Source organism: Gymnogyps californianus, unplaced genomic scaffold (genome assembly GCF_018139145.2).
Source record: "Gymnogyps californianus isolate 813 unplaced genomic scaffold, ASM1813914v2 HiC_scaffold_63, whole genome shotgun sequence".
NCBI classification, from domain to species: domain Eukaryota; kingdom Metazoa; phylum Chordata; class Aves; order Accipitriformes; family Cathartidae; genus Gymnogyps; species Gymnogyps californianus.
In genome coordinates this window covers 235,812-364,928 of record NW_026114456.1, presented here as the reverse complement: position 1 = coordinate 364,928, position 129,117 = coordinate 235,812, and the positions used below count along the sequence as shown (strand labels likewise).

At 42.2% G+C, this 129,117-nt stretch overlaps 1 protein-coding gene and 1 pseudogene across 1 annotated transcript; both read right to left on the bottom strand.

Moving 5' to 3' along the window:
• Positions 1–17,961: 17,961 nt before the first annotated feature.
• On the bottom strand, positions 17,962–21,823 carry LOC127029040 (beta-1,3-galactosyl-O-glycosyl-glycoprotein beta-1,6-N-acetylglucosaminyltransferase 4-like). Its single transcript, XM_050914704.1, is given in 5 exon segments — positions 17,962–18,055; positions 18,505–18,885; positions 18,887–19,161; positions 20,319–20,961; positions 21,726–21,823. Coding segments are annotated over 5 exon segments (1,491 nt in total).
• Positions 21,824–47,741: 25,918 nt separating this feature from the next.
• On the bottom strand, positions 47,742–128,634 carry LOC127029039 (ankyrin repeat domain-containing protein 31-like; annotated as a pseudogene).
• Positions 128,635–129,117: the final 483 nt, after the last annotated feature.

Here is a 129,117-nt window from a genome sequence, read left to right as displayed (position 1 = left end):
CCTTGACTCTGTGTAAGCACTGCTCAACAATAAGGAAAACATCCCTGTGTTATCAACACTGTTTCCAGCACAAATCCAAAACATAGCCCCATATCAGCTAGTATGAAGAAAGTTAACTCTGTCCCAGCCAAAACCAGTACACACTGCAAAAATTCTTTGAAAAATCCTAAGGTGCCTTTTTTGTGCCAAGAGCATGCTGATATGTAATCTAAATGAAATCTTAAGTTTTACATGAGATATGTTAAAAAAGATTACTTTTTAACTGTAGTTGTACTGTATGAGCTTAACCTTATGAGACAGATGCTAATGAGCAGGGATCTCTCCTGGAATCACTGTATGACACTGATATTGAGGGTGGTTTTGAAGGCAGGGAATTGGCAGGTGCAAGAAATGTGGCTCAAATATTTTCCTGGCCACCTCCCTTGCTCCAGTCCCAGCAGCTCCCCAACAATTTGTTCTCTGTAAATCCCACACACTCGTCTGAGAGCTGCTGCCTATGAAAACTCATTATTACATATGATACAAGGCTTATCTCAGTGAAATATTTGATCTTGAAAATGAAACTTAGGTGCCACAGCAATTGATCTTTGATGCTTTCAGAGAGGCCCAAGATGATACTAAAAACTGAGGCAGGGAATGTTCTAGAAATACTGAAAACATTTAGGAGCACAGTCATACACCAGAAAAGGCTTGCTAGTGTAGAGATACTGGTAGGATCTCCTACTGTAGAAAATTTATATGGCAAAATTTAAAGATTACCTGGGTCAGTATTGTTTCTATTCATCCTGAATAAAAGAAATTATATCAGCAAGACCTTTATTGCCCCAGCAGCATCCATGCAACTTGCTTTCACTGGAATAAAAACGTCTAAATAAAGTAAAATAATTCCCCCAGCCAACATTTCAATCTGGCAAGAGTCTGGGCTTTTTATGTGTAGTTCCCCACAAACAGACAATGCTTCTAAATTCCCTTGTACTTTTTAAAACCTCCACTTCATATAGCCTGTTTGCCTCAGTCCCCCCCTTAACATCCTCTTCTAACTCTATTTTAAACCCATATGCCAATTTCATCCAAGGTTTAAAATGGAGCATAGGTCTATGAAGTTCTTACACATCATTGCCCCAAAATTAAAAGAATTGAAAAAAACACTGGTCAGTCATGTACATAGATACGGCCTATTTGTGCAGCAGTTTTCAAATTAGCCATAGGCAAATCAGAAAGGGACATGAGAAGAAAATGAAGGAGTTACAGCAGAGTGCAGTGGAAAGAGGGGAGGAAGCTGAGGCTGCTCTGGGAGGAACTGGAGGTACTGGAACCAGTGAGAAGGTCTAGGAGCATGGGAAGGACCTAACACTTCCCTGAGAGTAGGGTCCCAGGGACATGAGGAGAGCTGGAGATGGAAAAGGACAGAAATCTGGAGGAAACCAGTCCTCACTAATTCCACTGCTCATGGAATCACTTTTGAAATAGTTGTATATGTATAAAGTTTTTAGGCCGTCCTTCAGAGAGACTAATTAACTTGCCAGGGTTCTCAGAGATTTGGACACCTGGAGATACAAATACATTAAGTTCAACTATACAAAAATAACATCTGCAGCATTTTAAAGTTTATTATTTCATCCCTACAAAGGCCACAGAATTTAACATTGTTTATGCCACATAGATGCAGACTGGTGGAAATGTATGTTATTTATTGTTTTTGTACTTCCTGCATGTCCTCCCAGTACTTCTATACAGCTGCTACAGTGTGCAGCAATATTAGATGCCATTAGAAGAGATCTGAAATAAGCTTCCTGACACTCCAGAAAATAAGCACAGGAAGAAGATTACCTAACTCTGAGATTATTAATCAGTGCTGTTTCACTGTATTTGGAAGAGACAATGGGAATTCAGATGGGCAAGCTACAAGAAAAGCACCAACACAAAGAGTTCTCTTCTTGTTCCACACAATCTAACCCTAGAGATATGGTCAGCAACTGGATACACTATATATACGGGGGTGGGGGGGTGTAGAGAATACAAGAAAGGTACCAGAGACATCTGAAGGAAGTGTGTGGACTATGTATACACTGAGGTATTGGGAAGTGAGGAGTGTATATGGAGGAGGAGGAACAGAGGCAGTGGGATGAAAAGGGGACTAGGGGCATGAGGAAGTCCTGGGTGTGCTCCTCCTACAGAACATGAGACCTCAGGCTATCCTAGACTACTCTGCCAAATGAAGACAATGATGAACATGTTGGGATGGTGCCAGCATTCTTCATGTCTGTAGATATTTATGCTGAGAGCTTTTCCTCTAAGACAAGAAGAAAACACCTAGAAGACAGAGCCCAGAGGAAATCTCTAATGGTCGACTATCTTTTGGCATCTGAACACTACTGAATTTTGAACTGCTCAGAATTAATTTACCTTCAGCTGTGAACATCATGATCAATATTTAAGATGCTCTAAAACATCCCTAGCAATCAGTCTCATTTGAGCAATGAAGCATCATTCTTTTTTTATAGTGCTTAAGGCTTTATTATATATGCTGTGGGTCAACCATTAAGCCTTGATCTTAACAAATGAATGAAAACAATGACCTTTATTGTGGTAAAAGCCCCAATCCTAAATATAATGATTGTAACAATAAATTCATCCTATTTTGACCTAATGTGAAATCTCAGCTTTCTTTCAAGTTAACATCGGGGTTACCCATTTCCCTTATCAGCTATTTCTTTATAGGAACGATACTAGAAAAGTACTTAGAGTATTAGAAAAATACTTAATATTTTAAGTGGAATATCTCAAGAGATTTTAGCATTAAAAAAAGTATAAAGCCCATATATGCTTTCCTTTAGGCTTTGATTTGACTTACACAAAAGGAAATAAACAGACAAAATCTCTTCCATATGCTATGGCACAACCCAAGATACACTCAGCCATATCATAATGGTTCATTCATTCCTAACTCTTCCTGTATTTTCTTCTGCATCTGCCTCCAAGATCTAATTCCAAATTTCCTGCCTTCGCATCCAATGCCTGCAAGCCATCCAAACTCCCAACAGACCAATTCTTTAAACAAACTCATCTTTATCTTTTACCTTCATGGCAAAACTTATGTCAGGTGACCATACCAGAGGAAATTTTGTGCAAGACCCAAGAAAAAGGAGACTGATTTTAGTCTCTCATTTTATAAGCTCTTGGCAGAAACTTTGAGAAAATTCAGAGATTCAAAAATTACTATGATATGATCTCTTCTACAAGATATAGGATTCCACAAGTAGTTAGCAAAACAAAAATTCCTCATTCAGTTATAGCATATTTTTTCAAAAAGTTTCCCATCTCAGTGTGAAGCCCACAAATGGGGATAAAAAATCCTCTGGGAGAGAAAAAGATTACATTAAGTTATTCAAATAGTTAATTGTTCTCACTGGTAAGAGCAAGCTGGCAACCCTCCCTCCTCCCCGCACACCTAGAATTTCTTTGACCCCCACTTTCAGCCCTTGTTATGAGTTAGCTGTTAAACCCCTACCCTGATCTAATTGTTAGACAAATTTGATTATGCCAATCTATTTTCTACCATGTGACTTGTATTACAGGGCTTTACTGCAGTTTTTTACTAAACAACAGACAGAATCCTCCCTATAAAGAGAGAGTTAATTTACCTAGAAACCTGGCATCGGATCGTTAAATACTTTTAACTCAACTTCTGCCTCTCTGCAGTTTCAAAATTAACTTTTTTAGGTCCTCAAAACATGAGTCATTACTCAGAGGTCAGCCTGTCCCAATGTCTAAATAATAGTTCTTGTGAAACAGTGAAAAGGGTTCATTTCTAAGGATTAAGAAAGGAAGGACCCTGTTAAATAGTTCACAATAATCGAGCATTATCTCTTTCAAACAGACCTGAAGTCTTATTATGACTTACCTCATTATGAAGCTTATTCAATTGAATTACACAGGTCATAGTGATCACACTTGTCGTGGTTTAGGCCCAGCCAGCAACAAAGCACCATGCAGCTGCTCGCTCGCTCGCTCCTCCCTCCCTCCCCTCCCCCCCCCCCCGTGGGATGGGGAGGAGAAAATACAACAAAAAGGCTCGTGGTCGAGACAAGGACAGGGAGGGATCACTCACCAATTATGGTCACAGGCAAAACAGACTCGATTTTGGGGAAAAATAGATCAATTTAATTTGTTACCGATCAGGTAATATCAGAGTAGGATGATGAGAAATAGAACCATATCTTAAAAACACACCTTCCCCCCACCCCTCCCTTCTTCCCGGGCTCAGCTTTGCTCCTGATTCCTCTACCTCCTCCCCCTGCCAGCAGCACAGGGGGACTGGAACGGGGGTTGCGGTCAGTTGTCACACGCTGTTTCTGCCACTCCCTCCTCGGGGGGAGGACTCCTCACACTCTTCCCCTGCTCCAGCATGGGGTCCCTCCCACGGGGGTCAGCCCTCCACGAGTTTCTCCAACTCAAGTCCTTTCCACACACTACAGTCCTCCACAAACTGCTCCAGCATGCGCTTTCCCATGGAGTCACGGCCTTCTCTGGGCCCAGCCACCTGCTCCAGCATGGGGTCCTCCACAGGCTGCAGGGGAATCTCTGCTCCACCATTAACCCTCCATGGGCTGCAGGAGAATCTCTGCTCTGGCACACCTCCTCCCTCTCCTCCTCCTTCACTGACCTCAGTGTCTGCATAGTTGTTTCTCTCATATCCCACTCCTCTCTTCACTGTAGCCCTCCCCCTCTTTCTCAGCAGTCTTTCCCCTTCTTAAATATGCTATCACAGAGGCACTACCACCATCGCTGATTGGCTTGGCCTTGGCCAGAGGCGGGTCCGAGTTGGAGCTGGGGAAGCTTCTAGCAGCTTCTCACAGGAGCCACCCCTTTAACCCCTCCCCCGCTACACAAACTCCCGCTACACAAACCCAACACAGCACTGGATTTATCCAGGCTCAGGAAGCACAGCTAGTTGCTGTCTGTGTTCAAGAACCACTTCTGGACATACTTTTGATGAAGAGAAATTGAATGAATAAAAATAATTTAGAAAACAAACAGAGAGGAAAATGTAGCTCCAAATCAAATAAAAGCTCCATGCAGCTTTAAACTGACGGCAGATGGTTTAGGCCAGGCAACTTTTGTCTTTACTATGTCAGACAATAATTTTGTGTTGGCTGTTCTGACACAAGCTCCTCACCGTTTCCAGCAGTTGTGTGTGATTATCTTACCTGCAATCAGTCAGTCATCTGAGATTGCCAGGAGAGAAATTCTAAACCCAGAAGTTGTTTTTCTCCTTCTAACAGGATTACAATAGCCATTCTGAGCCCTACTTACAATGTGCATTGACCTGACCATAGCACAGGTACTCATAGTGAAGAGACAGGTAACTTTTTCTTTTCTGTCTCAAGGGAGGCTGACTTTGGGGAATTCCCATGTAACAGCAATCAAAGAAATATAGTCCTCGTCAGTCATGTAACTTCTTGAATAATTAACAGGGTCGGTGGGTCAGCACTGAAAGAATTCCTGAGATACAATCTGCAATAATGCAGCTGCAAAGGCCTCAAAGTATTCAGAGGTTTCTGCACGCAATCGATCGATGTAGCTTCTCCCTCTCAGTGGCACAGTCACTGACCTTCTAACACACCTGCCAAGAAGCTCCTTCCTTTTGCCCTGGCCATTTACAGTTTACAGGAGTGAGTTTAAGAGCTAGCTGAAAGATTTAGGAACAGAAGCCCTATTGACTTCCAGAAGACCTTATGTTCTGATCATAAATCCTTCAGATGCTTCTGAAAGTCTCCCAGTATGCAATTTCTCCATGTCTGAAATATTGAACCAATGCACTTAGTCCAGAATAGTGTTGACATACATAAAAAAAAAATCAGAAAAAATCAGGTCAACACTGAGGCTCCAAACATATTTAGGTATGTAGTTCCCAGCTCCTGATACCCAGCTCCTTGTCTCTGACTTTTCTTTGAATGCTGGCTTCCTCCCATCCTATGGAAGAGCACTGAAATACTGTTCTATAAAAATATCTGTCCCCTAGTTCATTCTATCTAGGTATCACATCTATGGATGTGCTTCCCCAGAAGGGTCACGTCACCTCTGTTGACACAGGACATTGACCTGAGATATGAATGCATCAGGAGGGAGGAGTGCAAGGGCCCTCCTCTCCTCAGAGAGACCACAGAAGAACATAAGATGGGAGGAGACTGTCAGGGCTATCAAGCCAGTCCCCCACAAGCTTGGGCAAATTTATGAGACAATTCATTCAGAAGGACTATGCCTACTAGATATCCACTATACCCGTTCCCAGAAAGTCCCAAACACTGCCTAACACTATTCAAAGATGACCCACAAGTAACTGAAGCATAGAAGTGTCAAAGTTGGCAGAGTTTAATCTCACACTGAGATCTTGGTTTAATGCTAATAAAGCTGCACAGAAATTATTATCAGCAACTTTGTACTCCTAGTCTCATAACACTTCACCAGTGCACACAAAACCAATATAGTACTTCTGCAAAGCAGGTAATATGTTTATTTTGAAAATAAATATGTTGAGACACTGACAGGCTAAGTCATTTGCCTATGATGGATCATACCATGATTCACAGAATCACAGAATCACAGAATCAAGGGTTGAGGTTGGAAGGGACCTCTGGAGGTCATCTTGTCCAAACCCCCTGCTCAAGCAGGGCCACCTAGAGCCGGTTGCCCAGGACCATGTCCAGACAGCTTTTGAGTATCTCCAAGGATGGAGACTCCACAACCTCTCTGGGCAACCTGTGCCAGTGCTCGGTCACCCTCACAGTAAAAATGTGTTATCTGATGTTCAGAAAGAAGGTCCTGTGTTTCAGTTTGTGAATCCTGCCTTGGTGAATCCATGCTGACTACTCCTGATGACTTTCTTGTCTTTCATGTGCCTGGAAATGGTTTCCAGGATTAGTTGTTCCATCACCTTCTCAGGGATCGAGGGGAGGCTAACTGGCCTGTAGTTCCTATTCCTAGTGACGTCATAGGCCCTCGGTGACTTCAAAAGGCTTTAGTTCAAGTCACAAAGAAGTTGAGAATAGACCCAGGAACCTTGCCTTTTAGCGTTAGCCACCAAATGCACCTCTTAATGTTACTGTGATGGTCCACGCTGAGCCAGTACTTGCCTTCTTGACACAGGACAAGTAGAGCTCATTATTTGAACAGCCAGAGTAGTGAAGTGTCTTCCAGTATCACTTTTGAGGAAATGAGCAACAAAAAGGAAGTACTAAAATAGGCTTACAATGAAAAAGCACAGGACAGCAAGCCTGCCACAGTACATGGTTCAGGGGGATTTCCATAACTCTCTGGCTAGTATTTAAACTGAGATGTTTCTCTCCAAAGCACAAAAACATGCTCTCTGCAGTTGGCTGGTGTGGTGGGTTGACCCTGGCTGGATGCCAGGTGCCCACCAAGCCGCTCTATCACTCCCCCTCCTCAACTGGACAGGGAAGAGAAAATATAACGAAAGGCTCGTGGGTCGAGATAAGGACAGGGAGAGATCACTCACCAATTATCGTCACAGGCAAAACAGATTTGACTTGGGGAAATTAATTTAATTTATATCCAATCAAATCAGAGTAGGATAATAAGAAATAAAAACAAACCTAAAAACACCTTCCCCCCCACCCCTCCCTTCTTCCTGGGCTCAACTTTACTCCCACTTTTCTCTACCTCCTCCCCCTGAGCGGTGCAGGGGGATGGGGAATGGGGGTTGTGGTCAGTTCATTACGTGTTGTCTCTGCCACTCCTTCCTCCTCACTCTCTTCCTCTGCTCCAGCGTGGAGTTCCACCCATGGGAGACAGTCCTCCACGACCTTCTCCAATGTAAGTCCTTCCCACGGGCTGCAGTTCTTCACAAACTGCTCCAGTGTGAGTTCTTTCCATGGGGTGTAGTCCTTTAGGAATGGACTGCTCCAGCGTGGGTCCCCCACGGGGTCACAAGTCCTGCCAGCAAACCTGCTCCAGTGTGGGCTCCTCTCTCCATGGGTCCACAGGTCCTGCCAGGAACCTGCTCCAGCACGAGCTCTCTACTGGGTCACAGCTTCCTTCAGGGCACATCCACCTGCTCCAGCGTGGGGTCCTCCAGGGGCTGCAGGTGGATATCTGCTCCACCGTGGACTTCCATGGGCTGCAGGGGGACAACCTGCCTCACCATGGTCTTCACCAGGGGCTGCAGGGGAATCTCTGCTCCAGCACCTGGAGCACCTCCTCCCCCTCCTTCTTCCCTGACCTTGGTGTCTGCATAGTTGTTTCTCTCACATATTCTCGTTCCTCTCTTCCAGCTGCTGTTGCACAGCAGTTTTTTCCCTTTCTTAAATATGTTATCACAGAGGCGCTACCACTGTCACTGATTGACTCAGCTTTGGCCAGTGGCGGGTCCGTCCTGGAGCCGGCTGGAACTGGCTCTGTCAGACGTGAGGGAAGCTTCTGGCATCTTCTTATAGAAGCCAGCCCTGTAGCTCCCCCGGCTACCAAAACCTTGCCACGCAAACCCAGTACAGCTGGCTCTCTGGGTTTTTTTGGTCTGATTGCATATTATCTCTCACTTGCATTCCTTTTTCCTTTTTCATAACCCTGCAGTGAACAGGCATGTTCTCCCCTTCATATTCCTTTTCCAGGCCTCCTTGTATTCAGCCTTTTCTATTAAAATATCATCTAACTTCATTATTTTTTAAATATAAAAGGGAAAATCTATTCCCTCTCCATTGCACTAATTTATTTCTTGACTACATGCATCATTCAAAAACATAGTCCAATTGTAGAAGAGCAAGATGGAAATTCAACTTGCACATCACACCTACAACCCCTTCTGGGTTATGTGGCAGGGAAGAGATACTAAATATAGAAATTAAATAGCTTCCATAGATAATCAAGATTAAATTAAAATTTTAATATTGAAATTAATTATCTAATGTGGCATTTAATCAGTAAACTAATGGGATCATGTTTCAAAATATGAAACAGAAAATAGAATATTCAATATTTTCCACCCTGGAGTCTGACTCTTAGGACTTGTATCAATTTTTGTTTAGGTGCCTGTAATTCCCTTCATACACCTTATCAGACAAAACAGTTTTAAATCACAGGAAGGCTTGGCCACATCCCAGCTGAAGATCTACTGCTGGGTCTCTTTTGGCATTTACAACACCTGGCACAGGACCCCACTGGCTGAAAATCAGCTAGGGAGACACTGCAAAAGCAAAACCACTGCCAGGCCAGCAGCAGGTTGCTGCCTGGCCAGAGCTGCTCCATGCTGATTTAAATCCAAATCTGCCCCAGAACAGCTGCGCTCTGTTGAGGGGACTTACTCTTTGCTTGAATGCTGGTGATGACTTGCTCTTCCACAGACATCTGCTGCAAACAGTGGATTAAATAACTGAAGACCTTATACCACCCCAAGAAGTGCTAGAAGTACTGTGAATCTCAGCTGGGGAGCTGCCCTTTGTGTCCCCTCCCCTGGATGCTGCTGTGTCTCTTTCCTCACCTCGGACATCTCAGCGCTTTGGGAGCATCCCCCTCATCTCATCAGGATCCTGATGCTCTCAGCTCCCCTTAGCCCTGCCTGCTCTACAGACGGTGACTGGCGTGCTCTGCACGCAGCCCCAAGGTGGCTGGGCACAGCAGCGGGCTCTGGTGAGCCTGTCACTGCCAGGGCTGAGGGGCTGGAAGTAGTGACACACACAGCAACTCTCTCTCCTAAAGGTTTCATGGACTCCTCTCCCTCAGCACTCTGCAAGTATTGGTAGATGAATCTGGAAACCTCACGTTGTTTCCATACCCCATTCCTGTATATCCTTCAGAGCTTTTGCTCGCTGCAGTTCAGATAATGGACACATTTGGGTTCCCCAAGCAAACTGCATTCCTCAAGGTACCCAAAAGCTCCCAGATTATCTTGTCATAGTATTGCTAATGCCAAAGGCCTGCAAAGCTTTCTCTGAAGTATATTCCTGCACCCAGATGCTTTAATAACTTATAAAGTCAGAAAATCACAGTGTTGGCACAGAGATGCTTTAATATTAAGCTGCTGTAAATCTGGACCAGATACATTCTGCTGAGCCCAATGAAAGGCAAACAGCAATAACATGACAAGACAGCTGAAATATTCAGTACATTTGGAAAGATGCTTGGAAACCCAAATATTTAACAATTTATGCATCACTTCTGCAGAAGGTTAAGGAGGATTTGATTTGGCTGAACACAAAGGTAAGCTACTAATAAGGTCAAAAGCATCTATGTATTTACAGTACATAGTACAGTGTTATATAAGAGAGCAAACCTCTCAAGAGGACCATATGCATTTCTTTCACAACATGCTATATAATTGCAAAGTAATTCCTCTCATCTACTTCCAGTCATGTCAGGCACATGACACAGGAGACAGAAAGTGAGAGAAAAAAATCCAGCTGAAAAATGTCACATAATCTTCCCCGTAGAGTGAAAATGGGGGAATCTCATATGATTAAAGCCAATCGTATTGCATAACAAAATTAATGAAAAGTGCCAAAACACTACAGAAAGGAAGGAAAGGTAAAATCTTGAAATCACAGACTATGTGAGAGCTCCACAAGTACATAGAGAACACAGCACAAAATCAAATTCACATATCAGTTTTCACAGGCAGTCACCTCTGAGGTAGAACGCAGCAGGTTTTAATAGCACAGAGAAATGTTGCATGCTTGCTTTGGGACAGGGAGTAGACCTGTGTAATTTAAGAGACACAGAGCAGAGAACAGTGCCACAACTGCATGCTTAGTCTGTATGGGCATGCTTCATTACCACCAGCAGGAGTAGTTTTGTATTGGGTTTGCGTGGCAAGGTTTTGGTAGTGGGGGGGCTACAGGGGTGGCTTCTATAAGAAGATGCCAGAAGCTTCCCTCACGTCTGACAGAGCCAGTTCCAGCCAGCTCCAAGACGGACCCACCGCTGGCCAGGACGAGCCAATCAGTGACAGTGGTAGCGCCTCTGTGATAACATATTTAAGAAAGGGAAAAAGTTACTGCGCAACAGCAGCTGGAAGAGAGGAGCGAGAATATGTGAGAGAAACAACTATGCAGACACCAAGGTCAGGGAAGAAGGAGGGGGAGGAGGTGCTCCAGGTGCCAGAGCAGAGATTCCCCTGCAGCCCCTGGTGAAGACCATGGTGAGGCAGGCTGTCCCCCTGCAGCCCATGGAGGTCCATGGTGGAACAGATATCCACTCTGCAGCCCCTGGAGGACCCCACGCTGGAGCAGGTGGATGCCCGAAGGAGGCTGTGACCCTGTGGGAAGCCCGCGCTGGAGCAGGTTCCTGGCAGGACCTGTGGCCCCGTGGAGAGAGGAGCCCACACTGGAGCAGGTTTGCTGGCAGGACTTGTGACCCCGTGGGAGACCCACACTGGAGCAGTTTGTGAACTGACTGCAACCCCCATTCCCCATCCCCCTGCACCGCTCGGGAGGAGGAGGTAGAGAATTCGGGAGTGAAGTTGAGCCCAGGAAGAAGGGAGAGGTGGGGAGAAGATGTTTTAAGATTTGTTCTTATTTCTCATTATCCTACTCTGATTTGATTGGCAATAAATTAAATTAATTTCCCCAAGTCAAGTTTGTTTTGTCCAGTACGGTAATTGCTGGGTGATCTCCCTGTCCTTATCTCGACCCATGAGCCTTTCGTTATATTTTCTCTCCCCTGTCCAGTTGAGGAGGGGAGCGATAGAGCACCTTGGTGAGCACCTGGCATCCAGCCAAGGTCAACCCACCACAAGTTTTCAAGCTGTTTTAAGTTTTTCTTTGTTTCAGTGGAACATAGAATATGTGAGTAAAAAAACCATAGAGTTTGTGCATAAAAAAACCCAGCATTCCAACAAATGGAAAAATGATAGGTCCCAGACCAAAAAAGATACAGCTAAAGTCGTAAAAAAACAATCCGTTAATATGAAGCACAGTGCACTGCAGAGTTAGAGTTATTTAAAAATCCTAGCGATTAGAAAGTGAGGCAATTCACAGTTCAAGAATCACAAGCAGTATATTTGTCTACTTTGGTTTACACTAAAAAGCAGGCATGCTGACATCTCCCATCCACTTTCCTAACATAAGACCAAAAGGCATCACATTTAGACCACAAAGCTTTATCTGCTTTATCCGTATCTCCCATTATGAATTTGTACAAACCCTTCTCTAGTTTCCTTTGCTAGCCCCCTCCTAAAATTGATACTGCCTTCCAGACACTGACTTCACCTTTCTCTTTACCCAATCTCTTCCAGAGGGTTATCCACTCACTAGTGTTCCACCAACAAAACTAAATGGTAACTTATCCCTTCTTCTTTCTGATGGCTTGACTTCAAAAAAAAAAAGCAGACAGTTGACTTTGACTTCCTAAAATGTGCATTTGAGGTTTCATATTTGGAATGTGAAATTAAAAATTCCCAGCCTGGAGCTCTGAGAAATGCCAGGTTGTCATGGTTTAACCCCAGCCAGCAGCTAAGCACCACGCAGCCGCTCCCTCACTCCCCTCCTGCTCCCAGTGGGATGGGGAGGAGAATCGGGAAAGAAGGCAGAACTCGTGGGTTGAGATAAGAACAGTTTAATAACTAAAGTAAAATATAATACTAACAATAGTAATAATGAAATATAATAATAATAATTGTAATGAAAAGGAATATAACAAAAAAAAAAGAGGAGGGGAAAAAAAAGAAAAAAAAACTAGTGATGCACAAATCAATTGCTCACCACCCGCTGACCGATGCCCCAGCAGTGATCCACGCCTCCCGGCCAACTCCCCCCTGTTTATATACTGGGCATGATGTTCCATGGTATGGAATATCCCTTTGGCTAGTTCGGGTCAGCTGCCCTGGCTATGCTCCCTCCCAGCTTCTTGCACACCTGCTTGCTGGCAGAGCATGGGAAACTGAAAGTCCTTGGCTTAAGATAAGCGCTACTTAGCAACAACTAAAACATCAGAGTGTTATCATCAACATCATTCTCACACTAAATCCAAAACACAGCACTGTACCAGCTACTACGAAGAAAATTAATCTTTGTCCCAGCCGACACCAGGACAATATCCACCCCTTATTCTATACCATCTACATCATGCCCAGATCCCACACTTTCTGATACATTTCCAATTACTCACCACCGCTTTTCCTGTCTTTTAATATATACATACAGATATCATTCCCGCAGTCTATGGGCCATCTCTATCAAATGTCTGTTGAGTTCATTCAGTCCATGACTTTGGGCTCCATCTATCGTAACAGTCTGTCTGGGCAGGAGGGATGGAGCAAAGTCCACTCAGTCAGCAGAGCAGGATTGGGCTTCAGTGTGGTGTGGCAGGTGGGTGACATTGGGAGCAGCAGGAGGATGGTGTGTGGTGTTGGATTGTTGCATGCTGAAGTCAGTCCTGGTTCCATCACTACTGCGCTTTGCTCGGTTTTATCAAAGTTCATTCTTCATTAATCTAAGTGATTCTTACTGTAATACCATTGATATAGCATATAACAATTAGAATAATGATGACATACACTGGCAGGATTATATAGCAATTAATATAATACAATTTAATCTATTGGCTGTTCTCACCTAAAATCAAATCCCCTTGAGGCACACATCGGACTTCCCCATCCTTCCGCATCACCCACCAAGTACACCCAGGCCCTTGAGCAAAAGCAATCCCACGAATGGGTTTGCCTTTGCCTGAGGCGGGAGTAACCCAGACGGTTTTTCCTAGCATATTTTTTATGTGCACCACAGGGACTTTATCCCCTTCTACAGTATGTAAAAGTTCTGATTGGGCGGGGCCAGCTCGATTGGCAGATCCTCTAGTGTTGACTAACCAGGTGGCCTTTGCTAGATGTGTATCCCAATGTTTGAAGGTCCCACCTCCCATTGCTCTCAATGTAGTGTTTAACAACCCATTGTATCGCTCGATTTTCCCAGAGGCTGGTGCATGATAGGGGATGTGATACACCCACTCAATGCCATGCCCTTTGGCCCAGGTGTCTATAAGATTGTTCCAGAAATGAGTCCCGTTGTCTGACTCAATTCTTTCTGGGGTTCCATGTTGCCATAAGATTTGCTTCTCAAGGCCCAGGATAGTGTTCCAGGCGGTGGCATGGGGCACGGGATATGTTTTCAGCCATCCGGTGGTTGCTTCCACCATTGTAAGCACATGGCGCTTGCATTGGCGGGTTTGTGGGAGTGTGATATAGTCAATATCATACCAGCTACTAGTAAGAAAATTAACTCTGTCCTAGCTGAAACCAGGACACCATGTGAGGCTGTTAAAGGGTGAGCGAGTCCTGCTGATCACTCCTTGGCTCTCCAGTCGATGAATCAGCATATGGATGGGAATCAGGGAGTCTCAGTTGGTGCGATATTGCCACCGGTGCACCCTTGTGGCAGCGATTGGCACCTGTTGTTCTTCAACCCTCAGCAATCCCACAACCGATGGGTCCTCAGAGAGTCCAGGCAAGGTGGACAGCTGTTCAATTCCCTCTGTCTCCAAGGCAGCTATACCAAAGGCCCACCGGTACCCCTTTGGGTCCTTAAAATACCCTCTCCTGAGATAATCTATGCCAAGGATGCATGGGGCCTCCGGACCAGTCACAATGGGGTGTTTCTGCCACTCATTCCCAGTTAGGCTTATTTCAGCCTCCAATACAGTTAGCTGTTGGGATCCCCCTGTCACCCCAGAAATACAAATAGGTTCTACCCCTTTATAGCTTGATGGCATTAGGGTACACTGTGCACCGGTGTCCACTAGAGCCTTATACTCCTGTGGGTCTGATGTGCCAGGCCATCGAATCCACACAGTCCAGTAAACCCAGTTGTCCCTCTCCTCTGCCTGGCTGGAGGCAGGGCCCCTCTAGTCCTGGTCAGAGGATTCTCCATTCACTTTTTGTAAAAATGGATTAGAATTCCTTCTCATAGGATCAGGAGTAAGATCAGCCCTTCCACTCTGTCGGCCACACCGCTCGCAGTGCTCACTGGAGACTGGAGCAGCAATTTTCCTGGAAGAACCCTCATTTGTGTTTGTTTTTCCTTGCAATTCACGTACCCGTGCATCTAGGACCGAGGTAGGTTTTCCATCCCACTTCCTCATATCCTCTCCGTGGTCAAGCAGGTAAGACCACAGGGTACCCCGTGGTGTGTACCTTTTATCTCTTCTCTCTTGCCCAGAAGAATACCTTCTCGTAATAGCTGAGGTATTGGTCCATACAGGTGGGTGGCCAAACTTATCCTCAAATCGCTGGAACTCTTGGGACCATTTCTCGGCTAGTATGTCTGGCAGTTTCTCCACAGCCGCGACGAGGGAGGAAGAGAGACTTTCTTCGTATTGCCGAAGTCGGCGAGCCAATTCATCTACTGTTGGTCCCTCCTCGTCTTTCCAGTCCATTACTGCCAATGCATTGGCATATGATGATGGTGCACTTCATACAAACTTCTGCCACATGGGTCGTGTGCATTGGACTTCATCTGGATCTGTGGGTAATTGCGCATTGTCTGGGTCATAATAAACCATCTTCTGCACGGCTAATTCCCTCAGGTACTGGATACCTCTCTCCATGGTGGTCCGCTTGCCTGGGTGACATACAACATCTTCCTTGAAGGGATACCTTGCCCTCACGCCCGATAGAAGTCGCCTCCAGAGGCTGAGGGTTTGTGTCTTTTTCCCAATCGCCTTGTCAATGCCCCCTTCCCTAGAAAGGGATCCCAATTGCTTGGCTTCCTTACCCTCTAATTCCAAGCTACTTGCCCCATTATCCCAGCATCGGAGCAGCCAGGTGATAATGTGCTCGCCTGGATGACAGCTGAAGTCTTTTCTCATATCTCGCAGCTCACTCAGGGATAGGGATCGAGTGATTATCTCCGGTTCTGCCTCTTCCTCCTGTTCTCATGATGGCCCTGGTTCACCTTCATCCTTTGCTAAGCAAACTGATTTTTTTGTATATTTCCTCTTCTGTATAGGGGCGATGATTGATATTGGCACCAGTTGATTCTCTAGTTCAGCTGCATCATCCATCGTCAAGGTTTGAGTTGCCACAGTGCCTGTTGCTGGGGTTTGAGTAGCCACAGTGCTTGTCATAGGGATTAGAGTAGCTGCAGTAGCTGTCGCCAGAGTTTGAGTAGCCACAGTGCCTGTTGCTGGGGTTTGAGTAGCCACAGTGCCTGTCGCCAGAGTTTGAGTAGCCACAGTACCTGTTGCCAGAGTTTGAGTAGCTGCAGTGCCTGTCACCAGGGTTGGAGTAGCTGCAGTCGTGGGAGCTGATCTCTGGGTGGTGTTTTTAAATAGTTGTTTAACCCTAAACAAGATCTGAATCACATTCAGGAACAGGCTGGTTCCTAGCAATAGGACCATGCTGAGTTCAACATCCCAAGGATATTAAAAATTTACAAACTCCTCCAATGCTATTGCAATTAACCTGGCAGAGAAAAGGAAGATGTGGGAAGATGTCTCCCCAATAGGTTGGCTCCCTGAGGAGAAAAGGTAGAAAGTGTAATTATTAATATTCTCTAGGAGATAGCACCCGAAGTATGGAGATGTCTCCTCCATAGATTGGCTCCCAGAGGAGAAAAGGTAAAGGGTACAATTATTAATAGTCTCCCATAGGTGGCTCCCGAAGTACAGAGGTGACAACAATGCTGAGTACAAACACCCGATTAGTTTCACGGCTTGCACTTCTATCATATCATAAACCAGTGTCACAAACAACGACAACAACAACATGATAACTCTAGCCCGGTTCCCACAGGTGATAAACAGCACAACAGGGAGCATATACTGCAAGTAGGGCATTACATAACGCAACTTCAAGAACCACAACACCAACTTTGAGAGCAAAAGAACCCACATTGTAACCAGTAACTATCAAACCAATACAATGAATACTTATAACAAGTTTGTTTTAACACACTCTGATCAGATCTGTCGTTATCTCAACCCTTCGTGCCCCACGTTGGGCGCCAAAAAGGCTGTCGTGGTTTAACCCCAGCCAGCAACTAAGCACCATGCAGCCGCTTCCCCCTCCCCCCTCCCAGTGGGGTGAGGAGGAGGAAAGGAAAAAAAAAGTAAAACTCATGGGTTGAGATAAGAACAGTTTAATAACTAAAGTAAAATATAATACTAACAATAGTAATAATGAAATATAAAAATAATAATAGTAATGAAAAGGAATATAACAAAAAAAGGAAGGGGGGGGGAAGAAAAACCAGTGATGCACAATGCAATTGGTCACCACCCGCTGACCGATGCCCCAGCAGCGATCCGCGCCTCCCGGCCAACTCCCCCTGTTTATATACTGGGCATGACATTCCATGGTATGGAATATCCCTTTGGCTAGTTCAGGTCAGCTGCCCCGGCTATGCTCCCTCCCAGCTTCTTGCACACCTGCTTGCTGGCAGAGCATGGGAAACTGAAAAGTCCTTGGCTTAAGATAAGCGCTACTTAGCAACAACTAAAACATCAGAGTGTTATCAACATCATTCTCACACTAAATCCAAAACACAACACTGTACCAGCTACTAAGAAGAGAGTTAACTCTGTCCCAGCCGAAACCAGGACAGTTATCCACTGTGTGTAGAAATACTGTCTCAAGAGGACTGGGATTTCACAGGACGATTTCTATGGGCAGAGACAGAAATAAAGACCGACCTCTTTTGGCATGGATATCTACCCTAAGGGGCTGCAGAGACTGCCCTTGGGACACACCCATATACTGCTTTCAAAGAATAACAGCACATAATTCTGTTTCAATCAACCACCACCAATTTCATAGGCATGGCATGGCGTCTGAACACACACTTTACAGAAAGAAAAACAACGCACATATGAGCTGGGAGAAGAGAACAATGCTACGTGTAATGCGGTATCTAAGGATCTTCCTTCCGTTATATCATCCAGTCATATTCGCATTGCAAAGATCTTTGTTAGCTCCCACAGATGGGGAGTTTGGGACTTCAGGTGAGGCCACACAGCTCATTTGGTGTCATGCTGTTCTCTTGGTTTTGTACGTGAGCTGGGCACTTCCAGTTTTCCTAAGGTAGCAGATATAGAGGCCTTTGTTTCACATCTTTAAGAAAAACAAAAGTGAAGGAAAAGGGGCAGACAGACACGTTGGAGTTTCTCAGGAAAGATGCAAACACACTTGATGTAAAACACGTTTCTGAAATATTCCATTGGGACAGACAGCACCAGAGCCTCCAAAAGCAAACCTTACCCTTTCAGAATCACCTTGAAGAACAATTACAGGATTATTGTAGCAAGTTACAAAACAGTTAATCAGAGAGGCATGACTTTTCATAAATAAATGTCCAGGCTCCTGGCTCTCCAGGGCCCTGAACTTTACGCAGAATGAACGTTTTGCTTGCTAACATCCTGCAGCAGGTCAAGGCAGAGGAACTGCAGGCCCTGTGCTATAACAGTACACAGTACTGACAGCAGGGAAGACAGTACTGATATAGTGAGGCATTCATAGAATATATATGCAGAAAATATTTATCAGAGGACAAATAAACCCACTCTTTCTGTTGTTCTGCCAGTTTTTCTGCCAAGCATTTTACCAGGACAGGGTCTACTTTGGAGTCAAACTTACTGGTGAACCAGTGTCCGTAATTCATAAACCATCTTAATTCTGCAGCCCCATAGATGCAGACACTGTGAAGGTGGGTACCAGTGCACAGAGGATACAAATGGTCTTCAAGATAATTCCATTTCACCAAACGAGTTTTGCTTTGTAGGTCTGTTCTATCCTGGGCCGACCTTGAATTTTCCCCAGGGACCCCAGGAACACATACAAGAGTGGCCCAGAAATGTTCATCTGGAGAGTATGTATCCCTTGACCATTCAAAAAAATCTTTTGCAAGAGAGCTTTCAAGAGTATATTGAATAAATGCTCGACTTAAAATAGGCACTGCCTACAAATACCTCAATATTATGAGGTGGCAGATTCTTGGAAATGTTGGTTTGTACAGGCATCTGCATGTATTCATAAGGCGCTTTCATAAGTTCATAGTGATAAGTAAATCGTTCTCTTTTGCTACTGCTTGGCTTTACACTTTCCAGCATGTTTCCTCCACCAAGTTTCTTCAGTTCAGCGACCAACTGGAAATTCGACCTCAAAGTGAAATCTTGGCCACACAAACTAATAACATACTTCCAGGGAACTGAAGAGTCCATCTGTATTGGGTTTGCGTGGCAAGGTTTTGGTAGTGGGGGGGCTACAGGGGTGGCTTCTGTGAGAAGCTGCTAGAAGCTTCCCCTATGTCCAATAGAGCCAATGCCAGTCAGCTCCAAGACGGACCCACCGCTGGCCAAAGCTGAGCCAATCAGTGACAGTGGTAGCGCCTCTGTGATAACATATTTAAGAAAGGGAAAAAAAGTTACGGCACAGCAGCAATTGCAGCCGGAGAGGGGAGTGAGAATATGTGAGAGAAACAACTCTGCAGACACCAAGGTCAGGGAAGGAGGAGGGGGAGGAGGTGCTCCAGGTGCCGGAGCAGAGATTCCCCTGCAGCCCATGGAGAAGACCGTGGTGAGGCAGGTTGTCCCCCTGCAGCCCATGGAGGTCCATGGTGGAGCAGGTATCCACCTGCAGCCCATGGAGGACCCCATGCTGGAGCAGGTGGATGTGCCTTGAAGGAGGCTGTGACCCCGTGGAGAGCCCGTGCTGGAGTAGGCTCCTGGCAGGACCTGTGGACCCATGGAGAGAGGAGCCCACACTGAAGCAGGTTTGCTGGCAGGACTTGTGACCCCACTGGGGACCCACGCTGGAGCAGTCTGTTCCTGAAGGACTGCACCCCATGGAAGGGACCCATGCTGGAGCAGTTTGTGAAGAACTGTAGCCCATGGGAAGGACTCATGTTGGAGAAGTTTGTGGAGGACTGTCTCCCGTGGGAGGGACCCCACGCTGGAGCAGGGGAAGAGTGTGAGGAGTCCTCCCCCTGAGGAGGAAGGAGCGGCAGAAACAATGTGTGATGAACTGACCCAAACCCCCATTCCCTGTCTCCCTGCGCTGCTCGGGGGGGAGGAGGTAGAGAAAATTCAGGAGTAAAGTTAAGCCCGGGCAGAAGGGAGGGGTGGGGGTAAGGTGTTTTAAGATTTGGTTTTATTTCTCATTACACTACTCTGATTTGACTGGTAATAAATTAAATTAATTTTTTTCCCCAAGTCGAGTCTGTTTTGCCTGTGACGGTAATTGGTGAGTGATCTCCCTGTCCTTATCTCTACCCATGAGCCTTTCGTTTTATTTTCTCTCCCCTGTCCAGTTGAGGAGGGGGAGTGATAGAGCGGTGTTGGTGGGTACCTGGAATCCAGCCAGGGTCAACCCACCACACCATCAAATCAGACAAACAATTGAAATCTGCTTGCAGCCTTGAAATATGAGCATAGTCCACTGTCTCCAATTTTAACGCAATGAAAATATTGGGGAAACATTTAGCTAGATTGTTCATAGCAGATTTGAAACTTTTTGCTGCTTTTTGGTTATAATGGATGCAGTAAATATTTTGATGACTGTACAGAGAATGTATGAGCCTTTCTACCATTACTGCATCTTTGTGAACAACCAAGGAATAGGGTATTGGAAAATTATCTTCCTCTGGAGAAACAGGTTTTAGGTAGTATTTCCTAAGTGAATGATACACGTGGCAATCACTTGTCATTGCTACAACATCTTCATCATCTAAATCAATTATCTCTTTTCTTCTTATCTCTAAATTCTTGCCAATTTCATGGGGATCTTGTTTGTATATAGATGAACAATTAATTTCATACTGAAAGTCATTTCTAAGATAGGAATACCTGTTTGTAACATAAGAAGTGCTCAAGAAGTGCTCAACCAAATAAATGCCCTTAGGTGGAAAAAAGTGTCTTTCAACATGGAGGAGTTTCAGCAGTACAATCAGCCACCCCATAACACACAGGATCAGAATCTTCCTTCTTGTGGGACATTTGCAGGGACACTTACGTCTCTTCATTCTGTAAGAAAACAGAGATATAATGGTATTTTAAATCAGGAACAATGCATCAGAGACAATTCCAGCTTCTAACAAAGACATGTGCACACCGTTCTGGCTACAGCATAAACACCACCTTAGCAGGACAGGGCACTGTGAATCTGCAGTTTCTTCTTAATCATCATATTAATTCAAAGACAGATTTTGCCACAATAACAGGCAAAGATTTCATTCCTCTGAATTAGCTGACTGAAGGCAATAAAACAACTCAAATTTCAGATAATTTCCAGCTAAATAAGAGTGTTGGAACAAGACTCCTACTGTTTATTTTCCAAACCTTTTTTTAATTTCTTCTAAGTCACAAACTGAGGTACAGCAACCCCTGCATTGACAGAAACATGACTATCCTCTAAGTGAGTAGGAAGGAGAGTTTATTTTCCCAAGTAACTCCAGGGAATTCAACGCGAGTAGCAAGGGAATCTCTTGTGAGTCTGCAAAGAATGTGTGCTTAATGGTAGGTATTAGAATTTTAAAAAAATAAAGCATTAAACTGAAAGCTTTAGAATTCAGTCAGAGCATCCTTGTTGTCTCTAACACTGAGGTTGGCCCATGAAGATGTCCAAGGGGAAATTAATTTCCTTCCCATCCTCTCCCAGCAGGGTCTGACATGCCCAAAGTCCTCTCTGTGCCCAGATTTCTTCTGGAAAATACTGCTAACTTGCCTTGAAAAAAGAGACAGATGAAGACATAGCACTTCCATCCACTGGAACGGGTATATAATATAACCTTTTGAAGGCAGGAGGGGTAGCAGTGAGCAATAGCGCATCTATCCTGTTCTCTGCTGCATGACACAACCTCGGCTGCGACTGCAAAAACACAGACATGGCCCCTTTTTATGCAACAGGGTATTTAATAACATTCCTGTGTAGCAACTTAACAACTGAGGTATTACTGCAATAAAAGCTAAATACAGTGATTCTCTTTCCATATAGCTTTGCTTTACCAGCTGAATGCAAGCAGCATTGTTGCTATCTCTGAATTAAAATTAGACCAGAGTTGACATTAGTTTAAGCTCTACTTTCTCTCTAAATTGAACAGCTCCCAATATTTTCTATTCAGAAGAAGCTGTTCCAGAATGCTTCAGAGTGAAGGAAATGCCTTCCCACTTTGCCAGCTTATGTTCAGACCTGTTATGGGGTTTGAAACTTTGGAAGTGCACAATCAGCAGAAGCATTCATGTAACCTGCTGTAAATGTTATCCAATGCCTTTACAAGGCCAGAGAGGCTTCGATTCAGAACAGAATGCTACAAAACAGTCATTTGCAGATAAAATAGATGATTCGGGAGGATGGTACATAGTCTCAATGACAGGAGGTTCCCTGGACAGTGGGCAGCTTGTCTCTAGGTCTCCCCCCATCACTCACTCCCTGCCTCCCCCCATGTCAGATGCAGGACAGGGGACACAGACAAAGCACCATGTGCTCTCTGGTTCCTGAAGCTACACAACAGGTGATGATGCCATGACAAAACAGTCCCCAGTCAGTCCCAGCATTATAGCTGGGTGGATGGATGACTCAACCCTTCTCCTTCAATTCCTGCAACAAGCATAAGGCAACGCAACGCTGTGCCTTATTCTCCTCAACTGTACCAACCGCAGCAGGAGCTATGCTTCCACATGCAAAACCAAAATGAGTCCTTCAAACCAAATGTTGGGGCTTCCCTGCCCCTCTTCCCCAGTTTCCAGGTGCAGTTACTGGCAGGAATAAAATGGTGGGACCACCAGAAGCAGCTCAGATGCCTGCAGATCCCACATATGCATGTAAAATCAAGTATTGATGTGTGCATGCAGCACTTACTGCAAGACTAACTTGGGCATCTTTAGCATTCCCACCAATGTCAGGTCTTGCAAGCAGTAGCTTCACAGTCAAAACTCAACCTGTCAAGACGGAGCTGCTTCATTAGTCTGTTCTCCCTGCATTTCCCTGTGCCTCTTTCTCCTTGTTATTTCTCTTCTAGGGGCAACAGAAAGGAGAAGGAAATGCCACCTCCTTGTTTCATCCAGGTATGCCAGGTATAGATTGGGGAAGGGAGCGGGGTGAGCCAACACATACCTATTTTGTAGAAGCCAGAGCTCGGCAGCTCTCTGTAGGTTTTATGAACAGCCTCTACGTACGCTAACAAAGAGGAAAAAAACCCAGATCTCTCTCCCCGTTGCTCCATTATCACAAAGCCAAAATCCCAGCTTCCCCCTTAGCCAGCACGTGCTTGCCTTCACTTCTTCTCCAAACTAATCCCAGCTCAATGTCTAATCCAGGTCTCCTCTTTACCTACTTCCTTCGTGTATCTATGTACCTGGAGAAAATTCGCTCTCAAAAGCCACTCCTAACCAAAGCCAGGTTTCAAGCCATGTGACAGAAGCCCTACAGAGGGGAACGTGGCTAACCTGCTCCCATTTTTTCTTTGGAGGAAGCAGACCTGTGTGGTGCGATCTCTCTGTGCATCCCACTTTGTGCCTCTGCCTGGTGGTCTACCTGGCTACCAAGGACAACCTGTATCACTCCTGGCTGAACAGGGATCACCTCATTCAGGGAATGAATCTTCCCTTCCTCTCTACCTCCTTCAGAAAGGCAAAAGAGAACCTGGGGAAAAAAAAAAGGGGGAAAAAAAAAAAAAAAGAAAAAAAAGTAAAAAACCCAAAAGTGTATCCTCCACTGCTCCAAAACCCCTCTATCTACAGTAGCCCTGCCCAGCTACCACCCAGCCTCAAACATTCTGTTTCTAGGCAAACCAACAAAAAAGCCATCATGACATGCTTTCCTGCCTGAAACTACCAATCTAGACCACTGGAGCCCTGTGCGGTCTGGAGTTAGACCAGGACGTGCAAGAAATCACCTGGACAGCATAGAGGACTCCCTCTTCGCAGCTGACGAGCAAAGGATCTGCACTCAGCTGCCTGAATTTTCCTATGGTTTTCAGCACTGCCAACCACAAGATACTATTGTGCCATATAAAGAGGTCATAGAAATCCAGAAGACTGTGGTGACATGGTTCGAATTCCCCACGGAAGAAGGAATTAAGGAGCACTGGTGAGAAATCTCAGCTCCTCCATCGAATCCCTTGTTTATGGAGGCTTTCCTCCTGATCCTAGCCAGCATCTGGTCAGATGAGAGAATCAGGAACCAGCAATTATATCCAGCCCCATATGTTTGGGTGGGTTTTTTTGGTTTTTTTACAACATGCACTATATCACTGTCACCACAGTGGTCCAGACAGAATCAGGCCATGTATGACCCCAACCACTCTTAAGCACTCTAACATCTCTCCAGCAGTGCAGTTCACCACTACCAATATCCTGCTGTCCCTCCTGCTCCATCCTTATCACATTAAATTCATACTCTCTGTCATTACCTCCAAGGCACTCCACGGCTAGGCTCGGTATGTCAGTACAAGGGCAACAGCTTTGCTCTTTAGGCATAAAACGTTTGCCTCTAACCAGGATGAAGTTAGTTTCTGCAAAAGACTGTGATTTCTTGAGGAACAGTGCAAGACCAGGGAATGAAATCGCTTGGGACAGAAGGGCCACCACAAATCTCATCAGGTTTTGATTCAAGTGCAAAACTCTTATTTCTTAGCACATGCAGCACTGGAAGCCCCACTCAAACATAGCAGTGTATGCTGGAGTAGGAGAGAATGAATGGCACGTGGCAGACGGGAACAGGCACCTAGAGCTACCTGAAGCACCTACCTGGGGTAGCACTGACCAGATGTTATCTCCAGTTAACTTGCTCACGAATATTTTTTTCTCAGGTGCTACCATACCATATGCAGGACCAACGTTCCCTCTTTTGTACAAGAATTTTATACTAGGGAGGGAGCACGGCATTGCTATCTTGCCTTGTTTTGTAAAATCTTTGCACTTTCTCTTCTGCATATAAGACGACTCCTGAGGAAATTAATGGAGACTGATCGCATCTTGCAACTAACACATATCACGCAGCTGGTCTATATACACATATACAGTGTCTAACCTGGTCAGGGCACTTACTGGATAGGATGTAAAGTACTGAATGATTCAGAAAAGATAAATGGGTGGTTTTATTTATCCTTTGCATCTGTAATGCAAGAACAAGGGATGTTCAAAGAAAACAGACATACAACAAATACAAGTGAAAGACATTAATGTTGTGTAACAACACACATGTAAGGTAAACTAAAGCCTGCTTTTAGGATTCTTTTGGGAGGGTGTCGTGGTTTAACCCCAGCTGGCAACTAAGCACCACACAGCTGCTTGCTCACTCCCCCCACCAGTGGGATGGGGGAGAGAATCAGAAGAGTAAAAGTGAGAAAACTTGTGGGTTGAGATGAAGACAGTTTAATAGGTAAAGCAAAAGCCGCACACACAAGCAAAGCAAAACAAGGAATTCATTCACTTCTTCCCATAGGCAGGCAGGTATTCAGCCATCTCCAGGAAAGCAGGGCTCCATCACGTGTAACGGTTACTTGGGAAGACAAAACACCATCACTCCGAACATCCCCCCTTCTTCCTTCTTCCCCCAGCTTTATATGCTGAGCATGATGTCATATGGTATGGAATATCCTTTTGGTCAGTTGGGGTCAGCTGTCCCAGCTGTGTCGCCTCCCAACTTCTTGTGCACCCCCAGCCTACTCGCTGGCAGGGCAGTGTGAGAAGCAGAAAAGGTCTTGACTCTGTGTAAGCACTGCTCAGCAATAAGGAAAACATCTCTGTATTATCAACACTGTTTTCAGCACAAATCCAAAACATAGCCCCATACTAGCTACTATGAAGAAAATTAACTCTACTCCAGCCAAAAACAGCACAGAGGGGAAAAAAAAGTATTAAAACAATTCTAACTCTAGCTCAGCTGACTCATAACATTTCTACACACCACCAGATACTTACTCTGTGGACTTCCCTAAGCATGTCTTTGGGGTATGGCTAGTCTGGCTCTGTCATGAGCAAAGACTGCAGCACGTCACACATTTATCTGACCGGGCACCTCTGTCAGAAGGAAGCAACATCCACAGCACCCTCCTCCCTTTCTCCTTCCCATGCTGACCCTGGCACAGCCCAGGCTCTGGGACTCTGCTCTCAGGAGCCGAGAGGGGGACAGGACAGGAATCGGCACCTGAGGATCGGAACCGAGGCTGCCAGCGTCCTCCTGCTCTGGCTGACCTCCAATGGCTCATATCCACCAGAGTTACAGCAGCTTTGGCCCTCTTTGAGGCCACCCTTCTATAAAGGGTTAAGGATGGATTCGAACAACTCAGAGAAATGGACAGGTTCCCTTCAGCAGCGCAGAGAAACTGGCAGGCTTTGGGCTTGTGCTACCTCTCTGAAGGCATGTTTCCACTTTACTAAGACCCTAATGATTTACATATGGAAAGCCCTGGTTCCTGAGATAGCCCAGGGCTTTACTGTTACTCCTCACACTATTATTTCTGCTGTTTCCATAAACCACGCGTACACAGAGTAACAGCAACTCCCAGTCTGTGCAACTCAGCAATGCCAATGTCATTCTTGTACAGGAGGAGTTTGCAGCTCCCTTCACCCTGAGCAGGAACAAATTACCGACTCTCACCTTCCTCTCGTTCTGCACAGCAACTCTTACCTGCAATCCGCACAGTCAACCACCTCTTGCATCCCTGTATCAGCAGTACAAATCAGAAAACATGAAAACTGACTGCCTCCCTTGCTGCAAAAAAGGTAGCGGACCACCCCCACCCCCCCACACCCCCCCACTGAAGAAACAGCCCCAGCCCCTCCAGAAGCCTCTCTTCCTATTTGGCAAACAACTCACGTATGGCTATTGGAAACAGCCTTCTTGGGAATAAAGCAGTTTCCAAAAAGCTGTTCCTTTAAAGTAACAGACACATTATTCAAGATAATTTTTCTTTAACTCAAAAATCAAAGACCTGTAGGTATTTACATTTTAACATCAACTCTTTTCTCCTTCTCCCCATCTAGCAAAAACTCCTGCGGGGCAAATACAACCATGAAAAACAGTGACGGTTCAGACAAGCTACTTTTGATAGAGACCATTTGGAACTAAAAAGTACCTAATTAGGAGTTTGCTTTAACCAGTCCAAAAAGGGCAAACGCATCATTGGCCTCATCAAAATCTATGGTCTTCTTCCAACCTTTCCTATGCACTGCGAAGGTGTTCCCAGTTTGTCTTTATTCAGATCACACTGATTTATTAACAGTTTGTCGACCACTTTGTTTGAGACTACAAGGAATTTTGCAATTCCCCAGCACTTCATTCCCTTTCCTCATCGTCTCTTTTCTATTATAGCTTGTGCTCCACTAAACACAAGCGCTTCAGTGATTAATTGAAGATTAATTCAGATTCATTGATCTACAGAGTCCACAAGCTCCCTGGATGCTGCCCACAGGGAGGAGCTGTCAGATCCATCACAGGAAGCCCAGATCCTGGTGGGGCCGAGACGCACCAGAAGCCTCCCTGCAGGCAAAAGGATGAAATTCCTGCTTTGGAGGTTGTTTTTCGTCCAGGGAGGCTGCAGGGATCTCTGCTCAGAGCAGGCTGGCCCCATGGAGAGGAGAAGGAGCTCCAGGCACAGCGCTGAAAACAACGGGGTCAGCAGCAGGACATGCAGGCAGGGGCTATCTGAGGAAGCTTGTAATGTGTCTGCCTGCAACAACCAATGCATCGCAACTTTCCTGAGGAACACAAGATATGTATCAGCCAATATCCACTGGCCCTCCTGCTATGCCCTCTGCCAGTCCTTCCTGAAGGACCTGTTCAGTAGGTAAGCAAAAGTCCAAGCTCAACCACCAACTACATGGAGAAACAGAAAAACAAAAGCCATCATCTCCCTTTAACGTGTACCCCTATCTAATTTATACTGCTACTTTTCTACTTTAGCGTTACCCATCAGAGAGGTCTGTGACACTCTACAGTTGGCTACAGATGCCACAAACGATTTTTGGTGTCATGCCAGATGGCCAGCTGGTGGGAACCATCTCTTTATCTGTTGTCACGTCAGCTTGGGAATGAACCCAGAGTGTGGAGCAGCAAGATATGTTGGCTGCTACCAGAATAGGGATTCTTGGAAAATTCAGGCTGTAAGTAGGCAGTACTCTCTCCTCAGTGGATCTGAAATACATAGTACTCACTACGAATACTGTCATGGGGCAACCTGATTTTGCACTTGCCAGAGAGCAAGGGTTAAGTGAAAGGGTCAAGTCTGAATGCAAGTCTGTGGAAGGAGAGGAAACGGAGAGAGCGGATGCAGGGGAGTGGGAGTTCTCCTACCCCACTGTGTTGTTCCCTCTCCCATGCAGAAGCCCTTCTGCAGACGCACAGCACGAACCAGGCTCCTTGTTCATCACTTAGGTTAAAAAAAAAAAAAAAAACCAGAAAGAAAGGAACGGATGCTGAGAAAAGTAGGAGCAGCAGAACAGAGGTTGGGAAATGATGAAAGAGGAGAATGGAGAGAGGAATCAATGAGGGTGTTTTCATGTAGGCAGCATTAAAATAAATAAATAAATAAATAAACAGAGCAGCAAAACAGGTGCTTTCTCTGACTTGCTACTCTCCCATCCCTCAAAGGCATCTGAGGCAAAACCAGTGTCTACACCTTTCCTTGGAAACCAGATTACAGCGTATATTTCAGTGTAACCAACACCATTACCATATAATAGCAGGAACATGGGAACAATTCCCTCTCCTCCAGGCAAAAACACTTTGGGAAAAGTTCTCTCTTCTCTCCCTGATAAAAGATCTCTGCTTAATACACATCTGCTCCCACAGCAATGCAAACTTGGTTGTTTGCATTACCAGCTTTGCAGAAAGACACAGTTAGTTCCTTCTGGTTTTCCCTCTACTCTATACAAATCAAGGCACTTGGTGGATCTCTGGGGAAGGTAGAGGAGATGATGTTCCTGGGAAGCTGGGGAAGGAGAAAAGTAGTGATGTGCTTCGCTAAGTGATTTTTTATTTTTTTTTTTTTAGTAAACTGGCTGAGTTAAACTTTTAACTCTACTTGATTATTCAATGCTGCTAGCTGGGAAAGTTAATTTATTCATGTGCTAGTATTTACTGCTGCTAGCTGGTTATTTTCATCCCAAATTTATCTATTGATAGGGATTGCGGAGCTTCTGTAGGAGTACTTTTTACTGGCATTAAATCTAGATCGGTTGATTCTATCAAGTTTGTCTGGTTTTCCACCCACTTTCCCTGCACTGGAGCCTCAGCCTATGCTCCTGTAACAGATAGCAGTGCCCACTACCAGCCTCGTTCCATGCAACTCACACCCTTGTTTTGGCCTGCCTGATGTAATACTTCGATTTCCTCTAAATGATGGACAACCGAAGAGCTAAGTAACTACAATTACTTATGTGCTGCTTTATGGACCTCTAATTGCGAGGTTCAAGATGTGGAAAAATACACCATTACTTTTAGACCCAAGTCTAATTAAATGATAAGCCTGCCAATTTTAAGACCCTGAAGACTTAAAACAACATGGTGCCCCAAGGAACAACAACAAAAATCTACAGTTTACCACAGCCTGTTTTGTGCTTCTGGAAGAGGAAAGACAGCTTCTCACCAGATACATGGGAAACACAGGTTCAGCAAAGATTTAGCAATTATGGATATCACACATGACTTTGTCCTGTCTCGCAATGATTTTGTTATCCCAGTGCTAAATATGAGGACTCTTTATTGCATGGGATACATAGATTTGTGTTTCCTTACAGAACCTGCTGTGCTGACAGTAAGTTGTTTTGCTTGTCTGTCTGCCACTCAGTCCCAACCCTTTGTATGTTCTTTAGAAAAGGCTGAATGCTCTTTTCTAGTTGTCTCCAATACATCGGTGATCCCCATAATTACAGTAGACTATCTAACATTATTTCCTGCATGTCCATGTCCCAGAGATATATCGAGGTAAGGAAAGTCTGTGTCTCTGCTCTCTAGCCAGGAAAAGAGGCAAGTGACTTCTGCAGGGTCATGCAAGAAGACAGCAGCACAAGAGAGAAGTGAACCTGGCTCTTCTGCATCCCCAACTAATCTGAACTGCTGTGGTGGGTTGACCTTGGCTGGCCACCAGGTGCCCACCAAGCCACTCTATCACTCCCCCTCCTCAGTGGGGGGGGAATAAGATGGAAAAGAACTTGTGGGTCAAGATAAAGGCAGTTTAAAAGAAAAAGCAAAGGCCGCATGCAAAAGCAAAGGAAAACAAAAAGATTTATTCTCTACTTCCCATCAGCAGGCACTGTCCAGCCTCTTCCTGGGAAGCAGGGCTTCAGTACACGTAGCAGTTGCTCTGGAAGACAAATGTAAATAATGAATGCCCCCCCTCCTCCTCCTTTCTCTTAGCTTTTATTGCTGAGCATGATGTCATATGGCATAGAATATCTCTTTGGTCAGTTTGGGTCAGCTGTTCTGGCTATGTCCCCTCCCAACCTCTTGCCTACCCCCAGCCAACTGGTCTTTGGGGGAGGGATTGGAGAGACAGCCTTGATGCTGTGCGAGCACTGCTCAGCAGTAGCCAAAACACTGGTGTGTTGTCATCAACACCTTTCTAGCTACCAATACAAAGCACAGCACTATGAGGGGTGCTATGGGGAAAGTTAACTCCATCCCAGCCAGACCCAATACAACTGTTTTACAATAACTTGCTGGAAGCTGCTCTGGTGGATGCCTGAAAAGAAAAATCTCTCAGCAAATCCCTTGGTATGTCCCAAACTATTCTGTCCTGCCAGCCAGAGGATTTGCAGTCCTGTTAAAGCAAGGAAGTGTTCAGAAAGCCCAGGGATAGTCAGTCATGGAAATTCTCAAGCCTGATTGTTTATACATTGAATATTTAAATTCTCTAAGAGATGGGAGTATCCATGTTTGCCAAGGACTTAATGCACCATAAAGGCAGGAATCAAGATAAAAATAAATAAATAAATAAAATTTAATTTAAAAAAACCAAACCAAACAACCCAGGTAAATAGAGTCTACTCACTTCTAATTTGGGGCAATCTAGAGTTTAACAGCTTCTCTTTGACTCATATGAGAGTTTAAAATAATAATACTATTATGGTGGAGTGAGGGTTAACCTTTACCCCCAAACTACCGTATAACATAAATGTCAGGCCCAAAGGGCTAGAACTTGTGTACATTGGCAAGCAGTATCACCGTAAAAGAGGGTGGAAGTTTCCTGTTAGATGGGGAGGCAGGAGAAACTGCACCGTGCTACAGAAAAGCTCCAATTAACAGCTGGAAATATTCCTTCCCCTCTCCACCAAGCTGCTTGCAGACTCTCATCCGTGAGCCCCCACTGTAAATCACCCCCTTTGAGTCAATTCCTCCTGAGTCAAAGCCTTCACCAAAGTTACAGCTTGTCAAATCAGCAACATCATTTCAAGGAGAGCTGCAGACCCACCTCCTGGACTTTGCTTTGGTCTCTTCCCCTTGTAGAGTTCTTTAGGATGCTCTGTCCCAGAAGATTGACACAAGCACAGCCAGCTCGGTAGTTAAACAAAGTCCAGGTGTCTGCTCCATCCTGCCAGTGGCTGCAGCGTTCAGCTTTATCGGTGTTTCAAGCGCGTATGAAGTCAGATGTACAGAAGTAGCAGGGAAAACATTATTGCCTGCAAAGATTAAGAAAGAAAAGTGTAAAATGTTAGCTGAAAAATAGTGAGTGTAGAAGCTTTGTGTGATAAGCCGCAGAAGCCATTATCTGTATAATAAGCATATATTTTTGTTTACTCACATAGCATTTCTAAGCACCAAGAAGATGGGGAAAAAAACACCGTAAAAAGAACAGATCATGTCAAAGCAACCTAATTTCCTTCTACAGCAGGGTGAAGAGGACTTGGGGAGAGGGAGGAAAACACTCAGATGTGAAGAGTCTCTGTCAAAAGCCTTACCGAGTTCAAGGCTCGCACAGTATTTTCGCAAGCCAGGAAACGAGGAGCACGTCAGACATTCAAAGCTGCGTCCACCCTGAGACGCACCGGCAGAAGCGAGGTGACACAGGGGCCCAAGCCAGAAAGCTCAGCTGGATCCACGATGGCTCCCGCAGGGCCACCTCCAGACGGAGCAAACCAGAGCAAAAGCCGACAGCCCCCTCTGCACTCATGGGAGCCAAAACCCCCAGCACCACGCATTCAGTCCGAGCTTGCTACCTATGAGTCCGAGTCAGCCACAATGTCAGCGTGAGGGCTCAATTCCAGCCTCACACATCTGTCAACTTCAGGTCTCGGAGGCCTTGCTCACTCCACAGATAAAATAGCTCTGCCACCAAGCCAAGGCCAGAAATTTGGGCTACTGGTATCACCCCTACAGTCCTGGTGATACTTTTTGAAACTCTCTTTAGACACGATGATCTGCATTGCGAGTTCCCCTATACATAAATACCTCATGGTATACGATGTCTCTTATACGGCAAGAAATATATTTTTGTGCTATTATACCTAAGCTTCATGTGTATAATGGTTACAAAGAAATTTGAGGAACTATACATTGTACTATTTGCATGTACCACAAACAAACACCACAGTATTTTCCCTCAAGAAAAGCACAGCAGTGGTACTCTTGTCACCAAAATCAGGAATAAACCTCTTAACACCGATGTAGCATTAAGAAGCAGGCGTTCTTTTATTACAGCGCTGGATGCACGGGGGATCATTCCACCTAACGTGTATACCTGGTTAACACACAGTAAAGCATTTTATACCTTTCGAGCAACAGTTATCAATATTTTTACAGTTTCGCTTAGTTATCCTCATTCCTATTGGTTCTCGCAAGCCTCATCTCCACTTAAAGTTGCAGCATCCTCAATGAGTGATCTGCATGCGCAGTTGACTCTTGAGGTGGTCTTTGGGGGTCCTCTGGTGGTCTTCGATAGTCTTCCTCATGATGTCCCTTGGTTGAACTCTGCTTCTGCGCAGGCTCAGTTAACTTCTGCATACTTTGCATTTCTTGCGAATACCCAAAACTGATAAAGACCTACTGAAGCCTACCTAGTTTCTAATTACAAGGACATCCTGACCATATATACTTTCTCTTATCTACTGAATAGGACAATGCATGCCATAATTGGTAGCTAATTGGTAGCCTAGCCTAATATTTAGCAGACAACACTTAATTACTAAATAGAGTTTTACTATGGTATCAATCCCTCCTTTTCTTTTGAGGGTTGTAGCTCTTTGGAGCTCAAACCTCAGTTATATATTTAAATTAACTTTGCTTCTCCAGGTTTGGCTCATTTTGTAACTCAGTCAGCAGAGCCTGGGGGTACAATACTGATATTGAGGAACATCTGGCCCTCTTATCACATATTGTTACCTGCTAATCTTTGGTATGTAGGCCTACTTGTCCTTGGTACGCAGACTTGCTCATCTCTGGTATGCAAGCCTGCTTGTTTTATCTGTACAAAATTTACACAAAGGGGCTCTTCATCAAATTGCCTTAAGTCTTTGGTAACACTCTTAAGGCATGTGTAGCATTCTCCTCCTCTCCATCCACATTTCGACCAAATTATTGTGCACACCAGCCTCCTTTTCATCATCAGCCTTCCAGTTCATATGGATTTATAAACCACACATCTCTGTACTATGGAGCTTATTATTTCTCCTCCATTCTCCAGTGTGGCAGGAGCAAACATAGCTGAATCTCATAAGCTCCAAAGAGAGGTCTGGGTGCTGCAGATCCACAGGATCCCGCAGTCCTGCCTTAGCTCACTGGGCCCAGCACAGCAAATTCATATGGCAACAAAAGTCTCCGAATTCCCGCTTGATATTTGGCACTCCCTGTATGCATGACACACTGTTGCAAGACAGTAGCTGATTGGGGTCAACTTCGCCCCTTTTCAGTGTGATGGGGGTTACAGCGGGCAATGGTATCAAATGTTATTAATTGATAAAAAAATTAGGAACATAGAAATTAAAGATTACAGGAATTTCCTGCAAGACAAAACCTCCCAGCACATGCAAAAATGGAAAAGGTCTGCAGATAACTCTTAGAATCATTCAGATTGGAAAAGACCCTTAAGATCATCGAGTCCAACTGTTAACCTAACACTGCCAAGTCCACCATTAAACCATGTCCCTAAGCACCACGACTACACATCTTTTAAATACCTCCAGGGATGGTGACTCAACCACTTCCCTGGGCAGCCTGTTCCAATGCCTGACAACCCTTTTGGTGAAGAATTTTTTCCTAATATCCAATCTAAACCTCCCCTGGTACAACTTGAGGCTGTTTCCTCTCGTCCTATCACTTGGTACTTGGGAGAAGAGACCAACACCCACCTCGCTACAACCTCCTTTCAGGTAGTTGTAGAGAGCAATAAGGTCTCCCCTGAGCCTCCTTTTCTCCAGACTAAACAACCCCAGTTCCCTCAGCCGCTCCTCATAAGACTTGTTCTCCAGACCCTTCACCAGCTTCGTTGCTCTTCTTTGGACACGCTCCAGCACCTCAATGTCTTTCTTGTAGTGAGGGGCCCAAAACTGAACACAGGATTCGAGGTGCGGTCTCACCAGTGCCAAGTACAGGGGGACAATCACTTCCCTAGTCCTGCTGGCCACACTATTTCTGATATAAGCCAGGATGCTATTGGCCTTCTTGGCCACCTGGGCAGACTGCCGGCTCATATTCAGCCGGCTGTCGACCAACACCCCCAGGTCCTTTTCCGCCAGGCAGCTTTCCAGCCACTCTTCCCCAAGCCTGTAGTGTTGCATGGGGTTGTTGTGACCCAAGTGCAGGACCCGGCACTTAGCCTTGTTGAATCTCATACAATTGGCCTCGGCCTATCGATCCAGCCTGTCCAGATCCCTCTGTAGAGCCTTCCTTCCCTCAAGCAGATCAACACTCCCACCCAACTTGGTGTCGTCTGCAAACTTCCTGAGGGTGCACTCGATCCCCTCATCCAGATCATTGATAAAGATATTAAACAGAACTGGCCCCAATACTGAGCCCCGGGGAACACCACTTGTGACCGGCCGCCAACTGGATTTAACTCCATTCACCACAGCTCTTTGGGCCCAGCCATCCAGCCAGGTTTTTATCCAGCAAAGAGTGCACCTGTCCAAGCCATGAGCAGCCAGTTTCTCCAGGAGAATGCTGTGGGAAACAGTGCCAAAGGCTTTACTAAAGTCCAGGTAAACAACATCCACAGCCTTTCCCTCGTCCACGAAGCGAGTCACCTTGTCATAGAAGGAGATCAGGTTAGTCGAACAGGACCTGCCTTTCATAAACCCATGCTGACTGGGCCTGATCGCCTGGTGGTCCTGTACATGCTGTGTAATGGCACTCAAGATGATCTGCTCCATAACCTTCCCCGGCACTGAGGTCAGACTGACAGGCCTGTAGTTCCCCGGATCCTCCTTCCAGCCCTTCTTGTAGATGGGCGTCACATTTGCTAACCTCCAGGCAACTGGGACCTCCCCGGTTAGCCAGGACTGCTGATCAATGATTGAAAGTGGCTTGGTGAGCACTTCTGCCAGGTCCCTCAGTACCCTTGGGTGGATCCCATCCGGCCCCATAGACTTGTGTGTGTCTAAGTGGTGTAGCAGGTCGCTAGCCATTTCCCCTTGGATGATGGGGGCTTCATTCTGCTCCCCATCCCTGTCTTCCAGCTCAGGGGGCTGGGTACCCCAAGAACAACTGGTCTTACTTTTAAAGACTCAGGCAAAGAAGGCATTAAGTACCTCAGCCTTTTCCTCATCCTTTGTCACTATGTTTCCCCCTGCATCCAATAAAGGATGGAGAGTCTCCTTAGCCCTCCTTTTGTTGCTAATGTATTTATAGAAACATTTTTTATTGTCTTTTATGGCAGTAGCCAGATTAAGTTCTAGTTGGGCTTTGGCCCTTCTAATTTTCTCCCTGCATATCCTCACGACATCCTTGTAGTCCTCCTGAGTGGCCTGCCCCTTCTTCCAAAGGTCATAAACTCTCTTTTTTTTTCCTGAGTTCCAGCCAAAGCTCTCTGTTCAGCCAGGCCAGTCTTCTTCCCCGCCGGCACGTCTTTCGGCACATAGGGATGACCTGCTCCTGCGCCTTTAAGATTTCCTACTTGAAGAATGTTCAGCCTTCCTGGACTCCTTTGCCCTTCAGGACTGCCTCCCAAGGGACTCTGTCAACCAGGCTCCTGAACAGGCCAAAGTCTGCCCTCCTGAAGTCCAAGGTAGCAGTTCTGCTGACCCCCCTCCTTACTTCTCTGAGAATAGAAAACTCCATCATTTCACGGTCACTGTGCCCAAGACGGCCTCCAACCATCACATCACCCACAAGTCCTTCTCTGTTCGCAAACAACAGGTCCAGTGGGGTGCCTTCCCTAGTTGGCTCCCTCACCAGCTGTGTCAGGAAGTTATCTTCCACACACTCCAGGAACCTCCTAGACTGTTTCCTCTCCGCTGTATTGTAATTCCAGCAGACATCTGGTAAGTTGAAATCCCCCACAAGAACAAGGGCTAGCGATCGTGAGACTTCTCCCAGCTGCTTATAGAATATTTCATCTGCCTCTTCATCCTGGTTGGGTGGTCTATAACAGACTCCCACCATGATATCTGCCTTGTTGGCTTTTCCCCTGATTCTTACCCATAAACACTAGACCCTTTCATCACCATTGTCAAGCTCTAGACAGTCAAAACACTCCCTAACATACAGGGCTACCCCACCGCCTCTCCTTCCTTGCCTATCCCTTCTGAAGAGTTTATAGCCATCCATTGCAGCACTCCAGTTGTGCGAGTCATCCCACCGTGTTTCCGTGATGGCAACTATATCATAGTTTTCCTGCTGCACAACAGCTTCTAACTCCTTTTGTTTGTTGCCCATGCTGCATGCATTGGTGTAGATGCACTTCAGTTGGGCCATTGATCCCGCCACCTTTTTTGAGGGGAGAAGCCCTAATTCCTATGTGACCGTTCTCAGGCGCTTCCATGGTTTCTAACACATCAATAACCCTTGCTTCTTTGCTGCCACATGGATCTCCATCCCCTACCTCCACTGAGATGGCAGACTGAAGGACCTCGCTAGCACACCGTCCCTCAAACATTGGCGTGCCGCCCCCAGGCTTATCTCTAGTGAGCCTGGTTTTATCCCCTTCCCCCTTCAAATCCAGTTTAAAGCTCTTTCAATGAGCCCTGCTAACTCCTGCACAAAGATCCTTTTCCCCCTTTGAGAAAGGTGTACCCCATCTGTCACCAGCAGGCCTGGTGTCGTGTAGACCGACCCATGATCAAAAACCCCAAAATTCTGCTGGTGACACCAGGCTCGGAGCCAGGTATTGATCTGCTGGGTCTTCCTGTTTCTTCCCTCATCATTCCCTGCAACGGGAAGGATAGAGGAGAACACTACTTGTGCTCCTGATCCCTTAACCAGTCGTCCCAAGGCCCTGAAGCCTCTCTTGATTGCCCTTGGACTTCTTGTTGCAACTTCATTGCTGCCTACCTGAAAAATCAATAATGGATAATAATCTGAGGGCCATACCAAGGTAGGAAGTTTTCTCTTCACATCTTTAACCCTGGCCCCAGGGAGGCAGCAAACTTCCCTAAGAAGTGGGTCCAGTCTGCATATTGGGCCTTCTGTTCCCCTCAGGAGAGTCTCCTATGACAATGACCCATCTTTTTTTCTTTATGGAAGCGGTTTTGACACAGGGCATAGGCTGACTTAACCTTGGTGACACCTCCAACCTAGATGAACCATCGTCCTTGTTATTGTTTGGTTCCACTTGCAGAGCCTCGTACCTATTGCACAAGATTTAGGGTGCCAACTTGTCCTTGCCTGAAAAACAAGCATGCAGAAAGACCACCTCCCCATCAAACAATGCTGCTCCACAAAAACGCATGCAGGCCAACTGCGCTCCGCATACTTCAATCCAAAATGAAAATGTCTTTTATTAGCGCTAGGGAATCCTGCCTGGGCCTGCAGCTAGCTTCCTGACACACCATGCAAACCACATCACAGTTAAAACAATACAACAGAGCATGAGGATGTCTGGGTCTCCAACAGGCTGGTATGTACCCCATCATCTGCTTAATGATGCACCTGTCTGGGCATTCTGCGATTTGAGAACTCCTCTTTCTTCACAATTGTCCCTCTCGTACTCAAAGCAGAGGGACCTTCGCATCACACTTTGTCACATTGCAAATCCCGGTGAATCCTTCTTCCTTTTTAAGTTTTTCAGCAAGAGATCTGATGAGGCTTGACTTGTTGACAGAGTTACACAAAACTTATCTCCCTTGCTGGATTTGGCACCCTGCAGTTTATGTTCCAGAAATTAGCTTTTTGTGACTCATCTGCTGCATCTCTTAGTTCCTTTATTGATATTTCCTGGGAGACCTCAAATGCTGGAGTCACCATATGATTCCTGACGCCTTTCTGTAGCTGTAACAGCTAGGCAAACACCATAAGCTCCTGCTAAAGTCCTCTTAGCATCATCTGTTAGCGAGACCAAACTCACTTCATCAGCACACATCAGGACAGCCCACATTCCTTACCCACTTCCTACCTAAAGTCATTTTGTCGCGTATGTACGCAGTAACCACCAAGACTAACGGCCTAGCAGGTACATCAGCACCTCTCCGGTGCTCCAGTCCTAGCTCTGAGCAACAGCTAACGCGTTTCCAAAATCCCGGTATCTCCCTTTCCTGAAATCTTTCTGCTGAAGTCTGAAAATGCTCTGTTTCTGTCCTGTTAATGGACATAAAGCTTCTTGAAATTATACTGTATATTGTGGACACCCAGTGAGGTCCTCAGCAACATCTGGCCAGGCTAAACAGCTGCCATGCTGACAAGATTCGCATGATCAACAATCTCTGGACTTACCTGTTTGTTCTCAACCACAGTTTCAACATTTTCTGGGCTACCCTGAATCTTATACATCAGCACTCACTGGTTTCTTTATACCTAATGATAGCATATGGCTTTGACCCTTTGTACTTTTTTAATTTTACCTTTAGTTAATTATTCCCAGCTCACCTGGACTACTTCTAAAGAAGTTCAGAGATCTAGTCTCAGCCAATAAGGCATTTTTAAGATGATCACAGACAGCCTGGTGACTGACTAGCATAATTTGCGTATATTAAGCCAGAAAATAGCATGCGCAGTATAGGTTATATCATCCACAAAATCTAGAGGGATTTGAAAACACAAGTGGTTTTCAGTGTCTGGTTCCCTTTCCTGCATCCCCACTGTAATCCCAGCATAAGGGTTGTACCAACACAAGCAATCCAAAACATAGCTGAGTTTCCCTTATCACCATTACCACTTTTCAAAAAGTTGTAGTCCTTCAGAATTGCTCATTTATATTAATTGTGCATCAAAAAGCATTAGCCAGTGTTGTTAGTGACCTTTAAATGCCTTTACAGGTGGGCAGCATACAGAAAAATGCACAAAAACTGGACCACAACCCACCAGCATCAGATATATATATAAGATCAAAAACCACAGGTGCACAAATATAGTAGTATCTCACATCCCTTTCTATGACCATCTCGGAAAAGCTACGTGCATGGAAGAACAGGCACATCACATCCCATCCCACAATGTTGTCTCAGAGTACCCAAAAGCAAATGCTTAGAAAGAGGAGAAAGAGCAGGAGGAGAACAAGTACTCTGCAACATCTTTTCCACATATTCCTGCAGTTTCCATTTCCTGCAGCTCAGCAGTTTCCAAAGCCAGGGGTTACAACTTTCTATTTCACATGAAATTTCAATTTCTTCCATGAGTTTGTCTGGTTGCTTTTGAACCCATATAAAATTTCTGACATCCAGTTAGACCAGAGGGGCAAAGCACTCTACAGCTGACCTGGGTATTGTGTAAAAATCCACTTTCTCTTACTTGTTTTCAATCTTTCACCTTCCAGCATCACTCAACTGTTGTAGTTCTTGGTCTGAAAGACAGCAAGCAACTCTTTCCTGTTCACCGCCTCCACTCCAGTCACAAGTTTATCTACCATATCTACCACTCTGCTGTTTCTCTCCCAGGCTATCAAATGCAAAAAGGTTATTATTAAGGAATTTTATTTATTTTAAAAGGTTGTTATTATTAAGGAAATTTGCCTATCATCTCAAAATGAAACAGGCTGGTTTATGGACTAGATCTTTGGAACAAGTCAGAGGATGTTCAACGAAGCAGATCCTCAGGTGGGACACAGCAGACGAGTTAACCTCAAGGAAAGATCCCTTTAAGGTCCCTCCACAAGCCTTACTCCAATATTAGTAAGTCTGTTCACCCCATAGAGAGAAGCTGCTACTGTCTCTCCTTGAGGAAAAAAACCATGTATTTCTGACAGATCCTTTACTGTTCTGTTACTTTTTGTTTCCCCACAAGGAAAAAGAACCTCTTTCTATACTAAAGAAATGAGTAAGTAAGTGCACTTGGCAAATTAAACACAGCTACACACTAACACGTATGTTTTTAGCAATTTACTGAGAGATGACAAAACACGAGATACTTCAGCCAACATCACAACAAACCTGGTTCCTGTTACCAAACCACATGTTAAGTTGGTGTAGCTGTGTGGTGGGTTGACCCTGGCTGGATGCCAGGTGCCCACCAAAGCTGCTCTATCACTCCCCTCCTCAGCTGGACAGGGGAGAGAAAATAAAACAAAAGGCTCATGGGTCGAGATAAGGACAGGGAGATCACTCACCAATTACCGTCACAGGCAAAACAGACTCGACTTGGGGAAAAAAATTAATTTAATTTATTACCAGTCAAATCAGAGTAGGGTAATGAGAAATAAAACCAAATCTTAAAAACACCTTCCCCCCACTCCTCCCTTCTTCCCGGGCTTAACTTTACTCCCGATTTTCTCTACCTCCTCCCCCCTGAGCGGCGCAGGTGGATGAGGAATGGGGGTTGCGGTCAGTTCATCACATGGTGTTTCTGCTGCTCCTTCCTCCTCAGGGGGAGGACTCCTCACACTCTTCCCCTGCTCCAGAGTGGGGTCCCTCCCACGGGAGACAGTCCTCCATGAACTTCTCCAACATGAGTCCTTCCCATGGGCTGCAGTTCTTCACAAACTGCTCCAGCATGGGTCCCTTCCATGGGGTGCAGTCCTTCAGGAACAGACTGCTCCAGCATGGGTCCCCCACGGGGTCACAAGTCCTGCCAGCAAACCTGCTCCAGTGTGGGCTCCTCTATCCATGGGTCCACAGGTCCTGCCAGGAGCCTGCTCCAGCATGGGCTTCCCATGGGGTCACAGCCTCCTTCAGGTGCATCCACCTGCTCCGGCATGGGGTCCTCCAGGGGCTGCAGGTGGATACCTGCTCCACCATTAACCTCCATGGGCTGCAGGGGGACAGCCTGCCTCACCATGGTCTTCACCAGGGGCTGCAGGGGAATCTCCTCTCTCACGCCTGGAGCACCTCCTCCCCCTCCTTCTTCCCTGACCTTGGTGTCTGCAGAGTTGTTTCTTGCACATATTCTCGCTCTTCTCTCCGGCTGCAATTGCTGCTGCGCCGTAACTTTTTTTTCCCTTTCTTAAGTATGTTATCACAGAGGTGCTACTACCACTGTTGCTGATTGGCTCAGCTTTGGCCAGCGGCGGGTCTGTCTTGGAGCCGGCTAGCATTGGCTCTATCAGACACAGGGGACGCTTCTAGTAGCTTCTCACAGAAGCCACCCCTGTAGCCCCTCCACTACCAAAACCTTGCCACACAAACCCAATACAAACTGTTGCTACCCAAGAAAAGCTTATGTGGCTGCAACAGCTGGGCACACCTACTGCGAACCAGGCTACAGGCAGGTGTGTGCCCTGACTTCAAACGTCTGCAGCCTGTTAACGGCTGCCTCGTTTTGTTCCCGAACTGTAAAATCCCCCCGTAATTAACTTTTAAGACACACAGCGCCTTCTTACTGGAGCTCCCCGGCAGCACCCGCCGGTACCGACACTCCTCCTCCGGCCACCACCAGCGCCGCTCTGTCCCGCGGAGCCACGCAGGCACCCCTCCTTCTTCCTTCCGCCTCCTCTCCCAACTCTACCGCCGCGGCTAAGCCTCCAAGTTTGCGCCTGTGGCGGAACTGCAGAGAGGAGGCGGGAGCTGCTGCGGCCTCAGCGCGCTGCTCCGCGCAAAAAGTTGAGGCTGTGACCAACACGCCTCGCCCCGCAGCCACTGGGCCTGTTACCAAAGACTTAGACAATTTGATGAAGGGCCCCTTTGTGTAAACTTTGTACAGATAGAGCAAGCAGGCTTGCATACCAGAGATGAGCAAGTCTGCGTACCAAGGACAAGTAGGCCTACATACCAAAGATTAGCAAGTAACAATATGTGATAAAAGGGCAAGATGTTCCTCAATATCAGTATTGTACCCCCAGGCTCTGCTGACTAAATTACAAAATGAGCCAAACCTGGAGAAGTCCTTCGTAACTAGGGGAAAGGTAAAAAACGGCAGGGGGAAGCACAACCACCGACTCAATTCAAGACCAAAGAAACTTGCCCCCCCACACCCATAAGGAGCATGCGTGCTAATCTACATCGCAAGCGGAGCTAATTTAAATATGACTGACCAGTAATGAGTGAAATGTTTATCACTAGCCAATGAGTATAAACTTAGGTGTGTTTTCACTAATTGTTACTAATTAGAAAACTGGATATAAACCCTGTAATTTTTGTATGCGGCATGCACGTTAGGTGGAGTGATCCTCCGTGCATCCAGTACTGCAATAAAGAGAATGCCTGCTTCTTAATGCTACATTGGTGTTAAGAGGTTTATTCCCGATTTCGGTGACAGGCTGGGCGGAGCCAAGCCGGACTCCCCTGCTGCCACTGTCCCGGGGCAGCCCGGGGAGACGTGTCCGCTCGCAGCGCACTCACCGTGGCGGAACAGAGCGCGGCCGGGCCGGCAGCTGTGGGCAGGACACGCGCCTCTGCTCGGAGGCGTATGTGTGTGTGTGCACAGACATGTGTGCGACATGGCACCCCATGATGTGGAGGAAACAGGAGGGGCCGCCGTCCGCCCTGCAACCTGGCAGGCAGGATAAGGAGGAAGCAGCGGCGAGGTCTCTGGGAGCGGAGCGGCTGCGGCCGCCCCTTCCCGGGAGCTGGCACCTGGCTTCGGGAGGAGCTAGAAGCCCATCGCCTCCCCGCTGCCCCCCGTGCAAACCCGGCCCGGCGCAGACCTGCCCCGCTGCTGCCCCCGAGGACGCGGGGCGAGACGGAAGCGCAGGGCTACGCTGCGGCTTTACAAACGGCCGGGGCAGTCCCAGGGAGGGAGCCCGCTCGGGGAGGCGATAAAACGGGGCTCAGCTGAGCCCCAATGCCGTCGGCCCCGCTGCGGGTGTGGGCGAGGCGCATTCACCTCCGGGGACGGGCCCGGGCTCCTCACCCTCCCCTTCGGGGCAGCGGCGGCCTCTGCTCGGCTGCCCTGTGAAAAAGACGTGCAAAGGGCCGATCTGCAGCGGCACCGGGACGAGCAGTGGGTGGGCGCGGGGGGCCGGCTGTGGCTGCCGTTTTAAACAAATAAGCTACGGTCTGGCTTTAAACCACTGCTAATAGCGCACTGGAATATTGCAGTTCCCCAATGACTTCCAGACAAAGGCTGGTGTTTTAAGGTCAGGCTGAGTTGCTAGGCTCTGCTCTCTGAGGGCCTGTATGCCTGGTGCACGGACTCGGTGGGAAATTTGGAAGATGCCACCAGAGCAGAGTGCATGTCTGCTCCTGTAGAGCAGACCTTGCAGCTGGGCACGGCTGTGACAGCTCAGCTGAGGGTTGTTAATGGCTTAAGCCACTAGAACTGAATTATATGTAACCGTATGTCTGAGCTCCTTCCACAGTAACATAAGTAAAAACAAAAGGACAAAGCTGCTGGACAACTCACCTGCTCATTATACCGCTATAATAATATTGGTGTAAGCGGTAATGCTTTCTCCCAGAGATGAAGCCAAAGCCTTAGCAACAAAAAATATATATACCTATATATATGAAAATCTGTAAGCCCTTTGAATCCTGTTCCATCTTTGAAATATTTTATTCCCTTCTTGTGTCACGTTTAAGCTTCTTATTCTTTTCTTGATATAGCCAGAAACTTAATCATTGAAATTCCAGATAGCGTATATGATTTCTTACCCCACTGGTTACTTGACTACTGGTGACCAGAAAAAGAGCCTAAAACTCATATATGAAGTTGTTCATTCTCTCAATCATTTAAACAGGGTGTTTTTTCCCAAATTAACATTAAGATTTGAAAACCAGAAAAGAAGTCTTTGCCTCTGTGTCATAATCACAAAATACTCGCCAACTCCAACTGCTACAAGAATTTATTAAAATTCCTATGGCAACATTATTCTGGTATTGCTTTTGCTTCCCCCCCACTTAGTTGAATTTCCACCATCAAAAACCCAAGGAGTATTTGCACCTTACAGTACTTTAAATACCTTTCCAAAGCTGGCATTCATTCCCACATTTCTCTTACCTTACCTATTCTTGCTGGTTATAGTTCAGCTTTGCCCAGCAAGAAGGTGGAATGTTCTGTGCTGATCTTCTGCCTAGGGTGAATATAGCTCTATCCGCATCTTTGTTTCTTTTCTCTTTTCCCTGTGTCTCCCTTGCTTATACCATTTCATAACCTATGGCCTGTGTTATTCAGGAGATCAGCTTATCACATTGGTCCCTTCTGGCCTTAAAAATCTATGAATCTGTGTTGTATTGTCTGCCTCCCAGCTGCTTATCTTCTTTCTCACTCTCATGCTTTTGTTTTGTGCCTTGCATTCTTCCTCACTGGTATTAATCTTCCCACTGATATTTTATTTTTTTAAACTCCATCTCGGCAATAAATAAATAGGTGGAAATATGAATCTGAATTCATGGCTTTTGTTCACTGCATCATCTCTTTCTCCTCTTATTCCCCATCTGAATATTAACAGCAGGCAGAATTCCAGGGGTTTTGTATTCTTTGCATTTTATGTCCTTTTTACTTTAGCTTGCACTGCACAAAATATGCACTAACTCACAGCCTAGGAGTGGAGAAGGGGTTTACTAAATAAGAGAACTGAATCACGAAAGGAGCAGGAGGGGCTGGGAGGACTAACCATTGCTGTTTGCCACTGGTGAGCAGAAGCTTTATTACTCTGCTGTAGTTAGGATCACTAATTGCTGCCTATCTCTGACCTGTGATAACAGTTTAAATTTTTATGCAAAAGTACACTTAGAAAGCATAAATTCAAACAGAGAAAACAAAACACCCTATTCATGATGGTATGACTTTTTGCCATCTCTTAATGGATCTTTACATTAAGAAAAAGATTCCAGTAGGGAGAATAGGGAAAATTCATAGTTGTAAGAAGATTTGGGAAGCAGAATCCTACATTTGTTAGTCCTACTAAAATACATTATCTTGTCAAGCTAATATCTTTCTCAAGATGCTTATATACAATATAAATATTGAAAAAAACCTGGTAACTTACTTTTACATATGGCGTCACTAAGAGACAGCGGTTTTCGTGTAACACACTGCATTTTTACCTCTTTGCCCAGCTTGAGTCAATCAGATTTTTTGTCACTGTATCTTAGGATTGCCTTAGATCATGTAATCATGTTAATATAATGGACTAAAAGTATTACTGTCAAGTCCTCCCAGTTTTTATACATAAATTTTATTAAACATCTTGTAACAAAGAAAAAATGTCAAACATAACTAATTCAGTAATCATTTTACCAGTCAAAAGTCTTTCACTTTTCAGTGAAAGTGTAGTATTTGAATGAACATTACCTTTAAACCAATATGCCTTCAGGTTTGTTTTGCTGCAGCAGCTGCGAGAACGCTCAATTTTCTTTCTGTGTGGAAAGTGACCTTTACTACCTGTCACTCAGTAGCCTTAAACTTTTTTGGCTTCCAGGCAGTTTGCATTTCTTTATCCTTACAGCCCATCAGGCAATGATTGCTCATGCATCCTAGGGCACAGTATTAACTCTCTGCCCATCAGACCCCTCTCTCTTCCCTAAACCTTCTTCTGTTTAAGACACTAATAAAATCCCTGCAGAACAGCTCTTCGCACTCCAAATAGCTAGCTGAGGTTGTTATGTATTGACAGGAGATATTTCTCATCCCATTCACTAGAGTTAGGAGTAGTAGGTGTTATTATTTCATCTCTTCTTATAATCCAGAGAACGAAAGAGCAAGAATGCTATTTGAATGCAGATAACTCTCACGACAGTCAAATATGTTATAAATATGCTACTGAGGCAGATTCACACATTGTAAAATTAAACCAAGTAGAAAACCTCCAGAGATTGGGGTGAATATCGAAGATGTTGTTAGATTGAAAAATTCATGTTCCACAAACAGGCTGACTGTATTTCCTGCCATATGCTAGCACATTTTCTGCCTATCAGAAAGATTTGGCTGGAACATGAATGGAATTTCCCTGAGCACTTCCAATGGTTAAGATTCCTCTTTTAACCTCTCCCAGCACCCGCCCCCTTCTCAAATGTTTGTATATATCTATGCCACTTAAAGCAAAGCTGCTGGTGATTTTCAAAGCTGCCCAACTTGATTTTTTGGCTAACCTAACAGCTGATGTTATTACACAAACATTTGCAGCCATTTCTGATAGCACATGGTCAGGCAGAGTGGTTCTAGGTTTAGGTGTAAGAAGTGACTATCAGTGTTGATACCCATCTGGTTCCCTGCAGCCCCATCAAGCATGGGCAGCGTCCCGTCGCACTCGGTGGGTGAGGGTGAGGTTAACCTTTTGATTCTCTGTGCGGTAATCCGGAGCAGCGACAATTACTCGAGAGGTTCAATCAGTTCACAACTTTACTCAAAACTTGGCAGAAAACAACAGATAGTGGCTTGGCAAAACTTGTAACAGTATAACCACGACAAACTCCTCGCCACGATATTACCACGACAAACTCGCAATATTATCACGACAAGCTCGCAATGATATTACCCTGACAAACTCGCAATGATATCACCATGACAAACTCGCAATGATATTACCCTTATGTGCCCAGAATAAGGTCAGAAAACAGAGAGAGAAAAAGAGAGAGACAAGAAAAGGAGAGAGAAAGAGAAAGAAAGATATCACCACCCTTGGATCCAGCAATGGTCTCTGCTCTGCATGGTGGTCCTCCGGTGGCGGGCGGGCGCACGCAACGTGGCCCTTTGCAATTATGTCTTTTATAGTCTAAATCTCCGTCCACAGTCACGCCTCCTGAAGACTTATATATGGGTTCATTCTAGACAGTTCTGGACATATATGGTGGTATTCCAGATGGTTCTTCACCTACTGAGCATGTGCGGTTTATTGGGGTGGTGGTCTTAGGGACTTGCCAAGGAGCTACAAGCCCCCTCCTCAAATAAGCTTTGTGTGGCCTCTGGCCATATGTGGTGGGTTACCAGGCTGGTTCTGCCAGAACATGGGACTGCATACCCTCCGGCACACCCCCTGTGTCCATGCCAGCCAACTTCTTGCTAATGGCCCTCTTTGTTATGCAGACCGTACCTTGGTTGCTACAATGTTTGAGACATTGACAGACGTTAACTCTTCCAGTCCCTTACAGGCAGCCATTGAAATCAGTGGAGTTTCATACAAAGTTATCAACCTGCAATATAATTCACAATGAGCACCAGTGTATAACAGTCCTCATCTACTTCCCCATTTCATAATCTTACAGCACAAAATTCAACATTGACAGTTATCCTCACCTGCCACAAAGTACTCCCCAGTTCCTTGTTTACCCAAACAATCTTTCAGTCCATTCCAAGTGCGGGGCAAATGATTTATCAAAATGACAGTAGCAAAGCACTTAGTTCTAAAAGCTCAAATGTTTACTTTTAAGTGATGATGAAGAAAAAAATGTTAGCACTCAGGAAATCTTTAGAATCCAAAATCTTCACATCCTTTGTAGAAATTCCAGTGCTTTTCCATTACAGGGTATGGTAGAAACTCCTCTTTACATACTATTACTACCTCACTGAACTTAAAAAATGTGTCAGACTTTCCACTGAGTTGAACTGGACAGAAGAGCCTGTTGAAAATGAATGCAAATGATTACAGAGTGTATATTAGAGTAATGGAAAGCAATCACTGGCACTATTATCTAGAGAGGTGTTAACAGCTCATTAGAACCATGTAAGCATTACAGATCCCTAGGAATCTGTAATGTGTCCTAGGAATCTTGTAGGGTAAGACCCTGGCCATCTTATCCGCATCTCACTTGCACCCAGACTTCAGTGAGACAAGGGCAGTACTACACTTTGTGATGCTCAGGGTGAGAAGTCAACCTCCCCAACCATTTCCAATTATATAACGCCTCCCTGTGGAAAGAGGTATAGAAAACGCAGTTGTTCTTCAGCATTGCTTGAATTTCACATATTATGTCCACAAAGGGGTAAGTTTAGTGTACTTCCCAAAAATTAAGGAATCCCTCTCACCATGCCCTTCCTACAGCCCTGAATGGACTATATAAAAAGGAAGCCATACACCTGTATACAAGGATTGAACAATGGGTATTTATTTGCAATATTTAAATATCTGCCAGACTGAAGCAACTATTGCAATGCATAAACGTAAGGCACTTGTGTCACCGCAGGAGAAGCTGAACTTTTAGTTTTCACTGTTAAAATCAGTAACAAAGTAACACTGTAAAGATCCAGCAGTAACAAATGTTACAAGACATTTTCTCCATAACAGCACAGACTCCAAAAGGCACTTGGAACTGTAGTTTTCAGAGTTACTTGCTTTTGTTCATCTTTCATCCACACTTTCTCCCTTCGGTACCATTGCACAAAATCTCAGAGCTGCTGAGCTGCCACAACGAGCCCAACACAGAAACTGCCAGTGAGGGCAAAACTGTCACATGTAGCAGATGCCATCAAGAGAAGGAGGTTTGTCATGAAAGTAGGGATGGCCTCTCTTTAAAAAAAAAACCACACCCAAAACCAAAAAACAGTGTTCAGATACCATTCAAGTGTCTCAAGAAGCAAAACAGGATAGGTATTTCAGGATTATTAGATCAGCCAAGATAAATCCTTGTTAAAATGCAGAGAAAACATGTTTGAAGTGTGTCATGGTTTAACCCCAGCCGGCAACTAAGCACCACGCAGCTGCTCGCTCACTCCCCCCATCCAGTGGGATGGGGGAGAGAATCAGGAAAAAAAGAACCTGGTGGGTTGAGATAAAGACAATTTAATAGGACAGAAAGGAATGAAAAACAATGATAATGATAATAATAATATGACAATAGTAATACTAAAAGAATTAAACTATACAAAGCAAGTGGTGCACAATGCAATTGCTCACCACTCGCTGACCGATGCCCAGTTAGTTCCCGAGCCGCGATCCCCCCTCCCGGCCAGCTCCCCCAGTTTATATACTGGGCATGATGTCATATGGTATGGAAGAGCTCTTTGGCCAGTTTGGGTCAGCTGTCCTGGCTGTGTCCCCTCCCAGCTTCTTGTGCCCCTCCAGCCTTCTTGCTGGCTGGGCATGAGAAGCTGAAAAATCCTTGACTTACTTAGTATAATCACTAGTTAGCAACAACTAAAAACATCAATGTGTTATCAACATTCTTTTCCTACTAAATCCAAAACACAGCACTATACCAGCTACTAGGAAGAAAATTAACTCTGTCCTAGCCGAAACCAGGACACTATTTTACTGGTGTAAATTATTTGTAAAAGAAATTTAAATGCTCTTGCAGTTTAAGCAACATATTTGAATCAATTTACAGGCATCAGTAAATCCAGTTTCAATACTTCTGTAATACAGGTAAAGATTATTATCATATCTGAGGGAAAGCCGAACTGATTTGTGGTATCATCTGTGGCAAAAAGTCACAGGAGATGTTATTCTTCTGACTCAAATGGATCTGGTTCAGTGCAGCTAGTCTAGACGTGGGCTACAGATGCATAAGCAAAGAGAAGATCTAAGAACACCACACTTAAAGGTGACAGCATTTGATCTAGAATGCCACAAGGAGTATTTAGAACAAAAAACTGTCTTAAGAGCTTTCAAGTTTCTTGGGCCTTATCCACGCTCCTCTCAACAACTTAGAAACAGAGAAGACTAGTCATAATCCAGGAGTCCCAACAGGCATTGGCCCTTCAGACCAAGTAAGGTCTTGGAAATGACAGCCAGTGCCTCGCATAAACATTTTTTGATCCTCTGACTTTTAAAAGTCTGCTACTGAATTGAAGCACATGAATTCTGCCCATGCTAGTGGTAATTTTGAAAATAACTTATCTTTCAGCTGATCAAGACCTGGTATCTTGGAAAAAGAGATGTCTGTGGACAGATCATCACTGTAAGACTAAATCTTTCTCTGACAAAATATGATGCTTTCCTGGTATTTTTTTTTTCTTTTCTTTTCCTCAAAATGCTTTTGCTTTTCTCCAGGTCTCTCCACAGTTCTTGATTCACTTCACGTGATGTAGACCTTCATTCTTTTTTCCTCCTGTGAATGCTGGAGTCCAAGGTCTCTGCGTTTACAAACTGATCAGTAAGGAGTGATCTTTTTCTAACAATCAATCAATCATCAGACATGCCATGCCAGTCAGACACCTGAAGGTAAGGTGTCCATCCCCTAAAAGATACAGGCCAGCAGGGATTTTGGCTAATTGCTTTGTGAACCTCTGTGTCCACTCCCATCCCGATTCTGAAAGTACTTTTTCCACAGAAACTAATTTATAAAGTGATCCTAAATTACACATGCTATATTTTTTACATTAGTAGTTACTACCCTTTGAAAAAAATCGAAGGTTATTTATAACATCTTATGAAATAAATAAATCATTTCAGTTCAGAAGCTATCTATCTAATGGACTATAATGACCAGATAGATAGATACTTTCTAGCACAGCTAAAATTGTGCCAGGAGGACTTAGAGCACCTTCTGTTAGTCACTCAGCCTACAGTTCTTTCCTTCACATATCAGACATGACTCACCATGGATGATCTGTAGGTTCAGTTCATCATTTTCCTATAACTAGAATTTGTATAGCAATAACTTGGAATTTAATTCATACTTTCACAAATCATTATTCTATTCTGTTGCTTCTAGATAAAATGCTAGATTTGAGAAAGTAAAGTTTCTTCCTCTACTCAATAAAGAATAGTATTCCTCAGAACTTCATTCTTTCTTTTTGTCCTCCACTGAGATTGACAAAAGCAACGTCATAAAGCAGAAAAAAAGATTAGGTATCTAGAATCATTCTTCTTTGAAAGTATTTCATAACAGTGGCCTTTCTTGTTACACTCTATATCTGCATGGAAAAAGGACTTGCAGGCATGATTAAAGATCAAGAATTCATGCCTTTTATTCTAAAGCATCAGTTTCAAGGTTTATGCTGAAATCTCTTTATTTTTATGTTTCATGTGGCAGGAAGTATTGTTCCCACAACACGGACCTGAAGATGTTATACTTTTTTGAGAGATACAGTTAATAATAAATCGTTCTGTTTCTACATGTCTGAAAAATGTACAATATTAATAATACTTTATAGTTTTCTTGCAAGCATTGCCTAGATAAGTGATATAAATACAATATATTATTCCCCATTAAAACTTTTTCCTACATCATAATCTTATACAGTAACTGTTTTTTTCTCTTCTCCCAGATACATTGGGTATATGCCTGTTAGCCAGTAACAAATACTTTATATGATATGATGCATTCTGAAATATTATTCTTCAGGGTCCTTGGATTGGTGTATTAAGATATTATAAGTTTTTTATTTAGCAATGTGGGGAACTCAAAACCTCCAATCTATTACAAAAATCCATCAACGTTACAATAACCTACCAGGGAAATGAGAGAACAATTTAAATCTCAGTGGCTCTTACCTTCTTTAGTATAGCTGTAACCTGATTTTTTCCCAAAAGGTGAGAGAGGTATGATTGACATACATGCAAATACCAATCTGTAAATGTATACAGCCTCCCATAAAAAAATCTATATTCAAGATTGAATTTATAAAGAAATAAAATAAAATAAGTATTTTTAAAATAAAACATAACGGCTGACTCCATTTTTCACACAAATATTTTTAAAGTCTGTCTTCTCCCTGTTTCAAACAATGCAGCAGCTGAAGCCACTACCTCTTGAAGCTTGCTGTTTATCACATTGACTTTCATTTATTGCTTTCATAAGATAGGAAAAGATAGATGTGTTCTAGGTAGATTATCTACAACAGTTCTGTGTCTTAGTCTTCTCAGTCTCCACAGGACCACCAAAGCAGATGAAAATGTTATAGTGCAGCTGATGAATTAAGATGGGTCAGTTATCAAAGGATTTCTTTTACAACTTGTTTCACAAAGTAAAAAGGCCAGAAAGCCAGTGTTTAAAGTTCTTGACTAGGAGTCAGTTTACTTACTTTTAGCCAGGTTTCCTAAGGAAACAAGGTTTCTGTACACAACAAAAAGAGGCAATGGTCACAAGTTTTAACAAGCAAGATTCCAACTAGATATATGGGGGAAAAAAATTCACCATGAGCATGGTTAAGCACAGGAACAGGTTGTACAAAGATGTTGTGGAATGTCCATCCTTGAAGATATTCAGAATTTGACTGGACTGGTTGCCCCGAGCAGCCCTATCTAACTTGGTAGTCCTACTTTGAACAGGAGGTTGGACTAGAGACCTCCAGAGGTCCCACCTAACCTACATTAGTCTATGGTTCAGTGCGATCACACTGACTGTCACCTAGTTATTTTTGAAGTGATATGCCAGTTTCAGAAAAACCTGACTGACAGATAAGAAATACAGACATTAATTTTTTAGAATTGGCTTCCATGACATGTAGTCCTTGAGAGCTTCTTTTTTTCTTTCTTTTTTGGCCTCCTAAAAAGTGAATTTTGTTTGGTTCTTGCTAGCCACTTAGCTCAACTCCAAGTTAGTCATGCGACATCCTACCTTTTACCTTGCTGATGGTCAAATAAGAGCAGGTAGAGGATTTTGGAAAGGAAGAGTGTGTAGATGGAGGAAGCCTATACTTCAGTCATAGTATGCAAAGTTACTGGAAAATATAGCTTTGTAAATTCTGCTGACTATTGCAACTATTTGCTTCTTTGTAAAGTATATAACTATCTAAAGCAAATGTCTGGAACTTAAAAGTACTGGAAAATACTTTTAAATGTTTCATCTGTAAGCCATAAAGAAGAGAAAACAGTATAATAGCTGCACCTTGAGATACCTCTGAGATGGAAAAATATTATGGATAGAAGTATTTGTCTACAATCTCACTTTGCTTCCAAAGTACAAAATAGCAAGAATATATAGTTCATCTCCCTGTCTTTTACAGTCACATAAATGGAGACATTGTATAGTTAATGAATAGTCTGCTATAGGTAACAAGGAACACACATTTATTAGATGCTGGGTTTTTTTGGGGGGCGTTGGGGTTTGGGTGGGGTGTTGGGGTTTTTTTTTGTGTTTTGGGGTGAGGTTTTTTTTGCACTTCCAAGTACTTCTCCTCTTCCACATTATTATCGCCATTATTGATGGTGATGATGGGCCACTACTTCAATAACACCCAATCCAAAAAATTCAGATATACAGAGTCAAGCTCCTTTAAGTCATGACATTTTGTTAAAAAAATAAATAAATAAAATTAAAGTTGGGGTTCTCAGTTTACATCTTGATTTTTGATCACTAAATGACATTCATCATCTTTTCCAGCTTTCCTCCAAAAACACGAAGATAAGAATATTAGAGTTTTCCAGTGAAAGTAGTTTCTGACATAATTGTCTGAGCCTGAGCAGAATCTGGGGCTCTGAATTGGAGCTCTATGCAGCACAAAAAATATTGCAAGCTTTCAAGAACAGGTAACATTTCTTTGCATTATAATTACATAAAGCTTTAAATATATTGCAGGAAAATTATACTAAAATGGGCCAGATTTATTGTTTGGACTAATATCAAAGTAATATCTTCAACCAGTTCAAAGACGCAAAAGATCCCTCTTCTGAGGAGTTTGCAATTTAAAGTCTAATGGAAGATTCTTGCAAATACACACATGCGATGTTTACTAGTAGCCCAATGTTACACCTGTCTAGGAGGTATTGAAATACTTAATAGCTTTGGTTTCATTCTACTGGAGCAATTCATTTGGATTTAAATATTCTCCTGCCAAGTCAGCAGTTTCAGCATCACAACTTTGTACTGGTGCACAAGAACAAGAAGATAAGATTGACTAGCAAGAAAACTGAAATTAATTACTCTTCTATCATTTTCCAGGACTAGCAAAGCCCCAAAATTAAACTAGTTAAAAGCCAACTTATACAGCTGAGCTTTACATTCAGAATTTATTTAGCATGAAGTAAAGAAGCAATGGCATTGTGTATCATCTGACTGGTTCTTAGGAAACAAATGTAAAGGGCAAACAATACAGAGAATCCATCTTTGGGCTATGGGGGTTCTCATAGCACTTCTAAAGTGGGCTTAAGAGATTCAATGAAATACTCACCCTGAGACACTTGTTTTTAAAGGATTTTCCTTCATAAGTAGGAGTTTGATTTTCATAGTTTGCTTTCAAAAATATTTTTGGTCAGACTATGAAACCTGAAAAGCTTCTCCTCAGAACTGGATGCAAAAGGTTCTATAAGCTAGAGATGTGGAAACATTTATGTAAATTTCCAAGTTATTCATTTTTATTGTATTATGAATCTTTAATCCCCACATGTCTGTTAGTGGTTACCTTTGTCTACAAAATGACTCTACTCTCCTGCTATAACAGTTTCCAGACAGGATTGAGCACTCGGATAATAGGGTGGCAAGGACCATACATGCTACAAGACTGTTATCTTGGTAAGCAGAACTATAACTAGTAACTATATTTGAGAAAACATGAACATGGCTGGCTGTTCATCTGTTCAGCAGAGAAACACAACTCCTACAAGCTATAACCTGTGTAACTTTTCAATTCACATCAAAGGGCAGTTCAACCTGGGTTTTTTGATACATAAATGTGAATACAATCTACTACACAATCTATTTTTTGTAACTTTAAAGACCACTTCCCTCCAAATATTCTGTCCTGGCATTTAAGACACTCAGTCTATTTGCTTCTATTAAAAGAAAAAAAAAAAAAAAAAGAAGCAGGATAACAAAGCACTTACTGCAGAAGATTCCCAACTCCAGGGTTTACTTAACCCTTTGCACTGTAGCTGCAGGGCCTATGTATAAACTTGCAGAAGCATAAAGAATTGCTTTATAGTGTGGATACACTTTCAGTTTACCATGGCCGACACAGATTTAGACACTTCACCTCCAATTTGCTTCTTACTGTCTCCCACAGCAGACCTGACTCAGCACTGTTACCCACTTCAGTGCAAAGTGTTACCTGACTTTGGACATGGTGGGGGTTTGAGCTGACCACTCTGACTTTGCACTGTGGTGGATCAGGGTCATCCTTCTGTGGTGTAATCAAAGGTGGTAGAGGCAAAAATGCTAGGTCAAAGTGCAGTAAGCACTGTTCAAATTGTATGAATATTACGGATAGGGTTTAATGTGCAATCAACATAAAAATGTAATACCAAAAATACAAAGTTACAAGCTCAGTGAACTCTACAAAGATCAGAGCATCTTCAGGAACATTTCCACTCTTCCCTTTAAATTAGACTACATGAGATTATTCAACAATGCTGTTGTATCATATTTCTTCATCTAAATCCAGAAGACTTTTGTCTATGCTGTTATTTTGTGTAGACATTTAACTGAATACTTGAAATGACACGGAGTTATTTTGTTGACTACATCAAAATAACAAAATGTTTCTAATTTGGACACAGGAGAGTAGAACATACTGATCTCTGAAAAACTTCATTATTGGGTCATTTAGATCAATCCAACCCATCAGCAGAGTCATCAGTTTTCCCCAGCACTCTTTCCCTCCCACACACAAATCAATTCCATGCCACCTACTTTCTTTTTCCTTGTGTATCCATTTTATAGTCCCTGCCCCCACCATTATTTTTTTTTAGCCAGTTAAAAAAAATCTTACTCTTTAATTCTCTGGTAACAGGGAGCCTGTCAGCTGCTTCTCTTTCAGTGCATAGCAATGTTTTCACAGCTTCTGTTTGTGGCAAGGATGGGGTTTTTGGCTGCATATTGCTCAGGTCAAAGCTCCCAAGAGGCTGATCAATGGAGACAGTACCAGGACTCTGATGGTGGTGGTTGTGGTTGCTGGGGTCCCTTGTGATAAAATTCTTTCCTGAGAGTGTAAAAAGATCAAGACAACTTTGTTCTATGAACAAACAGTATTGTTTAATGCTGGTGATTTAATGGTTAAATGCAAAAAGCAGTTATGCTTTTTATCTTTCTTAAAGGTAAATGCTGAAATTTTCACTTAGCCTGACATCATCTAACACGTGTAAGGGCAGACTTTTCTCTGCTCCTTTACCAGCGCAGCTGTAGCTGCTGTAACATGATTGGGGCATTCTCTTTTTTTTAATATATGACTTCCTTGGCAAAATTAAATTAGATGCCATGCAAATTTAACTTGAAAAGTAGCCTACTAGTTGTTCTAATCTTTACAGGTGGCTAATGGTTAATAAAGGCAGTCAGGGATTGCCAGAGCACAAGAACTGCACTAGTCATGCTGTTTTCCAAAGACCATCTTCCTGAAACAGCAATCTGCAAAATGAATGTACATATCATGCTTACTGTAACAACTGGATATGCTTTTATTTTAAGCCACTTCACTGGAATTTCAATGTGAAATATCTGACACCAACATCTGCTCTGCAATGGACATCTGCTCTTCAGCTGACATCTGCTTCTGAATCCTTGTTTATTCTTGGCCATTTTTGGTAAACATTATGTCATCATTACATGTATCAAAGTACAGAGGAATAAATTCCAAGCCATATAATCACTGTTTCTTCTGCTTTCCTACATACAGACAGTCTAGAAGCATTGTGTATTTTCTTAATGTTTAGTTCTCACTCAGACTTGAATACGGTAATTCCTGCTTTCTACTAGCATGATCCTAGAAGAGACTAAAGGCTCAGACTCAAAGAAGGGACATCATAAAGTGAAATTTAGTTAGGATTTAGATGACTAATTCCAAAATTGCAATCTTTAAAGCTTCTGTTAAATACCTGCCTTGGTCTGGGACTGCTTTACTTAATGGGCTCTTCAAGTTTTTTGCATTAACATTCCTCAGGTGCCTAAAATTCTGCTGCTATACAAACCTGGAAACACCTTAATCTCAACAGAGCTGAAAAGCTGGGACCTTTCTTATGCTGACAGCAGCTACAGAATAGCAGCTCCTTCACCTGTCTTGCCTAAGGACCTTGATTTGGTAGAGGTTCTTAGGACATGCTTCCTAAATTGGGCTCTGTACAAAATTCAGTGGTAGCTACTTCTTTCTGTTAAAAGATGGCTAGATACAGCTGCTGCCTGTATCATTTTCTTCCCACTTCCCCATCCTCTTCATACAGTAGCTCAATGAACACTGAGCTAAGGTACAGGAAGCTGGAAGGAGTGTGGGGGAGGGCTATTTAAAATAATAGCATTCTCCTCCTAAAACACTCAAATTATCAGGCCCTAGTCTTCTTTTTTAATGATGCTCTGGGATGCATAGAAAAAAATTAAATTCATTAATACAGAAAGAAAAAGAGAAGACTGATTCTTTAAAAAAGCAGGATAAACTTCTACTATAAAATACACACAGGCTGTAAGTATATTGGAAAATAAAAAAGTGCCTGGGAATGTCCCCAGGCAAGTGGCACGGAATAGCTCACATCCACGCTAGCAAATCTTCCTGTGCTTTCAAGCAGGTTGGCTGCAGGCTAAGTGCACCTTGGGAACAGCCCTTGGAACAAGCTAACTCCCAAACTGGGCCTGGAAACCGTTTGGGAGCTGCCCAATGCCTGCAACTGTTCTCACAATACAATGGCGCAGGTTAATCATCTTCTGGAATGTTTTAAGGCACTGTTTAATTTCCTAGTATATATCTGGCCATATAGTATCTGAAATAGAACTGAAACCAAGAACACTTTGGCTTTCTCTCCCTCAATTTTTCACCTAGGGCTAATGATTAAGCATTACTGTGATCTTAAATTACACATGAGAACAAAACTTCTTTACATACTCTTTCCTAGATTACCCTGGGCTATATGTGAAAAACAGGGAAAAAAACCACTTACTGATCATCAGGCTGATTTCTGTTTGTCAAGTAAGAGTATTCTTTGAAGAAATGGATTTCTCTGGTTTAGAAGTTACAATATTTTTCATAAATTGTCCACGAGAGGAATAATTTACAAGAACTAGTGAAATATTCAAAAGTCTATTAAAAAGTTAGGAGACTAAATCCATTTTTAAGTCACTTACACCTGATATAAACTTAAGTTACTGAAGCAGGGCAATGTAAACTCATCATCTGGATGCTCTTAGCCTGAAGCAAATACCAGTAGAACATGGTAGTTTGAATATCAAATTAGTTATTTTAAATTAATATATTTTAATTTACTTTTAGTATGTTAAGAACGGACCAAGCCTGGTATCCCAGTTCATGTGAGGAGCAGTGTCTCATCAAATTAACAGAACCAATCACAAAAGCCCAAAAGTTTTTTGGACTCCCAAGTGCAACTGGCTGTCAAAGGGACTCAGGTTTCCCTGGGAACATATTATTTATCAAAATTAGGCTGAAGTTCTTAAGTCTGCTGGGCAGCTCCGAAAAAATTGTTCAATGTCTTTTTGTCATATCAATGCACTCTGTTTCATATGACTGTTTATTTTTAGAGAATAAAATATCCCCCTAGTTATTACTGTTGCTTGGGCATACCAGGATTTCCACCAAAACAGATTATTTAATGTGATTTTAAGATGTACATGCGATTAAAAGTTGTGCTACTGTATCTGAGTTTCCAACAGAATAAAAAAGTATTAAATTAGCTTATTAAAAACTTTAATATATTTATGTAAAATTTTACATAAATATTTTTTACATAGCAACCAAGTCATTAGTAATTATTCTCTTCACACAACCACTTTTTGGAAAAAAAGAAACATGTACTTCTTTAGAGATCATGTATAAGTTCTGGCACTATTTATTTTTCAGGCCCAGGATCTGTGACAAGCATGTAGCCCAGAAAAAAATCAGAAAGCAATAGAGGAATTTTGGAATTTAAGCTCTTTAGAAATCACTTTCTGCTGCTTTCAGTCATGGTGAATATTAGATTTTAAGTGGTACATACCCAAAGGCTCTCTTTCTTGTGATGATAATTCCAGGTCATTAGAAACAGACACTTCTTCAACAAGAAATTTTGACAGCCGTGTCCCAAGATATGTAACCTGTACAAAAAAATGTAAATGGATAACTGGTCATTTTAATTAGTGTTTATTCTGATAGGTGTAAAAATTTCACTTTTCTTATAAAATGGAGTTTATGCACTTAACAGTCTAATCTGTGTCTGTCAAGATCAAGTAGAAATTCTGCTAATTTGAATTCTGAATGAAAAAACGTAATATAACATCTGCAAAGCCCTCTAAACTCTGCCAGTATTTTTGCAACATTTGCCCTTGATACCCTGACATTTCAGTAACTTGCTCCTTTTTATTCTCTTAACTACTTTTCAGCTTTTTCTGTCAGTCTCTTAATCATCTTTAAAACTACTCTTTCAAAGCACTGATAGCTTACAGAGTGGGCATTCCACAGTCTCTCAACACTTGTGACTAGTTCATCATTGTACAGCTACACTATGTAGCTCTTTCTTTGCTGCTTATTTGTTAAGAGTAAGAAGACTTTTTAAAATTTAGGCTTGTACCCTCTTTTGCTTTAAGAACTGTAAGGAGATCCAGGTTTGTGAAATTTGTTATTCCCATTTATTATTACTCTTTTGGGGAGTAAAATAAGGCCTACCTTATTCCACGCATATTTCCATGTCACAGAAATATCACTTCCTAGTAGGTCTTTAACCCACTGAACTGGATTCTGAAGTATTTGTCTCTTACTGGTTCTGATCTTGCTGTTCTTTAAGAGCGTGGCTTTATGACTAAATTCCTAACAAAGAAAAATTAAGAAATCATTTTTAACTCATAAATTAACAAATCTGAATTAACATCCTTAAAACATGAAAAAATTATGAAGGACTGTATAACTGAAAAGTTGGAGCTAATTCTGTTTTTCTCTGAAAAAAATTAAAGAATTCAATGCCACTATCATAAACTGTAATATGTAAGATAAGAGGATTTATTCTGCCAGAATAAGATGTTTTAGCCACACAGATACCACTGTCAGAGGACAAATCTCCCTATGTGTGTTTGTCAGAACTGTATTTGCATCTTAGTTCCTCTTAGAGATAACAGAGCTATAAATAAATTAATTTGCAACAGTGAACTCAGGAACTCACAGGAGGCAAGTCTGTGCACCAAGAAACTGTTACTGAAACCCGATCTGTCTTACACATGTGGAACAAATGCATGTCACAGTGTAATTCCAGCAATGATTCAAAGATTAAACATATTTGCATAAAAAATTCACTTACGTGAAGGGACATTAAAATCAGGATTCCCAATTCAGTAGTTGCAACAATTATTAAGTATAATCACTTAAATGTTTTAGGAGGAACCTGACAGCCTTATATTATGCAAAATTAAGTATAAAATAATTTATTGTCACTGCCTCTTTGATAACACTAATACAGCCCAGTTCTGCAAACATATATGCACCTCCAGAAGCATGGCTTATAGTTGTTTACAGTTCAGTAAATTATGGCTGTTATACTCGTCTCAGGCTAACACAGCTAAATAATGCAAAAATTAGTTGTTGATAAACTATGTTAGAACTTAGTAAGTTTGCTCAACATGCATGAGGTTAAACAATCAGAATAAGACAATGATCCACTAGCAAATATTGAACCATCTCCTACCATATCCACTGGCTTGGCTTTGTGTCTATAAGAATCTAAACTAAGATGTTTAACCCAAACATTTTGATGAATAATAAATCCAGTTCAGTTTCATAGCTTGGGTTTACAGCGTTCAAAAACTGCATTCTGCCTGCCCAAAGCTAACCTTAAGTAAGGACTCCATACTAGCTGTATGTTGTTAGCAAGTAGATATCTATAATGATAAAGAAGGAAACTTTATTGATCCCCTCCTCTATGCAATGCAACAGATATTGGCCTCTAAACTTCAATCTCTACAGCACTGTCTTCCAAGGCATAAATGAGTACCATTTTCATTCTAGTAAAAACCACTGACTTCTGTACACCCCAAACATGAACATTTCAATACAGGGTTATAATTCCTTAAGATCCACATGCATCAAGCTGGTATCACAGATAATAGTCTTGAGAGATAACAGTAAGCATACTGAAGTCTTCATCCTTCCATTTAGTCATCTTGGGGTTTGAAGGAATATTACATATCCTTTAAAGAAAAGAAACATGTGTACACATCTATGACATGACCCAGCACAGAGCTTGTGACTTACACTGTCTTATGTTACAAGACACAAGACCATATGAAATAGCTGCTCTCAGCAGAAAAGCATTCCTGAGCAGATTATAGGTGCAGAAAAAGGAGTCTTTTCTACATTAACTACACCTGGTGAGTTGGCTGAAAAGAACCTTTCATGTTTTAATCAATATGTTGCCCTGGAAATTAACTAGCTCACAGCTGGGAATTCAGTCAATAATTCCATCATTTGCTCAATACCAAGCCAGTCCCCTAGCAGCTGCCTTGCAAATCTGCTCTGTATTTGGAGGCACAGGGGCATGTTTTTGTATTAAAGAGGTTGATTTTTTTTTTTTTAAGTGTGGTTCATACCAGACTGTAAACTATAGAACCAGTTGGCATGTAAGCAAACAATTTTTCATATATTCATGTTACTATGGCACTATGAAATCCTTGATGTCACATTTCTTTATTTGAGGGACTTGATAGTTGCTTCAAGAATCACATTAAGTCATAAAAACCTTAACATTCCCCCTCCTTCCAATATAAAAACAGGTATTACACAATGTAGACCAACCAACAATTCCACTCTGGTTGTGGAATGGCAATAGGAAATGTTAACACACTGATAATGCAAAGTTAAACACAAATTTTACATATGCAATATTCTGAGTGTTAAAATTATGGGCTGACAGAAGACATCATCCATAGCATTTTCCTTTAAAACTCATAAAAGATTATCTCTAACCGATGAATAAAAATTTTCAATACTAAGTGCTGAAGATGCAGACTAAACCACGAGAACTGCTGTTTCCCCATTTCAGTGTTTTGGGTTTTTTCATTATTTGCTAATATTAACATTATTATATCTCAACAATTACCTGCAGTTTAAATTCTAAAACATTTTCTCCTGGCTTAATCCTTCCCAATTCAAGTAGATCTATCAACTGAAGCTTTTCCCTATTTTTTCTTCTGTACCTCACTTGTTTTTGTTCACATTCCTGATTACTATAGCTCTGGGAAGATTTCTCACTGAGGTTTACTGGATAATCTGTATTTGAGATAAGATTTGTAAGCACTGAGTTGGCATTAAATGAGTTCTCACTATTCTGAAAGTTCATTTGCTGCAGAGTATTAGGAAAGTTCTCTGTAGATGTTGACAAAATTAGTTGCTGCTGCTGGAAAGCTTGCTTCTTATTTACATATCTGTGTAGATCCTCATCTGTAAGAACCTGCTGGCAGTCACTGCCTGGCTGACAGACATTGTTATTGACAACAGTGCTTCAGGCTTCTGAAATATTTAATGTGTTGGTCACTGAGAAGGGATTTAAAGACTTGTTTCCTTGTTCTGTGATTGCTACACAATCAATGTCTTTTTGCTGTGAGCACTTTGTTTTAGCAGTGGAAACAGTAGGTTCTGAAGGCAATGTCACCACTTCTACAGCATTTGTCAGCTTTGATATGTTATCAAAGGGATATTCTCTTACCATTTTCAGATGCCAAAGCATGATCAGAAGCCTCTTTGCTTCTAATTGCTTCTTTATTTGCTCCTGTCTCAGCCAAGCAGATGTATGGATGTTGGCTGCATTCCTGAGCTGAAAATCTATTTTCTAAAGAGAGATGTGCTTCTACTCTGTTTCTATTAGGCATGCTGGCACCAAGCCCCATACTAAATGTAACTACATCAGGACACATGATTTCATCAGCAGTTAAACTTTGTCCTTTATCATTTCCATAGGAAATAACTAAGTTTGAGATTTGCTTCTGTCGTGGTTTAACCCCAGTCAGCAACTAAACACCACGCAGCTGCTTCCCCCTTCCCCCTCCCAGTGGGGTGGGGAGGAGGAAAAAAAAAAGTAAAACTCGTAGGTTGAGATAAGAACAGTTTAATAACTAAAGTAAAATAAAATATAATACTAACTAATAATAATAATATAATAATAATTGTAATGAAAAGGAATATAACAAAAAAAAAAGAAAGAACACCCAAGAAAAGACAGGTGATGCACAATGCAATTGCTCACCACCCGCTGACCGATGCCCGAGCAGTGATCTGCCCTGCCCAGCCAACTCCCCCCTGTTTATATACTGGGCATGACGTTCCATAGTATGGAATACCCCTTTGGCTAGTTCAGGTCAGCTGTCCTGGCTGTGCTCCCTCCCAGCTTCTTGCACACCTGCTTGCTGGCAGAGCATGGGAAGCTGAAAAGTCCTTGGCTTAAGATAAGTGCTACTTAGCAACTAAAACATCAGAGTGTTATCCACATCATTCTCACACTAAATCCAAAACACAGCACTGTACCAGCTACTAAGAAGAGAGTTAACTCTGTCCCAGCCGAAACCAGGACAGCTTCTCTGAACGTGTTGCACTGAACACTTGCTTTGTTTTTCTGTAATTTTGTATTTTCTGGACTAATTCCTTCTGGTTTTGGGCAACAGTCAACAGGCTCTTTTGCCTAGAAGCAAGGTTAACTACTTATTCCCTCAGTGCTCCTTTTTTAAAAGATTCCACTGAAGCCCTATAGAAAATTTTAAAAAGTAATAATAAAGACACCAGAGTTACTGTGAACACAAAATAAAAACAGTTTAATAGATATAACCCACTAAGAACATGAATATGTTTCAAAGGATTTTGCCAACATCTAAAATTTGAACAATCTTTTTATCATGTATAAAGTTTATAGTTCAAATTCCAGGTTTATGCACAACAAACTGCAGAACCCCATCTAGAAATAGGACGCAAAGGATCAAAACTACAGTAATAGCCTTCTCCTATACCACCCTTAATTCATAGAATCGAAACTGGGTCTGTATTATCACTGGCTGGTCTTTTATCACCACAAATCACAATAGTTCATTGAATTCAATGCCTTTGCAGCTCTAATTTGGAGCCATAAAAGGTTCCAAATGAGCTCAGGATGAGCTACTAAAGGATGATACTATCAGAAATTTTTTACGGTGTTCACACCACAAAACATTTTGTGAAGCCACAGCTGTAATAATACCACGTGACCATTAAGACAAGAGGACAGAACAGTTAAGGATGTTGTATGTTAGCTTGGTGTCCTGGTTTTGGCTGGGACAGAGTTAACTCTCTTCTTAGTAGCTGGTACAGTGCTGTGTTTTGGATTTAGTGTGAGAATACTGTTGAGAACATGCTGATGTTTTAGTTGTTGCTAAGTAGCGCTTATCTTAAACCAAGGACTTTTCAGTTTCTCATGCTCTGCCAGCAAGCAGGTATACAAGAAGCTGGGAGGGAGCATAGCCGGGGCAGCTGACCTGAACTAGCCAAAGGGGTATTCCATACCATGGAACGTCATGCCCAGTATATAAACAGGGGGGAGTTGGCCGGGAGGGGCGGATCGTGGCTCGGGCATCGGTCAGCGGGTGGTGAGCAATTGCATTGTGCATCACCTGTCTTTTCTTGGGTTTTATTGCTCTCTTTTTTTGTTATATTCCTTTTCATTACAATTATTATTATTATTATTATTATTTTATTATTATTAGTTAGTATTATATTCTATTTTACTTTAGTTATTAAACTGTTCTTATCTCAACCCATGAGTTTTACTTCTTTTTCCCGATCCTCCTCCCCATCCCACTGGGAGCGGGGAGGGGTGAGCAGTTGCGTGGTGCTTAGTTGCTGGCTGGGGTTAAACCACAACACATATATAGCTGTTCTTGATCATGGAGGGTCTCCAGAAGAATCTCATGTAATTGTCACTGAAGAATGCTGCTAACAGTGTGCATTCTTATCTAATGGTCTCTTTTTATATGATTAGGTTGACTTGAAACACATGCCTCCAAGCAGCATGCTTCCATTGTTTGTTATCATATTCATTCCTATGTAAAATGGAAGTTCTTCAGGAAGTACAATTATCTGGGAACTGTTATTAAAATCTTATTCTCAAGCTGTATTTTCCAGAGGAGATATTCAAATATATTACTTGCAATTCAATTTTAAAAACAATTATATTAGATATGTACCAAAAAAAAAAAAGTGAAACAACTTGAATTTATATCTACCTGCATCTTTGGAAGTTCTCAATTCAAGTAGCAACAGTTCTTTTTGCTTCTCTTCTGCATCTTGTATGGCAGAGACAGACTCCTGTTGACAAATACAGATATGATATTAAGAAATAGAGCCAAGTGCACTGTATAACACACAGGACGTGCTGCATGACCTGCAGGATAAGTATGGGTGGACTCAAGTCATTCAAGGCAGGGAATTACTGTGTAAAGGCAATGGGGGCACTGGTATGATAGACGTACATAGTGCCAAGGGTATGCTCTGCAAGGGACTGTCACAGCCTGGTTTTTCCCAGGCTTTCAAACTAGTCCATGCTCAGAATCCCACCTCTGAGCGCACTGCAAGGATTAGACAGTGAATTTCACCATGACAGCATCACCTAGACAATGTAGACATAGCCTACCGATATCAGCAAGAGCTTTCCTAACATACAACTTGTGCAAAAATCTTCCCGGCTCTTTTAAATTAAGATTAAACAATTTCTAAATACCTTCATTATCATGAAGAAATATTATTATGCTTTCAAAGAGCCATTTTGGAAATGTGACGAAAAGCCTCAGAATTCCTGGCCTTTTTCTATTCATATAAGCAATAAGAAATGGATATAAGTGTTCACTACTATTTGTACAAGTGTACAAGTGTAAGGGAATCATGAACAGAGAGAAGTGATAACATAGAAACTTATCATATACTGTAAGTCACAGTTTACTGAGCATGATGCTGTTTTTTACATACATTCTTGTATTGGGTTTGCGTGGCAAGGTTTTGGTAGCAGGGGGGCTACAGGGGTGGCTTCTGTGAGAAGCTGCTAGAAGCTTCCCCTATGTCCGATAGAGACAATGCCAGCCGGCTCCAAGACAGACCTGCCGCTGGCCAAGGCCGAGCCAATCAGCAACAGTGGTAGTGCCTCTGTGATAACATATTTAAGAAAGGGAAGAAGTTACTGTGCAGCAGCAATTGCAGCTGGAGAGATGAGTGAGAATATGTGAGAGAAACAACTCTGCAGACACCAAGGTCAGGGAAGAAGGAGGGGGAGGAGGTGCTCCAGGTGCCGGAGCAGAGATTCCCCTGCAGCCCCTGGTGAAGACCATGGTGAGGCAGGCTGTCCCCCTGCAGCCCATGGAGGTCCACGGTGGAGCAGATATCCACCTGCAGCCTGTGGAGGACCCCATGCTGGAGCAGGTGGATGTGCCTTGAAGGAGGCTGTGACCCCGTGGAGAGCCCGCACTGGAGCAGGCTCCTGGCAGGACCTGTGGACCCGTGGAGAGAGGAGCCCACGCTGGAGCAGGTTTGCTGGCAGGACCTGTGACCCCACTGGGGACCCACGCTGGAGCAGTCTGTTCCTGAAGGACTGCACCCCATGGAAGGGACCCATGCTGGAGCAGTTCGTGAAGAACTGTAGCCCGTGGGAAGGACTCACATTGGAGAAGTTCATGGAGGACTGTCTCCTGTGGGAGGGACCCCACGCTGGAGCAGGGGAAGAGTGTGAGGAGTCCTCCCCCTGAGGAGGAAGGAGCGGCAGAGACAACACGTAATGAACTGACCACAACCCCCATTCCCTGTCTCCCTGCGCTGCTCGGGGGGAGGAGGTAGAGAATTCAGGAGTAAAGTTAAGCCCAGGCAGAAGGGAGGGGTGGGGGGAAGGTGTTTTTAAGATTTGGTTTTATTTCTCATTACCCTACTCTGATTTGACTAGTAATAAATTAAACTAATTTTTCCCCAAATTGAGTCTGTTTTGCCTGTGACGGTAATTGGTGAGTGATCTCCCCGTCCTTATCTCAACCCACAAGCCTTTCGTTTTATTTTCTCTCCTCTGTCCAGCTGAGGAGGGGAGTGATAGAGTGGCTTTGGTGGGCACCTGGCATCCAGCCAGGGTCAACCCACCACAATTCTAAAGGGTTAGTTATTTAAATTATATTTTTATTCAGTCAGTAAATGACACTATACAGTACTACACTATGAAGCAGTATAACAAAAGTCTTCTATTATCTATACTTACCACACTGTATTTCTCATGTTGTGGCTCCAAAGTTGCATCATCATTTTTACAGCACTCGTAACAATGACGTTTTGATCTTGATCTAGAAGGATATTTCCTCTCTCTGCAATTAAGAAAAAATAAATAGAATTTAAAATTAAATTGCAGGAGTATAATTGGTTAGTTTTGCTAATATAGGTTACATAGATGCAATGGTAGATCACACTATGAAAAAATATCTTGTAAATGCAAATGAGATCAAATTTAGGTAGAATAAGGAAATAGTCTTTAAAGCTATTACTTTCAAAAATACAAGGAAATTATATGGATGATAACAAAAATCTGAAGAGCCAAATATTTCCTTATTCCTCAGATTCTCTCAGGAAAAAACCACCTCATGTTAAAATATCAGTGCCAGGCAATATGCAACTCTGCAAATCAGCAGCATTCTAATGTTCAGTTTTTCCTTAAGACTACAAGGTAATCCTATGATTTACATTACGAAACCAACATACCTGTAACCTCAACAGTTTCAACAGGAAGTATGGAGTCCATAGCACCATAAGACTTCAGCAGTTCCTTCATTTCATCATCACAAGCTTCATCCAAAGCACTTTTCCCTGAATTGTCCCTCTCACAGGGATTTGCTCTGTGCTGTAGTAGAATCCTGACTGCCTATTATATATTATTATTATTTGTATTGTGCTTATTCTTGTTGTGGACTTATAATACAACTATGTGTTGTATCTATCATAAGTCACAAATAATAAAGGTCCAAATAAGATACCCTAAAACTTGTTACACTTGCAGTCCCAATTAAACTAACAAGTTTAATTGGCTCTTATCAACACAGACTTGTATCTTACACTTCTCATTTTTCCAATAAAATACACAAATAATTCACAACTTGTCGTTAAACCTACCATCTTTATGGTATTGTTATAGAGAGCAATTACAAAACTTCATAGATCTAAATTAAAAGGAACTGGTCATTTGTATTAAGATCAAAGTGCAGAAAAGAAGTGGATTTTTTTTCTTTAGGTATTTAACAGTGGTTTTGGTTTTCGGCTATGTGCTCTGATGATTTTTTTCCTAATTCTAAATCACTTGCATGTCTGCTTAGTTGTAAAACATGGAAATGAGATTAGTGGCATCAGTGGAATCATCTACCCCTTAAAATTCAGATCATATGAAAGTGTAGACAAGGTCAGAGCTTGGATGGTAAAGAATTTTCATACGTATGATTTCTCATCTTTAGCATTTCTTCTTCTTTCTTACATTGGTAATATTCACAGTGCTGTTAAGTATCAGAGAGAATACTCTATATAAGTTCAGAATCTTCTCCATTGGTTTCCCCCCAAAATACTGAATAATAGCTTACATGTTTTCAAGAACCCTACTGACAGTTTGGCACCAGGCCTGTGAAATCATCCCCTTCATTTTATCTTTCCTCACAGAAAAGATAAATGTGATGAAATATCAGCTCTTTTGACAGGAATAGAAGTGATATGTTTGAGCCAATTTGGCATCATCTTTTTACGCTCAGTTCCCTGGAACTCACTGTGCCAAAACAACATTTTATTTATTTGTTCGTCCAAATAGAAGGCAGACATTTGGCTGAGCTTGAGCAGTGTATTTAATCAGTTAAGCATGGATCCAAAGCTGCTTCCGTGACTTAGGTTTTCTCACCATACATATTACAAACCCCAAGACCATGTTTAGAGGAAGGCCCAGCCTACATTTGGGAGCTTCCCAGTGTGGGGGGAACCCAAACACACTTAGGTCATAGTTCCACAGCTACCTATGCCTGTCTGTGTTGGAGTTGCCTTAATCCTACACCACTTGTGATGGGCCACCCAGGCCCATTCCTTCCCTTACACTAGCATGGTTCTTACACTGGCTCAGGGGGCTGTTCTAAACAAAGCCTTGTTTTTGTAGGATTAGTTTTCCATCCATTCAGCTCCCTGAACTAGTTTTATGCATGATCACTGAAGAGCTCATGAAAATGCAAGGAAAGAGGTAAACTCACGTGTCCAGGCATAGGACAAAGGCAGGACTGCAGCATCTGGGACAGATGGCCTTAAATTGTAATGGAGCCACAGCCTAGCTACACACAAGACTCATGACCTTATTTTGGGGTCTGGATGGACTGGGCACAGACATACAAAATGCTCAACAGTCCAGCTTATCATCACATTCTGAATTTGATTTTTTTTCTCAGCAGAGTATGGATTATTTAGGGCTGATTTAAACTGGCCATCATCTAAGAGTACAGAAAGCAAGCATACTAGTTTCAGCTTAATTTTACTCTCAAGCCTACCTACAGGCACTAGCCTTGCAGTGTGGACTAGGCATATAAGGGATCACCCAATTACTGTTTATAGCAATGTTTTAACATATTGTCTCTGGTTTCTCTACATAACATTGTTGTGCTAACTTACGCAGTCTATTGCTTTGTACCTTTGAATGCCTTCAGACTGAGATTCAGGATGAGGTGACTCTTCCAAAGGAAACATGTTGGTATGAGCCAAGAGATGCCCTAGCTGAACTGCCTAGCACAGATGTTATGACCAAGATACACTACAAAGAACTATGAGATTTCCTTGAAGAGATCAAATCATCCATGAGCTGCCTTGCTAGTAGTCATGCCTTTCTGATCCCAGCTCCTTGCTCCCTTTCTGACTGATTTCTCCTGCATAAATGCTGGACTTCTAATTCAGTGAGCTTTCTGAGTGCCTATAGAAATCCCCCAGCTTTTAATGTAGGAAAAACATATCAGATGTAGTGTTTATTTATAGCAGTGATTTTCTCTTATTCTTTTGCTGATATAATTTTGTCATGTTCTCACTGAAATGAAGGACAACCCAAACTACATACAGCTGAAAGACACCATCAGTAAGACTCCCCCATGTAGGGTTACCTTTTTATGGGAACTATTCGCAGAAATATTTTTTGACAGTTGGCTCTTTAAAAACTACTTGCAATCCTGTGAGCGGCCACTGGCAGGTGACTGTTGTTTGATCCATGCAATCTTAAGTGCTCTTAGAAATTTATTCCTTCTTTTGACTGTTGAAAAGACTTCACCATCTCTCCCACACTCATAAAATAAAATTTAAGTTGAGATGGATTCCCTTAACAGTAAATTGAAATATTTTTAAATAGGAATGAAGAAAACATTTATGGTTCAGAAAAATTTACAAAAAGGAAAAAATTATGACTGAATGTATTTTTTAAATGTTAGATCCGATATTTTCTTTGGTTATTGTGATACTTCTTTCACTTCAGTGGAGCTACTTCTGATTTTACATAATGTAGAATCATAGGTTTGGGTTGGAAAGGACCTTAAAGATCATCTAGTCCATCCCCCTTGCCATGGGCAGGAACATCTTTCACTAGATCAGGTTGCTCAAAGCCCCATCCAACCTGGCCTTGAACACTTCCAGGGAGGGGGCATCTACCACCTCTCTGGGCAACCTGTTCCAGTGTCTCACCACTCTCATTGTAAAGAATTTCTTTTTTGTAAAGGAAAAAACCCTAAGCCTGCTGTTTAAAAATCAACCATTTTTTTCATTAACCAGCAAAGATTTTCTTCTTTTTCTGGCCTACAAAAGATCCCTGCTCTCTTTGGCAGTATTTTGTCTTCTGATCCATCTATTCAACTCCCATATGTTTCAACGGGAGGTGTATTCGTGAGAGCTTAATGAAATTATTCTGACTGATCATTTATTTGCCAAAAAATGCATGTGTGGGTGTTACCAGAATTATTCATTGATTTTCACTCAAATCAGGCAAAGATGTTTGTCTGAAAGGGTTAAATTTTGGAAAAATCTATTCCTTGCCTCTAAACATTTTGATTTTCTTTTTTAAATGATGTTTTGAGAGTTTAATTATGCTTGCTTTTAATTTCTTTTAAAGGGAATATTATCTAACTCAAAACATCTTTTTAAAACTCAAATTGAAAATGCTCAATGTTTCAGTATTATTTAAAAAAAGCCCAATATGTGGGAGAGAACCATGGGGAGCTTCTGAATTGTTCTGATTTGTCCACTGGACTGAAAAAGTCAATTCTCACTATTGAAAAATAATTCTTTCTCTAATTTTGATCACTTCAAAGAATGTTGGTTTATTTCCTAAATGCAAATCTACACTAAAAATGTATTAGTAACTTTGACTTTCCTTATTTAAAACAGGATTTTGCTTTGCTGACCCACTCCTGGAAATCAGGCTCAGGAAACCTAATATAAAAGAAAAATGCACCTCCAAATAATTGCCAGAAACAGCATCATGTATTGGCAAAATACCGTTCAGACTTCTGCTGTTAACATTAGCATCGGCTTTCAGTAATTCTAAGATCACTTCAGTAAAACCCCCATTGGAAGCTTCATGAATTGCTGTCCAATCTAATAAAAGCAAGATGACACATACAGCATGCATCTGATTTGAAAACATCCACACAGATCACTAATTAGCAATTATACATTTTGCTGTGTTTGCTGTGCTATAAACAATGGACTACTCTCTTTAAGAAAAATCTTAAAAAATCATCCTGAAATGCTAAGGTAAATTACTTCCCGTGTAATTCAGTTTACTTTAGAGAAAAATGTATCCAATATTAACCAGAAAAATTTTGTTTACTTATAGAATAGAATAGAATAGAATAGAATAGAATAGAATAGTTCAGTTGGAAGGGACCTACAATGATCATCTAGTCCAACTGCCTGACCAATTCAGGGCTGACCAAAAATTAAAGCATATTATTAAGGGCATTAACCAAATGCCTCTTAAACACTGACAGGCATGGGGCATCGACCGCCTCTCTAGGAAGCCTGTTCCAGTGTTTGACCACCCTCTCGGTAAAGAAATGCTTCCTAATGTCCAGTCTGAACCTCCTCTGACGCAGCTTTGAACCATCCCCACATGCATCCTGTCTCTGGATACCAGGGAGAAGAGATCAGCCCCTCCCTCTCCACTTCCCCTCCTCAGGAAGCTGCAGAGAGCCATGAGGTCATCCCTCAGCCTCCTTTTCTCCAAACTAGACAACCCCAGAGTCCTTAGCCACTCCTCACAGGACATGCCTTCCAGCCCTTTCACCAGCTTCGTTGCCCTCCTCTGGATGCATTCAAGGACCTTCACATCCTTCTTAAATTGTGGGGCCCAGAACTGCACACAGTATTCAAGGTGAGGCCACACCAACAGTAAATACAGCGGGATAATCACCTCTCTTGACCAGCTGGTTATACTGTGTTAGATGCATCCCAGGATGCAGTTTGCCCTCTTGGCTGCCAGGGCACACTGCTGACTCATGTTGAGCCTGCTGTCAACCAGCACCCCCAGATCCCTTTCTGCAAGGCTGCTCTCCAGCCACTCCTCTCCAGCTACTCCTCTCCCAATTTATACTTGGGCCTGGCATTACTCCGTCCTAGGTGCAGAATTCAGCATTTGTTCTTGTTAAATTTCATCCCATTAATCATTGCCCAATTTTCTACTACACTACTAAAAATAATAAAAGAAACAAAACAATAGAGTAGAAAGAATCTAAGAACTCAGAAGCATAATATTAATAGTCTGATTTCTAATCCCAGTGGCATTTTATAATATCAAGTCTGCCAGGGATCCAGAATAGAATACCATCCATTCTGAGACTACAAAAATAGAAATGTGTTATACATTTAGGTAGAAAAAAGGAAAAAATAATCTTGTCATCTGATTATTGTCCTCATTTCCTAAGGAAATAAGATTTGTGAATGTGCTTCACATGTATATATTCATGTGTATAAGCATCAGTTCTCCTGCTAAACTTTCAAGTCCACTTTCCATACATATCTCTGAAAATGTGCTCTTCAGCAGAGGAGCAAGACCGATTAATGTCCCTGCTGAAGGAAAGGCTGCATTCACTCCATGCTGAGACACAAATCCGGGGATTCACTGATTGTGCTTGTGCTTGTTGAATGACTTCCTCCCCTCCTCTCCCTCCCCCATTTGAAAAGTTTGGGATCGAATTCTAAATTTATATATGTAGATACACCTTTTCTTACCAATAATCCCACACATCAGGAGAGAAAAAATGAATTTCAAGCAGTCATAAAAATATCAAAAATCCTATGACTCTCCACAGTTTATCACACACCCCATCACTGTAAGGGTTTCATATAAACACTGTATGTGAGGAATGTGTGCATGCATATATGCATTTATGAGCACTCATATGTAGTTATAAAAGCATTCTTGCTAATCACTATAACATATTTCCAAGAATTCTTATGTGTTCTTTGAAATTGTGTGTTATAATAACATTTGAATGAAATATTTTCATAGAAACAATCTGCGTTTATTTAACAAATATGTAACAATAATGAAGAGAAGATATTTTCTACAGCATTCTGGCTCAATAGTTTCAATAATCACATTATATCACAATTATATCATAAATCAAGAATCCATAATTATATTAAAATTACACAAAATATATAAAACCATATATACTATAAATTATATAAAATTGTATCATAAAACAAGTCCATAAGAGAGTAATATTCAAACCTGCATAGTCCTGTTCATTGACACAAATTCCAGATGATATTAGAGTTTTCACCAAAGACAAATCTCTCCTAGCAGCAATATGCAGATGAGTTTCTCCTTTTGCATTTCTCTTCTTTTTCATCTTTGTCCCAGCTCTTGTATTACAGATACCATGCAAAATTACAGCTTCTTTTCTGGTAGATAGGGAGGATTCTAAACACATATTGGATGTTCATTAGGAACAACAAAAAATGTTTCATTATAAACAAGGAATTAAGCTTCACAACTCATTTGAATTAATGTAAATGTGTGCCTTAATTATTCAATAACATTAATTGACTACATCAAAAGGTTAGAAGGTACTGCATAACAGATAACAAATAGACCCTGCTCAGATTACAAATAGATTCTAAGCAAAAGAATTTACAGTTCAAATCTAGATGACTTAACAAGGGTACAATGGACTAGGGATCAATGGAAAAGGTAACAAGGTTGAACAGTTTTATATTGTATAGAGATAGGAAGTATGTCACATTTCTCCATGGACTGCTTTTAAGTTACCAGGCATGCCTGCTAAATATATAAAGTATACACATAAAGGTATTTAAGAAACTATAAAAAAGTGAAGATGACCATCACCTCTTTTCCATTCCTGATTCTGTATCAGGAGAGAGAGACGTTTTTACATAAAGTATTTTTACACCTGTGGTGTGAAAAAGTCCAGTAGACTGATTACAAATCTTTGACTAATGTCAAGTGACATAGCTGAACTGCCTTTTAATTAAACCTGTGCAGGATTGGACTCATGATTGTAAATAAACTTGATTTAATCCTTCTCTTATCGGTTCACAAAACAAACAACATCCGCTTTAAATTTTATCATGTGATTATCAGACAAGTCCTAATTCTGAGGCTTCAGGTAACAGAGATATCAAATTGTAAGAGATACAAAGAAAAAACAGATTTAAAAAGCACTGATTCTGCATATAGAGTAAGGACAACCCCCTCACCCAAACTGTTACCAAAAAGACAGTGTGTATAAATCTTCAAAAGCTCTACCATACATGTTAGCTTATTTTCACTCCTGTTCCTGCTGTTATAATACTGTGCTATCAGATTTTTTAAAAAATTCACTAGGTTCTTTCTCTAATTTCTTGAAAATCTGTAATTTATTCAAAAAAGGTAAGTGTAAGGTTTTAAATAAGCATTTTGCAACTCTTATCCATGTTTTTTTAATTATTCATATGAACAATTAGTTGCTACATCCCAAGCATTTCCTCTTCTCATCAGACAAGCTGTCTTCTCAAATATTTCCAGTTATCAGTATCCATTGCTATCAAACATCTTCCATGATTTGACAGCTGCCTTTTTTTGGGCTCCTTCTGCCTTCTGGAAAATCTGCTTTTCCAAGGTTTCCTTTAAGGTAAACTACTGAGCCTGTCATCCAAGACTGTTTGGAAGAATATGAAAGACATACTGCAACTATATTAAAGACAGACATATAGTGAGGATATATCCATACTAATTTTAAACTAGCTTGTTCAGGTACTGCTGCAGCCAGACCATGGCAGCATGGAGCTCACCATAGGCTATTCTAACCTGTCAGAAAGCATTCAGGCAGCCCTCACTGCATTGGGGGGTGCTTGGCCCACACCGTATTGGCAACAGGAAGAGCTAAAGACTTTCTTTTTTAAATGAAAACTGAGATTCTAGAGCACACAGAGGGGTCACATTATTGAAATACTCTTCCAATCTGAGACCTACTTTTTCTGTAAGATAATGTATTGTGTTTTGTCTAAAAGCTTCTGGGTCTGAACTCCCAAAGCAATCATCCACTTTCTGGTTCTTGCTTTTTTTCCCCCCTTTGATTCATGGGAGAATGTCCTAGGGACTCTTTAGAGATGTAGGAGGAAAAAAAAAGGCACACAACAGCCCATTAAGCTAATGACCCTTAGCAATATCAGCTGCATGTGAACAGAAATAATTGCAAAGTTTTCCAGTTAAGCTGTCACGCACAATATTTTTCTTCATGCTCGTTTTAGGAAACATTTGCAAAAGCATAATGGGACATTGGTATGTGAATCACAAAATACTGGTTCTCTGTGGAGTGCATTGCCAGGTGGGTCATGAGCAGGAAAGATCAGGAACTTGGCAAATACAAAATCCAGTCAGTGCACGTACAAAGATAAAGTGGAGAGATTACAGTAATCAGCAGTTAGACTAGATTAGGCTGCCATACTTCAACAACCTTAAGGACATCCTCCTTCAAACAAACATTTGAATGCTTCATCATTGGTCTATGAGTAATTCTTTTCACAGATCAAACTATAAGAAAAGAAGCAAGCTGTTCATACCTTCATTCTGTATAAGCAGAATAGGAATGTTGAGAGCCTAGTAAGTGACTGTAGATTAAAGTGACACTGCGTCATTTAGGAAGAAAAGATTTTTATTCAAGAATAGAATAATATAAGGAAGACCACTGGGACACAGGAACAATCAGATGAGATACAAAAGTCAGTTAATGAAGAAGAGGCATGAGACAGCAAAAAATCTGAAAACCCCACAAGCCAGAAAACATTATCCCATCTTCTACTTTTTTCTGCTGCAATCTGAATGCCATTGTCCCAGTCTCCAAAGCTATTAATATCTTCAGCTATACAAAGGGCTATACTTTCTCCCATCATCTCTCAAACAGCAACATTCTCCTGGGATGAAAGAAATAATTAAATTTTAGCTGAATAAAATATTACCTGAAGAATCTCTTTTGGGGGGAAAAAGTGATCTGTGAAATGATATTCCAGAGGAGACCAAAATGTAAGAAACATGTTCAGGATAAAGTTTTTTTTTAAAAATCATAATTGTATATATAGGAGGCAAAAAATATAAAGGAAAAAAATCCAAAAATGTATTAATGCACATAGACCTCATTATAAAGATCAAACAGGAATATAGGAGCTGCAAAAAAGGACATCTGTAGGGAAAGGAATCATTTCTATGTTCAATGTTTATTCTTAGCAGTGGATGATGACATGTATCAGAGATGCCATGTTTGGTTTTTTCCCAGAATGAAGTAAAAAGGGATTCCTACAACAGGAGGAACCAATTTGGAGATAGGAAAGCTAAGTACTGACACTGCCAAATACTGGAGAACAGTAAGTAACAAGAAGCACCTATGCCTTTCCTTCTCCCCTCCACTTCCAAAAGAAAACAGGAGCTTGCAGTCCAGAAACTCAAGAGAGCGGGAACCTAAGATGGGTTGAAAACTAGCAACCACCTGAGACGGGAAGAGGAAACAGCATTCTGTACAGCTGAAGGCAGAAGAGGACAAGAAGATTGTGACTATCAAAGAGAAAAGGATCAGCAAGAACTTCACATAATTTCCTGGATGTTTTTTGTCATGACACGATGAGTGTTACAGGACATTGCAGAGATTGGCTGATGACTCCTTAATTCAACATATAAAACTAGTGAGCATCCAGTCAAAAAGTCAGAGAACTCAGTCCTTGCCAGAGAAGACAGAAACAGAAATAATATTCTGCAAGACACAACAGTTTTTCATAGATGTCAAGCCAAGTATAGTTATGCAAGACAGGTTTCTGAAATCAATGTGAATACTCTACTGATGTTACTTGCAATAATAACTTTGCATTGTAGGACCCTTCTTAAATCAAAGACAACTTCAAATAATTTGAAAAAAAAAAATGCTGAAAGAAGAGGATGTCCAAATAATCTTACGACAAATCCTTTCTGTCCTGCAAGCAAAATAAGTGCTGTCCCATCTATAGAATAGTAAGCCACCACCTATGAAACAAGACACTTATACAGACAGATGGTCTCTGTCTCAAGAAAAAAGTCCAGCCCTCTACAGATCAGTCAGGAGGGTACTAAGTAAACAACAAAAAGAGGTAAACAAATGAGTGTGTTGATAGTATGTGTGCAGATGTATTTGTCCATATTGTGCGTGTGTGTATGGGTGGGTGTGTATATTTGTTATAAATATTATTTTAAGTATACACACTGTTATATACATTGGTTTTAAAAGCATTTAATGGATGTAGGAGCATGAATCCCATTGATTTTCAAAATATATATGATCAACTTAATGCTAGCATTTATTTATATCCCACTCAAAGGTAACCAAAGTTTGACCAATAGACCACAGCAACACATAACTGCAGTCCAAGGAAGAAACTAAAAATTTTTGCTGCATACACTTGGAAAAAAAAAATAATCAAATGTTATATCCACACACATATACACATGCATTCACACATACTTCTATAAACCTATACATATAAAATACACCTTTTCCTATGTATGTATATACAAAGTATACATTTACACTGACACAGTAGTTATTTGAAAGGGACAGTTTCACAGAGCTGGAAACAATTATAAATAAAAAAACAGTTTGAAGAAAAAATCTCAGCAGAAAAATATAAATAATAGCTAGAAAGTATTTCACAACATATCCCACACTCAAGATGAAAAGCTGCACTGATTCAAAAATTAACCTGGCTTAGGAAGGGAATTAGAGAGCAATAGTAAATGAGAAATAAAAAAATGGGAAGTGAATAGTAGCAAATATAAATAAGGAGTTGTAGAAAACTGCTATGGAAAACAAAAGATTACAAGGAGATAGTCGCAGCCAGCTAAGGTCCTAAGAAGGCAGAATTTAAAAATTGATCAAAACTGAAAAAAAATTCCCCAAACTCTTAATTACTCAAGAGAAATGACAAAATTGTCTAAGATAATCAGAAAAGACAAATACTCTATTCTGTATCAAGGCAAAGCTACACAAGAAATTCCTATCATCTAATGACACAGTTCATTTCAACCTAAGTTAAGGAGAATGCCAAATGATATGAGGATAAACATTTTTGAATCAGTGGTCCAGATATATTACATTTAAAAGTTTTAAGAGAGGAGGGATTCCATCTGAACCATGGGATTTGGTTTTAGTAAGTCTTGAGTGCTATGGAGGTTCCAGAAAGAACCAGAGTACACAAGATGACTGTCAGCTTATCAAAAAAACAGTAAGTGAAAAATACTTGGGGGTTATGATGAGTAATCAGTTGGACCAGAGCTTTATTGTGATGGTAAGACTACAAGATAAATGTAAGTCTTAGACATGGGATGAAACTGCTAAACAGAAAGCTGTATGCACAGGCAGAAGAGAATATACTTGTCGGAGGACACTAGATCCTTATCCTCATATAAGTAGGTTTGTTTATATACTACAGCTAAAACCAAATGTACCAGTACAATCAGAGCCTATGCTGATTTGTGCCTGATGAGGATATAGTCTATAAAATAGAAGTGGATATATGTGTGCCAAATATATGGAAAGCCAGGTTTTATTCTTTAATCTGTGATACGTAAAATAATTAACTGAGGATCAATTTAGTGTTATTTTAAACTCTCAGTTATGTAACATAGTTAACTAAGGATCAATTTAGTGTTATTTTAAGCTCTCAGTTATGATTCTGCATCCCCTCAATTACAGTGCTGAAAAGACTGATGAATGTAACATAAACAAAACAGAGTAAGTATGTGCATTGTGTAAAATAGAATACAGAAGTTCTGGAAATATTTCAAGTATTTGGAACTCACTAGAGTATTTGCTCAATATGCTATATATATATTTCCAAACTTTCCCTCGTGTATTACAAAAAGTCTTCTTCCTATATGTCTGGAACAAAACCCCACTGTTTTTATAAAATATTATTAACCTTTCACCTGATTTCTTGGATGTTTGCTGTTCTGATGCTTGACTGAATTGTGATTGATTAGATGAAAGCTTGTTTTTACTGCTACTGGAACACAAGTCTGTCTTTTGGTTTGTCTCCTGAGAGTCTAATCTTACTCTTTTAGTTTGGACGACTTCTGTTTCAGTAAACTGTGAGAGCATGTTGCTCTTTGCATTTCCTCCTTCTTCATTTTTTTCAGTGCCTTCTGTTCCACTTACTCCAGCACACACTCCATCTGTTGGTTTAACAAAAGAACTTAGTATCTATGGCATAATTTCAGAAATGTAAACTGATGTTAGAATGAATGTCAAAATGACCACCTAATCTAGGTTAAAAAAATGCCTGCAGTAACTCACTCAATTTTTGAAAATATTTTAACATAATAAATACTTTATCCACTATTCACCATATGTTAATGTATTGAGATTGAATCCAAAACAGTTCAAAAATTCTTTTGTGAAAATATGGCCTTTATTGATTCTTAAATATTAAAAAAAATAAGGTACTTAAGAATTTCATTCTAATTATTGTAATTAACATTGCAGTCACATTTTGATAAGCACAATGGGGACTTGGATATAAAATAGCCCCAAAAAATACAAAGCAAAAATGACTAAATAGTTAATCTGGCATGGTGGACTGTACCACAACACATTCCATGTGTCTGCTATTTATTTATGGCAATACACATACTCTGGAGATCCACAGCATTATTTTTTTTTAATAAAATACACAGAATGCTTACAACAAACTCATAAAATAATTATTTTCAAACAAAATATAGCACCTGTTTTCTGGGAGGTTTCTTTCTGCATATTTTGCACACTCTGAAATGAATAAGGAGACTCGTTGTCTGCATTAACATCGAAATGCAAATCTGCTTTTGACTTGGTCTCCTGAAGATCCTCTTGCTTTTGTTTAATTTGAAGTGCTTCCTTTTCAGGTAGTTGTAAAGCTATAGGCTCGATCTCTAAACTACTAGCATTTTCAGTTTCAATGTGACATCCTTCAGCACTTTCTTCTGCATTAAGCAGGATCCTCCTTCCTTTCTCTGGTTGTGGAGCCTTTTGTTCAATGGTGCTTAGTACACCACTGGTAGAATTATAAGGACTTCCAGAAACATTTTCTCCATTAGTAGTTGCTAAAAGCTCATGTGCTAACAGTGTTTCTGCATTTGTTTGAAGTGTCTGTTCAGTGCAGCTGGTTCCATCTTCAGATATATTAGTATAAATGTTTTGCACCTCTTTTACAATAGTCTGTTGCAATATGTCCATTCTGTCTGAATCAGTAAGATTTGCTCATGCTGGTTCTGACTCATCTGTCTGTAAGGAAATCTGTTCAAAGGCAAAGAGAGTTTTAAACTTAGAGCCTCTCCATTAATTTTGTTTCCATCAACATCAGATTTAACTTGGTTTGTCGAGTTTTGCAAAGAAATAATTTGTTCTGAAGGTATTCTCATATCAGTATTTAGATTCCTGTCACTCAAACTATTACTGTTACGCTGCTTGAGACTATGTTGATCACTGTCATAACTCTTGATTTCCTGTTGTAACTTTAAAACAGATACATTATGAGAGGAAGTCAAAGCAAGTATTGACTGAAAATCAAGTTCTGTTAAATCAGTAGTCTGAGAATGCTGTGCAGACACTTTTTCTCCAGAAACCAATAATGTGAGGCAATGCAAACTGGTGATCTCCTCCCCTGTTGACAGAAGTTGCTGAGCTTCCACCAGTTCTGTCCTTTTCTTCTGTAAATGAATTTTCACTGTTACCACTGTTGAATTTACATTCCTGATGCAATTCTGTCTGATTTAGCAAGCTCAGTTTTCCTACAACACTAACTAGGATGCAACGATTATGATTAGAAACAGCAACAGTGTTGCCCATTTCATTAGGTCCAGCATCAGGGAAAGATGTTTTCTGTAATTTAATTGTTCCTTGGTCTGTAGATGGACCTAAACATGAGGTCCATCTAACATGAGACATTATTTCTGAATTTCTTACTCTTGGCTGTAAGCCTCTGCTATATGAATAGCAGATCTATTTGTCTTTTTTGAACTTGTATTTTTTTTCATTCAGTTTTCTGCCTTCAGAATCCTGAAGAACTTTATTTTTTGTATGTTTCACCAAATTTGTTTTTCTGCTTTGTTCATTTTTAGCAAAACTTCCTTTGATGCTTTAGTATTATCATGTTGAACTGTGCCATCTGCATTTAATTCTATCTACAAAACAGGCCATATACTTCATTTCACTTTCTGATAAATTGCTTTATTATACTAAAAGAAAACTGTGCTATTATAAAATTAACTAATTTCCTCTGCTTGTGCAGCTTTTTAAGACAGCAGAACAGAGAAATTAAGGAACTAAGAAATATGTATAAAAAAGTGTAAAAATAAATGAGTGAAATCAAATGATAAATATTACTGAAGCGCTTCACACTTTTATTTATTTCTGAAAATTGAACTGGTTTCAAATTGATGTTCTGCCTTTAAAGAATTAAATCTACATTGCTCCTGTGGTCATATGCCAGTTACAGTTTCACATTGTGGTGGGTTGACCCTGGCTGGATGCCAGGTGCCCACCAAAGCCACTCTATCACTCCCCCTCCTCAGCTGGACAGAGGAGAGAAAATAAAACAAAAGGCTCATGGGTCGAGATAAGGACAGGGAGATCACTCACCAATTACCATCATGGGCAAAACAGACTCGATTTGGGGAAAAATTAGTTTAATTTATTACTAGTCAAATCAGAGTAGGGTAATGAGAAATAAAACCAAATCTTAAAAACACCTTCCCCCCACCCCTCCCTTCTGCCTGGGCTTAACTTTACTCCTGAATTTTCTCTACCTCCTCCCCCCCGAGCAGCGCAGGGGGATGGGGAATGGGGGTTGTGGTCAGTTCATCACATGGTGTTTCTGCCGCTCCTTCCTCCTCAGGGGGAGGACTCCTCACACTCTTCCCCTGCTCCAGCGTGGGGTCCCTCCCACGGGAGACAGTCCTCCACAAACTTCTCCAATGTGGGTCCTTCCCATGGGCTACAGTTCTTCATGAACTGCTCCAGCATGGGTCCCTTCCACAGGGTGCAGTCCTTCAGGAACAGACTGCTCCAGTGTGGGTCCCCCACGGGGTCACAAGTCCTGCCAGCAAACCTGCTTCAGCGTGGGCTCCTCTCTCCACGGGGCCACGGGGCCACGGGTCCACAGGTCCTGCCAGGAGCCTGCTCCAGTGTGGGCTCTCCACGGGGTCACAGCCTCCTTCAAGGCACATCCACCTGCTCTGGTGTGGGGTCCTCCACAGGCTGCAGGTGGATATCTGCTCCACTGTGGACCTCCATGGGCTGCAGGGGGACAGCCTGCCTCACCATGGTCTTCACCAGGGGCTGCAGGGGAATCTCTGCTCTGGCGCCTGGAGCACCTCCTCCCCCTCCTTCTTTACTGACCTTGGTGTCTGCAGAGTTATCCCTCTCACATCTTCTCACTCCTCTCTCTCTGGCTGCAACTGCTACTCCCCTGTAACTTCTTTTCCCTTTCTTAAATATGTTATCACAGAGGCGCTACCACTGTTGCTGATTGGCTCGGCCTTGGCCAGTGGCGAGTCCGTCTTGGAACCCGCTGGCATTACCTTTATCGCACATAGGGGAAGCTTCTAGCAGCTTCTCACAGAAGCCACCCCTGAAGCCCCCCTGCTACCAAAACCTTGCCACGCAAACCAAATACACACATTTCTGGCAAACCTGTCTGCAATGATTCTAGGAAATTATAAGGAAAGGGAAATAACATAGCAAAAACACGCAGAGTTAACTCATGGCAATTTTGTAACAAAACTACTCCAAAGGCTGATGACTGACTAGAATTATCCTGTTGATTACTTCATATCTGGAGATAGAACCAGAACACAAACACTGCAGCAACTCACACAACTGTTGAAATCATCAGTTACGCAGCCATAGTAATAGGTTTTCCCAATGAAAAGTTTACGACATCTTCTACTTGGAGAATATTCGTCATCAATCAACTAATGTTATAAAGTGTAATCTAAGACTACACATCATGGATGCTGTTATAGCACAACATTTCTAAGGACATCATAGACTGCCCTACTGTGAGTAAGAAGGGCAGTTATCATCACTACATAAAACTTTAGGAAGCAAGAATAAAGTGTCTGTGCACTGCATTATGTGTTTTGGATATTAACAGTTATCAGTGTTCAAAGGGGAGAAAACGAGAGGAGGAGACTACAACTTTTAATGCCAAAAGCTGTTGTGCTATTGTCCTGGTTTCGGCTAGGACAGAGTTAATTTTCTTCCTAGTAGCTGGTATAGTGCTGTGTTTTGGATTTAGTAGGAAAATAATGTTGATAACACACTGATGTTTTTAGTTGTTGCTAACTAGTGTTTATACTAAGTCAAGGATTTTTCAGCTTCTCATGCCCAGCCAGCAAGAAGGCTGGAGGGGCACAAGAAGCTGGGAGGGGACACCGCCAGGACAGCTGACCCAATCTGGCCAAAGGGATATTCCATACCATATGACATCATGCCCAGTACATAAACTGTTGGAGTTGGCTGGGAGGGGCGGATCGCGGCTCGGGAACTAACTGGGCATCGGTTGGTGAGCGGTGAGCAATTGCATTGTGCATCACTTGCTTTGTATAGTCTAATTCTTTTAGTATTGCTATTGCCATATTATTATTATCATTATCAGTTTTTCATTCCTTTCTGTCCTATTAAACTGTCTTTATCTCAACCCACGAGGTGGGGTTTTTTTTTTTCCGATTCTCTCCCCCATCCCACTGGGTGGGGGGGAGTGAGCAAGCGGCTGCGTGGTGCTTAGTTGCCGGCTGGGGTTAAACCATGACAGTCCTTTTGTATCCACCACTTATTCTATACCATCTACATCATGTCCAGGTCCCACACTTTCCAATGCATTTGCAATTAATCACCACCACTTTTCCTGTCTTTTGATACATATACACACAGATATCATTCCCTTAATGTATAAGCCTTTAAAATGTCCATTTAAAATGTTCGTTGAGTTCATTCAGTCCAGGACTTTGGGCTCCATCTGTCATAACAGTCTGTCTGGGCAGGAGGGATGGTGCGAAGTCCGCTCAGTTGGCAGAACAGGATTGGGCTTTGGTGCAGTGCAGCGGGCAGATGACATTGGGCACAGCAGGAGGATGGTGTGTAGTGTTGGATTGTTGCATGCTGCAGTCAGTCCTGGTTCCATCACTACTGCGCTTTGCTCGGTTTTATCAAAGTTCATTCTTCATTAATTTAGATGATTCCTACTGTGATACCGTTGATATAGCATATAACAGTTGTAATAATGATGACATACACTGGCAGGATTATATAGCAATCAACATCATACAATTTAATCTATTGGTTATTCTCACCTAAAATCAAGTCCCCTTGAGGCACACATCGGACTTCCCCGTCCTTCCGCATCACCCACCAAGTGCACCCAGGCCCTTGAGCAAAAGCAATCCCACGAATGGGTTTGCCTTTGCCTGAGGCAGGAGTAACCCATACTGTCTTCCCTAGCATATTTTTTATGTGCACTACAGGGACTTTATCCCCTTCTACAGTATGTAAAAGTTCTGATTGGGCAGGGCCAGCTCGATTGGCAGATCCTCTAGTGTTGACTAACCAGGTGGCCTTTGCTAGATGTGTATCCCAATGTTTAAAGGTCCCACCACCCATTGCTCTCAATGTAGTCTTTAACAACCCATTGTATCGCTCGATTTTCCCAGAGGCTGGTGCATGATAGGGGATGTGATATACCCACTCAATGCCATGCTCTTTGGCCCAGGTATCTATGAGATTGTTCCGGAAATGAGTCCCGTTGTCTGACTCAATTCTTTCTGGGGTTCCATGTTGCCATAAGATTTGCTTCTCAAGGCCCAGGATAGTGTTCCGGGCGGTGGCATGGGGCACGGGATATGTTTCCAGCCAGCCGGTGGTTGCTTCCACCATTGTAAGCACATGGCACTTGCCTTGGCGGGTTTGTGGGAGTGTGATATAGTCAATCTGCCAGGCCTCCCCATATTTATATTTCAGCCATCGTCCCCCATACCAAAGAGGTTTTAACCGCTTGGCTTGCTTAATTGCAGCACATGTTTCACATTCATGGATGACCTGTGCGATAGTGTCCATGGTCAGGTCCACCCCTCGATCACGAGCCCATCTATATGTTGCATCTCTTCCTTGATGGCCTGAGGTGTCATGGGCCCACCGAGCTAAAAATAATTCACCCTTATGTTGCCAATCCAGATCCACCTGAGCCATTTCAGTCTTAGCAGCCTTGTCTACCTGTTGATTGTTTTGATGTTCTTCAGTGGCCCGACTCTTAGGTATGTGGGCATCTACATGATGTACTTTCACAACCAGGTTCTCTAGCCGGGCAGCAATATCTTGCCACAATGCAGCAGCCCAGATGGGTTTACCTCTGCGTTGCCAGTTACTCTGCTTCCATTGCTGCAACCACCCCCACAGGGCATTTGCCACCATCCATGAGTCAGTATAGAGATAAAGTATTGGCCATTTTTCCCATTCAGCAATGTCTAAAGCCAGCTGGATGGCTTTCACCTCTGCAAACTGACTTGATTCACCCTCTCCTTCAGCAGTTTCTGCAACTTGTCATATAGGACTCCATACATCCACCTTCCACCTCTGATGCTTTCCTACAATGCGACAGGACCCATCAGTAAACAGGGCATATTGCCTCTCATTTTCTGGCAGTTTATTATACAGTGGGGCCTCTTCAGCACCCATCACCTCCTCCTCTGGCGGCGATATTCCAAAATCTTTGCCTTCTGGCCAGTCCGTGATCACCTCCAAGATTCCTGGGCGACTGGGGGTTTCCTATTCGACTTTGTTGTGTGATCAGTGCAACCCACTTACTCCATGTAGCATCAGTTGCATGATGTGTAGAAGGGACCTTCCCTGTGAACATCCACCCCAGCACCGGCAGTCGGGGTGCTAATAGGAGCTGTGTTTCAGTACCAACCACTTCTGAAGCAGCTCCAACTCCTTCATATGCTGCTAATATCTCCTTTTCAGTTGGAGTATAGCGAGCCTCAGATCCTCAATATCCCCGACTCCAAAACCCTAGGGGTCGACCTCGGGTCTCCCCTGGGTGCTTTCTGCCAGAGACTCCAGGTAGGGCCATTCTCCCCGGCTGCGGTGTAGAGCACATTTTTAACATCTGGTCCTGCCCGGACTGGCCCAAGGGCTACTGCATGAACTATCTCCCATTTAATTTGTTCAAAGGCTTGTTGTTGCTCAGGGCCCCATTTAAAATTGTTCTTCTTCCGAGTCACTTGATAGAGAGGTGTCCTGGTTTCGGCTGGGATAGAGTTAACTCTCTTCTTAGTAGCTGGTACAGTGCTGTGTTTTGGATTTAGTGTGAGAATGATGTTGATAACACGCTGATGTTTTAGTTGTTGCTAAGTAGCGCTTATCTTAAGCCAAGGACTTTTCAGTTTCCCATGCTCTGCCAGCAAGCAGGTGTGCAAGAAGCTGGGAGGGAGCAGAGCCGGGGCAGCTGACCTGAACTAGCCAAAGGGGTATTCCATACCATGGAACGTCATGCCCAGTATATAAACAGGGGGGAGTTGGCCGGGAGGGGCGGATCGCAGCTCGGGAACTAACTGGGCATTGGGCAGCGGGTGGTGAGCAATTGCATTGTGCATCACTGGTTTTTTTCTTTTCCCCCGCCCTTCCTTTTTTTGTTATATTCCTTTTCATTATTATTATTATTATATTTCATTATTACTATTGTTATTATTATATTTTACTTTAGTTATTAAACTGTTCTTATCTCAACCCACAAGTTTTACTTTTTTTTTTTTTTCCTTTCCTCCTCCTCACCCCACTGGGAGGGGGAGGGGGAGGGGGAAGCGGCTGCGTGGTGCTTAGTTGCTGACTGGGGTTAAACTACGACAAGAGGGCTTACAATTGGACTGTAATTTGGAATATGCATTCTCCAAAAACCCGTAATGCCTAAGAAAGCTTGTGTTTCCTGTTTACTAGTCAATGGAGACATAGCTGCTATTTTGTTGATCACATCCATTGGGATATGACGATGTCCGTCTTGCCATTTTATTCCTAAAAACTGGATCTCCTGTGCGGGTCCCTTCACCTTACTCTGTTTTATGGCAAAACCAGCTTTCAGAAGGATTTGGATTGTTCTTTTCCCTTTCTCAAAAACTTCTTCTGCTGTGTTGCCCCATACAATGATGTCATCAATCTATTGCAGGTGTTCTGGAGCTTCACCTTTTTCCAGGGCTTTCTGGATTAGTCCATGGCAAATGGTGGGGCTGTGTTTCCACCCCTGGGGCAGTCGATTCCAGGTGTACTGGACGCCCCTCCAAGTGAAAGCAAACTGTGGCCGGCACTCTGCTGCCAAAGGGATTGAGAAAAATGCATTAGCGATATCAATTGTGGTGTACCACTTGGCTGCCTTTGACTCCAGTTCATATTGAAGTTCTAGCATGTCTGGCACAGCAGCACTCAGCGGCGGTGTGACTTCATTCAGGCCACGATAGTCTACTGTTAGTCTCCACTCTCCATTAGACTTTCGCACTGGCCAAATGGGGCCGTTAAAGGGTGAGCGAGTCCTGCTGATCACTCCTTGGCTCTCCAGTCGATGAATCAGCATATGGATGGGAATCAGGGAGTCTTGGTTGGTGCGATATTGCCACCAGTGCACTGTTGTGGTAGCGATTGGCACCTGTTGTTCTTCGACCCTCAGCAACCCCACAACCGAAGGGTCCTCAGAGAGTCCGGGCAAGGTGGACAACTGTTCAATTCCCTCTGTCTCCAAGGCAGCTATACCAAAAGCCCACCGATACCCTTTTGGGTCCTTAAAATACCCTCTCCTGAGATAATCTATGCCAAGGATGCATGGGGCCTCTGGGCCAGTCACAATGGGGTTTTTTTGCCACTCATTCCCAGTTAGGCTTATTTCAGCCTCCAATACAGTTAGCTGTTGGGATCCCCCTGTCACACCAGAAATACAAATGGGTTCTGCCCCTTTATAGCTTGATGGCATTAGAGTACACTGTGCACCGGTGTCCACTAGAGCCTTATACTCCTGTGGGTCTGATGTGCCAGGCCATCGGATCCACACAGTCCAATAAACCTGGTTGTCCCTCTCCTCCGCCTGGCTGGAGGCAGGGCCCCTCTAATCCTGGTCAGAGTATTTGTTACTCACTTCTTGTAAAAATGACTTAGAGGTCCCTTCAAGAGGGTCAGAAGCCCTTCCACTCTGTCTGGGGAATTGCCTGCTGGAAACCGGAGCGGCATCTTTCCTGGAAGTATCCCCTTTTGTGGTGGTTTTTCCTTGCAATTCACGTACCCGTGCATCTAGGACCGAGGTAGGTTTTCCATCCTACTTTCTCATGTCCTCTCCGTGGTCACGCAGGTAAAACCACAGGGTACCCCGTGGTGTATACCTCCTATATTCTCTCTCTTGAGCAGAGGAACATTCACTCCTAATAGCTGAGATACTGGTCTGTACAGGTGGGGAGTAGGACTTTTCGATCAGTTCGATCAGTTTTTTGGATTTTTCGGACAGTTTTTCCACAGCCGAGACACAGGCTCGTAGGGACAAAGAGAGATTTTCTTCATATTGCCGGAGTTGGCGAGCCATTTCATCCACTGTCGGTACTTCTTCGTCTTTCCAGGTCAGTACTGCCAGCGGTTTGGCATACGATGATGGTGTGCTCCGTACAAACTTCCGCCACATGGGTACCTTTCCTTCACGCTTCACAGGAGTCGCCTCCAGAGGCTGAAGGCTTGTGTCCCCTTTCCAATCGCCTTGTCAATGCCACCTTCCCTAGCAAGTGATCCCAGCTGCTTGGCTTCCTTACCCTCTAATTCCAAGCTACTTGCCCCATTATCCCAGCATCAGAGCAGCCAGGTGATAATGTGCTCACCTGGACGACGGCTGAAATCTTTTTGCACATCTCGCAGCTCACTCAGGGATAGAGATCGGGTGATTACCTCTGGTTCTGCCTCTTCCTCCTGTTCTCATGATGACCCTGGTTCACCTTCATCCTTTGCTAAGCGAACTGATTTTTTTGTATATTTCTTCTTCTGTATAGGGGTGACTGATACTGGCACAGGTTGGTTCTCTGGTTCAGCCGCAGTGCCTGTCGCAGGGGTTGGAGTAGCCGCAGTGTCTATTGTGGGGGTTGGAGTAGCCACAGTGTCTGTTGTGGAGGTCGGAGTAGCTGCAGTGCCTGTCGCCGGGGTTGGAGTAGCCGCAGTGCCTGTCGCCGGGGTTGGAGTAGCCGCAGTGCCTGTTGTGGGGGTTGGAGTAGCTGCAGTGCCTGTTGCCGGGGTTGGAGCAGCCGCTGTGTCTGTTGCAGGGGTTGGAGTAGCCGCAGTGCCTGTAGGTCTGTTTTCCCTCCCTTCCCCCTGAGGGTGCTGCACAGTATCGAGCAGTGTTTGGTAGATACTGGCCAGGGCTCAGCACAGTGTGTAAGTTGTGCCTCTTTGGAATAGCCACAGCATTTTCCTTTCAAATATTCTATCACTTCATCAGGGTCCTGTAGTTGTTCGGGAGTGAAGTTCCAAACCACTGGAGGTGAGAAGTTCTCTAGATACCTGCCCATATTCTCCCACATGCCATGCCACCCATGGCTATTAAGCCTCGGGGCAGATTTCCGAAAGGTATTCTTAAATAGTTGTTTAACCTTAAACAAGACCTGGAACACATTCAGGAGACATAACAATAGGAACATGATGGTTTGAACATCCCAAGGATATTCAAAATTCTCAAGAGCTATTGTAATGTGCCTGGAGGAGAAGGGGAAGGTGAAGGAAGGTGTCTCCCCCCGTGGATTGGCTTTCCGATGAGAAAAGGTACAAGGTGTAATTATTAATAGTTTCTGATAGATGGCTCCCGAAGTATGGAGGTGACGGCAATGCTGAGTACAAATACCAGATTAGTTTCATGACCAGCAATTCTATCGTATCATAAGCCAGTGTTACAAAGTACAACAACATGATGACTCTAGTCCAGTTCCCATGGGTGATAAACAGCACAACAGGGAGCATATACTGCAAGTAAGGTATTACATAATGCACCTTTAAGAAGAAGCGCACCAACTTTGAGAGCAAATACATCAACATTGTGACCAGTGACTATTGAACTAATATAATGAATGTTTATAACAAATTTGTTCTAACACATTCCAGTCAGATTTGTTGTTATCTCAACCTGTCGTGCCCCACGTTGGGCACCAAAAAGGACTGTCGTGGTTTAACCCCAGTCGGCAACTAAGGACCACGCAGCCGCTCGCTCACTCCCCCCATCCAGTGGGATGGGGCAGAGAATCGAAAAAAAAAACCCCACCTCGTGGGTTGAGATAAAGACAGTTTAATAGGACAGAAAGGAAGGAAAAATAATGATAATGATAATAATAATATGACAATAGTAATACTAAAAGAATTAGACTATACAAAGCAAGTGGTGCACAATGCAATTGCTCACCACTCGTTGACCGATGCCCGAGCAGTGATCCGCCCCTCCCAGCCAACTCCCCCCAGTTTATATACTGGGCATGATGTCATATGGTTATGGAATATCCCTTTGGCCAGTTTGGGTCAGCTGTCCTGGCTGTGTCCCCTCCCAACTTCTTGTGCCCCTCCAGCCTTCTTGCTGGCTGGCCATGAGAAGCTGAAAAATCCTTGACTTTTAGTATAAACACTACTTAGCAACAACTAAAAACATCAATGTGTTATCAACATTATTTTCCTACTAAATCCAAAACACTGCACTATACCAGCTACTAGGAAGAAAATTAAATCTGTCCTAGCCGAAACCAGGACAGCTATATGCAAACAAACTATGACCCAAGTGACTGATCATGGTGTCTTGTCTTCATGTGAGGCACCAGCTTCCACATCTTACTGAAGTCTCACAGCATAACTGTGCAACCCCTGTGCAAGACAATGGCTCCCTGGCCCTTTCCTATCGAAACCCAACACAAACAACTTACTGCACAGAGGCAAGAAGCAGCTATCCTACTACTACAAGCCAGGCAACATCTCGCAGTTTCAGTCAGGTTCTGCAAGTACAAAGAGGCACCGACGTACCATGCTTGTTGTAAATCACCTCTGTAACACTTACAAAAACTCAGCAAGAACCACTGTCCATGAGAGGCAGCTGATTGCCTCTGCCTTGCATCTTCATGAGGCTGCAGTTTGTCCCAAGTACCAGTAGGAATCAGCAACTGTTTGCCAAAGAATTAGCATAACGTTGAATATCACTCTGTTTCAGTCCCTGCTAGATATGAAGCATCTAGTACATTATGTGCTGGTTTTGAAACACATTACAGAAATAGTTGTTTGCTTCAGTTTACTGAAGACTGCTAGCAAGCCCTTAACAGTTCAGCATCAAATTAACATCAGGATTCTTTGTAAAGATGTACCTGGTGCAGGTTTGTATCCTCTACACTTTGAGTATTTAACATATTATCTGAATCGTCTCCACCTGAAATGAAAATGAAAGGCAGAAAGAAATCAGAATTGAAAAAACACCATAATTCTTTGCTTTGCATATATAACATCTTGTGTCCAGAATCTTGTGTGTAACAATACTTACCACATTTAGCTATCCAGAAAAATTATCAAGCCGTAAAGGTTTTATTAGAATCTAAAACATATCAATATATAAAATATTAAAATCTTGGAGCTTGATCTTTGTTGCAGACGGGATCTTGCACAAACCAGGACAGGTGAGAGTAAAGTATGACATTATGCTTCCAAATTTTTCTGAAGATTAGTGACCTAAGTGATTCTTTCTGAAACTTAGAGGAGCTACTACATTTACCTAACTTATAATAGGCTTCCCTGATCTCCAAGAGACTTTTCTGAAGCCAGTGACAGTGGGATGATAGCCTAGCTTATGTCTTTCCCTGTTCAGCATACTTGGGCAGGGAAAGGGATGGAGTAGCTAAAGCCAAGTCATTGGTATAAAAATAGGCAGGGATATTCCCCAGCACCAATTCAGTGCCTTGCTGGTAGTTTGCTTTAGCTTTCCAGCTACCCTCTGTGCTGACAAAATGGCATAAAAAGATAGCAGCTACCAAGATCTGACCCTAGATATTAATATACTTACTTAACCCATGCAAGTCTATGCATTTACTTCTGGCCAATATGTTCTTAAACCTAGACTAGCCACACCATATTGAACAAAAATCTAGCTCATCGCCCTTTGTTATTTTGTACTGCAACATGAACCCTAACCCCAGCCCTAAGATTCACCCAACAACCCACGCTGGAACCAGCCTTAAATTTAACAGGCATTTCACAACATGGCAACTCTTTCTCCACCACTTTGGGGAATCTGGCACGCCAGATCCTAGCCCTAGGATCACTGTTAGTCCAGTGGATCCTGCCAGTCTTAGTCCTAAATCAAGCCCAATGGCCCAGCTATTGAGCACTGATTAAGCCAAATCCTAATCCAAACGATAATTTTGAACATACTTTTAGCCCACCAATATTTGTAAGGCTCAGAATATCTCCATGACCTTTGGAGGCTGCAGCCCTAACATCTAATCATGGGACCTCTCAAATACAGCAGTCCCTGCCAGGCTAATCCCTTACAGTAGCATTAACCTTGGTTTCACTCACATTTGAAGCCAGTAACTCCTGCCCACTCCTACAGCCCTGATTCTAAACCTATCCTGGGGACTCCTTCCAGACTTAAACATGCCACAGCCCACACTGGCTCATCAGTGTCCAATAATCCTAATTCTAACTCTAATCAAGGCTTACCTTGTGGCACTTCTTTGTACCTGCCCCTGACCAAGCAGCCTCTTCTGAACCTTCTTCTCAACTTAGCTCCTAAGACTGTACAAGATCCAACTCTCGCCTTAGCTGAAATGTTCACCTACCAACCCCTCGCAAACTCAGCCTTTACCTTAGCTTAGCTACAGTAATATTACCCTGGTCCCGGCCCTAACACTAGCAGTTAAGGATAAGCCATTAAGGCTTGGCAACCCCTAAGATCTAGATCTAACCCTAGATCCTCCATTTTTAATCTTATGGATTGTTCTAAATTCAGCCTCCAGGTCAGTTTAGAACCAAATCTTATCCCTAGCTCTAAGCCATACCACAGCCGTATCTCAGCAAGTCCTTCCATGCCCCATCTTACATTTAGATAGATAGGCAACACCTGTTGTGCTTCAAATATTCATTTCAAATTCAAAGGTAGCTCCAGCCCAAGAAAAAGCTGGACACCATTATCTTTTATACTTTGCCAATGTGCAGCAATTGTGCTGGGTAAGGAGTGCTCACTGGAACTCAGCAAAGCCCATGGAATTACTAGCAGTAATTAAGGAAATATAGTGCAACAGATGTTCTGAATTTCTCCAATTAATAGTGATGATATGTCAGAAGAATTCTCTCCTACCTGATATTGAATCTCTTCTGGATTTTGTTACATAGCTTTTAAGCAGTTTCCTCATAGATGGGTCAGAAGCTTCTTCTAATGCACACCTTCCCATCTATTTTTTAATAAGGGATCAGCTCCATATCAAAGTAATAACTCTGCCATCTAGAAAAACAAGTTTTTCAGATTGTTTCTCTTCTGACAGTATTTTTCATACTCCTTCCTTACACAGGCTTCTCTCTGATGTACTCGACAACATGAACAACTGAAAACAAATCTAAGGTCTCTGCCAAATATTCCCTCTCTATACTGGTCAATATACTCCAAGCATTCCCCGAGATGCATGATTATCCTATAGTCTTATTATTTTCAATTTTATAAATTGGTTCCAGTGATTAACCTGATGCCATTAAGCCAAGGTCTCCCAAAATATAGGGTAGGATTCATCCCCCCTAAGCTCTTAACTGGTGGAAAATAACAGGCGATTTTAGGGTATGAGTCAGCTTACCTATTTAAGACATCTACTTTAGGAGAAAATAAATTGTGCTCTAGGTGTGTCTATTGTGACTCCTGTGACTGCAAAGGGAAGTTTTGACAGCTATTTCAGATGTACAATGTACATATAGTCAAACGAAACCCACTCAGATGGTCTTACCAACATTATGATTTCTGTACAAATGTAAAGCCTGATTCTGTTGTTATTCAAGAAACGATCGCTTCAGCAAAATGTTCCATCTGCCTTTGCAGAATACTTTTTTAAGACATGGAAAATTTACAATCTGATTATTTCCTTTCTGTGGCTAACCCTGCAATCCTATTCCAGCACTAGTGTGGTTTTACTTGTACCTCTGCCTTAGGTACTTTCACAGAACTCAGAAATATTTCATGAACCCCCAAGAGTCTGCGATCCACAAGCTGAAAACCAAGCTTGGGGCTCTCAAGTCTCAGAGAAAATTATTATCCAAAAGTCCACCCTTCTTCTTTGCTCCAGGGAGGCTTGGGGAGAAACAGATTAAGTCTAATCTCAGCTGTGAAACAGAAAGAGAGCAAATATTTAGGGACAAAACTTATTACATCCCACAAAAGTTTTTTAAAAATTTTGGAAATGAATAAATATTAGGCAGCATATGTGTACTTCTAGAGAAAGAAACAGCAAGCAGGTAAAAGGGACATGCAGAACTCCTACATAAATCTGGGCCGCCCTAGGAACATGCACAAACAGGTGGAGGCAACCACTGCCAGACAAAGAGGATCCAAAATTCAGACACAGGCTATGAAACCACAGCAATTGGCAACAAAAGTTATAATTAATTCACATTGACTATTCAGTTGACTTTCTGTTTAAGACCATACAAAATATAAAGCCGTGTCTTCATAGCTCTCCATGCTATGTGTTAATACACATAAAATCTCCATGCATGGCTGTGGCTGCACACCATACATGCATGTTTACTAAATCATGAAAAAAATCATTAAAACTCCAGAAGACTGCTCAGGTCATAAATTATTCTGCAAGGAGATTATAAAATAAGTGAAACAAGTAGTATTAAACAGTAGTAATCTATTCCTCAGTACTTTGGTCATTGTCCCAAAAAGTTAGAAAATCAATTAATTTCTGCTATTGGACAAATCTTGTAAAGCATGGAATGGTTTGAACAGAAATTGGGCAGAAAGGACTTGCAAGCTCCTGAATTTACTCATAATCTGAAAAGACCAGACTACATGTAATAAGACTATGTGACTTTCTGGACCCAACAACAATCATTTCTATTCCTAAACCATAATTTGTGTTCAATTTGAAATATACCTCATAATGGCCTTCTTTAACTGCATCTTGCAATGGTGTTATTTGTTCACTTCCTCTAGCATTAACATCAGCTCCTGCTTTCAAAAACTCATTTGCTATCCTATAAAAGTCTTCCACACTTGCTTCATGTAGTGCAGTCCAGCCTATGAAGAAAAAAACCTGGCAACTGAAACCCGTATTTCACATTTCGGTAAAATAATTTATAAAAATTTATGTCAGTTTTAGGTTGTCTATTTGATAAATATTTCAGAGAGATATACTGAAAAGGTAAAAACTGATGCATTTTACAATAAGTTGTATGAAGAAATGTTTATGAAAAAGTCACAAGGGTTGGGAGATCTTTCTTTTGTCAAAATTTGCACTTACTGAAGAACCAGGTGCTGCTGTAACAATATTAGTTTTAGTTTTGATAGTTCTGTTATGAAAGAAAAGAAGAAAAATTATTCCACCCACACCTTAGTAATTTCTCCCTGAATAAAATGTATATGCTATTTTAAGAACAAGATAATTTTTCATGATGGCCTTTTATTTATATGGCCATGCTGAAGAGGATAAGTAAGAAAGAAGAGACAAAATAAAGACCTGGAGTCTTTATTGCCAAACAAAAATGGTTTTTAAGACTATCCAAGAATGGTTTGAATTTCCAAAGCAAGCAATGAAAAATCCTTACTGAAATTCCATATCCATTCCCAGCTATATGCAATAAACCAAGATATGAGCTTCATGACCCACAACAATTCTACTCCATGAAGGAGGTGTTGAGGAAAAATAAAAGATGGAATGTAAGTCTTCTTTGAATTGGGTTTAGCATAGCTTTTTATCAGCTCCTTAAACATTCATTACATGACAGTTTTTTGTAGAGTGAGAAAAGTAAGGGAAAAAGACAGAGGATCTTCCACTTCCTATCTTCCAGCTCTCGAACCAGTATTCCCTCCAGAAGACCATTTTGATGGATAGCCTTACTCTTCAACCATCTCCCATTACCAGAAGGTTGTCTGGGCCTAATTCACGTACTAAATATAAATTGTTTATTAAGACTGTTCTGTTCTCATTAAGCAAAATTCTCTTAATTTCATTGGAAAGAGAAACTCTTGAAGCTCTCTTATACACCACCCAACCCAGAATATTGTATATTTGTACAGAATTGGATTTATTATGGGCACAGGATGTTGCATCAGGTTGCCCAAAAACTTTGTCATATTAGGCTTTGTTCCCTAATGCTTGAAACTCAACAGTTTTAACTACATTGCCTAATAAGGACATAAGGAAGACTTAAGGAAGAAATTCTTTATAATGAGGGTGGTGAGACACTGGAACAGGTTGCCCAGAGAGGTTGTGGATGCCCCATCATTGGAAGTGTTCAAAGTCAGGTTGGATGGGGCTTTGAGCAACCTGACCTAGTGAAAGATGTTCCTGCCCATGGCAGGGGGGATGGACTAGATGACCTTTAAAGGTCCCTTCCAACCCAAACCATTCTATGATTCTATGATAATGTCGACAGTGCTTCAAGATTAATTATTTTTAACAGTATCATCTGTACATTTTACTTGCATTTTATAGAGCTTATTTCATTAAGAAATTCTAGTAACTCCATATTCTGGAGCAAAAGCTTGAAATCTGTTAAGGGGAGGAGAAAAAAGGTTCACTTGGGTAAAGGTATCTACTTCACCCTCAGTAAAAAGTATCCTCTATCTGATATACTAATAAGCCCCTGAAAAATTGCACCTGGAACATGTTTAATTGATAATCATTAGTTTAGCAACATGATTCTCCAAGGACCCTGTGCATGCTCCAGACCAAAGAGAAGCACAAGTTTCATTGCAACTGTTTTTCAGCTCCCCCAAGGCACTGTGAATCAAGACTCAAACTGAGAGCACAGACAGTGTCTCTCCCATGCTCTCCATATCCTTCATGCTGATGTCCAGGACATAAAAAAATTTAAAAAAACAAACCAAGAACTCAGTAAGGTACTGAAGCAGAGTACTGAAGCACAGGAGGAAGGAAAAAGACTAGAGTAAGATATGGATAATTACTGGTGGAGGGCTTTAAAGGAAGAGACAAGACACAGGGGCAGAATATAATCATCAGAACAGTGATTCCCAAAGAGAGTGAGATGAAAGTGCATTTCAAAATGGCACAGGACTGGCAACTCTACTTCTTTCTGATTACACCTCCCTCACTAGAAAGGAATGAACCTAGGGCCAGGTCAGCCTCTCATCTCTTCAAGGAGTTCAACTAAAACACATTTTGTGCAGGTGTGCTCCTTTTGCACCAAAAAATAGCAGCCAGAGCCTGGGACATGAAGAAACAGTGGTCTGGAAAAAGGTGCAAAGGCAGAAAAAGGAAGCAGCAGTGAGGCTGAAAATTGGAACCACTGCACTTTAGTACACTTGCCCACGGAGGCTGTAGCTGAACCCACACTATTAATGTTTCTCTGTTGTCAGCAGGTGGCTTTGAAACCCACCAACAAAATATTTTCTCATCTACATCTAGCACAAGTTAACACACATTACGAGTCACTCCGTTAGCTCAAATGCCAGTCCTATGCTGTAAAAGTCCAAAATCTGCTGCTGATCCAATCTATCGGTCAGTATATTCCAGAAGACAGAATTTCTACCTTAATATCGGTCTGTTATATGCCTGCATCATGCAATAGCCTTTAACTGCAGAACACATTTTTTTTGAACCCACATAACAGTTGTGAAATCCTAGCCACTGCGCAGGATGGAAACGCTCTAAGAATGAATCAAAGTTTTCTACCAAATGAGCCAGCTGTCCATGAAACCATTTTCTCCTTTGTTATGGAAGTTTATCAGAGCCTAATGAATGAGGCAGGGAACTGCAAAATAAGGAAGGACAGTCTTATGTTTGAAACACCTGATTGATACTTTAGGGTGTGGCAATGCCTTTGACACAGAGTATCACACATAAAGTTGGATAAGGTCAATTGCTTAAATCAAAACATTCACAGCTGGCCACTATTTGTCATTCTTTTTTTTGTGTGCCCGAGATGAAATAAAAATGCAAAATAACAAGCACTCACAACTTGCACAGATTGTTGAATTAAGGCTAAGTAAACTTAATTGCATAATTTTGTAAGTTTTTGAGTGCTTACTTTTCAGCAAAATTTTCTTTTTGAATATACTTTTATACGTAGGTCTATATATTTTCTCATGAACAATTACCAAGTTAAACCAATAAAAATTCAATAATCTACTGACTAGTCACAAACCTACAGTCTCTTTCACTGCACAAACTCATAATATGTACTTTTATTAGGTATAGGTAGATACTTGTTTTGAAAATAGTATTTTAATACAACTGCAATTTACCAGCATAATCCTGAACATTTATATTTCCACCAGCTTTTATTATGTTACATACAAGGTCCACATCTTCATCAGCAACTGCTCTATGCAGTAAGGTCTCACCAAAAATATTCCTCCTATTGATTCTTGAAAGTGAAATGGGGCAAACAGGATTTAAAGAATTCCTACCAAAGGCTTCTTGTCCTGAAAAATAATGTAAAAGATCTGTTGAACAGAAAAATATCTTTCCTCTCTTACTTTGGCTTCACTTTGCATGACAGTTAGTGGATAAGTTTTCTGGAGAAAAAATACTCATTCAATCTAGTCGAAATGAATATATCAAAAGACACATTACCAATTAAATAATAACCTAATTCAATAAAAGATGCCATAGTGAATTCCATAACAGAACTCCAACTGAAATTCAACACACGGAAATATGACTTTGTAAAAGTGTGTTAAGTTTAGACTTTTTGCCTTTTAATGACATTTTTGCAAAGTGCATTGTTTCCCACTGGATGATAAAAATACTATTCTAGGTTACAATTTATTACAAAATGAGCATTTCATTAGCTAGTCAGTTATTCAATAATTTCTCTTTTCTTAAAAGCCAAATTTATCAGCAGTTCTTTTGTACTCATTTATGTTTTAAAACCTCTGGTTCGTGAGCGAGTATTTACACTAGGATAGTGAATGAGATGAGCTCCCTCAGATTACTTTTCCCCATTACTTCACAACCAGCTCAGCTACTTGTGCAATGAGGAAAAGATGAACAGTTAGGACAAAAACCTCATTAGCTATCCCACTGAAAATTATCCCTGCTTGGGAGTCTGAGGCCTAAATGTAAAAAATAAAATATAAAATATACTATTTTAAAATTTTAGTTTATTATTTTACCAAAAAAAAATGCTATCTCCCATTATGCACCCATTACAGTTTTCAGCTTGGGTGAAATGATTTCCAATATATAGATGAGCTGTCCTGTACTTCATCAGCAGTGCCATCCCAGAATTCCTTCACACTATGGAGAAGAGCATCCTGGCTACAGACTCTTCTGAAAAACAGGGAGGAAAGAAAGAAGGGAGGAAGGAAAGGACAGGAGGATGGCCTGCAGGAAAGCACAATGCATGGCCCAGGCTATTAATTGATTTACTAATGAAAAACCTTGGGTTTGCAGGGACAGTAGGCTATATCCACTGCTCCTCTCCGCAAGCTGTAGCAGATGTGGCTCACTGGCCCTAAAACTCCACCTGGGTGTCAGGAATAGACATTTTAAATACGACTTTAAAAAATATAGTTCTCCTAGAGCTGTAACTCACAAAGCCTGATATCTCTGCTGTTTTGTGCATTGTGATATACTGTGAATTCAGATTAAATTGTTCCCAACCTTAAGTTCTTGACTCTGTGTAGATTTTTAGAATCCAATAGATATGGATTTACCCAGCACCTTTCCTCAGCTGAGCACATGGCGAGTCCCTCTCCTCTACCTGTCCAGCCTTGCAAGACCTTAATCATTTATGATACTGCAGTCCCTAGTCAAAGCTGGTTTAAATCAGCCAAGCAGTTCAGGAGGGATTAAACCACACAGACATACACAGAACAAGGTGCAGTTTTATGTTACACAAACCAATTTAACTTGTTACTTCAACAGGACCTATTTACCGTCACTTCTACCTTGCCTTCCCTACCACCTTCCTCGTGTCTGACCTTGTACAAAACAAGTGATGCTTGCTAATCCAAAATGAAACTTTTTGTGGGGCTGTTTTTCAGTGAATTGCCAAACTAAGATGACTCACAGACTCAACTGCTAGGTCTGATGCAAAAAGGAGGTAAACTTGCTAGATTGGATTAACATGAAGCTACCTCTATAGGCAGTGCAACTCTTTCTGCAAAAATCATGCTAAAAAAACAACGGCTTGTTTTTTGAGTGGAAACTAGTAAGTCAATTTGAAATAGCTGAGCAGTTAGTCATACAACTTTAAATCTCATAAAAATGGTGATTCCACTGGGAATAATGAAAACCCTGCAAGAGAGAAGGGTTGTTGATTGGTGGTGGAATTATTCATATTTTATAAGATCTATAATGTAGCTGTTACAATTGAAATACTTCCAAACTTTGTAAGCTGTTTAAATGATTGTAGGTGCACAGATAAATCCAGACTGAGTGGGCTTAAACAAAAAAAAAAAACAACAGCCCTTTTAAGACCCCAATCTTAAAGGTGCTGGAGTGAGCACATAAGTGAGAAAGTTCTGTATTCTCCTACACACTTTCTCTGCGAGCCAAAGAATTTCTCTGCATGCATCTTCAAAGGATGAAAAATAGCAATCTTTCTCTCTGACAAAGCATGTTGCAAGGAAAAATACTTCAAAGAGTGCTCTGTAACTGTGGTAGTGAAGGCCCTATAATCCTATATTTAAAACAGACAGGATAACAACAGCAGGCATTTAAAATAAACTGCTTTGTATAGGTCAATTCTTGGGGATGGCATTGCCTTCAGAACGATGTTGCACACAGAATACTAAATTATAGAATCAGGATCTACATTTTCACTCTCCATGAAAACATTTTTCTTCTGCTTTTCAGAATACACCTGTATTGGGTTTGTGTGGCAAGGTTTTGGTAGCAGGGGGGCTTCAGGGGTGGCTTCTGTGAGAAGCTGCTAGAAGCTTCCCCTATGTCCGATAGAGACAATGCCAGCCGGCTCCAAGACAGACCTGCCGCTGGCCAAGGCCGAGCCAATCAGCAACAGTGGTAGCGCCTCTGGGATAACATATTTAAGAAGGGGAAGAAGTTACTGTGCAGCAGCAATTGCAGCTGGAGAGAGGAGTGAGAAGATGTGAGAGAAACAACTCTGCAGACACCAAGGTCAGGGAAGAAGGAGGGGGAGGAGGTGCTCCAGGCGCCAGAGCAGAGATTCCCCTGCAGCCCCTGGTGAAGACCATGGTGAGGCAGGCTGTCCCCCTGCAGCCCATGGAGGTCCACGGTGGAGCAGATATCCACCTGCAGCCTGTGGAGGACCCCACACCAGAGCAGGTGGATGCGCCCAAAAGAGGCTGTGACCCTGTGGGAAGCCCGCGCTGGAGCAGGCTCCTGGCAGGACCTGTGGACCCATGGAGAGAGGAGCCCACGCTGGAGCAGGTTTGCTGGCAGGACTTGTGACACCGCAGGGGACCCACGCTGGAGCAGTCTGTTCCTGAAGGACTGCACCCTGTGGATGGGACCCATGCTGGAGCAGTTTGTGAAGAACTGCAGCCCGTGGGAAGGACTCACGTTGGAGAAGTTCATGGAGGACTGTCTCCTGTGGGAGGGACCCCACTCTGGAGCAGGGGAAGAGTGTGAGGAGTCCTCCCCCTGAGGAGGAAGGAGCGGCAGAAACAACGTGTGATGAACTGACCCAAACCCCCCTTCCCCATCCCCCTGCGCTGCTCGGGGGGAGGAGGTAGAGAAAATCGGGAGTAAAGTTAAGCCCAGGAAGAAGGGATGGGTGGGGGGAAGGAGTTTTTAAGATTTGGTTTTATTTCTCATTACCCTACTCTGATTTGACTAGTAATAAATTAAATTAATTTCCCCAAGTCAATTCTATTTTGCCTGTGACGGTAATTGGTGAGTGATCTCCCTGTCCTTATCTCGACCCATGAGCCTTTCATTATATTTTCTCTCCCCTGTCCAGCTGAGGAGGGGAGTGATAGAGTGGCTTTGGTGGGCACCTGACATCCTGCCAGGCTCAACCCACCACAACACCATAAATTTTTCATATATAACAGTGATAAAAATTGCATCCTGAAAAAAATCTCATGATTCTTAATGAGTTTATGCAAACAAGTCAACTGTTAGGTTGCTAATATGTAGATTTAAACAAGTGAGGGAATTTATCAATAATTTTAATTATTTAAAAGAATGTTTACACCATCTTTTTAAAATAAATCCATGCCACAATATATTGGAAAGGTTATGAATATTTGAGTCAGTATAGTTGTTCAAATGAAAAAATAATCTGTATGATAATCATCAGAGAATATCTTACTCATTTTGTTTTCGATTCTTTTGCTCCTCCTTGTCTGCTCAGCTTTTCTATCCTCATTCAGAGTTATTTCTTGGCATATGTTGGTTTCTAGATCCTGCTTGTCTTTAGAAGTAGATTTCTGAATTTTACTGACAAGAGATTTGCTTAGAATCAACAAAAATATTCTCTTCTCTATATAAATCGATGTTTATAGTAGAGCTAAGAATGTGAATATATTTGATTTTAAAAGGAACTTTGTAATAACATGCAAGTATATACACTAACTTAGGTAGTACTGAATAAAGAGTAAATCAGGAGAGAAACTGACTTCCAGATCTTTAAATAAAAGGTAAAACCTTTACCTTTTGATCATTTAAAATCATGAACATGAGGAATGAGTACTCTGTATGCATTGTATTTGTTACATTAATAAAAAAAAGAATTTAAGAATATTATGCATGATTTTGTCATACTCAAAATCCTTAGCTTTGTTTCTTGTTGTATTGCCATTGTGAGACATCCTCTGCTGAGTCTCTTTTAGTATTTGGTGATGACTGGAAACATGATCTCTGCACTTTCTTGAGGAGGTCTCTCTTAACTGCATTGCTCTCCTTGATGTTGTTTGGGCGGTTTCTGCACATGCGGCAGCCTCCACTGAATGTGAACTTCCATCCCCAGTTTGCTTTTCACTAGAGGTGGCACTCCAGTAATCTGAAATTACTTCTTTCTCTCTCTGCTGATCACCCACAAGCTGTGACAAAAAAGAAATATTACAAGCAATTGGTAAGCATGCAGTTAAAACAAGGACTGTATATATAAGAAGAGCTCAAAGAACATTGTCTTATAAATTATATATGTGCTCACAGACAATGGAGGGGTTGCTTAAGTGAATAACTGGAATTCTACATTGTGCTGGTTTTGGCTGGGATAGAGTTAATTTTCTTCATAGTAGCTAGTATGGGGCTATGTTTTGGATTTGTGATGAAAACAGTGTTGATAATACAGGGATGTTTTCCTTATTGCTGAGCAGTGCTTGCACAGAGTCAAGGCCCTTTCTGCTTCTCACACCACCCCACCAGCAAGTAGGCTGGGGGTGCACAAGAAGTTGGGAGGCGACACAGCCAGGACAGCTGACCCCAACTGGCCAAAGGGATATTCCATACCATATAACGTCATGCTCAGCATATAAAGCTGGGGGAAGAAGAAGGAAGGGGGGAACATTCGGAGTGATGGCATTTGTCTTCCCAAGTAACCATTACACGTGATGGAGCCCTGCTTTCCTGGAGATGGCTGAACACCTGCCTGCCAATGGGAAGTAGTGAATGAATTCCTTATTTTGCTTTTCTTGCATGCGTGGTTTTTGCTTTACCTATTAAATTGTCTTTATGTCAATCCACGAGTTTTCTCACTTTTACTCTTCCGATTCTCTCCCCCATCCCACTGCGGGGGGGAGTGAACAAGCGACTGTGTGGTGCTTAGTTGCCAGCTGGGGTTAAACCACAACATACGTATACCAGAGACAGAGGTTGCCATAGGAGGGGCAGAATTAGCCAGGGGAAGTAGGATACTCAGAATCACAACTTAAATAATAAATCTAGGCTGGCTGACAGTGAACAAAAGTTGTTACTATCTGAAAGTTGTTTAGTTGGACATGTGAAATGACTTAACAGATCCATTTCACTTTCCTATGGACATGAGCTCCTGTCATAAAAAATAAAATAATGTTTAAGATGATGTCCTAAGCTAGCCCATCTTATCCCACTCTTGCACAAGTCTAGAAATGTGCACAAGATCAGGAACCATGTTTCACCTGAAGTTCAGTAACTCCCAGCTGAGAAGTTATTTCTAAAGACATACCATCCCTGAGCTACAGCCACCACAGATGAGATTCACTTACCTTCAGCCTTCTAAAAGCCAGGCATCTAGATGACACTAGGCATCCTGGTTCCCCCTACCATTGGTGAAGAGGAAGAGCTACTTTCAGAGATGATGGTGATTCACCTTGTCCTAACTTGTACAAAGGGGAACCTAAATGATTGGTGTATACCAGAGGCTTATCTCTAACAGCAAGGGAGAGAAATCCCATCCTAAGGATAAGTCATCACATGGCAGTTAATTTGAGTTACTTGAGTTTATTCTCTGTTTTAGTTGAGTGTGATGTGCTGCTGAGTATCACTCAAGTTGCTGAAACAGCCTGGGTACTCATTAGCTTATTAGACACTTGAGTAATGCTGAAAGCTCTTAGGGCACACCCTCAGCACACATGCATACAAATTCTTTCACAGTGATGTGAGAGAACTTAGTCCTTTCTTGGGACACAGATGGAAATGGAGGATTCACTGATTATTTTTTTTAATTGACATATTCAGCAGAGAGGCTACTGAAGAATGCATTCCTAGAAGTGGTCCCTCCAGGTCAAGAGATGATGCATGTTAACAAGCTGGCGGGGAAGAAGACCGGCCTGTCTGAACAGAGAGCTTTGGCTGGAACTCAGGAAAAAAAAGAGAGATTATGACCTTTGGAAGAAGGGGCAGGCAACTCAGGAGGACTACAAGGATGTCATGAGATTATGCAGGGAGAAAATTAGAAGGGCCAAAGCCCAACTAGAAATTAATCTGGCTACTGCCGTAAAAGACTGTCCTGGTTTCGGCTGGGATAGAGTTAATTTTCTTCCAAGTAGCTGGTATAGTGCTGTGTTTTGGATTTAGTAGGAAAATAATGTTGATAACACACTGATGTTTTTAGTTGTTGCTAAGCAGTGTTTATACTAAGTCAAGGATTTTTCAGCTTCTCATGGCCAGCCAGCAAGAAGGCTGGAGGGGCACAAGAAGTTGGGAGGGGACACAGCCAGGACAGCTGACCCAAACTGGCCAAAGGGATATTCCATAACATATGACATCATGCCCAGTATATAAACTGGGGGGAGTTGGCTGGGAGGGGCAGATCACTGCTCAGGAACTAACTGGGCATCGGTCGGCGAGTGGTGAGCAATTGCATTGTGCATCACTTGTTTTGTATAGTCTAATTCTTTTAGTAGTATTATTGTCATTTTATAATTATTATTATCATTATTATTATTTTTCTTCCTTTCTGTCCTATTAAACTGTCTTTATCTCAACCCCCAAGTTGGTTTTTTTTTCGATTCTCTGCCCCATCCCACTGGGTGGGGGGAGTGAGCGAGTGGCTGCGTGGTGCTTAGTTGCCGACTGGGGTTAAACCATGACAAAGACAATAAAAAAGTTGGCCAAAGCCCAACTAGAACTTAATCTGGCTACTGCCATAAAAGACAATAAAAAATGTTTCTATAAATACATTAGCAACAAAAGGAGGGCTAAGGAGACTCTCCATCCTTTATTGGATGCGGGGGGAAACATAGTGACAAAGGATGAGGAAAAGGCTGAGGTACTTAATGCCTTCTTTGCCTGAGTCTTTAAAAGTAAGACCAGTTGTTCTTGGGGTACCCAGCCCCCTGAGCTGGAAGACAGGGATGGGGAGCAGAATGAAGCCCCCATCATCCAAGGGGAAATGGTTAGCGACCTGCTACACCACTTAGACACACACAAGTCTATGGGGCCGGATGGGATCCACCCAAGGGTACTGAGGGACCTGGCAGAAGTGCTCACCAAGCCACTTTCAATCATTGATCAGCAGTCCTGGCTAACCGGGGAGGTCCCAGTTGCCTGGAGGTTAGCAAATGTGACGCCCATCTACAAGAAGGGCTGGAAGGAGGATCCGGGGAACTACAGGCCTGTCAGTCTGACCTCAGTGCTGGGGAAGGTTATGGAGCAGATCATCTTGAGTGCCATCACACAGCATGTACAGGACCACCAGGCGATCAGGCCCAGTCAGCATGGCTTTATGAAAGGCAGGTCCTGCTTGACTAACCTGATCTCCTTCTATGACAAGGTGACTCGCTTCGTGGACGAGGGAAAGGCTGTGGATGTTGTTTACCTGGACTTTAGTAAAGCCTTTGACACCGTTTCCCACAGCATTCTCCTGGAGAAACTGGCTGCTCATGGCTTGGACAGGTGCACTCTTTGCTGGATAAAAAACTGGCTGGATGGCTGGGCCCAAAGAGCTGTGGTGAATGGAGTTAAATCCAGTTGGCGGCCGGTCACAAGTGGTGTTCCCCGGGGCTCAGTATTGGGGCCAGTTCTGTTTTTATCTTTATCAATGACCTGGATGAGGGGATCGAGTGCACCCTCAGTAAGTTTGCAGATGACACCAAGTTGGGTGGGAGTGTTGATCTGCTTGAGGGAAGGAAGGCTCTACAGAGGGATCTGGACAGGCTGGATCGATAGGCCGAGGCCAATTGTATGAGATTCAACAAGGACAAGTGCCGGGTCCTGCACTTGGGTCACAACAACCCCATGCAACACTACAGGCTTGGGGAAGAGTGGCTGGAAAGCTGCCCGGCGGAAAAGGACCTGGGGGTGTTGGTCGACAGCCGGCTGAATATGAGCCGGCAGTGTGCCCAGGTGGCCAAGAAGGCCAATAGCATCCTGGCTTGTATCAGAATTAGTGTGACCAGCAGGACTAAGGAAGTGATTGTCCCCCTGTACTTGGCACTGGAGAGGCCACACCTCGAATCCTGTGTTCAGTTTTGGGCCCCTCACTACAAGAAAGACATTGAGGTGCTGGAGCATGTCCAAAGAAGAGCAACGAAGCTGGTGAAGGGTCTAGAGAACAAGTCTTATGAGGAGCAGCTGAGGGAACTGGGGTTGTTTAGTCTGGAGAAAAGGAGGCTCAGGGGAGACCTTATTGCTCTCTACAACTACCTGAAAGGAGGTTGTAGCGAGGTGGGTGCCGGTCTCTTCTCCCAAGTAACAAGTGATAGGACGAGAGGAAACGGCCTCAAGTTGTGCCAGGGGAGGTTTACATTGGATATTAGGAAAAATGTCTTCACCAAAAGGGTTGTGAGGCATTGGAATAGGCTGCCCAGGGAAGTGGTTGAGTCACCATCCCTGGAGGTATTTAAAAGATGTGTAGATGTGACACTTAGGGACATGGTTTAGTGGTGGACTTGGTAGTGTTAGGTTAACGGTTGGACTGGATGATCTTAAGGGTCTTTTCCAACCTAAATGATTCTATGATTCTATGGCAGTTGGGGGAAACCAAATATTTCAGTTTACAAAACTATCAATGCAGTACTTTCCATGGCATTACATCTGCTATGGGAGGAGGGTTAGAGAAAGAGGAGAAAAAATTCAGAGGAAAAAAAGCCACTTGCTTTATAAGGGACCATATATTAAAATAAATGGGCTATCTAGCATCCTAATTATGTTGACAGGACAGTACAGGCTCTCCTCTTTTGGGTACTTGCTTCACCACAACAAGGATACAACAAGAAACAAGGATGAGAAAACACCAAGGTGAACAACATGCTGTTAGAACGCAACAGTTACTAAAAAATTAACCAGGATTTTTTCCTCGTTAAATTGCCTCCCTACTTTCTGCCTTCAAGAACAGCACATGGAGGCACAAAAAAAAAGCTAAAATCAATTATTAATCAACAAGAGGTTATAGATCCCCATTCCCATAGGACCCTGCTTCACTTCACAATCTTAACTGCAATATTGAGTAAATCTATACATTAAGCTTCACACAGCTGTTCTAAAAATTTCAGAAATTAACACTTCACTGAAAGCTTTACAGTTTGCTATGGTTCTGAGACAATTAGCCTAAAGACCTTTCAGCACCTTGAAATTAGCTACCTTTGCAGCACATTTTATTACATATTGTTATATTCAGTTAATACTACCAGCAAAAGATGGAATTAACTGATAGTCTTTAGATGCTTTATGCCATTCTGGGGAAGCAAAGTGGCTGTAAAACCAGCTTAAATAGCTAGTTATACGTGGCTTATCATTGATTTGCAGCTCCAGATTATTCAAAGACAAGGCAGAGCAAAGAATCTGATTTCAGATTTACAAGGGATGTCTACTACACTCTCTAGCATACACATACTTCTCCTATGTGTACTTCTTATTATAACCTAAACAGGAAGAGACTATAATGTTGCTTCCCCTTCATGTCCCCCTCTATATTTTTGCATTCATGTTGTTGAATTCAAATGACCTATTCCAGATCACCTTTACAGCACAGAATATACATTGTGGAGAGAACAGCACAGGGTAAGAGAAAAAACAGAAGGATCACATGTTGTATCCATACACACTGGCTTCTTCAGGGGAGGACATGAACATAAAACCATGCCTCAGTTTTTTTCAGTAAGTCTCGCATAGGCAGAACTAAACATAAATGCACTTCTAAATATTCGTGTAAAAAATCCCTGTAAGTAATCTTGCTAGTCTACAGGAAAGACATGGCTATAATTCTTTTTGTAATACTTGCAAAGCATTTGTATGCTACAGTGGTGGGAGCTATGAAAGCAGAAAACAGCACACTATAGTCTGGAGAAAAAACAGAACAGGATGGGGTAGGAAACGAGAGTTGAAATTGGCTGGTATATGCCAGTGTGCTATAGTGAAATAACAGAATAGTGTTTTGGAACGTTCCTTGGAGGCAACATGAGACAAAGAAGATATACAGAGGGACCAGGAGTTTTTGAAACTCCCATGCTGATTCTAGATTTCCACGTCAGTCACTGATTTAACTTTACTAGGATTTCCCATCCCAGCATGCTCAGCCATTTTCATAACATGGATATATCAAAACAGAAAAACACTACTGGACTTTTAAAACAAAAACAATTTAAATGTATTAAACATGTAAATTACTGATGCCAGCTTATTCTCTAGTAAGATTCACATCTCCAAGTAATTTGACTATTCTATAAAATATTTTATGATAAACAAGTTTTCAAATACTAATTAAACTGTGTACGTACTTGCTCATTTGTTGTCCTCTGCAAGTTAGATCCTGTTAATGCTTTTACTTCTTCCACCTGAATTGTAGGAAGCTGAGGCTCAAACATGTTTGTTATTTGTGTACAGTCATCATCTAGCTGGGGAATACTGGGTTCTGAATTTAACTGCTCTCTGTCAGTGTTAAGCTGTCTGTCGTTCGGCACTACAGGAGTGACAGGCTGTACTACAGATCCTGACAAGGAATTCAGAGCTGTCACAAGCTCTACTGGCAGGGCATCACTGCTCTCATCTGCTGATGGATCAATGGAAAAGGCATGACCCTGACACTCTAACACGTCATGCAATGGGTTTATCATTTTAAGACTCTCAGAATCAGAGGGATCTCAACAAATCACTGATTTCAAATTCACCAGTCTCTATACTCTGTTCAGCGAATGCTTCCATGAAAATCTTCCCTAGGGATGTCAGTGAAAGATCTGTATCATTATTAGGGGAATGTTCTTTTACTCTGTTATCTGTGTCAATAATGGTCATGCAGGTTCTCTGGCAATCTTCTAAAACATGCGGAAATATATCTTGTGGTGCCTGTTCCTTTGGAATCGTTATTATCTCCTTCAGAAAGGCATCTAGACATAGGCTTATTTCTGGAGAGAGATCTTCATGACTTAATTTCTGTGAAATCTAAACATTTTTAAAAAATTGTTTACAAAAAGGAATAGAACAACTCTTTCTAAGAAGCATGCAATTAACATTCACTTTACAAGTCATCCGTATACATACATATATTTTATTTGCAATTTTTGCATAAACTACAAGACTTGTAAGCCTTCCCTAAGAATTCATACAATTTCTTAACAAGGGTTAGACTGAGGTCTCAGTTTCAAAAGTAGAACACTTCAGCTGTTGACTTCCCTAGCAGTGAAAATCCAGAATAAGAGAGACTAAAGTCAAAGATACTATGCCATTGCCATGACGTGCAGGTGTTAAAAGGCTTTAAAAGAAAGGCATTAAAAATTTCTGTCACACAGAAATAATGAAAGTGAACATATTCACAACAATATAAAAAGCATAGTTAGTAAAACACAATATACTCTGAGTTTTGATTACATGTTTATGTGGATCCCACACAGGTATGGAGCATTTGTGCCTCACAAGCTTCAGTTCAAAACCTTAGGAGTATCTTTGGAGGCTGCATGTTTGAGTTTCCACACTGAGTACAGAACCACAAAACCATAACTGTTCTTGGAAAAGTAATACTGCTGTTGTTTTTCTAATAACTTTGAGCTGCTTTCAACAGATGCACCCACTTTTATACCAATTAATTTCATTTTTTTTCCTATATCTGTTTCAAATGCTTCTGCAGGATAAAATCAGATGCCTCAACAGGCCTAAAATATTTTTTCTATATAAAGTGTATATATAATAGTGGTGTTGCTTAGTAATAATGGATCTTAAGATAATTTCTTTCAATACATTTTTAGACTCTTGCTGCCAGCAAGTGGCAATACTGCACAGTGCAAGAATCCTTTAACCACTGGTAACATAATTTTGATAAAGCTCACACACAATAAAACAGAAAGGGCAGAAATCTGAGAGCATTGATTCACATTCAGTTTGTAAGCCATTATAAATCCCTGATCCTTTGTTGAAAAATTATTCCCCAGTCTGCTGTTTCCCATCTTGTACTTGTGCAGCTAATTGTCCCTTTTTAAGTACTACTTTTTACTTTGCTGTATCTAATTACAGTTTCTTTTTAGACCACTTCTATAATTTGTGCAGACTTTAAACAACTGGGAAAAAACCACTGGCATAACGTTCTGTACTTGAAGAACTGTGGTATAAACAGCGTGTATGTACATTATAAATTTCCTACAAAAAAGGCTTGGTGTGCCTGTTGAAGGGCAAGTGAAACTTACATTTATATTAATGGAGAAGGATCAGGCAGGCATAAATGGTTCATTTTGCAAGATCCTAAACATTCAAATGACAACTGAAATCCAACACTTAAATGTGACTGGTGTTCACAAAACCCCCATCCAACTACAGGTGCCTAAATTTCTTTAGCATTCATTTCTGCTGGCAAAATCCTGCGGGACTTGCTCTACATGTAATTAAAATCTGCAGAACATAACAAAAGTCCAAACTTTCCCTCCCCAAAACCCATCCTCAGCTGCCACTTATCCATAAAGACACTTAAAGCCCCAATGCCTAAGGTCCCTATACCTCCAATTGTCTGTTGAAAAGGAACAGAGGAGCTGCTGAAGGAGCATGGCTGAGCCAGCTGGGAATTGAACTGAAGCATCAGCAGATTCTGAAACAGGGAATTCTCTTTCTTGTGGACCCCAGTCTGGTAAATATGGTCTGAATACACATTTCACTCAAAGGAGGAGCAGGATTCCCCCTCAGTCAGTAGCTCAACAGTAAAATATTGACATTGTGGTAAATGCAGGTTCAGGGCCATCCTTCACCAAAAGAGCTATGCTTCAAGCAACTCATTTCAAAAAGAGGTTCCTATGTAAGAATACCAAAGAGAAAAAGGTACCTCTATGGCATTAAGTTGTAAATTCTTTTTAGGGTTTGAATGCCAATCATCTCATGGCATCTGTGAATCTCTTCCACTGAGCATGAGCACACTACTTCGAAAGCCTTAGTTCAAATCCCACTATCCTCATGTCTCAATTATTCCCAGTACAAATCCAAATCAAGGTGCTCCTTAATCCAGGCACAAATCCTGCTGACCTTCTAGCATCAGCCCAGAATCTCTTGTCTCCCCATCTTACCCAGGAAGCACATACTGGGTAACAGCTGAGCATGGCCACAGTCAGCTCCAGCCTCAGCCAATTCAAAACCTCGCACCAGAGGAAGCAGACAGGGAAGTCAAGCAGAGGTCTCATCTAAAAAAAAAAGCACCTTACTTGACTGTGGATATAAAAACTGTGGGTTAATAAACTCACTGCACTGAAGGCCAGTGAGCGAGCCAGGCTTAGCCAAGCCTTAGATGTCTAACTCTCCCTGTGCACTACATGAGCAAGCTTAAATCTGGCCTGTCAGTTCTAGCAAATGGCAGTGCATTCACATCACCTTTGTGGATCTTGACATGCAAGGATTTTTTTCCGTGTTTGAGAACAATTAAAAAGTTGTCAAGAAATTGGTGGCTATTTGGTGTCACAGATCGTGTCTTGCAAATGTTAAAAAAGATAAAAGTGGACTGAATAATAATGAAGGTGGAGTGGAAATGTTAAGTGGACTCCTGTATCTGCTAGCTCTGAGTCAAACAATAGCAGAGAAGTTCAGCCTTTCAAAACATACATACAAGAGAATCACTATAAAAGAGTTAAGGCTTCAGAAGGATCAATACTACCAGCTTTTGTGAGAATGCTGAGCTGAAGATTATTGCAATATACTGGGACATGAGAGATGCACAAAGAGAATCACAGAATGGTTGAGGTTGGAAGGGACCTCTTGAGATCATCTAGTCCAACCTCACTGCTCAAGCAGTGTCAGCTGCAGCAGGTTGCCCAGGACCATGTCTAGTCAGGTTTTGAGTATCTACACAGGTGGAGACTCCACAACCTCTCTGGGCAACCTGTTCCAGTGTTTGACCACCCTCACAGTTGAAAAGTGTTGTCTTGTGTTCAAATGGGATTTTTCTTTTTAATTTGTGCCCATTTCCTCTTGTCCTATCAGTGGGCACTACTGAGAAGTCTGGCTCCCTCATCTTCATTCCTTCCCGTCAGGTATTTATAAGATCCCCCTAAGCCTTCTCTTCTCCAGGCGGAATAGTCCCAGCTCTCTCTGCCTCTCCTCACATTAAAGATGCTCCAGTCCCTCAATCATCTTTGTGGCCCTGTGCTGGACTCGCTCCAGTATGTCCACATCTTTCTTGTACTGAGGACCCAGAACTGGACACAGTACTCTATAGGTGGCCTTACCAGTGCTGAGCAGAGGAAGGATCACCTCCCTTGACCTGCTGGCAACACTCTTCCTAATGCAGCCCAGGATATTGTTCACCACCTTTGCTGCAAGAGTGTATTGCTGGTTCGTGGCCAGCTTATTGTCCACCAGGATCCCCGGGTCCTTCTCTGCAGAGCTACTTTCCAGCCAGTTGGTCCCCAGCATGTACTGGTGCCTGGGGTTATTCCTCCCCAGATGCAGGACTTTGCATTTCCCCTCGTTGAACTTCATGAGATTCCTCTCTGCCCAGTTCTCCAGCCTGTCCAAGTCCCTCCAAATGGCAACACAACTATCTGGTGTATCAGTCGCTCCTCCCAGTACCATCTCTGAACTTGCTGAGGGTGCATCCTGTTCCATTTCTCAGTTCATTAATGAAGATGTTGAACAGTATTGGCCCCACTGTTGACAGATTAACCACAATAGAAATCAGAGCTGCTACTTCATCAAAATCAAGAAAACCCAGCAAGATTCATTTTATGGTATCAGGATTTTTATGCAGAAATTATGTTAATTAATGAATTCCTCAGGAATAGATACACAAAACTAACATGCCCAATGACTCACTGCTGGTTGTCAAGGTGTCTGTCCTGCCCTTTCTTCAAATCAGTACATGGAAGCCTGTAATAGCCATAGGTTCCTCTCACAAGAGGTCTTCCTGCAGCACTCAGATCTTGGCAATGCCAACATTAGCCAATATGCAAAAAGTATAACTCACCGTAGTGATTAATTCCAATCTTCTTACTCCAGGCTCCTAAAATATCCTCTCTGGAGATCTTCTCAATGCACTTGATCTGGCTATTCTCCAGAGGCTATTAATCACAGGTAAACTTTGTTTCAAGGCATTTAGATTTTGTTCTATTTAACCAATTCTGCACAATGGGAATGTTTAATTTAATCAACTTGGTATTATAGTTGTATATTTTTCAAAAATTAATAGCCATGGGGATTTCAGGTTTTTTCTTTGTTCTGAGACAAGGGATAGTTGACCATGTAATCATATTTGCTACAAGATATGTACAATTTGCCATACTGGTCTCAAAATTGTCTTTGGTGAAGTACTGTTTTTTTTCCCCCAACATTAACCTTAATCAGGCTCCCTTAAAAGAGAAAAATAAAATTGATTTATATAGAATTCTAACTTTCTTTTTATAGGTACAAACCTATGGCACTAGATAAAACAGTCATAATGCTATCTATGGTCTCTGCATTAAGTAGGTTATTTCAGCAGATAATTACTCTGCATATTGATGTAAATTGCTCCACACTGGAATGTCAGAGAAGAAATACTGGAACTGGTATTCTGCTGTAAGTTAAATGGAGGTTTCCTAAGAATCTGCAGATGGTAGCAAGCATTACATGTACCCAGTAAGATCCTCTCGTTTCTCTAGGAACCATGCAGTTCATATCACCAGTGCTGCAGAAATCCTCACAACTGTGCATGACATTGCAATAGGAGTTGGTAATAGCAGTTACTTTTTGCTGCAGAAACAGCAACAGCAAATTTCAATGAGAGTTACTTTGTCCAACATCCATGGACCTGAAAGCAATGAACTGATCAGGGATGAACTAAGACTAAAAATCAAAAAGCACAGAGAGGGCACTGTGCCTCAGAGGGGCAATAAAAGCAGATAACAATGCAGAAGTAGCAGAGCAGACAAGTAGCATCGTGGTTGCACACAATAGCATACAGACAGATGATACAGAGGCAAAGGCCAAGAACCCCTTCATTAAATGCTGCCAGCACTTCCTCTGCTAACCAGAGAGAAATCTGCTCAAGTCCTTCACTGCTGCTTGGACTTCACTGACTGCAGATCAAGGTTGGAGAGAGTGCTGGAAGGAAAAAGGGGAGAGGGGAAGTGGATGGGAATCAATGGAACATTTGACCACTGGATGTTTATGTCAGTGGCTGCAGAACCTTAAACTCTTGTCAATATATTTCTGGGTTGGATGTTTCACATTGATATATTGTTGAATTTTTGCTACTGTGTTTTCTGAAAGCTGTCAGGGAATTCCCTCTTCCCTCTAAGGTTTTCTTTCTTTTACATGCAAAAGCAGTGCTTGCAAGAAGATAATTACTAAAATAATCAGTATTGTTTGTGAGCTACATTCGTAACATTCAGATTGCATTAAGCTTATCTAAATTAGTCTTGGTACAGTCCCGTCCTTCCACTTGCCTTCAGCTATGCATTTCCACATCCTCTCTTGCACTGCATTGGCACTTATCTAATCTTCTGGGGAGCTGACTTGAAAAGATAACCTGGCTGAAAACTAAGCCAACTGAAAAAAATTGAACAGCATCTGACAGTTGTTCCCCAAAACTGACTTCACACTGGGGGTAAAACAAGTGCTAGTGCTGGCCCAAAGGAAGCAGCAGAAACACCTGTCAAGGAAAACAGGCAATACCTTGCAATACTCAATTATTAGACAGGTTCACACTGGAGTGGAATCATCCTCGATTCAAAATCACTGAGAAAGGAGCTGACAAATAGGGGAAAAGGCAGCTCCAAAGCTATTCCCTCACTTTTTCCTGATCAGCAGTGAAACCTGTCACTCATGAGCAGCTTTAGGATTACCAAAGAGATGTAACAAAGGACTGGTACTAGCTATTTTTGGCCTCAAGTGAGTCATTAGTTCCAAAAAGGACAGTCACAGATACTCTGTTCCTCTTCAAAGACCTCTCCCATAATTTTCATTGGTGGAAAACGTGTTTTAAGCTACTAAAAGTCTTCACTACTTTAGCTTAAGTCACAGCCCTTATAGATTCTGTGTCATGGTGATGTCTTTCATACTTCACTGTTACTGCTATGCTTCTACCCTTGTGCCCTGCAAGCTTAATAACTGTAGTTCCTACTCAAAAAGCAGAAAACTGAATAAAGGTTAGCTCTTAAGTTGTTTTCAACTAATGCGCTCAGTGTTGGTTTCAACAGCTATGTACCTGCTTTTTAAAACAAAAGAACCTGGTATTTTTCATTAAAATATTCTCTAATGCTAATTCAATTAAATTATATTTTATATACAGTCAGTTGTAAAAATACACTAACCTCTTCTGATTCGTTCTGAAATCCAGTCGCTTTGATATCTAAATCTAGGAGAGTAAACAAATATTTCAGTCATACTATCACTGAATTTCACTTCTGAAAGTTCTCATCATCTCTAATAAAGTGGCCTCACTTCCTGATTAAGGCTTAAGTTTCAAACATTCTTAAAAATGACTACATTCATGTTCCCTAAGTGGAATTGACAATAAGTTTTCTAGTTAGGCTCTGTTAGTCACCAAATTATATTCCAGGGCTATTTTGTCACATTTCTTAACTGTGATTTAGAGCCCTGTGTTTTCAAAGACTATCAGCAGATGGAATTGCCACCCATTCCAGAGGATGAGACCTATCCCCTGCCCTCTGCAATTACAATATAATTAGACAATATAGCTAATACAATCCAATAATTTACTGCCTCTGAAAAGGGCTGGTCCCACATCCCCTTCTCCCATCACCCTGTTTTGACATTCATGGGACTCCCTGGGAAACTGATTTGATGCACAGCTTAATGAAAACTAACCAGAAATAAAGTGAATGGTTTTCTATTGGGTATCGTGGTTTAAGCCCAGCCGGCAACAAAGCACCACACAGCCGTTTGCTCGCTCCTCCCCCCCGGTAGGATGGGGAGGAGAAAATACAATGAAAGGCTCCTGAGTCGAGACAAGGCCAGGGAGGGATCACTCACCAATTATGGTCACAGGCAAAACAGACTCGATTTTGGGGAAAAATAGATCAATTTAATTTGTTACCAATCCAATCAGAGTAGGATGATGAGAAATAGAACCATATCTTAAAAACACACCTTGCCCCCACCCCTCCCTTCTTCCCAGGCTCAGCTTTGCTCCCGATGCCTCTACCTCCTCCTCCCCAGCGGCGCAGGGGGACTGGAATGGGGGTTGCGGTCAGTTTGTTCCACATTGTCTCTGCCGCTCCTTCCTCCTCGGGGGAGGACTCCTCCCACTCTTCCCCTGCTCCAGCATGAGGTCCCTCCCACGGGGGTCAGCCCTCCACGAGCTTCTCCAACGCGAGTCCTTTCCACGGGCTGCAGTCCTCCACGAGCTGCTCCAGCGTGGGCTTTCCCACAGTCATGGCCTTTTCCGGGCCCAGCCACCTGCTCCAGCATGGGGTCCTCTGCCACCTGCAGGGGAATCTCTGCTCCACCATTAATCCTTCATGGGCTGCAGGGGGACAGCCTGCCGTCTCACCACGGGCTGCAGGAGAATCTCTGCTCCGACGCACCTCCTCCCTCTCCTTCTTCACTGACCTTGGTGTCTGCATAGTTGTTTCTCTCACATCCCCCTCCTCACTGTAGCTCCTCTTCCATCTTCTTCTTCCTCTCCTCCTCTTTTTACTGTAGTAGCAGCATCTTCCTCCACCTTTTTACTCTCTACCTCAGCAGTCTTTTTTTTTTTTTTTCCCCTTCTTAAATATGCTATCACAGAGGCACTACCACCGTCGCTGATTGGCTCGGCCTTGGCCAGAGGTGGGTCCGAGTTTGGAGCCGGGGAAGCTTCTAGCAGCTTCTCACAGGAGCCACCCCTGTAGCCCCTCCCCCCGCTACACAAACCCAACACATTGGGTTAGCAAAAATTTGCTCAAACAGGGAGCCAGCAAAACAGATGGGGCAGTCCTGCACTGCTGGGAGCACAGATGAACAGAAGTACAACTGAAGTAGCAGCAGGTGACAGACAGATCTGGGGAAGGACCAGTAGCATTTTTTCTTCTTTCTTAGAGACATCTTTGATTCTTGGATATGTTAGTAAGAAGCATGTAGGAACCCTCAATGACTGTTACATCCATGCTTACCTTACACATCCATATGGCACCATGTGCTGATACCAAAATAATAAGGGAATTTTAAGTTTGAGAAACAAGCCTATAATATGTAAAGTAGAATGTTACGAGGGGCCTCAGACAAGAATGCATCCAAGGACATAATTCTTGTCTTTTTGACTGCTATGTCCTGAAGGAGTATAGATAAGGAACTGGATGCCAGTTGAAACAAAGATAAACGGAACTGAAGAACATCTGCATCCTCATTAAGAGTTGAGAAAACTAGTTAAAACTGACATCCATTGTAACAGACTGAGATAAGGCGCTCAATAAACCAACCTGTGACCATATATGGAAGAAAGACTCAAGAGTTCATGGAAAGGACACCAAAAGATACTTCTTCAACAACCACTAGGGACCACCAGAGACCACCGAAGACCCTCTTGGAAGCCCCTCAGGAACCCTGACCACATGCATAATGATTATGTAAATATGATAATTAGTTACAGGAAATAGAATGAATATGTATAAGATTTCCGAGAAATGCAATGCATATGTATAATCCTATGGAAATATAAGGGGTGCTTGCTGAGACAAAGACATGCACGTTGGGCAGAGCGATCGCCCGTGCATCCGGCGCTGTAATAAAGAATGCCTGCCTTCTAAAACTTCAAACTAAGTCTTAGAGGGTTCTTTGCGACCGAATTTACAGTAACAGTACCATGTGGCCTGTAACTTTCATCAGAAAATTCCACAGGAATGAAATAATTTTAAGCTGGAAATATACAACTGGCTTGGGAAAACAGTTATTTCTTCAAACAATCCTAACAGAATACTTACAAAAACATAACTTGTACTCCAAGACAACTATGAAAACTAAACAACTGTTATAAAAGGCACATATAGTCAGATTCTAAATAAAACTATACAGATATTCATCTTCAGCTTCTCAAATGATTTTGCCACAGCTAGAGCAACTTTCAGTTTTGTACAAAATACAACATACCTAGAGAATTATTTTGCTGTCCCTCTACTGCAGCATTTAGTGAAAAAACAGGCTTAGAAATATTTTCAGTAAGTGATGGACAGTTTATCCAACCCCTAGGATTTCATAATACAATAAAAGGTTCTTATTCAGAAAGAATTGTAATCTGCTCAGCTTAAGAAAATTTCTAAAGTAGCTTGAATTTATTTATGCAGTTTTGTACTTACAACTATTTGTGGAAACAACTGCAGTTATTTTAGAGGCATACTTCTCCGATTTACAAGGATACGCAGTAACTAGGACTTCCGGATTTCCTAAATTGAGCTGGCTATGTTTGTACATTCATTCTCTAAGTTAAAAAAATGCCCCTTCCTATTTTTTATTACTTATTTCTGTATTTCTCTTATAAATCCATCTTCTACTGAAATCCTTCCATAGTTTCTAAGAATGAAAGGTCTAATAATTATTTTTTTAATTACAAATTTTTGTTTATTTGTCTAATGGTTTTCCCTGAGTAGTTTACTGTCATTCCTGTTGCTTATGTCCTTATACCATTAAAGGTAATATCATCAATAAAAACAAATACATGTACAGTTTGACACATTGAACACAGAATTACCTCTGACATAAATATACATCCTTCACTAAGCAAACAAGAAAACTGCTTCACAATAGAACACTGGGAATAAAATAACATACAAATGGAGGTATAAGGGAATTGTTTAATTACAGTATGCCTGACTGGAATTCCTGTGTGATGTATTATACTCACTGCAGTAGAGACTGAGACTGGTCAGATGCATATGTCTCTTGAGGTATCTGAATGGAAAAAAATTTTTAAACAAGTTAGTAAACAAAAAGTATTTCATTATTTATTTTCTCAGCATTACTACATGCTTATCTTCTTTCTTCTGTAATTGAGTTGGGAAATGAAATTTTTAGATCAGATCTTTACATACTTTACTAATACGATACAAAAGCCATTCCACTTAAATCTTTTTTTTTATTTGCGCTATTTGAAAAAAATGTTGAAAAATAAATCAAGATTAGGAAAGACAACACTCACCCAGAAGGAAAACATACCTATGCAAGTAAGATATGATTGCTTTAAACTTTAGGTGTTTTATACATCAAAAGACCAAATCACAAGGTATTTTTATTTCAACTCCCAGTTTTAATCTTTTTTTGTAACAATTCCCTCTTCTAATTAAACATGACAGGGTGCTACTCCAGAGACTGTAGAGTTTAGTACACAGCTCTCAATATCCCTGGAAAAGGAAGAATCAAAGAACTTCTTAGCTGACAAGACCTGCACATCAGCAAGCTCTAAGTGGCATGACAAGTCAGGGCCACTGCATAGGAAAGGGCATGTGGGTAAGGAGAGAGCTAATGTCAGAGCAGGAGCCAAATAAAAGGAGCTTGGATTCGCTTTTTGTGCCTCTGACCGTACTTTGAGGAAACGGAGAGATCTCCTTGAGTTTGGAAAAAGGAGCCTTTATGCAAAGTCTAAGGCAACCTAGGAATGATTAAGATAGGCAAGCGAACTGCAGAACGGTTCTCTTCCAGATGAGCTGACGACTGGGGATTACTAGTGGACTATCAGCATACTGGCTGCAATTTCAAACAAATCATTGACATACAGTGGAGAACATGCATAGCATTTTGAAAACACTGGGAAAGAACATCTTGGTGTGGACACAAAATGATGACTTATTTGGCTTGCACAAGGTATTAGCTACACAATAAGAACAACCATTTCAGCAATGACCTGAAGAGCAACAGGTGGAGATCGCCCAGTAGGAAGGACTGCTTAAAGGCTCCCCAGAACAGAACAGATTCTTTAGAAACAGCTTGTGCAACAATTATTGACTGATCTAGTTCCAAAATATGGCAATGGGATAGTTGGCAGAAAGTTATTGACTTTGCTAAATACACCCTTTGTACGAATCAGCCTAGGTATTTACACAGAACATTATCCAAAGACCAAGCAAGGTCAGGAGGATAGCAGAACAACAACTAAATCTCTTTGCTTGGGTAACATTGCTCAGAGACATGCTTAAAGCTCAATGAACTACCTTCATATCTCAGAAGAAGGAGAAGCTATGTAGTCTGCTAAAAAATTAGGTTCTAAGCAAAATCAGCGTATTGCTCATATCAACAGACTGGTTGAGAGGTTTTCTCAAATCATAAAAGTTACACAAATACTATTTGTGGCCAGTGACTGCAAGTACTCGGAACAGCCTTTTGTCCTGCTCTCTTGCTTTCGATAAGGAAATTCAAAACTCAACTGATTTTTCCCATTTAAGCACTTATTTATACAGCCAACTATCTGAGGGGATCCTGGATGTGTTCCAAAAAAAGACTAACATTTAAAAGCTCTAATAAGAACTTTAGGTGCACTTCACCAAACTGGGCAAGAAAAAAAAGCCCAAGAAAGGTGAAAGCACAAATCATGATCATGAGGCATGCCTGAACAAGCCATGGAATAGGGTGTTAACAGATAACAGAAACAACTTGACTTGCCAGTTGGAAAGGACCTGAAGGCTACAAAATCTGTTACCTGTATATCTACCACATCTCTGGTGGAAGAAAAGTCTTACTGACAGTCTCTTACATGGTAGAATCAAAGATAGGACTTCATATCCCAAGCACCCCACAACCCACCTGAAGTGCAAGGCAAGCGAAGACTCCTTGGCACAACTAGAACAGATGTTACATTTCCTGAAAAAATTCACAGCCACTCTGGGCTGCACGACCCTCATATCACATCACATCAAGATGCCGTATTCACATAAGATCATTTCTGAGGATGCAGTAGAAGGAAAAGCTTCTATGTAATCACATTCCATGTTGGCTCTCAGAGTGGTTGAAGAGCCACACTGATGCAATCCACACATGCAAGTATCAAGGATGATAGGCCAATACTGTTCTTCACAGCCTTCAGTAAATATTTAAATTTGATACTGTCTCCATGCAGTGGATGACCAAGCTGACAGTGGCACACTCTATAGGTCTCTCAAAAAAAAAAAATAGTGAGAGTTACCCAAACTATTTGGTGAAAAGTACTAGGGGGTTCTTTGCTTTTTTGTCTCTTCCTTTTGGGGACAGGAGGTTTGTCCTTAGACTTGGAAGAACCCCTTACTGGGATTGCAGACTGGCTACTCTGGTGAGAGCCACAAAGCCAAAGACTTAGGTCAGGCAGCAGATAGTTGGATCAGCTCCCAGAGGAGAAAGGGAGAGAGTAAATGGGCATTCTTCTCCTTCCCTCTGTCCTTAGAAAACTGTGATAAACTTCAATCAAGACAACCCTGGGACATGCAAACAGCAGAATAAACTTATGGAGAAAAGCCTTTGAAATAACAGCATCTTTTTGATTTTGTTCAGTTTCCTGCACTGTCAGTTGAGCCAAATTTATTTGCAATTCTGTAACCCTCTATAAAAACATTCACTTCAGTAGATGGAGTGTATTTTTTCAATGTAGTTTTTGTCATTTAGGAAGCAGTTTAATTCTTTAAAAAAAAAAACCTCTTATACTGGAATAAGGATACATACATAGTGGTCTTTGAACTGGTGAATCCATAGTACTATAGACAGTATAATAGTCACAAGTTTTAAAACAATCTCAGTTAAAGAGTAGGAACCTGTTTGTTTCTAATTATTTCATGAGTATGTATGTCATATGCAGGTGGAAAGCTGATTGCTCAATTGAACAGAATCTTATGGGCTAGCTACCAACTGTGGCAAATATATTAAAAGATAGGCTAATTAGTAGATTAGGGAACTCAGAATTATCCACAGAGTAGAATAATTACCCCATCATCATGCAAACAGACATTTTATTCTGCATTTCAGATTATTATCTCTTTCTTTTTTAAAGAAACAATTTTCCAATCATTGGATCACAGCTAATCTCATAATGAGTAACCAAGGATGTATTCTGGTATGGTTAACCCAGATGGTTATCTTTCAGCTCCTGAAGGGGACATACTAAAACGTTTGTGCTCCATGACTTCTTCATCTTTGTCATGGGCTTGTTCCTCAAATTTTAAAGGCTATACCCTCATGAAATACCAGGGAAGAAACTTTGATATATACCTGGAGAGAATGTGCTACACGTGACAACTGTCTTGGCCATAAAATTCATTTCAGCTGCAAGCCACCAGGCTCTTTTGCACATAAAGAATGGAAGGCCCAGTTAGTTTACTAATAATTAATAGCTAGATATGTGTAGCAGGAAACGTATCATTTCTATACCTACTGGATTTATCTGTTTTTCCTTCAGACAGTATGTGTGATCACAAAATTTCTGTATAAAACAGATTTCTGGAGAGGGAGCTCCTAGAAAGAAAAAAAAAAACAGAAGAAAAATACAGTAATTAAAGGCAGTTTTGATTGCCTTAATTTCTACATAACTTTCCATAACTCCATAAATTTCCACATAAATTTCTACATAACTCAGTAATTGAGGTATACGTATCAAAGCTTCTGATATGCAATAGACTTAAGTGGTTAATCAGTCTATCTAACTAGATTTTGAAACTACAATATAGGAGAGGTCAGAAATTAATAAAACCAGATCTGAAAAAAACCCAAAAGACAGAAACCCTTAAGGTTGGACCCTTAGGCTTCAAAACTAAAACATTGCTACTGACATTAATAAAATACCCATCAAATTAATCTTTATGGTATGTACCTCATCACCAAATTGCTACTATACAGGTATGCACAAACGCATGAATAATGAAATACTAATTCCAACTTAGTGAATATAAAATACCACAGGTAGAATGCTAAAAATACCATAATCTACTACATTTACAGAAACAAAAAGCCCTAACTCTCAGACAAATCCCCACTCCACAAACTGAACAATTAGTCAAATAAACATGCCTTAAACCACGTATGTTGAATGTTGCCAGGTTTTAATTCCAATGGATAACCACAAGTAAGTTCAAAAGGGGATGATGCTTCTCTCCTCAGACAGAACTATTGAGCAACTATGAAAGGTTCAACACCAAGAAATGACAGCGTGTCCTGATTTCGGCTGGGATAGAGTTAATTTTCTTCTTAGTAGCTGGTACAGTGCTGTGTTTTGGATTTAGTGTGAGAATACTGTTGATAACATGCTGATGTTTTAGTTGTTGCTAAGTAGTGCTTATCTTAAGCCAAGGACTTTTCAGCTTCCCATGCTCTGCCAGCAAGCAGGTGTGCAAGAAGCTGGGAGGGAGCATAGCCGGGGCAGCTGACCCGAACTAGCCAAGGCTATTAACTATTCAAGGCTTTAAATGAGTGTGCATGCATTTATGTTTAAAAATAATTAATCATAGAATCATGTAGGTTGGAAAAGACCTTTAAGATCATCGAGTCCAACCGTGAACCTAACACTACCAAGTCCACCACTAAACCATGTCCCTAAGTGCCACATCTACACATCTTTTAAATACCTCCAGGGATGGTGACTCAACCACTTCCCTGGGCAGCCTGTTCCAATGCCTCACAACCCTTTCAGTGAAGAATTTTTTCCTAATATCCAATCTAAACCTCCCCTGGTACAACTTGAGGCCATTTCCTCTTGTCCTATCACTTGTTACTTGGGAAAAGAGACCGGCACCCACCTCGCTACAACCTCCTTTCAGGTAGTTGTAGAGAGTGAGGTCTCCCCTGAGCCTCCTTTTCTCCAGACTAAACAACCCCAGTTCCCTCAGCCGCTCCTCATAAGACTTGTTCTCCAGACCCTTCACCAGCTTTGTTGCCCTTCTTTGGACATGCTCCAGCATCTCAATGTCTTTCTTGTAGTGAGGGGCCCAAAACTGAACACAGGATTCGAGGTGCAGTCTCACCATCGCTGAGTACAGGGGGACAATCACTTCCTTAGTCCTGCTGGCCACACTAATTCTGATACAAGCCAGGATGCTATTGGCCTTCTTGGCCACCTGGGCACACTGCCGGCTCATATTCAGCCGGCTGTCGACCAACACCCCCAGGTCCTTTTCCGCCAGGCAGCTTTCCAGCCACTCTTCCCCAAGCCTGTAGTGTTGCATGGGGTTGTTGTGACCCAAGTGCAGGACCCAGCACTTAGCCTTGTTGAATCTCATACAATTGGCCTCGGCCCATTGATCCAGCCTGTCCAGATCCCTCTGTAGAGCCTTCCTTCCCTCAAGCAGATCAACACTCCCACCCAACTTGGTGTCATCTGCAAACTTACTGAGGGTGCACTCGATCCCCTCATCCAGGTCATTGATAAAGATAAAAACAGAACTGGCCCCAATACTGAGCCCCGGGGAACACCACTTGTGACCGGCCGCCAACTGGATTCAACTCCATTCACCACAGCTCTTTGGGCCCAGCCATCCAGCCAGTTTTTTATCCAGCGAAGAGTGCACCTGTCCAAGCCATGAGCAGCCAGTTTCTCCAGGAGAATGCTGTGGGAAACGGTGTCAAAGGCTTTACTAAAGTCCAGGTAAACAACATCCACAGCCTTTCCCTCGTCCACGAAGCGAGTCACCTTGTCATAGAAGGAGATCAGGTTAGTCAAGCAGGACCTGCCTTTCATAAACCCATGCTGACTGGGCCTGATCGCCTGGTTGTCCTGTACATGCTGTGTGATGGCACTCAAGATGATCTGCTCCATAACCTTCCCCGTCACCGAGGTCAGACTGACAGGCCTGTAGTTCCTAATAATGCACTTAAATATCCCTGTCCAAATTTTGTATGTTAAATTTAAAGAGAATTGATATATTAACAATATTAACTTTTTTCAATACTATATGCTACTATAGCTACATAAGACTATTACATGTATAGATTCCATTTATTTTATTCTGTACAATACACATATCTAAATAAAAAGGATATCCCTATATATATATATATTTCAAACACTTCCCAAGCCAGGCATTCTCAGTTATAGTACATAGGAAGAATGGAGAAATTAAGAGCAAATCTATTTTTCAAATATTAAAAATGTGCTGAACATTTTTCTTTCTAAAATACGAGCTAAAAATATGGATTTAATAAGAGAGCACATACAGTTCATAAGAATGAACTTCATGCAACACTTAAGTTTAAATAGCATGGACTCAGGCAACATCCACAGCAACCATTCATAGAAAAAAACAACACAGACTGAAAAAAGAATCTGTCCTACCTTCATTAATTCTTATTTCAGTTGTCAAAGCCATGTCCTTATTAACAAAAGACAACCTTTGCAAAATAAAAAAAAAGGCCATCAAACAGTTGTATCCTCCTTTTTTCAGTCCTATTGTTGGAGATATGCGAGAAACAAAAACAAAGGATGCTATTTAGTTAACGAGGCATGACCTTGAGAAGAGAAACAAGATGACACCATAAGTCAGTGGGTAAAGAAATACCAAGAGAAGCACAGGGGCAATCAAAGAGCTACTTGAACTGTGAGTGAACTATCCTAATTAACATACTAGAAAACCCACCCTTGAGTAGGGAGAGCCCCCTACCAACAGAAGCCCCTTCCTCACAGAATATGCGCAGTAAAAAAGGAGGACGCTGCGACTTTAAGTGGAGATGAGACTTGCGAGAACCAATAGGAACGAGAGTAACTAAGCAAAACTGTAAAAATACTGATAACTGTTGCTTGAAAGGTATAAAATGCTTTACCGTGTGTTAACCAGCTGTGCTAGCTTTGTGGAGTTACCACCTAGCACCCATCTCTGCGCAGACATGAAATAAACAAATATCTCGGCTCTGTGTGTTAATCGGCTTTTTTGCACACCGGGTGAAAGAATCCTGATTTTTGGGAAAACATTTTGGCGACCCAGATGGGACGGCCATAAGGCCTTGCCCGGATCGTCTTGCCGTCCCCGACAGCGGACCGGACCGGACCGAGCTCCAGCGCGCACCGACCTATTGATCGGGGACTCCTCCGGATTCCCTCCGAAGCCGGGGTGACAAGCGACTCAAAGGTGCAACGCCGACCAGAGATATTTGTATCAGGGTGAAAGGGGAATGAATCCTTGGATTGGTGAGTATAAAATTTAATTACAAATTCAATGACTCCCATGGAAGGTTAAAGGGTAAAGTCGCACGTAGACGCTCAGCAAAGGGTGCCGTAATTGACCAGGGGGGTCAGAGCCGAGTGCGCATCAAGTCGCCAGGGGGGCACATAAAGTCGCACGTAGATGTTCGGCAAGGATTGCCTTAATTGACCAGGGGGGTCAGAACTGAGTGCGCATACTGACCAAGGGGGGTCAGAGCAGTAATTACTGACCAAGGGGGGTCAGAGCGGTACTGACCAAGGGGGGGCAGAGCGGTAATTACTGACCAAAGCGGTCAGAGCGGTAATTACTGACCAAAGGGGTCAGAAGGGTAATTACCGACCAAGGGAGTCAAAGCTGGCAAATAGGTAAATTCGGTTAAAATGGGAGCAAGCCAATCCGTGATTCCTCCCTGTAGCCCTTTGGGGTGTATTTTGAAAAATCGGAATAAGTTTGGGGGAGATCCGATGACTAAAGATAAAATGAAAAGATATTGTAATCAATGGTGGCCAAATTATAAATTGGGTGACGATGAGGTCTGGCCAGAAAATGGATCGGTAAATTATAATACTATATGACAATTGATGTTGTTTTGCCATCGGACGGGGAAATGGGACGAAGTACCTTATGTTGATGCCTTTATGACTTTGTACAGAAAACCTGATATTCAGAAAAAATGTAAGCTAAAGACTGACCTAGTGATGTATACAGCTTCCGAGAAAAAGGAGAGCGGTTGTTGCATAGGCTGTGATGACAGAAAGATTGCAGGGGGAGAAGAGCAGGAGGATGTGCAACTGTTAGTCCCGACAGCCCCACCTCCATACAAAAATAGCGCCAGACAATCGCCAATCGATCCTAATTTACAATCAGGCAATGAGAATTTTAGCCCCGTTTCCAGCCAGACTAGGGGGCACACTCAACCAGTTGTACAGGCTGCCCTGAGACAGGCGGTGGGACCGGAAGGACTGCTGGTTTTTGTACATGTTCCCTTCACTACCTCTGAGCTGTTAAATTGGAAACAATCTGTTGGATCCTATAAGGGAAACCCTGAGGGAGTACATCAACTATTAGAAGCTATAATGTTAACACATAATCCCAATTGGGGAGATATACAGGCTCTGCTAAATACGTTCTTTGCGGCAGAGGAAAAGAGAATGGTGATCGAAAGGGCCAAGGAAGAAGCGGGAAGGAGAAACAGGCAAGAAGATTCTGAGGAGTTCCCACCTACTAAAAGGGACCCAGAATGGGATCCTAATGGAGGGGGGGGGAAACGAGGGCTCAACTGAAGCAGTATCAGCAGCTGATACTATATGGGGTTCAGCATGGAGCGCCTAAACCGAAGAATGTGTCTAAGCTTTATGAGGTAAGGCAGGGTCCGGAGGAAAATCCATCAGCCTTTTACGAAAGGCTACGTGAGGTAGCTAGAAAATGGACGGACTTGAATCCGGATGATGAGGCAAATCAGA